At 30.5% G+C, this 103,540-nt stretch overlaps 18 protein-coding genes across 19 annotated transcripts; 8 read left to right on the forward strand and 10 right to left on the reverse strand.

The window, feature by feature from the left end:
* Positions 1-21,781: 21,781 nt before the first annotated feature.
* LOC119612164 (pickpocket protein 19) lies at positions 21,782-24,754 on the forward strand (the record flags this gene model as incomplete). The annotated part of the gene is made up of 9 exons (XM_037967891.1): positions 21,782-21,981; positions 22,058-22,592; positions 22,655-22,777; positions 22,960-23,109; positions 23,192-23,333; positions 23,886-23,939; positions 24,089-24,227; positions 24,331-24,440; positions 24,540-24,754. Coding segments are annotated over 9 exons (1,668 nt in total), but the record flags the coding sequence as incomplete, so codon positions are not given.
* A 936-nt stretch (positions 24,755-25,690) lies between these two features.
* Positions 25,691-28,820, forward strand: LOC119612165 (pickpocket protein 19). The gene is made up of 8 exons (XM_037967893.1): positions 25,691-25,923; positions 26,004-26,526; positions 26,596-26,724; positions 26,789-27,083; positions 27,170-27,217; positions 27,327-27,468; positions 28,179-28,285; positions 28,558-28,820. The coding sequence occupies exons 1-8, from the start codon at positions 25,691-25,693 to the stop codon at positions 28,818-28,820; spliced, it is 1,740 nt and encodes a 579-aa protein (XP_037823821.1).
* Positions 28,821-32,033: 3,213 nt separating this feature from the next.
* Positions 32,034-34,979, forward strand: LOC119612166 (pickpocket protein 19). Its single transcript, XM_037967894.1, has 7 exons — positions 32,034-32,212; positions 32,317-32,926; positions 33,017-33,124; positions 33,281-33,430; positions 33,493-33,673; positions 34,396-34,632; positions 34,724-34,979. Exons 1-7 carry the CDS (start codon positions 32,034-32,036, stop codon positions 34,924-34,926), a joined length of 1,668 nt encoding a protein of 555 aa, XP_037823822.1. The 3' UTR covers positions 34,927-34,979.
* A 959-nt stretch (positions 34,980-35,938) lies between these two features.
* Positions 35,939-36,572, forward strand: LOC119612175 (general odorant-binding protein 99a). The gene is made up of 2 exons (XM_037967905.1): positions 35,939-36,014; positions 36,086-36,572. Exons 1-2 carry the CDS (start codon positions 35,976-35,978, stop codon positions 36,476-36,478), a joined length of 432 nt encoding a protein of 143 aa, XP_037823833.1. The 5' UTR covers positions 35,939-35,975; the 3' UTR covers positions 36,479-36,572.
* A 2,819-nt stretch (positions 36,573-39,391) lies between these two features.
* Positions 39,392-41,328, forward strand: LOC119612167 (pickpocket protein 19). Its single transcript, XM_037967895.1, has 7 exons — positions 39,392-40,114; positions 40,170-40,292; positions 40,355-40,507; positions 40,568-40,700; positions 40,756-40,806; positions 40,863-40,998; positions 41,058-41,328. Exons 1-7 carry the CDS (start codon positions 39,392-39,394, stop codon positions 41,326-41,328), a joined length of 1,590 nt encoding a protein of 529 aa, XP_037823823.1.
* Positions 41,329-42,821: 1,493 nt separating this feature from the next.
* Positions 42,822-47,077, reverse strand: LOC119612182 (lysoplasmalogenase-like protein TMEM86A). The gene is made up of 6 exons (XM_037967913.1): positions 47,003-47,077; positions 46,836-46,926; positions 43,788-43,954; positions 43,540-43,730; positions 43,263-43,480; positions 42,822-43,199 (listed from the first exon to the last, which is right to left on the reverse strand). Exons 2-6 carry the CDS (start codon positions 46,854-46,856, stop codon positions 43,062-43,064), a joined length of 735 nt encoding a protein of 244 aa, XP_037823841.1. The 5' UTR covers positions 46,857-46,926; positions 47,003-47,077; the 3' UTR covers positions 42,822-43,061.
* Positions 47,078-47,678: 601 nt separating this feature from the next.
* On the forward strand, positions 47,679-52,326 carry LOC119612178 (head-specific guanylate cyclase). The gene is made up of 8 exons (XM_037967909.1): positions 47,679-47,833; positions 48,404-48,640; positions 48,701-48,774; positions 50,035-50,275; positions 50,336-50,702; positions 50,765-50,949; positions 51,009-51,793; positions 51,855-52,326. The coding sequence occupies exons 2-8, from the start codon at positions 48,479-48,481 to the stop codon at positions 52,051-52,053; spliced, it is 2,013 nt and encodes a 670-aa protein (XP_037823837.1). The 5' UTR covers positions 47,679-47,833; positions 48,404-48,478; the 3' UTR covers positions 52,054-52,326.
* LOC119612179 lies at positions 52,266-53,709 on the reverse strand. The gene is made up of 5 exons (XM_037967910.1): positions 53,332-53,709; positions 53,099-53,266; positions 52,841-53,038; positions 52,603-52,785; positions 52,266-52,539 (listed from the first exon to the last, which is right to left on the reverse strand). Exons 1-5 carry the CDS (start codon positions 53,419-53,421, stop codon positions 52,327-52,329), a joined length of 852 nt encoding a protein of 283 aa, XP_037823838.1. The 5' UTR covers positions 53,422-53,709; the 3' UTR covers positions 52,266-52,326.
* Positions 53,710-54,838: 1,129 nt separating this feature from the next.
* LOC119612170 lies at positions 54,839-55,642 on the reverse strand. The gene is made up of 2 exons (XM_037967898.1): positions 55,415-55,642; positions 54,839-55,342 (listed from the first exon to the last, which is right to left on the reverse strand). The coding sequence occupies exons 1-2, from the start codon at positions 55,451-55,453 to the stop codon at positions 54,926-54,928; spliced, it is 456 nt and encodes a 151-aa protein (XP_037823826.1). The 5' UTR covers positions 55,454-55,642; the 3' UTR covers positions 54,839-54,925.
* A 632-nt stretch (positions 55,643-56,274) lies between these two features.
* Positions 56,275-57,005, reverse strand: LOC119612174 (general odorant-binding protein 99a-like). Of its 2 annotated transcripts, none has more exons than XM_037967903.1 (2): positions 56,816-57,005; positions 56,275-56,730 (listed from the first exon to the last, which is right to left on the reverse strand). In XM_037967903.1, the coding sequence occupies exon 2, from the start codon at positions 56,560-56,562 to the stop codon at positions 56,329-56,331; it is 234 nt and encodes a 77-aa protein (XP_037823831.1). In that variant the 5' UTR covers positions 56,563-56,730; positions 56,816-57,005; the 3' UTR covers positions 56,275-56,328. The 2 variants fall into 2 exon arrangements, with proteins under 2 accessions (XP_037823831.1, XP_037823832.1); XM_037967904.1 differs by having other exon boundaries at positions 56,399-56,730.
* Positions 57,006-59,260: 2,255 nt separating this feature from the next.
* On the reverse strand, positions 59,261-60,578 carry LOC119612173 (general odorant-binding protein 99a-like). The gene is made up of 2 exons (XM_037967902.1): positions 59,870-60,578; positions 59,261-59,798 (listed from the first exon to the last, which is right to left on the reverse strand). Exons 1-2 carry the CDS (start codon positions 59,906-59,908, stop codon positions 59,433-59,435), a joined length of 405 nt encoding a protein of 134 aa, XP_037823830.1. The 5' UTR covers positions 59,909-60,578; the 3' UTR covers positions 59,261-59,432.
* A 500-nt stretch (positions 60,579-61,078) lies between these two features.
* Positions 61,079-61,776, reverse strand: LOC119612171. Its single transcript, XM_037967899.1, has 2 exons — positions 61,617-61,776; positions 61,079-61,555 (listed from the first exon to the last, which is right to left on the reverse strand). Exons 1-2 carry the CDS (start codon positions 61,656-61,658, stop codon positions 61,160-61,162), a joined length of 438 nt encoding a protein of 145 aa, XP_037823827.1. The 5' UTR covers positions 61,659-61,776; the 3' UTR covers positions 61,079-61,159.
* An 847-nt stretch (positions 61,777-62,623) lies between these two features.
* Positions 62,624-63,323, forward strand: LOC119612177. The gene is made up of 2 exons (XM_037967908.1): positions 62,624-62,776; positions 62,840-63,323. Exons 1-2 carry the CDS (start codon positions 62,711-62,713, stop codon positions 63,227-63,229), a joined length of 456 nt encoding a protein of 151 aa, XP_037823836.1. The 5' UTR covers positions 62,624-62,710; the 3' UTR covers positions 63,230-63,323.
* A 2,503-nt stretch (positions 63,324-65,826) lies between these two features.
* Positions 65,827-66,780, reverse strand: LOC119612181. Its single transcript, XM_037967912.1, has 2 exons — positions 66,551-66,780; positions 65,827-66,481 (listed from the first exon to the last, which is right to left on the reverse strand). The coding sequence occupies exons 1-2, from the start codon at positions 66,590-66,592 to the stop codon at positions 66,113-66,115; spliced, it is 411 nt and encodes a 136-aa protein (XP_037823840.1). The 5' UTR covers positions 66,593-66,780; the 3' UTR covers positions 65,827-66,112.
* Positions 66,781-68,090: 1,310 nt separating this feature from the next.
* LOC119612180 lies at positions 68,091-68,788 on the reverse strand. The gene is made up of 2 exons (XM_037967911.1): positions 68,641-68,788; positions 68,091-68,563 (listed from the first exon to the last, which is right to left on the reverse strand). Exons 1-2 carry the CDS (start codon positions 68,680-68,682, stop codon positions 68,228-68,230), a joined length of 378 nt encoding a protein of 125 aa, XP_037823839.1. The 5' UTR covers positions 68,683-68,788; the 3' UTR covers positions 68,091-68,227.
* A 1,527-nt stretch (positions 68,789-70,315) lies between these two features.
* LOC119612168 lies at positions 70,316-71,181 on the reverse strand. The gene is made up of 4 exons (XM_037967896.1): positions 71,175-71,181; positions 70,990-71,012; positions 70,876-70,884; positions 70,316-70,812 (listed from the first exon to the last, which is right to left on the reverse strand). Exons 1-4 carry the CDS (start codon positions 71,179-71,181, stop codon positions 70,459-70,461), a joined length of 393 nt encoding a protein of 130 aa, XP_037823824.1. The 3' UTR covers positions 70,316-70,458.
* Positions 70,993-71,711, reverse strand: LOC119612176. The gene is made up of 2 exons (XM_037967907.1): positions 71,623-71,711; positions 70,993-71,551 (listed from the first exon to the last, which is right to left on the reverse strand). The coding sequence occupies exons 1-2, from the start codon at positions 71,662-71,664 to the stop codon at positions 71,183-71,185; spliced, it is 411 nt and encodes a 136-aa protein (XP_037823835.1). The 5' UTR covers positions 71,665-71,711; the 3' UTR covers positions 70,993-71,182.
* Positions 71,712-100,522: 28,811 nt separating this feature from the next.
* LOC119612169 (doublesex- and mab-3-related transcription factor A2-like) lies at positions 100,523-102,960 on the forward strand (the record flags this gene model as incomplete). The annotated part of the gene is given in 4 exon segments (XM_037967897.1): positions 100,523-100,695; positions 100,834-100,914; positions 100,916-100,936; positions 102,612-102,960. Coding segments are annotated over 4 exon segments (598 nt in total), but the record flags the coding sequence as incomplete, so codon positions are not given.
* Positions 102,961-103,540: the final 580 nt, after the last annotated feature.

A 103,540-nucleotide genomic window follows, 5' to 3' on the forward strand; every position in this document is an offset into this window, starting at 1 on the left:
TCCAGGCAGACATGTATGAATTTAAGTAAACAAAATGTTTAAATACACATACACACATTTACTGTTCAAATAAATATTACAGTTTATATTATTTTTATAACTCCAGTAAAAAATTTCCGCATACAATGTTTTAAAAAAATTTACAATAAACAATTGTACGAGGGATGTGCTTAATTGGAAATAGAAAACAATTTACAATAAAAATATAGATAGACAAATAGACAGATAGACAGATAGATAGATAGATAGATAGATAGATAGATAGATAGATAGATAGATAGATAGATAGATAGATAGATAGATAGATAGATAGATAGATAGATATAGATAGATAGATAGATAGATAGATAGATAGATAGATAGATAGATATATAGATATAGATAGATATAGTAGATAGATAGATAGATAGATAGATAGATAGATAGATAGATAGATAGATAGATAGATAGATAGATAGATAGATAGATAGTAGATAGATAGATAGAATCGCTCGCTGCTCGTCGCTCGCTCGCTCGCTCGCTCGCTCGCTCGCTCGCTCGCTCGCTCGCTCGCTCGCTCGCTCGCTCCTCGCTCGCTCGCTCGCTCGCTCGCTCGCTCGCTCGCTCGCCTCGCTCGCTCGCTCGCTCGCTCGCTCGCTCGCTCGCTCGCTCTCTCTCTGCTCGCTCGCTCGCTCGCGCTCGCTCCTCGCTCGCTCGCTCGCTCGCTCTCGCTCGCTCGCTCGCTCGCTCTCGTCGCTGCGCTCTCTCGCTCGCTCGCTCGCTCGCTCGCTCGCTCGCTCGCTGCTCGCTCGCTCGCTCGCTCCTCGCTCGCTCGCTGCTCGCTCGCTCGCTCGCTCGCTCGCTCGCTCGCTCGCTCGCTCTCGCTCGCTCGCTCGCTCGCTCGCTCGCTGCTCGCTCGCTCGCTCGCTCGCTCGCTCGCTCGCTCGCTCGCTCGCTCGCTCGCTCGCTCGCTCGCTCCGCCCTCGCTCGCTCGCTCGCTCGCTCCGCTCGCTCGCTCGCTCGCTCGCTCGCCGCTCGCTCGCTCGCTCGCTCGCTCGCTCTCTCGCTCGCTCGCTCGCTCGCTCGCCTCCGCTCGCTCGCTCGCTCTCGCTCGCTCGCTCGCTCGCTCGCTCGCTCGCTAGCTCGCTGCTCGCTCGCTCTCTCGCTCGCTCGCTCGCTGCTCGCTCGCTCGCTCGCTCTCGCTCGCTCCTCGCTCGCTCGCTCGCTCGCTCGCTCGCTCGCTCTCGCTCGCTCGCTCGCTCGCTCGCTCGCCTCGCTCGCTCGCTCGCTCGCTCGCTCGCTCGCTCGCTCGCTCGCTCGCTCGCTCGTCGCTCGCTCGCTCGCTCGCTCGCTCGCTCGCTCGCTCGCTCGCTCGCTCGCTCGCTCGCTCGCTCGCTCGCTCGCTCGCTCGCTCGCTCGCTCGCTCCTCGCTCGCTCGCTCCCTCGCTCGCTCGCTCGCTCGCTCTCTCGCTCGCTCGCTCGCTCGCTCGCTCGCTCGCTCGCTCGCTCTCGCTCGCTCGCTGCTCGCCTCGCTCTCGCTCGCTCTCTCGCTCGCTTGCCTCGCCGCCCCCCTCTCCTTCCCCTCGCCTTCTCCCCGTTTCCCCTCCTCGGCGTCTTTGCCCTCCCTTCCTCTGGTCCTTCCTCCTCCCCCCTCCCGGTTTCACCCTTCCTTCTCCCCCCTCTTCTCCCTTTCTCCCCCCGTCTCCGTTGCCTGCCTTGCCGCCTTCCACCGCGCTCCTTGTTTCCTGCCCCCCCTCTTCTCTTGTCTTTCCCTCTTCCCCTGTTCCCCTCTCCCGTCCTCTCCTGATTTAAACTATAAAAGAAGACAAGTAAGCCAACATTAAATAGTGTCAACAGGTAAAAGATAAAATGAATGTGAGTTCTCATTTTGTGTCCTTTCTTTTATGCCCCACATGCAAGAACTGACATATCTTAAACATATATAGTACACATACATATATCCTTATATACAGTATACATTTGTTTGTTACAGGTATAAAAACTGAAAAGGCATTAATGTAGTAAATTGGTCACTTAGGTCTCTTTAGAATGACTACGAAAGGCAATCTAAATCAAACAGTAAAATACACACAGATACTCAAATACAAACAAATGCATAAACTTTGCCTTAGATACTTAGTATGTTGTGTGATTTTTTCTTAAACGTGCACTTCAAAGTACCCAGCAGTTTTTAAAGACGTACTTGTATCCCTTTAAAGTATATTTTTCTTAATTGTATGACTCTTGGTTGACTCGAATGTAAATATAATTACTTGAGACATTTAATACGTCCTTAGTGCTCTCAATTAATCATTCAGCATGTCACTCTTCATTTTAGTGCCCTAAAGTTATCTAGATATTTGTCACATGAATTTTAAAAGTACCTAACATGAGTACCTATAGAATTATTCCGATTTGCTGGAAGGTTATAGTTTCAATTTATGTGCATGTATGGCATAAAGCAAAGAAAATATTCTAAATTTTGTATTAAGCTGAAAGAAGCACTAACTAACAAATGTAAATAGATATACTTTCATACCTACCTTAGTCAATATGTGAGTTGGCATTTGTTTGCATAAAACCTGCATTTAAAAGTAAAACTTGTATATTTCGATTTTTGAAAGTTCTTAGCTTAAATGATGTGCAGTATAAAAATAGAATACTGTTACAAATACAACACACGAACAACAAAAAACAAATGAACAGTTTATAACTCTTATCATCTCATAAACGACCACTTTAGTTACAACATTTCATGTGAAATTTGTTTAATAAAAGTTGAGTGCAAACTAGTCCAGCCAAATTAGGTATTTGCTTAGATAGCTAAATAAAAATTGGTATAGAGGTTTTTCCTATAATTTTATTCAATCAGTAAACGTATCATAATTTCCGGATAGACATAGCTCTATGGACCAGAAAGTATTTTTTAATTAAAAGGTGCAAAAATATATTTCATTTTCACTTGGCACTGTGCTTACATAATGCTATAGAGTTTATGTTTGTTTCTCTGGTAAACATTTATATGCCACAATACCTTTCCTGTTTTTTGGCTTATTGTTTTTTCGTTGTCTGTCTTCTTATTGCCTTGTGGTTTTCTTTATAAACTTTTCATATAACTATTTTGAGTTTGTTTTTAAATTTCTTTCCTGTGTGTATTTTCTTACCTAACGAATTGTGTCTGTGTTGTAATAATTTTCGACTACATAAAAACTCATTGGTATAATCAATTTACAAAGGGAAAAAATAAGAATTTTTGACTTTACAACGTGTACTTTTCAATGTTTGTACTTCATCTTCGTTTTTCTTCACTTGCCTTGTCTGCCTGTTGCAATTTCATGTTCATCAGTTTGTAAAATCCAATTTACCAACCAAAAAAAAGAAAAACCGAATAAAATGAAGAATTTAAATTTAATTTTCTTTAATATTTTTCTTTTATATTGTGTTTGTGTGTTTTGTATTTAACTTAAGTGATTTTCTGAATGCAAAACGATAAAAATTTATTTATATTATTATTCATACACTTTCGTTATACTTTTGAATATAAATATTTTATTATTATCTATAAACGTTCATGCATGGTACAACGATTGATTGAAATTGATTTAACCGCAAAATCTTAATTTAATTGAAAGGCGGAAAACATACAAACAGACACTTGCAATCGAGAATGTATATAAAGAAAAGAAACAAAAAAATAACGTTTTAGGAAACAATATGTGAAATTTTTGGAAAATATATAATTAAATTAAAATCTTTAAAAATTTATTATTATTAAATAAATAGACAAGTAAAGGCATAAAGAAAAAATATTTTTCTTAAATTCTTGGCATTAAAAAAACAATAATAATAAAACAATCTAGCATGAGTTTATCAGGACGTATGATTATTGTTGTCATGAAAAATATTGCTTATACGCATTGTTTGTTTTTTAATGAAATAAAGTTAAATACTTAAACCTATAATTGATCATATTGTTCTATTGCTGAATTATTAAAACCTAGTTAAGTGTTAGCAAAACTTCTGAATACTTTTAATTTGAAATAAACTAAATTATTTGTTTTTATTCTAAAAGTAAATACAATTTTACAAAAATACATTATTAAAACATAAAACTAAACTTTTCATAATTTACAGTAGAGAGGAAAAGTCAAAAATTTATGCATAAAATTATAAAAACGCTTAGACGATTACATAATTCAAATGTAAATGTTTAATAATTATGCACATACATATGAATAAATACACAAATATATGGAGTAGATGTACAGATGCAATAGTACACATATTACAGGGAACACTTACAAAATATATATTTGACTTATATATAAGATGTGACCAACAAAATTTACTGCTAATAAAATATGTGTATCCAAAAATAGTGCAGATAGACAATTAGACAAAAAGGATTTAACAGACAATAAAGGATATAATCAACGATGAATTCGAAAATTGAAGGATTAAATAAGTTCTCAGGCAGAATAGATTGGATTCTCCATATACAGTCAATAACCTAAAAAATAAGTCAATGTTTCCGGAAAGCATCATTAAACAATAAAGATTAGTTAATTTTTCGACTAGGAACCAGGAATGTATATCACATAGATAAAACTATAACGAGCCAAATCAAAAAATTTGTCTAATTTTATCTAAATTAGATATTTAAATAAACTTTTTAACATCAAATAAAATTTAAACTTTTTGGGCTCGCTTAATATTTATATTAAAAATACTTACTACAAAAAAGCGAATCAGAATCAAGTGTAAATTCAAAAGAAACAATTTGTAAAACTCTAAAACATATACACACAAACATTAACATACAAATTCAGTGTTTTCTTTGCAAAAAAAATCTACAAATACTATGCACACACAGATACTCATAAAAATACATGCAACCATGCATACAACAGCAGTAAATGCATCAAAAAATAAATAAAAATATTCTATATTCGTTATTTTTCATTTTTACGATTTTCAAATGCAAAAACTATTTTATATCCTTTCTATAGAATATAGTCGGAAAGTAAAGAAAAATGTCAGAAAAATGCAGTACAGTACTACAACAGAGGCTAAACATATAGAAACCCTTGGTTAAGGATATTCCTAAAGGTTCATCATTAAATTGCACTAAATTTGCCAGCAAACCTGTTCCAGAATAAGTACTACGTAAGTATATGTGTGGTTTTATGTGAAATGAAGCCAGAGAGTGCAGTGGGTGTTTGTGATAGTTGGAAAACGTAGATGAGAGTGTGTTAGAGTACTCTCTTACACATATACATACTCTATCTCTGAGAATTGCAGATCATCCAAACAAATAAAGGCACATTATGCAAATGTGTATACAAATGATAGAAAAACTGTTAGAACATCATGTGCATACAAAATCAAGTTCAACACATTCTTACGTTCTAGTTGTTGTTGTAGATTGTTTTTCTATAATCTTGATTTTTTGTACTTAAGATTCGTTTGTATGTGGTGTATGAAGATGGTTTATTTATCACATATGGCAAACCAACTAACAAACAAATGAACAAATGCACTCTTACTGTCTTTCGCTTTCCGTTATTTTTAACATTTTATATTTAGTAAGTGCAAAAAACAAATGTTTCAAAATAACGATGATATGTTTTCTGTTTGATATCTTGGCACTGTTGACTCTTTTTGAACATGCGAGCATTTTCATATATTTTATACTGAAGGGCTGTACTAAAACTATAGTTGATTAAATACTTTTGGAGTTCATCTGTTAACATTAATTTTAAGGTTTAAATATTTGTAAGAAATTACATTTTCAAATGTGGATCTTATATGGGAGTTACGACCAATTATGAGCCGATCCGAAAATAAATTCGCAGAATGATTTGTATATATGTACATAAATATACAAAATATATTTGTGTGAAATTTTATTCTGATAACGTTATTAAGTAAAGATATATGTAATACGACTAATTTTCGAAAGTACACTTTGTATGGGAGGTATGACGTATTGTATGCAGATCCGATAAAATTTTTTTGAATGATTTGTATATACATACTATACATAAGATATTCGAGTAAAATTTTACCTCGATACTATTGTTTATTCATGAGTTTTTTGCGATTAAGTGAAATTTGGAAGTGGACCTTGTATGGGAGCTATGACCTATTATGGACACATCCAGGTTTCAGTAATACGATTTTTATTGATGTTTATATGTAAAATTTTGAGGCAATACCGCCATTCTAGAGGGAGTTGTTAACGATAAATCCATATTCAGAACTGTGTAAATCTGTATGGGGGCTATATGAAATTTTGCACAGATTCTTCAGAAAATCTTAAATAATCGACTCCGTTATCTATAATAAACAAGAATATACATATATACATACATACTCATAGGATCGAAATATTATATTGTAGCGATAAGAAACGAATTGACAAAATTACATAAATATATGCTTCTGTATATATATATAACATTTTTTAAAATAATATGGAAAATTGTCGCTCAATGTCATCTTTAGTACATCTCTACACTTTAACATCCTCTTATGTTCTAAAAAAATTATTTGCATCTCCTTTAAAATAAATCTTAATCTTTTGTTTTATTTTATTGTTTGTAATAAATAAAATTTAGGGTTAAAAGGCCAAGTAAAAAAAAATCTATTCAACGATAAAATTAAAAACAAGAAAAGCCTTTGCCAGAATTTCGACTTAACTCACGAATATTTTGAAAAGTAATGCTGCAGTTAAATTAATATTTGTTAGTTTTTACATTGTAACTGTAAAATTGTAGCAAAGTAATTTTAAAATGTCAGAAATGAAGAAAAAGAAAATATTAAGAGAATTTATATACAATTTATTTAACTATCACTTCAAAAACTATTGCATAAAACACTAAAGAAATTCTTATGAATTTCATTTTATAAGTAGTTTCAAGAATATACGTACGTATGTATACAGACTGACAGACTCAATCCTTATTTTTATTACTTTTACATAAATTAAACGAGATTATTTTATATCAAATGAATGTCGTTTTTTTATTTTCATTCATAAAAAACAAAAAATAATAAAATGTGATCAGATAAATACATACACACACCACAACCTACACACTAATGCACTCAAAATATCTGCAAGTGTAACTGAAAGTAAACCCAAACAATTTTGCAATTAGCTTATGTATCCTTTTAAACTTTCATTAGACTAATATATAGTCTAATCAATAGACTAGTCCATATACTGGTCAAAACAATACTAAACAGATAAGGCAACAAACTGCTCAATAGATTAATAATGAAGTAAGTCAATTTAATACGTACTGGAACTAAGAAAGTTGCCATTTATCCTTTCACAAGTACAGTTGCCATTGTCAATTATTTCTTTGCAATCGTAGTAAAGTTTCATTATCTGGAGTATTTACTAAATGTTATATAAAGACAGCCAACCCGAATTTCTGGGTCATTTCATGACCTTATCTATGTATGTACATATTTTTATATGTATGTACTTCATGTGTATATTTATAATGTTTAAATATTTATACTGCTGACTAAATCATTAACTACGTATGTATGTAAGTATGTAATAGTATAAAAGCATGTGTATATTTAAATGTATAACAACTGTACTCCTTACAATATTTAATGTATGTATGTTTAGAAAAATAATATTGTATTTATGTGTGTATATGTATTATACATGCAATCTCAAATAAATACATATGTATTTAAACGTATAAACATTTATCTCTTGTAAATCTGTTCATTTGCAGTTTAAATTCTAAGATTTTATTTTCATATATTTTTCATACACACACATACATTGGCATTTATATAAAGACACACACATGCTTGTAATAAATTTATTTTAGATTTTCTATTTAAGTAAGAAAAATATGTAATTAGAGAATTGTTGAAGATAAATGAATCAAAGAAGCAAAGATTTTTATTTATCATTATTTTTACTTTTTTTCTTTAACTTAAAAGATAATTTTTTTCTACTTTATTTAATTGTCTAATTTAATTTAGACAATGATGTATCGAATATTTCCATTTTGTAGAATATTGTACAGAAGTATTGAGGTACCAAAAACCAGGTGTTTTAAAATCTTTCAAAAATTCCTTGACAAATTTAACAAATGATTCTTAAATTGGGGAATTTTAAGGGAAGTGGATAAAACAAAATAAATTTGAAAAAAATGACACATAAATGTGTATATATGTAGATAAAGAATCAATATATTATATTATTTATTTTTAAATTTTAAAATTATTAAATTATATTATTTAAAATTAGTAAATAATCAAGACCGAAATGTGGACTATTGCTTCAATTCTTTTGCTTAAAAAATGTCTTGCTCAAATGTCTACCATGCCATTGCACAGTGCCACATTTTCCCAATCTAGAAGGACAAAAGCCAAAATACAAAATTGTTCAATTTTCGCGATTTTTATATATAAGTGACCTAAGACTAGCATAGAAACATCTAAAAAAACCGATAAGGTGTTCGCTCATGGAGAAATTTGACTCCAAACTTTCAAAATTAAATTCTTCTACTTTCTAATATAGGTCAACTAACTTCTATAAATTAAAATTATACAATATTTATATGAAATATGTTTTAAGTGCTATATTTGTTTGTGGGCATGGTTATCATAAAAATTATATTAAAGTATGGTATAAATTTTAATACATTTAAAATAATTTGTAAAATTGACTCGCACTTTTTCACTTATATGCATACATTTTCTATATAAAAAGTAGGCGTGTTCTTATTATAACCACGCCTACTTATTTAAAGCATTCTAATCTTATGAGGTTTGATTCAGTTTGTCTGCTTTAAAGTTATTGCTTTTTATTGTACTCAAGAATACCAAAATTAGCACTAACATAAGAAATGGACATGATATAACCGCCCTTTTTTGGTGAGGTTGTTCTAACTCTTATTGTGATCTTATTATATACTTAATATAAAATTAGACTTTTGTCGTACCAGGAGGTACTAAATGTGGCACTGTGCTTTGTACAGAAGAAAAGTTCATAAAACTTAATCTCAGCTAAAACACGTGCCGAAATCAGAAAAAATAAACCTGTCAAAATACAGGTAAAAAAGAATATGCTTTAAGTTATTGAATACAAATCAAAACAAGAAAGAGTGTTATATCCGGCTGTGCAGAATCTTGTATACCCACCATCAAATCATTGCCGAAAGGAATGCTTCCTTATAAATAAACTTTGATATTTAAGAATCGATGCTTTTGTTATTATCAAAACAATTTTCTCGTTTATTACATGATGTAATTTACATCTATGTATGTAGAATTTTACCGTCATACTTATATCGATAGGATCAATTATGCATCGATCCTTACAAATTAAAGAAAAATGTTAAGGTTCCTATAAAATGTATAAATGTTCATGTCGAATTTCATTGCTATAGATGCTTCTTTAAGGCAGTTATGAGCATTAAATTATGGACCGATCCTTATAAAATGTTACAATGATATTAAGGTTGCTATAAAATATGTTTCTGTCGAATTTCATTGCTATAGATGCTTCTTTAAGGCGTTATGAGCGTTAAAGACATTTTCTGAAGGGGACCCTATATCGGGGCTAGGCGAAATCGAGGACCGATATTTCTAGCTAGCTAGCTACTTCCATTTGTACTCTATCGTGTTTTTAACAGACAGACGGACGGACATGGCTAGATCGTCTTAGAATTTAATAAGTATCCAGAATGTATACTTTTGTGGGTCTTAAATGAATATTTCGATGTGTTACAAACAGAATGACAAAAGCAATATACCCCCCATCTTTTTTGATGGTGGGTATAAAAATGACTCACCACATACATATTCTAGGATTGCAGAACATGTTGAGAAAATTTTCACATATATGTGTACATTAGGGTGAGCCTGTTTCCATATAAATTGAAAGTTTAATTAATTATGAGAGACCTTTTCTCAAAATTTTTGCCCCAAATTAATATTTAGCGAGCTGAATAAAAAAACAATTTTTTTAGTTTTTTTTTTTTTCAAGCAATTACACATTATAACTATTGTTTATTTCAGAACATATTTTATAAATTATTTAGTTTTTGCTGCATATTTAATGGGCATAGAAATCTAGTTTTGAGCATATTATTGGTTTCACTGGATAACACCAAGATTTTCTCGGACTACAAAAATGTTCACTCTTTTTAACCAAAAATACTCCTCAGTCTACTAGACAGTGATAATAATAAGAAAAATATCTACCAACATATTTTACGCATTTTTTCTTGCTTTTAAGGAAACACACAAAAAATAAGAAAAACAAGTCAATCTTGACTTTATGACAGTTGAAAACGTGACAACTGTCAAATGATTTGCTCTTTGCTATTAAAATTACAAGGCCTGTCGTTTAAAGGTTGCTTGAGTTTGAGTATGTTTGAGTATGTCTTCATATGAATGTGTGAATACAATTGTGACAATATGGCGTGTCTGTCTAACATAGAGGAGCGCAACACATCTCATTTCTTATTCAAATTTAAAAGGAATTTTTGTTTCTAAAATAAAGGCAGAAAGGAGTCATCGAAACTAATACAAGAATGTCAGTGTCATCGGAGAAAGTGTGAAAGATGTGTTTGTATTAGACAAAACAAAAAAAAATAATATTGTTGCTCTTGCTCTTGCAAAAATAGCAACATTCCAATGTAACTGAAAACAGCAAGTACAAGGACACAGTCTCATTCATGGAAATTTAATAAAAAAAATGTCTCTATTTTTTACTCAGTTTGCATATTAATTGCTTAGTTTGGTGTTTTTAAACTTATTTATTTTGTGTGTGTGTGTTTTTTTTAAACAAAGAAAGATGAAAAGTATTTAACTGTTGTAATTGGTTTGCTATAGTGTAGAAAAAGCCGGGTTAAGAATTTAACTAAATAAAGGCTGAAAACTAAATAATTTATATAAGTGTATTGTTCCTGCTGCTTTCCCTTATTTTCTGTCCTTAACATTTATTTGTAACCACGTAATTTACATTTTTATGCGAAATGATCTCACACTTGAAACTCAATTAAAATCCTTCAAATTTGAAAATCCACCAACGAAATGGAAATTTCAAATTACAATTGAAATATTCAAAGTGTTGGTATGTATGAATGTTTATCTCCCACCCACTTACTGTTTTATGTGTTGTTTGTCTTTTAAGTGTTTTGTTGATTTGATTAATTGCAAACATTTCCTTAAGTTTTCTTTTTTTTTAAACCAAAATCCAATTGTTTGGCTTGTTACTTCTCCCATGTTTTCCACCCATTTGGTTTCTTTTTTCCCCTTTATTGTTGTTGTATTTTATGACCATTTAAGTTAAAATTACAACATATTTTTTATTTGTTTTCTTCTTATTTTTTGGTTTTTATTTTTAGTTATATTGTTTCACCGAGAGTAAGAGAAACAAAGCGAGAAGTGGAGTGTTGGAAGAGTGTTAAATTCTTTTTCTCATTAACTTTGTATTTTATGTGTCATAAAACAACCATTTGAAGTACTTGAACAGTGAGTTGAATATAAGATGTGTATTTGTTTAGAACAGAAGAGGTCAAATGAAAAGCAAATATTTGCTAGAAATCATTTATGGGAAAGTTCCGAATTTATGATTCCTAATATTTTGACATATTTAAGTTCCTATTTTATACTTTAATATTATACAGTCTGTTAACCTGACATTGACTTTCTCCGCTGCTAGTTTTATCTACATATCTGTAATTATATAATCAAAATAAAGATGTTTTTTGTCAAAGCTTTTCTCCCACAAAAATTTTACATTAACATTATATCTCGGTTTCATTTGGTTTATAGTTCTGCTAAGCTTGAGACTCATTAAAGACAATCAAACTGAAGGCAATTTTTAAATACCACAGTGTGCTGTTTTGCTTGTCATGTTAGACAATTTAAAATTTAGAAATTTTAAATTTAAATGTTAGACAATTTAAAATTCTGTTCGAAAGACCTAACTCTCGATCCTTTAATAACGTTCCTATTGATAATATAGTTAAAATCAAAGAAAATAACAAATATCTGTAATCAAACGGAAAATGATTTATATGTATACGAAAAAACTGAAATCGTCTGTAGATCTTTACAAAACGTTTCAATTGGGAAAAAGCAAATATATGCACTCAAAAAAATTTAGTAATTCTTACTCAAATGAATCCGGAGCGGTGTCAGAAGTGTGGTCTTCCTCAAACCATGTTTAAAATACTTGATTCACTTATGGATCAATCAGATACAAAATTTTCAAATTTAGAACTTATTAATACTTATTTGGGATCAAACTGAGCACAAACGTACTGTCAAAATATTTTGTTACACTCAGTTGTAGAATTTAGAGGTCGATTTTGTAATCAATCCTGATGCGTGATCATGTTTTAAGGGCATTCAGAATTCGACATGACGGTATATATAATCTATATGGTTTTAAGTTTTTTCGTCTAGCGGAAATGGGCGGATAAATGTTGGTTTGTAAACACATGATGAAATGAATTAATAAATTTTATATTTAGGCGTTTTTTAATGTTAAATTATGGCGCGAAGCTTAATTTGAAATTAGTTACAGTTTCTAAAGTGTCATTTATACATACAAATATTAGAGCCCTGCATGAGTAACTCTATTTGCTACACACAATGAGTGACTCATTGCTTTGCACTCAACTCATTGTTTGTTTAGAATAGTATTTACAAAGTTTTGTTATACTCAAACGTTGTGAGTACTATCAAGTGAATGTGCAACTACATTCAAATCGAGCGAGTAAACAATTTGTTTATGTTAAAACAATACAAAATAGATTGTTTGAATCGAATGAATCGATTCAAACTTTTTCTTGAATAAATGGTGAAAATTTTGAATGCTGTTAAAACTAGTTCCTGTGGCCCGAATTCGCTGAAATTTGGTAGTCTTGAGTACAATTGATGACAAGATAATATTATGTTCGAATATTCGAAATTAAGTTCGAAAATTCGAAGTTATGTTCGAAAAATTTTTTATGCTTTTAAATTATTCTTTGAGTCCAAAAAACTAAAAAAAAATTTTCGAAAATTCGAACTCATGTTCGAAAAAAATTTAAAGCTGATAAAACCAGTTTCCGTGGACCAAATTGGCTGAAATTTGGCAGTGTTAAGTACAGTTGATGACGCTACTATATTATCTTCGACTATTCGAAATTAAGTTCGAAAATTCGAAGTAATATTCAAAAAATCTGTTAATTTGTCGAACTTAAATATTGTTTTGCTTTCACTCGATTCACTCACTGTATACTACTTGAATTGAATCACACAAACACTCTCATTACTTGTTTCGTTTGAATTGAGTATTGACTAACATTCCTTATTTTCAAATATACTATTCATTTCATTCATAAAACAATGAGTGAGTCAAACACAGTGTTTGAAAAAAATCAAATGTTTTAATTTATTATTTAAGTCACTCATGCAGGGCTCTAACAAATATATTATTTTGCTGTAGCACTCATTTGTTTAAACAGTTCATTGAACATTCGAATTATAATAATTAAAATTTTACACCCTATACCACTGGGGAATGTATTATGCGTTTGTGCTGATGTTTGTAACGCACAAAAATATTCCTCCTACACCCACCTTAAAGTATACTGATTGACTCAGAATCACTTGAGTCCATTAAGACATGTCCGTCCATCAGGCCGCAATTTTCAAGATATTTTGATAAAATTTGGACCATATCCTTCTCCCAATATATTGAAGATTGACCCATATAATAATAAACTGCTTAAATACATCGGAATTAAGGTAAAATTCAACATAAACGTTTCTTTATGAAAAATAAATAATTTTTAAAATATACTCTTGGTGTAGGGTATCATATAGTCGGCCATGCCCGACTATACATAAATATAAGTCAAAGAACTAATTCTTAAATACAAGAAAAATCTAAAAAATAAGAAATCTTAATAAGAAATGACAAGAAAAGTTTAACAAAAGCACAATCTTACTTCAAACAGAAGTTTCAAGGTCGTTGTTTTCTCTCCCAAAGATAAACTCTTTTTTACAAAATGAAGAAAATAAGAAAGTTTTTGCTATTTTTTCTTTATAACCCACTTTAAGGTCTAATGTCGTATAAGTATGCAAAATTAATCTAGTATATTATTACATCAGTCATCCTCCTTAGTCCCGCACATGCTAAAGTAAGGGGATTTTAAGTTTTTTCTCTAAAACTCTCCAGTAAAAAGTTACAATGGCAAAAGTAAATAAATAGGAATAATGAAAACTTGCGTAGAAAAAAGTCCTTTGAATTGTATATGTATATTTGCTAATTTTGCATAAATTTCATTTAACCATATTGGACTGACTGAAAGTCAATTTAACAATATAAAAAATAAAATCACAGCTACCGAAACACATACATATGTATACTTACACAAAATTGTAAATTTTTAAGGGAGCAGTCAAGAAAAAAATGTATTTTTCTAAGCAAACTGAATGTAAGAAAAGAACACAATAAAAACGAGAAATATTTATTTTGTAAAAGCTCTAAAATACTTTGAAAAAATGTTTTCTTCTCAATTTATCGACACATTTACTTACTTCATACTTTCCACACAATGTAAATTAGGAGGGCGCTACAAAAAATGTTTGATCCTAGGATTATCTTGTTTTCACAACTACCACCAAAAACTTTAGATTATGACAACATCTTACAATGTATATTACATTTCAATAATAAGTTAACAATTTAAAAAAAGCTATCAAATCATATTCCCTTTACTAAAATTGAGACCATCTTATGGTAAATATTTACATATATTTACAACATTATTGTATTTTCTGTTACTTTAAAGAACGTTGACTTTTTAACATTACATTAGTATATGTTTGGATATATTTTATTTGTTTGTGTAAAAATAAATAGGAAATCAGTGAAAATATTTATCAACATTAAAGCGTTCATTATGTATTATGTGCGTTTAAAAAAAAAAATAAATTATTGTGTTGGGTTCAACAGGAAGTGAAAGAAAATCCTGAAATAAGAAAAAATAACATCATTAGACGAAATAGTATTGCTTAAGGGATTTATTTAAGACATCAAACTGTAAAAGGCCCTTAAATATCATATAACTTAGCAGAATTCTAAAATCAAGTACGGTGCGAACTGAAATCAAATCCATTTTTGGTATTAATTCAATCTTAAAAATTCTTAAATCAATCTTATTCTTAAATCAATATTATCTTATATCAAGAATATTATAAGGCTATTTTTTTTATCCAAAAAAGGTTTAATTCGAGCCCGTGCTTGAATCAAGTATTTCTGTACTTGAAATCCAGTAAATCCATACTTATAACTACTGTTGACACCGCTCCGGATTGATTCAAGTACGAAATTTATCGAACACATAGCTATTTTCATAGACACTATGTATATAAAATGAAAAGATCTTTGAATAGTATTTCATTAGATATTTTAACATTTTGTTGATAAAAAAATAATTTTCTAAAAGAGGGGTTATATGGGGGCAGGGGTTTAATATGGTGCTATCCTTATAAATTTTGGTAAAGGGATTTAGGTCTACATCAGTTATTTATGCAGAATATCATGTTATTAGTGTCTATAAGTAAATTTTGAACATCAAGTCATTTTATGAAGAGTTCTTTGTATGGGGGATGGGGTCAAATAATCTTTATGAAAATCTGCAGTATCATTAAGTCTTATATAAAACTAAGTTTTGTCGATTTTTGGAGTGATACAAGAACATTTAACATATTTATTTATACGAAATAATGGACCGATTTTAACCATTTTCAATAGGCTTCGTCCTGTAAATTGCGACCTGTAGAGTGCACACAAGGACGGGCAGACGTACAGATGGACGGACATAGCTAAATCAACTCAGAAAGTTATTCTGAGCCGATTGGTATACTTTAAGGTATTTGTAGAACCAATCTTTTTGGGTGTTACAAACATCAGCACAAACGCATAATACCCTCCCTCCCTACTATAGTTGTGTAGGTTATAAATAGGCATGTACGAACTAAAGATACAAAAACCGGTCACAAGACAAGTTGTAGTTATTCTCGCTCTGAAAAAATATGTTGATGGATCTTCCTTCATAAATGAATTAATCAACACAAAAAACTTCGAGGCCCCTTAAATGCTCTGTCGAAACCTAAAAAAATAATACAAAATCCCACACCTTGAAAGCAATTTATTATGGCAACCAAGGAAAAAATCTGCGGATGTTTAAATTTAAAATTTTTTATTACACATACACTTCGTTTTTGGCTTCACCTTTTGGTAGCAACTTCCCATAAAAACACATACATAATACATAACATTTATATGAAATCAATAAGATTTGGGTTGTCTGGCTGAAAATTTGGTAATATCATTGACAACCAAATAAAGTGTCAGCAGTTTTCAAACCACCAGCACTTTATTTGTTTGCAAATGCTGGTGATTGAATGTATGTATGTATGTGTTATAATGTTGAGGCAAGCAACACATTGTTGTCGTTTCTGGTAAAATAAATCCAAATTCTAAAATTCAACGTCACAACAACCGACATAAAAAATCAATATACGATTTTTCTCACTTGTTGTAACTAAATAAAGTCAATTTACATAAAAATATACGCAGTCACATACTATAAACATTTATCATATAAGAAGATGTGTGAGACTTTGTGTAGGTGTTTTTTTTTTTTTTTTGTATTTTATTTAAAGGACAATATTTAAGGTTTATAGGATATTTAGTTTTTGTTGTATTATTGTCTGCCACAAGTGTTATCATGGTATACTCATGTGAAAATATTTTTAATGAATTTTTTTTATTATTATTGAAAGTTTTCTTCTTTTTTGGTGTGAGAAAAAAATGTAATTGAAAAAGTCATTGAAATCGATAATATTGATGGTGCTTAAGTGCCACTTGCAACAAGTTGATGCTTATTTCACATAAAAAAAAACTAAAAAATGTAAACCGCCACTATTGCGGTAAAATCAATGATGATGATGACGCTGATATTTTTGAAAAAAATACAATTCAATAAAAAAAAATCGATTAACTTTAAGCGTCCCATTGATGTGAGTGAATTTAATTTTACTATTTAATTAAAAACTACAACACAGTTTGATGTTTGCGAAAATAATTGAAATTAAATTGCAGCTGAAATGTTAAACGAATGATTTGGTTGCTTGTAATCAAAATGCCTGCAAGCAGAGACAATTTTCAATTGCAACACATTGCAATCATCATCATGCCACGCACATTTTAGTCAGCAACACAGATGATTAGTATCGACAAAGATTTTGACAGCACATACTTTTAGGCGTTTTAGCAATGTTTTGAAATAATTTAAAAAATTATTATAATGAAAGTTTTACACCCTTTTGTAATTTTCAATTTATTAAAAAAATTCCACATAAATCATATTCAAAGTTATGTATTTCAAACTAAATTCAAACAGCAATCCCTTTTATGTGCTTTAAAACGAATCAATAAATTGCATAAACGATTCTAAGAAACGATAACATTAATTTGCATTTAAATAAATGCAAATCTGTTGAGAAAAAAATTATGTACACATTATGAAACAATGAAAAAAAGAAGTATTAAAAACGATTATAGCTTAAAGGAAATTCATTTAATTCAACGCAAATCATTATTGCGTTTGCATTTAATTGAATTTTATTATATTTTTATTTTATTTTTGCGTTTCCATAAGAAACGATTTTTTTATTGTAACAACTTGAGCAGTCTTCCTACACTCTTCCTTAAGTTTCCTTTTTCCCTTCTAGGGCAAATGTGTGGCAGCTACAGCACATTGTAATAAATGAATGAAAAAAATGCAAATTGTGATTGCCACAGGACAAACAATAACACAACAATCAAATTCAATTTTTCTATTTTTTTTTCTTTTTCTTGAGCCTGTAATTGCAGAAAAAAGTTTTATTGAAAGAAAAAATAAATAAATAAATAAAAAGTAAAACGCTGATTCAAGTTGTTTTGAAGGAAAATGTGATGATAAGTATTAAATTTTTGTTAATGCTATTTTATATACATATTTTTATTTTTGTACACTTAAAGTTTTTGAAGTTTAAACGAATGTTGAGATTATGTCGTTTTTATTATAAAGTGCAGCTGAAATGCTTATTCAGCCTTTTTGATTTAAATCGTCATATCTATTTAAAGAATAATTTAAAGAGGACGTCACCTAAAATGTTTCCAAAATCAAACAAATGATAAAGACATAGTAATTTCATTTAAATTTAATAAATTAAAGTTTAAAGTTTTTATTTATAGTTTTAGGCCCATTATCTCAACCTCCCGTTATCACTTAAGCGCTAGATATTCTGCCCCAATCACCAATCGACTCTCAATAATTTTACAACAAAGGTGCTTAGAAATTCACAAGGAGCAAAACAACAAGTGTTCAAAAATCACCCAAAATATTGCCCTTTTAAATATTAAATAAAAATCCATTTAAAAGTAATGACCTCAATCAACAACGACGACGGGCTTATATAAGTATATCAATTACATTAATATAAATTTAAGTAATTTATTTTGTTAATTTGTAATAAAATGCCAATACTGTCTCATTTATGTCAATCACCTTGAAACGAAACAAAATGCTAAAATCGATAATGATGTTTCACACAGTAATAATGATGCTATAGAAATGCGATTGTGCTAAAGCGATGACAACATTAATAATGTCCATTTGACAAATGTTTGTAGGTTGCTACTTTATCCCGTTAATATTTCTTATGTTACAGCCCCAAAAAATATCAAAACATCGGGGTATAGGAGATTTATGGACTTGCCAAAGAGAAAAGCAAAAACAACTAAATAAAATGATGATAGTTAATTTAATGTCTTTTTTTTCTTTTTGCTGACCTTTGTCAGGGACTAGAATAATTAAAAGTTCTATGGTCTTTTTATATGTTCTTTTCTCAATAGTACAAATCAAACAAATATTTATTAAAGATTTATGATGCTGTTTAATGGACAAAATATTTGTGATATCTCTAAAAAAAAGCAGTGATGTCATGTTCGGTTAAAATATGTTATTCTACTGTTTAACCTTTATTTTGCTCTTTTGGGAGACATTACGGGATTTGTGTTAGTATTTATTTGCCTTTTGGATGGTCATTGTCACTGTCCTTCTCTGATTTGTTTGTTAAATTGTAACACTTATTTCGAAATGTCAATAAAGTCTTATTGATTTGTCTACTAAAACTATTTCGAATTCTGTTTTACAAAAAGATTAAAGCTACTTTCAATGCGAATGGCCTTTTCTGTAACAATCTATTAACAAAAATTTCCTTTAAATGGTTTTAATGTGGATTATTCTAATTCATTTATAATATAATTATTGTTAACTTGTCTATTGGTCTGTATTTATTTTTATTGCTTGCTCTTAAGTGTTTTCAGTTTGAATTTACATTTACTTATTGAATATTTATTTAAATTTAAATTATAGAATTTGTAAGTAGATATGTAAATAACATGAAATTTAGTTTTATGATTTTTAGATAACATTTACATGTTTCCAAAAAATAAGGGAAAATTCATCATGGTATTGGATATCTTAATTTTTGATTGAATGATTGGAGAAATGACGAACATTTTCAGTTCTAGTTCAGTTCTAGTTCAGTCTAGTTCAGTTCTAGTTCAGTTCTAGTTTCAGTTCTAGTTCAGGTTCTAGTTCAGTTCAGTTCAGTTCTAGTTCAGTTCCTAGTTCAGTTATAGTTCGTCTAGTTCAGTTCTAGTTCAGTTCTAGTTTCAGTTTATGTTTTTCGTTCTAGTTCAGTTCTAGTCAGTCTAGTTCAGTTCTAGTTAGTCTAGTTCAGTTCTAGTAAGTTTAGTTCAGTTCTAGTTCAGTTCTAGTTCAGTTTTCTAGTTCAGTTTTAGTTCATGCTAGTTCAGTTTCTAGTTCAGTTCTAGTTCAGTTCTAGTTCAGTTCTAGTTCAGTTCTAGTTCAGTTCTAGTTCAGTTCTAGTTCAGTTCTAGTTCAGTTCTAGTTCAGTTCTAGTTCAGTTCTAGTTCAGTTCTAGTTCAGTTCTAGTTCAGTTCTAGTTCAGTTCTAGTTCAGTTCTAGTTCAGTTCTAGTTCAGTTCTAGTTCAGTTCTAGTTCAGTTCTAGTTCAGTTCTAGTTCAGTTCTAGTTCAGTTCTAGTTCAGTTCTAGTTCAGTTCTAGTTCAGTTCTAGTTCAGTTCTAGTTCAGTTCTAGTTCAGTTCTAGTTCAGTTCTAGTTCAGTTCTAGTTCAGTTCTAGTTCAGTTCTAGTTCAGTTCTAGTTCAGTTCTAGTTCAGTTCTAGTTCAGTTCTAGTTCAGTTCTAGTTCAGTTCTAGTTCAGTTCTAGTTCAGTTCTAGTTCAGTTCTAGTTCAGTTCTAGTTCAGTTCTAGTTCAGTTCTAGTTCAGTTCTAGTTCAGTTCTAGTTCAGTTCTAGTTCAGTTCTAGTTCAGTTCTAGTTCAGTTCTAGTTCAGTTCTAGTTCAGTTCTAGTTCAGTTCTAGTTCAGTTCTAGTTCAGTTCTAGTTCAGTTCTAGTTCAGTTCTAGTTCAGTTCTAGTTCAGTTCTAGTTCAGTTCTAGTTCAGTTCTAGTTCAGTTCTAGTTCAGTTCTAGTTCAGTTCAGTTCTAGTTCTAGTTTCCATTTTGTTTTCATTAATTTAATTTTGTGATTCCTTATTTACGTATAACTATGTATAAAAATGACAAAAACCAAACTTATTCCAAAGTTTATGTTAAAAGTCAGTAGAAGTTAAACGGAAATTTACAATTTAAATTAGTTTACAAACATACATACATATGTGTGTTAGTATGTATGTATTACATATCTTTTTGTTATAAATTTATGTACGTTTGAATGTAAAGCTTTTCATGAATCTTGTTTATTTTATTACAAATAAACAGAGCAAATCAATTTTCGTTCATTAAAATCAAAAATAATTTACATAAAAATAGATTTATATTATTACTTTCAATATATTGGAATAGTAAACACTGGACGGACGATTAGCAAGACAGACAAATTTCTTAAGATAATATAAGCAAAATTTCTATAGAACTCTCTGAAAGTTCAAACAAAAAAGGAACCAGTAAAGTTTAATCACTTCTAGATTGTGCTTAAGAATAAAATAAAGGAATAAAAGTATTAAGTGTTTACACAATTTGTTTAATGTCCTACGTAAGTTAGTGAATAAACAATCAAACTTACACTTGATAAAATAAACACAGACACACGCTCACCCTTTGCAACACGAAATGCAAACACAAATAAAGAAGTCTTCATTTTAAAACTGTTTAAATGGAAACCTTCAGGACATACCCCAGGATACTAACAAACACATAAACTTATACAAATACAAATCTAAAGTTTTATTTAAAAAACAAAGAGGAAAAACGGCCCTTAATTAACTTGGTGTCGTTATAAAAACAACAAAAGCAGCAACGAATGATTGATGCCCCTCAATGGCGCAAGCAGCATAAGGCAAATTAACAAATATTAACTTAGTTAAGAAAACACACTCACACACAGAAACAACAACAAAGCAAAGTAACAGAAGGCACAGATTTAAACCTACAACAAGTTATGACAAAGGAAACAAAACACCTACATAAGTAAAGGATGGGTAGGAATGTTCTATATGTTACCAGGAAAGCTTTATATAAGACTGCGACAATTAAACATTTTAAGGCATTTATAATTGCGTTAGACACAACAACGGGACAAAATTATGGTTTACAACAACACAAAAGAATTTCAATATTTAAAACCAAAAAATTCTTATCTACAAACATTTAAGACCACAACTGGTAGACCAATATATAACAATACAACAGCGCCTCCACCAACATTCCAAACAGCTATAGCAGCACAAACACAAGCAACAAAGAACAACTCCTGGTGGAACTTATTGAAGCCATATTTTAAGGAATATTGTAATATTTCTTCAATACATTGTTTTCATTATTTCACCGACAATAAATTAAAATACTATGAAAAGTACTTTTTATTGTGATATATATATTTTTGAATTAGTGTAAGTTTTTCATTTACATTTCCGTTTTCCGTTTTACAGAGCCATCTGGTTTCTCATAATGATTGCCACTAGTGTATGCTGTACAATTGTCTATTTCGATTTGGCAGAGTTGTACTACACCCAACGTATTCAGACTACAGTGGCCGATTCAGTACATCCCATTTTTGTGGTGCCCTTTCCTTCGGTAGGCATCTGTTTGAGAAATCGCATTGATTGGACGCGCTTACATAACCAAGCCGCAAAACGTTTTCTACCGCCAAATGTCGACAATGAGACATTACATACGTTTTACAGATTTTTCGAAAGTTTAAACGATGTCAAGTTTTATTATTTTTCGCGTTTTTCAAGCTTATTTGAGCCATCTGCAAAAGTTAATCTATCGCTTATTGATGGCATAAATGTTTTAGAGGTTTTGAAATACTTGACGTTTCCTTGCTCCCAAGTATTTGGCACTATTTGTTTGTGGCGTCTCAAATCCTACAATTGTTGTGAGTTATTTACTTTGGAACGCACTGAGTTGGGTTTCTGTTATGTCTTCAATTCGGCCGTTAGTTCAAAGTCTAAGGAGAAGGCGGTAAATAGTAAAAACTTGAGATTTAGAAATGTTTTTATTTAGAATTTTGATTTCGTTTGCAGAAAATCAATCCATTTTATCCCTATCACAATTCCTATTCAGGAGAAGGAACTGGTTTAGATGTGGAAGTTATACTGAATGGAAATAAAAACAAACCCAGATCTCGTACGGTTAATGGAATTTATGTAAGTATTTAGCTTTAGACCAGACACCGGGCCAAAGGAATTAATTGGTTTTCAGATACAAGATTAGTTTCAATAGTTTCGTTGAATTTAGGGTATATCGTGTTTCTGTAAAAACTAACATCCAAAACGATTGCTTTTTAAAAAATATATTTTCTTTTTATTGTATTTAACTCAAAATAAAGGTTATGATTAAACATCCTGAACAATGGCATGCAGATGTGAAATTCATAAACTACAATACTTTCACCAAATTGTCCTTAACGTCTCAGTTAACGGAAACCGATGACCGTATTAGACATATAACTCCTGTTGACAGAGGATGTTTATTTGATGTAAGTATGTATAGTTCAGATCATTCATAGACTTTTTCCTCCTCTCTTTATACTTTTCATTATCTTTCCTATTGGTTTGTAGGATGAGGATACCCATTTTTTATATAGAAAAATACCTGGTCTAGTGTATTGGCGTGGCAATTGTCGCACCAGATGTCACCAGGAATATGTGCTTAAATACTGTAAATGTAATTTGAATATACTTTTTCCTGAAGACAAATCGGGTAAGTACTTAAAATTGGTTTTATGTACAGACTATTAAAGCGTAGAAGATATACATTTTTTTTAATACTTATACATACAAGTAAAAATTTGTATGAAATCAGGGATGGATGATTGTATTTTTTAAAAAATAAATATTTATGTAAGAATTTTTATGTTAGTCAAAGTGGATACATTGATAATTATGAATCTAAAGTTGAAAATTTAATCGAATATAATATTATTGTACCTTTGATTTAGAATGTAGACATTAAACAGAAATTAAATATTTCCCTTTTTTGGGTGATAGATAAATTGACCCACCTTTCAGGGTGTGTATTACCAATATCGAGAATGTGTCAATTTCTTGTAGTACTTATGTACACACACTCTTAAACACGTATTCTAAAAATGTCATTTCAATGTTAATGCAATTTCTATCCATTTTATTTTTCATTCCTATTTGTGTGCGTTTTTTTATTATTTCTCAACTTCTGTCCTTTTACTGTTATTGCAATTCTCGTTTGGCCTGTGGATGTCTATGTGAACGAACGAATGAATGAATGTTCCTTTAGATAACTTCACCAGTTGTAAGCCATCGGATTTTAAATGTATCTATGAACATGCAAGTAAGTTGAAAGTGTAGTTAGTATAAAGTTAAGAACCTGTAACAACTTGAAAATTGACATTTTCGCATGTTTTCTTTTACATTTGCAATGAATTCAATAACGACGATGATGTTGATGCTGATACTGATGATGACAATAAATTTTATTAGATATATTTAGTAGAGAGACTCATCTATTTGAAAGCAAATACATTGATGATGTGGATAATGAAAGCATGACATGTAGCTGTTTGAATAGTTGTAAGCAATTGTTGTATCATGCTTTTTACAGCAGTTTTCCTCTAGAGGGGTAAGTTCCTCTATGTACATATCTAACTAACGTGTTTAATATTTATTTTTCATTACATGTTAATTAATTAATTTACTATAATTTTTTTCTATGATTTCCTTAGAGTTGATGCATCAGATCCCATTAAAATGGTTCATTTGGATATACATTTTCAAGCGGCATACCTTTTAAAGTATCGCACTGCCATGCGTTATACATTTGTTGAATTGTTAGGTGCGTTTGTATGTATTTTTATGACTTCAATTTAAAAATTTAGTTTTATATATGTATATTATGTGTGTGTTAATATATAACTTTTTAATTTAATTTCAGCTAATTTTGGTGGCATAATTGGTTTGTTTTTAGGCGCTTCACTTTTGAGTGCTATAGAGCTAGTTTACTATTTTACTTTGGGTTTGTATATTCGTCTCCACAAAAAATTCGCGCTAAAATATAGAAAAAAATCTTCGAATTCTCTTAAACGTCCTGTAAAGCCTAAAATGATCAAAATTTCATCCATAGAACCAAGCGGTTTATATAAATATTAATAGATTTTAGAAATTATTTAAAATGTTTGCAGTAAAATGTTCAAAAATAAATCAATGTAAATACTACTAAAAAATATCTTTAATTAACTGTTAATTCCCGACATTCGCAAAAAGGGGAGTGGCATCCATTCAAACTCTAAGTTTGATATTTGGCTTTATGTTTAACGAAAGCCAAAACCAAATGACAAACAGTTTCTCCACATGCTCTAATTAGTGGATTGAATTCTTGAATTTAAACTTGCGTAAAAATGGGCGTGTAAACCGATTAGTCATAGTCTAATAAGTCATTGACTTATCGGTGTGCGAAATTTCATGGAAATCGTTAAAGGAGTTTTGTTTTGAATTCTAATTTAGTATTTCAATTTAAATATTTGTCTGTACTATACCTCGTATCATAAGTGAGCTATTGTGTAGTCAATTGTCAATAGAAGTAAGGTGTTAATAAAACACTTATTTAACATGATTTTTTACCTCAAAACAAACAAAAAAATAGCTTTATATCACTTGGCACAAAAAATGTTACTAACATCACTAAAAAGTAATGACTACATTTCTGGTTTATTTGAACAGTTAAGAAAATTAAACTAAAATGAAATGAATTTATTACACCCTAAACCAAAATATACCCCAAGTATCAAAAATAAAGTAAATAATTGCCAATACCATTTGTTTTTAACTTAGCCCCATCATCAAGCATGACGAAAACTTTAGGAAATTGAACAGAAATAAGTATAATTTTTATTACAAATACTTTTCTTTCTATTTTCAACTAAAAACTAAACTGCAATTATTTTGAAATTAAGACACTACTGCTCTGCACTAAACAACCAACCACAAACTCACATGAACATTGTACATGTTACTGGTTAAATACAAGCTGCCACAAAAACTTTTCCAATATTCAACATTTAGTTCCTTGGGAAATTTATAGGAGAAATGATTTGGCACACGGATTTCAAAGCAAGTGTAACACACAAAAATAGTTCTTCATTGAAAAAACCACCACAACCTCCAGCACCTGTACAAACTGAGAAACCAGACCAAAAGTTGCAGCAGGAAAATAAAAAATTTAAAGATCTGCTAAAGGCATATTGGCAAAAGTACTGTGAGAAATCAACCATACATGGGGTACGCTACATTTATGATCCCACAATGCGCGGCATTGAGAGGTGAGTAAGTTGATTGAGATTAATGACCCAATTAAATTTATTTTCAATATCCTTTTACATTCACACATACATACATCAAGACTTATATGGAGTGCTTTGGTTATCACATGTGTAACGCTGGCTTGTATTGCTTATTTAATACTTGCCGAACGCTACTCTGCCCAGAAACTGCAGACGGTTGTGGAAAATTCACAATTTCCGGTATTTCAAATACCGTTTCCTGCTGTCGCTATTTGCACTCACAATCGCGTCAACTGGGAAAAATTTGAGGCGGCAAAAGCTGAATTTTTGCCACCTTCTGCCGACAAGGCGTTGGTGGAGGTGTTTACGAATTTCGTTGAACGCATGGAGACTCTTCGTTTTGGTAAATTTAATACGTTCGATGAAATGCAAGACGTTAATTTGGAGGCATTAGATAGCATTGATGTAACGAAGTTGGCGAAATTTCTGGCCATACGTTGTGAAGACATTATGGTTAATGAAACTTGTTATTGGAGGAAAATGAAATTTCAGTGCTGTTCACGGTTTATAATGGAGCGTACTGAATATGGTATGTGTCTGGTTTTTAATTCAGAATTATCAACGGAATCTGAAGTTATTCAGGTATTTTGAAATTTATAATGGAATAGAGAAAAAATCAATTTGATTTTGAGTAAAACATAATTATTTTAGAAACACTTAGGTAAACAATTTTATCCCTATCACACCTCAAGAGCTGGTCAAAATACTGGACTTAATTTTCGACTTAAAATAAATTCGAAACATAAAAGACCTGCCTCCAAAGCGGGGGATACAATTACGGTAATAAACACATTAAACAGTAAAATAGTAGGCCTCATAACTACTTTAAACACAAATCAAACAGATTCTCATCAAAAGACCCGATCAATTATCAAATACCGGTTATACTATTACCCCAGAAACGGAAACCTATTTCATAGTACGTCCCGAAGTCACCGACAGTGATGAAGACTTACATGCCATATCACCTCTGAAAAGAAATTGTTACTTTGATGATGAAAGCTTTCTGCTGAAACATAAAACCAATATGTCAAGCAAATGGATGTTAAACAATTGTTTGAATCGCTGCCACGAAGAACATGTAAGGAAATATTGCAACTGCACTTTGTCCTTATTTTTTCTATTTGCCGACGATACAGGTAAATAAAATACTTTTTGTGAAAAAAAAAATACTTTGAAAATTTCATTTCATTTAAACCATTTTTTATATCATTTCTCTTCTTAGTTGAACAATGTCGTCCCTCTCATTTCCGTTGTCTAGCCAAGAATAATGGTAAGTGCGTGTAGTTGAAAATCATCATCATCATCAATTTAAGAATTTATTGATTTTGATTTGATTCGTATTCGTAATCGAAGCAATAACATGAAAAAATCCACTTTAGATATTTTCAGTTACGATAAACGCAAGGAAGAGGATGCTTATTTTAGTGCAGCTAAACCAGGCATGACATGTTCATGTTTAATACCCTGCAACTCAGTAGAATATTTTACATCTATAACGACGTTACCTTTGAGCGATGAAATGTGAGTACAAATACAAGCAACAGTTGTTAATGTTAGAGTGTTGTTAACAGTGAAACAGTGATAAGACGAATGGAAGTAAAATTCATTTTAAAAAGGCGAGTCGATCTAGACATTCCTGTTTATTGTTTAGTCTTTTTTGTTAAAAAATTCGACATTTTTTAGAAAAGTTCTAAAAATTCTAAATTATAATTAAAAAAAAAAATCAGAACTTGAAATTTTTCAAAAATTCTAATTTTTCGATGAAAATTTGAAAATTCAGTCAGTTAGTTAGTAGTAGCTAATTAGTTAATTTGAAAGGAGCCTGTAGTAGACGGAGGAGGATGTACATCCTCCTACGTCCTCTTCAAGCCTCTACACAGAGGGAAAAGGGAATATACACGCCTGGTACCAAATTGACACCAAAGAGTTTATATGTTTTCAATAACATCCGTTGTCAAAGTATATTTTTTTTTAATTCTTAAATTTTCCAAAATTTCTATATTTTCAATAAATTTCCAAGATTTTGAAAATTATTAATACATTCAGAAATAGAATTTCAAAAATTTTATAAACTATTCAAAATTTTCAATAAATTCTTAATTTGACAAAGTTATTTCATAAAATCTAAAATTCTTCATCATATTTATGTTTCACTGTAATTTTATAAAAAAGTTTATTTTTCTTAACAAAATCTTTTCAACATTTCATGTTGTTCTTTCCTTTTTTTCTAGTACTAACGATACAAGTGTGAAAGTTTACAAAGTTGATGTTCATTATCAATCTGAGGTTCTTATACAGTATCGAACCAGTATGGAGTTTACAAGTATCGATTTGATAGGTAAAATACATATTTATTTTCCAAGCCGCTTAAAATAAAACGAAATAAAATAGAACGTGTTACCTCGTTAATGGTGTCTAAAATGTTTCAACAAAAAATTAATGTGAATAATACTTAAATTTTATAAAAAAAATCTTGTTCTAAATCATTTCTTTATTTAACCTCTTTAAATTATAACCATTTTAATTAAAAAATGTTTTCCAAAAGATTTAATTTCTTTGAACTATTTAAATTCACTTTGTTCTGTCTTTCTTTCTTGTTTTTCATTCCAGCCAATTTTGGTGGTATTTTTGGTCTATGTTTGGGTGCTTCACTTGTAAGTGCAGTTGAACTTTTATATTATGCCACATTCGGTTTCGGTTTGTATTTGTATGACAACAACTATTTTACGATTTTAAAACAAAATCTAAGAAATTTACGGCAAACATGGACAATTGGTTTTAAGAATTCCTTCAAGGATGAGTACGATGAAAGCAGTACGGGGAAAATAGCTTTCCTACCAAAACATCCACAGCACAAGAATAATCGTTGGTAATAATTTAAATGATTAAGAATAAATGCAAACTAAATATGTTTTTCTTTGAAAAACGTATTTAAAAAGAAAAATAAAAGAGAAAATTACTTTATTAGATTGAAAAATGCATGTATTTCGTGCGTTTAAGTTTATAATAAAAAGTTGAAAAATTAAATTAGAAGAAATAGTTATTTCTTTAGAAAAACTTTTTAAATTAAGGAAATCTGTTTACTAATTTTAATCACTAATAATCACCACCAGAGTGTGCTGCATACATTATGTATGTAAATTTTCTTATTTGAAATTTTATCAAAAATATCTAATCAGAATTTATGTATATATCCAGCAAATACTTTACTTACTCCTTACAATTACACAAGAAAAAATACTTATTTTTCTTCAAGATGTTCCAAAAGTAGTGTATTATTATTTGGACAAAAAAAAAAAAGCTTTAGGAACTAAATTAATTTGTTAATAAAATAAAATAAAAGTTCTCTAAAATCCGAACCAGCGATGTTGGGTTTATTAGTCTGCAGTTGTACTCATAACATTACAAAACGTTCTTATTTATAGTATATGTAGTAAGCGAAGATTTTGCTAGACAGTTTAGGTTACGTGACCCATTGTGATACCCTTAAAATTGACATTCCCTTATTTTGAGAGAATGGCTTCCCTCCCTAATTCCGTTGACTAATTGGTTCTTGAGGTCTTCTTGAAAACCTGCCGGTGCTGGTCATGGAAAAGATAGAGTAGATAGGTTATCATAGTTACATATTTCTATTTTGATTATTCTTTGAAATTAATTATTAAAATGTTATGCATAATATATTTTTCAAGTAAAAAACTACTTTTTCTTTTACCTATTTTAAGTAACATCAACAGTTAAGTAAGTAAAATTATGTATAAAAGAAACTTTTTAAATCTGTTTAAAAAAGAAAATGTCAGTTAAATGTGTACTCACAACGCTGCTTTATTCATATGCAATTGAAAATGGATAAATGTAAAGGAAATAACTAAATTTAATTTAAGTTTATAAAGCAAGAAATCCAAAATACTTCTTTAAATCAAAAGTTAAAGTTTATTAACTTAAATTTTGCAAAAAAAAAAAATATATTAAATACAGGGTTAAAGGAAAATATTTCCTTGAAAATTGTGTACACTTTTCCCAAGAATAAATTCTAAACATTTCTTCTTTTAATCATTTGTTTGCATAATTGATTTTTAAGTAAAATTTCCATTGAACTAATTAATTCAAAAAAATGTCTCTTCTAATTTTATTTCTAAGATTCAAAATTAACTTATCTAAAGAAATTTTGATAGAATTTTTAGTTATAGGAATTCAACAAATATTTAACATAAACTAACATGTCAAAACGTGAAAGGGAAGCAAATTTCTAAAAATCGGAGCGAAAATCTCAAAAATTTAATTTTTTAAAATATTGCTCTCACAACTGGGAAAATATTTTGGGGATAAATAGGTAACACATCAAGTTTTCCAAAACTGCTTTCCGTTTTTTGATCCCAACTTTGGGATTTTATTACATGATATCCAAAGTTAAAATTTTGATAAAAAAAAACTAGTAAGAGTATTATATTCGGCTATACCGAATCTTATATGTATACCCACCATCAAACCGTCTGCCGTAAAAGGAATGTTCCACTAAAATACCCTACAAAAATTTTAATATCAAAATTACGGAATTTTCGAGACCCATTTCGAAAAAATTGAAGATATTTTATTTTTTATATCGAATTTCATAGTTGTACTCGCACTTTTATGCCAGTAAATTAGTGTTAAATTATGGACCAATCCTCATAAAATACGGCAGACAGATTTTGGCCTGTTTAAATTTATTTGCGTTGATTCCCATCGTTATACTAGCATTTTAAATCCAGTAATGTGCACCGATTTTCAATACCAAACAAATATTTGTGTTATATTTAAACACTCTAGCTCTTTCCGTTCGGGCCGTATCGAATTTTCAACAGACAAACGGGATGTACATGCCTAGATCGTCTTAGAATTTAATAAGGTCCCAGAATACACATATACTTTTGTGGGTCTATCACCAATATTTCGATGTGTTATAAACACATGCCAAAAACAATATACCCCCATCTTTTTTAATGGTGGGTATAAAAATTGATGAAAATAGGAATGAGAGACATACATACATATGTCGAAGGAACTAACTTGAAAGTACCTCTTTGGCTCTATCCATTTTAAATTTTTTCTAGATTGTTCCAGCGGTTTAGAAATGCCAGATTTATTTACAGAAAATTTTGATTCTGCCCCATTATAGGAACAAAGAATAAACAAAATTTATATACTAATAAAATAAACGTTTTTGATTTCCGAATTTAGATAGAAAACTTATTTTAATCTGAATTTAATAATATTTCTATGGAACTTTGAAAATAAGTTTTACCTTGTACCTCCCATGATGGTATAGTAATTTTTACGATATATTACCAACCTTCACTAATTTCCTGTTGAAATTAATACAAGCGGAACACAAAGGAAGAATAATTTAATGGACTACTGTTGTAGTTCAAACGTGTGTGGATTTTGGTGATAATAATTTTATCAACTTGTTTTTGATAACGAAATAATTAGATATATTAGAAAAAGTTTATTCGAATATTATGGTAACTACATTTATTTGATTGAGAAAAAAAACGATAAAAAACTTTATAGTTTGAAATAAGCAGAGTAGCGCAAAGGAATTGGTCAGTGATTGACTTACTGGTTAGGCCGATATATAGCTTACAAAGGTAGAACAGAAGTATTACTTGTATTGGTTACTGGGCAATGCTTTGAATTGAATTAAATTTATTTGGTAAGAAAATTTGCTCAATATGTTGGAGAAAGATTCCCAACTAACGATTACTAATATACTAATATATCTTATATATCTAATAACAAAATATCTCCCAAGGATTCAGTAGTAACTTCCGAAAGTCGAAAGAAATTATTTTATAGGAATAATATCAACTAACGAACTAATTATACCACTCGACCAAAAGGTAGGTCAATTGATTTGCTTTAGAGTAATTAGACTAATATAAAAAGGCCAAAATGAAATACACATTTAACTATTTGTCAATTACAATTCAATGGTAAAACAACGAAGAGCAAGAAAATAAAACCAATTAAAAAAGGAAACTTTTCAGCACAAAGATCAAAAAACGCTACAGCAAATGGAATTTGAGCAAACTTACAACAACTTTAAAATGCAGGACAAATGCGAAATTATAACAACTGCAGCACCACCATCATCATCATCAACAGCAGCCTGTACAGAGACTGTTCCACCACAGCAAGAAGATATATCAACAACACCTCATTGCAACCGCTGCAAAGACAAAGGTGTGAACTATTATCTGACCAACAATAATTCTCCAAAGGCCAAGTAAGTCCCACAATCTACTCCTTGTATTGCAATTATGTGTAATACCACGACGTTGAACAAACACCATTAATGACGATTTCATTTATCACCTATTTTAATGCAAGATTGCTGCGTGTCCTTATTGTAGCCTTCGCCACCATTTGCACCATTTATGTATGTCTTTTATCCTCACAACGTTATTTCAATAGTTGGGTACAGACTGTTATTGAACGCACTGATGTTCATGTGTCCGAAATTCCCTTCCCAGCCATTACCATTTGTCCTGTGAGAGGTATAAATCTGTTGCGACTGCAGAACAAGAACGGATCATTTGATACACCATCCCTACGCACCAAAAAGGAAATGCAAGAGTTTCGCTTGTTATTGCATGCTTTCAACGATGTTTTGTGGTCACCCCTCCTGGATTACGATAATGAGTTTGATGTTTTCGATTTAAAATACAATAAGAATCATCATCACATTCAAGCCCAACGTCACGATGACCACAGAAGTTTTAAAAATGCAAAGTTTTTGGAGTATTTGTCTGCGCAGGAAGAGCCTCATCCATTTTCTTTATTTGATTTGGGCAGTTTGTTGTTTTATGTAACATTCGAATGTGAGGACGTATTTGCTGAATGCACATGGCGGAGGTCAAAAATCTCCTGTTGCAATCTATTTCGTAAAATAGAAACATATAAAGGAATTTGTTATGCCTTCAATTCAATGCATGTTCAGGTAATTAAAGTTCAAATAAGAACCAAAAGAAATTTTGGAAAAAAAAAAACTAAAAGAACTTTGTGTTTATGGTGTCTTTGGTGCAATCAGGATCCAATTCCAACATGGCCTTGGGTGGTGTCTGATTCTGGCTTACAGACAGGCCTTCGGGTTTTAATAAAACGTGGCGCTATTGCAAATTATTATGAAAAAGTAGCGGTAGGTTATTTTGTGAATGATGTAATAATATTATTTTAATGAATAAGTTGTTAACAACTTATTCTCGACGTACTATATTATACGTTCCTAATGTTTAGGTTTCAACGTTTAAAGCATTAAAAATTAATTTTAAAAACATTGGTGCATTTTTACCAGGCCATGGTGCATGATCCCAACGAAATTGGAACCTCGGATATAATTTACTTAAATAGCGAAAGTGTAGTAATCACTGTAAATCCACTACGTTTTACAGCTGATTATGACATACATTCCGTGAAACCAGAACTCAGACATTGCTACTTTACGGTAAGAAGAATTTGGATTAAAAAAACAATTTGAATAATTAATATTTAGTACCTATTTTCTAGCACGAATTAAAATTATTGGGTAAAAGTCGCTCGATATGTATGCGAAATTGTCGTTTGTTATATATCGAAAGAAATTGTAATTGTACGTATATTTTACCAATGGCTGCGAGAAGTTCAAGCGACCGAGGTTCTTTGCCAATGTGTGGGGTTTCACATTTGAAATGTATCTATAAACATCGAAGTAAGTAGCAAGGAATACCTTGATTTGACTAGATTATTATAAGATTTCAGGTTCCTCATTGTAACAATAAGAAGCGCTTGTTATACCCTACACCACTTTAATGGGGAGGGTTTATTTCATTTGTGCTGATGTTTATAACGCACAAAAATATTTGGTTATACCAATCGGCTCAGAATCATTTTCTGAATCGATTTAGCTATGTCCGTCCGTCCATGTAAACTTTGTAATCAAACTACATGTCGCATACAACCGTAGCCCCCAAATAGGGCTTTTGAACTCATAATTATGTTAAATGTTCTAGTATCTCTACTAAAATCATCAAGACTTTGTTCTATAAAAGTCTAAACTATGTTGCCGATTTTCGTAATTATAGGACATCATTTGACCCTAGCCCCATACAAAGAATTGTTTTTAAAGAACACATCGACCGACAGACAGACAGACAGAAAACGACATCGCTATCAATAAAGATTCAGAAGTTTTTTAATTGAAACGTCTATCTATCTAGTAACTATCTATCTATCTATCTATCTATCTATCTATCTATCTATCTATCTATCTATCTATCCATCTATCTATCTATCTATCTATCTATCTATCTATCTATCTATCTATCTATCTATCTATCTATCTATCTATCTATCTATCTCAGAAACTTTTTAACTACATATTTTACCCTATATACAGAAAAATAAAAAAATAAAAAAATTTTACATTTTCAGGCGCCCTGCTAACCACGGGTAACTTTTTGGGCGAAAACATAGATGATGTTGAGTTTAATACAATGGATTGCAAATGTTATCCAAACTGCAACTACATACAATACAGGACCATGGTGAATACCGACAATACAGGAGAAACACATGGTAAAAATTATATCGATCTACAGGTCCAATATCAACAAGACACATTATTTTCGTATCGTTCAACTTTATGTTTCAATTTATTGGACTTGATAGGTAACTAAAGGAACTAAACAGTTTTGAATCTATAAAATTTTAAACCTAAAAATCTGTTCTAAATATGTATGTATGTTATCTTTATATGCAGTTTCATATGGAGGCATTGCTGGTCTATTTCTGGGACTTTCACTGGTTGGCATTATTGAGCTGTTGCATGATTTCATCGTTTGCTGGAAAAGACGAAAACAAATTAAACGTCTGCAAACACATGGGCAACAATATGAGAACAAGAACAACAATAACGGCGATGACGGTGAAACTCAGAAAAGGGATGTAAATTCAACAAACTAAAATGTAAAGAAAAGAAGATAACAACAAAAAAATTCAATATTCAAAGATTTCAATTCAAACACCAACAATTGTGTAGTGATTTAGTTAAAGTGGTTTCATTTATTTAGTTTTAATTTTATTTTTTACCTGCTGCAGTTGTAAGTGGAAAATTACCAGAAAAAAGGAATAAAACTACAAAAATGAATATTTATTAAGAACAATTGAAAGTGAAAAAATATTGATTTCAGTTTAATGAACAATACAGTGGTGGAAATTTAATTACGGTAAAGATTTATTTGTAAAAAAAACTAATTTTACTATAAATTCTTCTTACTTATAACAGTATGCATATTCAAAGAAATTGTTTAACAAAGCGAAAATTTCAAAATCCTAATCCGATAAAATGTTGCGTTTGTTTGAGAAAACAGAGAAATACTGTTAAAGTAATATAATCAGTTAATTTCGGATGTTTCAGATAATTTTTGGTTTGGTTCAGTTAATTCTTAAATCCCGATTTCAGAAGGTATTACCAAATTGAAAAATCTATATAAATTCCGGAAATGTGCGTCCTGTAGGTAAGTAGTAGTGTTCTATGAGTTCGGAGGTCGTGCGATCGATTTCCAGATTCCGTGAAAAGGATGCTCCGTAGTGGTGTAGGTGTATTTCTTGTTTCGTATTAGGCCGAACATATTTCGTAATATCTAGCAAATAGATTTCTTATTTCGATTGTCAAAGAAATGTTCAGTCATCTGTAAAATCAAGGTATTAGTAGAAAATTTTAAACAATTTATACTTAATTTGAACTGCAAGTGTATGCGTTTAGCAAATTACTACGGAGTGTAATGTAAATTAGTGTTTTTATCTTATACTTAAATAAAGAGAGATAAAAAGGACTCATTTAAAAATACAAAGACCAGCAGGTAGTCCCTTCTAACAAAGCCAAAACAGGTAATGAATTTATAGTTCGAAATCACAAAGGGAATAACAGTATAAATAGTCGCACTGAGAAACACCAAACCATCAGTTCCTTTTGAGCAACAGAAATAGTGACATTAAAAAATCCAAACAAAATGAAAGTTTATGCAGCCATTTGTTTATTCTTCGCTTTGGTATGTTGTAAATTTTCAAAAATAATTAAATTATATAAAAATATTAATTATATTTGTCCCCCCCCCCTTAGACCTCAGCCGAATATGTGGTGAAAACTCGTGAGAATCTCTTACAATATCGCAATGAATGTGTTGCTGAACTTCAAATTCCCGAGGCTCAAGTGGAACAGTACAAACAATGGCAATATCCCAATGATGCCACTACCCAGTGCTACTTGAAGTGTGTCTTCTCCAAATTTGGTTTGTTCGATACCACCTCCGGTTTCAATGTCGAGAATATTCACCAACAATTATTGGGCAGTCAGGCCGAAGCCAATCATGATGATGTTCTTCATGCCAAGATTGCTTCCTGCGTTGATAAGAATGAACAGGGTTCCAATGCCTGTGAATGGGCTTATCGTGGTGCCACTTGCTTCATTAAGAACAATTTGCAGTTGGTGAAACAAAGTGTTGCTCAAGCTTAGTGATATTACTTAAGAGCGTAAGATTTAGGGGGGGGGGGAGTGGTTCATTTTGTAAAACACCACAGAGCTCATTTTGAAAATATAAACAATTTGTAATCAAAAGGAGTTATGGGAGATTTATAAAATAATGGGAAACAAAGTTTTTATCATAATTACAAATTCTAAATAAATTTAGACAAAAATACAAAAAAACTAGGGCGGTCATTTGGTAAAAGACTGCAGCTCATTTTTAAGATATATTAAATACAAATTTATATTTACATCTAAAATGAGTTGCAAGAGTTTACCAAGTATATACATAATGAGGAAATAATTTTGTATTGTAATCTTTATGAATTCTAAATAAAGTTTAGACAAAAATATAAAATTGTGATTATTTATTCTTTGTGGGAAATTTGGGAGAGTATTAAAGATTTACGAATATAAAAGTTTTTTTTATTTAGCCTATTAGATTATCTATGGACTAGTACCATTAAGTAGTATTTTGATAGTCCATTAACTAGTCTGTTTATTGTAGATAAAATACTTAACATTACATTTGCAATAATACTGAATTTACCAGGCCTTGTAGTTAGCAAACCAATCATAACACTTCCTGATTTCCAACCGAACGTGAGTGACAATTTAATTCGCTTAGGTTTGAGATTACTTTAAACCAGAAAATAATAAAAGATGTTAACAAAAGATTAAGTTGATTGAAATATTTCATATTTAAAACATTTGCTACCTGATAAAGGATTTGTTGCATGCAAATATCGGTTTATATTTAAAAAGCAACGCAACATATTTATATGGTCACCTAAAATGGAAATGTCCGTAACAATTCAATAACACAGGGAAACAATTTTTTTAAACCAGAGACTTAAGCATAATTTAATAAAGGATTCAGTAACGTTAAATCAGAATTTGGTTTCAGAATTTCTCTTCACATTTAAAACTTTAAATACCCTCTTTTGCTATATTTGAGTCGTCGTGAACCACCTATATTGATAAAATCGGTTATGTCATCTGAAAGTCCAGTCTGTATACTTAAAATAAAAGTTAAATCTCTGAGATATTTTCATGCTTCTTCGATATATCTTAATCTATATTTGCTGAGATATCGTCCGATAAAGTTTTTGTCTTATAATGAAGGCAATGTCAATTGTTTGGCAATTTAAAATTTTTACAATTTTTTTAATGCTTTTCACCCGACGATATATGTATATATTTGCTTACACACTTTTACGAATCAGCTTAATAACATCTGAATTTTCAACATGAAAAAGGCCGGAATTATTTGTCATTGTAGTAAAAAGCAATTTGATGTAACATTTTACTACACTTCAGTGCAATGGACTTTAGTGAGTGTGAATGCGTTGAAATGTCAACATTATTTGGTCTCTACATATAGATTCAGTATAAGAAGAAGTTATACATATGGAAATCTATAGAAGTCGCCATAGTAAATATTAGAGCATTCAATCGATAAGGGATTATTTTATTAACCGATTAATTTTGATCGATAAGTTGCTCGAAAGTTGCCAAATTTTTTAAAATAATCAAGAAACTTATTAATTTGTTTCTATTAAATGAGAAAAGCTAGAGACATGTTTTTAGTCATAACTCCAAAAAGGGCGATTATTGATTTTATAAGCGGTTTCAAGTTTTTGCCATACTTTTTTGGACCCTTCACGTTCGAAAGAGTAATTGTAATTTTTGCAAATATAAATTTCTGAACCAATAAACAAATTTAAACGAAATGTTTTTATGAAATAACCCACCAAAAACTTGGTATTGATTTTCAATTGTCATCTCTTACCTATTAGCATACTTTTTAATGACTACAACATATTGTCCTGATTACATGGATGTAGTCTAATAATGCCTTATTAATAATGTGTTATATAAATACTTTCTAATTCATTCGAATTCTACTCTGTGAAGCTATAAGATCTATATACTTGTTTTCATACGAAATCTGTACATTAACTAATTTTTTTAATACTTGTCAGAGATTGTGGTAAGTACTTGAACTATATAAAAACATTTTATAACTGTTTTACTCGATTATACGAATAATTTGAAAATATCTGCTTATTAATCGGTTTACAGAAAATCCTGAATTATTGAATACCCTAGAAAATATTCAAATACTTTTATAGCCAACGACGATTTTAAGTTGCAGTGAAGTACATGTGAGGTGTAATGTTGCATGTTGCTGTCATATAACTTTATTTCAAACATGTATGCTCGAGGGACTCCAACATGGAAAATTATTATAATATAAATATGTATTTGAAATGACGTCTATCAGTAGGTGGCAATTTTATGAAGAAACTCCATATATACAGTAGATTCTTTTGACTGAGAGCAAACGCAATTTATGTGGTATTATATATTAAAATTGCGCTAAAGGATATGTTTAAAAATTAATACAGTAGAGCAGGAAGTGATTTCAACTTTGGACATCACAAATGTTGTTTTAATTGCCTTATACCTTAAATAAATAAAATGTTAGTTTCACCAATCATTTCTCAGGTTTTATTTTGTTATAGCAACTAACATTAAATAATTTTTTTATTTCAAGATAAGCTAAGCATTCTAAAATGTAATTCCAAATTCAGTTTAAGGAAATGAAAGTAAAATAGAAAAAAACGATAAAATATAAAAAAGTAATAATTTCACTCAATACTTTTGTCAACTTTATTTTACCCCTAAATTAATACAAATTACTATATTAACTGTTAATTGAAGTTTAATGTTCAACCCCATTGAAATTACTTCATCAAGCCAAAAAAAAAAAAAGGAAAGTAAGTATTCAATTTGCAACCATAAAATGTTTGTATTTCATCAACACTTTGATTTAGTTTTATAGTTTTAGCCAGAAGGCTAAAGTCCCTAGGGCCACTAACAGCAGACAAAGGCAACAAAATGATTTATGATAAGGAATTGGTGCGCTATAAAAGCACTAACTTTCGCCATCCCAAAGGTTTGATAACCTTTCAGCCACCAACGACCAAGGAGCAGCAGCAAGTGAGGCTAGTTGATCGCATGATACAACTAATTAAATACTTCACCAATAGTATTCATGGTGTGTGTTACATTTGGGAGAAGGACTTTCGCTGGAAAGAGCGTTTATTTTGGCTGTTCGTGGTAATTGCTGCCGTTATCACTTGCATTATCATGTACATGTCGCTGGCTAGTCGTCATAATAAGCAGCAGATTAAAACGGTGGTGAAGACCTCACAAATGCCCATTTATAAGATTAATTTTCCAGCGGTAGCCTTATGTCCCTGGGATCATGTCAATTGGTTGCGTTATAAGGCTGCGGAAGAAAAATTTCTACCACCTTATCCCGATAAAAACTTGAGGGATATTTTCTACGATGTATTACAATGCTTGGATGATATGAATCTGTCTAGACTAGACCGTTTGGCATTGCTTAAGAATCATACGATACCCAAAATTATAGATGAAATACCTCTTAACGATTTGGCCAATTTTATGGCATTTCGTTGTGATGAATTGTTTGTGGAGTGTGTCTATGACGACACAATTTATGATTGTTGTAAAATATTTGTGTCAGAACGCACCGAAAAGGGTATTTGCATGGTATTCAATTCAATGGTGTCGGAGGAGTCCAGAAAGAAAAAGGTATTTCGAAAATCATTGTCCTAATAGGGCATTTAGTAACTCAATTTTATTGCAGATAACCGATGCTTTCTATCCTTGGAAAATACGCAAAGCAGGTGAAGGTTCTGGTCTTAAATTTACACTACGCTACAATAAATCATATGAAAGGCAACAAACAACAACACAATTTGGCATCGATGTAAGTATTAATCACATTGAATGTAATAAACAATTTTAATCAACATTGTAACACAAAAAAAGGTTATGATTAAAGAGTCCGATGAATGGAGTGAGTCACTTACACATTTCTTTCTACCCAATACCAAAAGTTATTTAGCCATAACACCCACAATAACTGAAACTTCCACAAATACTAGACGTTTGTCTCCACGTAGAAGAAGGTGTATTTTTGCTGTAAGTAAAGCTTTGTTGGCATTTTTAAATCTTAGCTATAGCTATGTTTCCTTTTTCAAGGATGAAAAATCAAATCGTTATGATCGTATCGAACGTTTACCGATTAATCTATTAAATTGTTATGTTAAATGTCAACAAAAAAATTTAATTAAAATTTGCAACTGCACTTTAACCTGGTTCTTTCCAAAAGCTAGTAAGTGTTGCTTATATTTTGTGGTAAAATTAATTTAATCAAAGTTTTTACTTAGATAAAAAAGAATGCACTGTATCGGATTTTCAATGTATTTATGAAAATAGAGGTGAGTATTCTTCAATTAGTGGAGAATTAATTTAATTCTAACATTTTAATTTACAGATATATTTACTTACATTAAAAAGCCTTTTCAAGATCAATATATAATGGACTCCCGTCGAGGTCTACTCTGTGATTGTGTGGATAATTGCTATTCCTTGGTTTACTTAATTAGTTTAAATTCCAATATGTTGCCCAAGTGAGTAGTAATTGATAATTGTAATTGTGTGACTTTTAAAATTTAACATTATTTTTCAGTATAAATAACAGTTTTCCTCAAATACAAGGTGACATTTATATTGGCCAGGGAGTGGTAACAAAATATGAAGCTCGTTTGGATTATACCGTATTTGATTTGATAGCACAGTTTGGAGGCATCTTGGGTCTATCGTTGGGTGCTTCGGTACTAAGTCTGGCTGAGGTGGTTTATGCTGGCATTAAAATATTAGTGATTTTATTTGTATCGAAGCGATCACAGGCCAGAAAAATCAAACCCAAAAAACAAAAGGCAAAAACACATAAGAAATGAGTTACATATGGGCATTTCCATGAGAAGGTCTACCAAGACTGAACATATAAAAACCCTTCTAACTTTCGCATTTTTTTAAGATAATTTAACAAAATTTGATACACGGGCTTCTATTAGACTAAAGTCGGTCCATTATTTCTCTTAAGTCCCATACAACCATACTAAATAACGCTTTTGAGCTCATTATTTCGTTAAAAATACTAGTATTTCTACAAAAATCGGCAGATCTATAATTTATATGATCATCAACCGAACTGTCGATTTTTGTAATAATTGGGCCTCATTTCACCGTAGTCCCCATACAAGGTAATTTTTAAGCAAATTTCTTAAAAGTCCATAACTCTCTGAAATCGACAATTGAATTGTTGCCCAAAAAAACAACTTCTATTTTGTAGCGTTCGAACACCCTGGTTTTTAGCAATTATCTTTAAAATTAAAAATGGACCAAAATCAAACTTAAAACCAATTAGAGGGCTAATGAAAATCTATAAAAAACCCCTATTTTCAAAATTAAAATTACTTTTATTTTGACATTTTTATCACTTTAAATGTGTTTGACTGTCGCGTTCAACATTTTGGAAATGCCCATACATATGTACATTAGGGTTATAATTTTTTTAATTTCAAATTGGCCAACCCACGACATAGAGTATAAATAAATACGTCACAGTACATACGACATAACAGAGATTAAACCTTTATTTTGAAGTCGACCGATTAGACTTTAGACGACATGAAAAATTTTATAAATATAGATCTCTTCACGCTGTTATAACGTCTCAAATATGCCCAAAACGAGTTTATTTCAATATCAATAACACGATATTTTAAAACATGATGTGACGAGGAAATTCTGAGGCCATATTCGAATTCAACTCAATCCTCCAGAAAAATATTCTTTGGTCTTTGGTCGACTTTTCAAATCTAAATTCTATTAGAGATAATTTTTAAATGCTTCAAAACAATATGATTTTAAACTTAACTTTGTCTAAAGTATTTGGCTTTAAGTGTAATTTGTATGTACTATAAATGGCTTTAAAAAAGTGTCAACAAAATCCATTAATAAATAATCAACATAATTTACTTTCTACTTTTTTTAATTTTATTTATGATTCTCTTAAAATAACTTATATAAAAAACGTATATGATTCACTGTACAGGCAAACACTACTATGTAGTCCCAGCAAAATAGCAATGTTAAATAATAAACTGTTAAAATTGTTTATTAACAACATTACAGACATAATAACAGTAACTGCAGTGACGTACGCATAGCGGCGCCACTTTATATACAGTGGCAAGTAGTTGAACTAACTTAACATTACTTTACAGAAATGTAAACGAATGATTTTTTTTAAATTTTGAGGGTTGCTTTTTAATGGGATTGAAATTTTGTCGAGCACATAGATTCTAATTTTCCAAAAATATTTATGGTAATCTTTTCATGTATATGAGATGAAGTATTTTACAAAAATATGGCAAATAAAAAAAGCTTTTTATATAAAATTTATTATCTACATCGTTTTTTATTTAATTAACTATATATAGGATTAACATTCAAGTTTAGTTATAGAGATACAATGAATACTTCAATAAATGCATTTAATTAATTCAGATATATTTAACAAATGGAAGTACTTCGGTTACAACTGGTGGATAAGACATTGAACAATTTGGTTTGTGATTACTAATAGGAAGTTGTGTAGATATGTGTTCATAAACAGTTTCAGTCTTTATTTAGTTTTCACATGCTGGCGGGCGCTCATCTGGCGCCCCTTCAAGTTTTTTGGTGATTTCTTCTTGGCCAACTCAATGGCGGTACTCAAAGCAATGGCAAACTGAGCCAAATAATAAGTGGACATAATCCAAATCTAAAGAAACGAAAAATGTTACAGAACTTATTTCTGAATTTTAAAGAGATAAATAAAACATACTCTAGCATGTGGAACTTTAATTAGGAACATATCGACACCAATCAAACCATCAGAGATGACAAAGAACACACTGCCAACGGCACAGAAAATGTAAAGGAAACATTTACTGTCAACAGCACGGGCCAAAGAACGCCAGCACATTGTCAACAATAGGAAAACATAAACAGGAAGACCAATAACTAAAATCTCATCTAGATCCTTAAAAACAATGGCCACCACTGAAAAATAATTTATAAAATTAAAAAAACTAAACTTTTTAATCAATAATAATACTTACAAGCTGCGCCTGCCAAATACAAAGGTACTGCTATCAACCATTTTAATGGTTTAAAACCAAAAGCAAATATATAGCAGATTTGAGCCAAGGCAAATGAACCCATGCCATGAGGGAAGAGATCTATGTTTAGAAGCGCATCACCGCCACTCGAAAATACCAAGCCTAATAAAATAATCTGCGAATATCTATAGCTAAATAGTAGTATTAGGGGTTTAGTATTGTTTTTTAATATTATGATTTGAACTTACTCTTTGGTTAAATTAATGCCCTTTAAAATAATGTACAACATTAAGCAGAAGATTGGTGCACATTTCAATAGAGTTGTCCATAATTCACCATGTGGATCTCGTACAAAAACAAAATATATAATCACAAATACAAAAAATGGTATTAATTTTGGACCCTGGCTTTTTAACTGTAATGTAAATATTTCGGTTAATTTTAGATATCACATAAAAATACTGTAATATGTATATGAACAGGTATAATTTTGAAATATCTTAATGTAAGAGATGAGAAAAATGCAAAGAAAATTGGAATTTTGAATTAATACTAACTTTTAATGAAAATAGGTCTTAAAGTACTAGACTAGACTACAGACTAGACTATAGACTAGACTATAGAATAGACTATAGAATAGACTATAGAATAGACTATAGACTAGACTACAGACTAGACTATAGACTAGACTATAGAATAGACTATAGACTAGACTACAGACTAGACTATAGACTAGACTATAGACTAGACTATAGACTAGACTATAGACTAGACTATAGACTAGACTATAGACTAGACTATAGACTAGACTATAGACTAGACTATAGACTAGACTATAGACTAGACTATAGACTAGACTATAGACTAGACTATAGACTAGACTATAGACTAGACTATAGACTAGACTATAGACTAGACTATAGACTAGACTATAGTTTAGACTATAGACTAGACTATAGACTAGACTATAGACTAGACTATAGACTGGACTATAGACTAGACTATAGACTAGACTATAGACTAGACTATAGACTAGACTATAGACTAGACTATAGACTAGACTATAGACTAGACTAGACTATAGACTAGACTAGACTAGACTAGACTAGACTATAGACTAGACTATAGACTAGACTATAGACTAGACTATAGACTAGACTATAGACTAGACTATAGACTAGACTATAGACTAGACTATAGACTAGACTATAGACTAGACTATAGACTAGACTATAGACTAGACTATAGACTAGACTATAGACTAGACTATAGACTAGACTATAGACTAGACTATAGACTAGACTATAGACTAGACTATAGACTAGACTATAGACTAGACTATAGACTAGACTATAGACTGGACTATAGACTAGACTATAGACTAGACTATAGACCAGACTATAGACTAGACTATAGACTAGACTAGACTAGACTATAGACTAGACTAGACTAGACTAGACTAGACTATAGACTAGACTATAGACTAGACTATAGACTAGACTATAGATAGACTAGACTATAGACTAGACTATAGACTAGACTATAGACTAGACTATAGACTAGACTATAGACTAGACTATAGACTAGACTATAGACTAGACTATAGACTAGACTATAGACTAGACTATAGACTAGACTATAGACTAGACTATAGACTAGACTATAGACTAGACTATAGACTAGACTATAGACTAGACTATAGACTAGACTATAGACTAGACTATAGACTAGACTATAGACTAGACTATAGACTAGACTATAGACTAGACTATAGACTAGACTATAGACTAGACTATAGACTAGACTATAGACTAGACTATAGACTAGACTATAGACTAGACTATAGACTAGACTATAGACTAGACTATAGACTAGACTATAGACTAGACTATAGACTAGACTATAGACTAGACTATAGACTAGACTATAGACTAGACTATAGACTAGACTATAGACTAGACTATAGACTAGACTATAGACTAGACTATAGACTAGACTATAGACTAGACTATAGACTAGACTATAGACTAGACTATAGACTAGACTATAGACTAGACTAGACTATAGACTAGACTATAGACTAGACTATAGACTAGACTATAGACTAGATAGAGGACTAGACTATAGACTAGACTATAGACTCCTAGACTATTAGAATAGAACTATAGACTAGACTATAGACTATAGAATATATTTAGACTCTAGACCTAGACTATAGATCGATTAGAATATATACTAGACTATAGACTACACTATAGGCTACACAAGGCTACATCTAGACTAGACTATAGACTAGACTATAGAACTAGTCTATATAGACTATAGACTATAGGAATATAAACTGACAACTTTTTGTAATAAAGAGTTTTCTATGATTAATAAAAAAGCTTTCTTCTATTAAAGTAAGTTTTTTATAACTTTTTCATAAAAGCTTTTTCGAACAAATTTTCGAAGAATGTGAAGACATGATTTTATTCGCATTTATATTTTGACGCTTATACGATTTTAAAAGCTACTCAGGGGAATTTTACTCATATTCAAAATTATATAGATTACTTCAACTAAATATGTACAAATAAAATATCTACTTGACTGACTACTGCAATGAATTTAAAATATAGTTCAATTTGTTTTGTAAACAAAGTTCATTAGTTTAAACTGACAAATTTTGAATGCAAACTAACGGAAACAAATTCCTAAACGATAATATTGCTTATTTAAATTATTAGCGAACAATATGAAGTACACTAAAATCTACAAACTAAATCGTTTTATAACGATAAGATTAGACCACTAAGTTTTCAATTGCTACGATAACAAATCCCATAAATAAAAGCAAAAATAAAATTTAGTTGCTAAATCCATCAAAGGAATACTTTCGAACAGAAAATATAGTTATAAATAGTAAATGTAAGCTTTTTGCTTTTACAACTTAAATCCTTTAAAAGCTTTCTACTTATACATAGAAAACAGATAACACAAGATGGACAAGGTCAAGGACACTTGCGAAATGAATAAACGATGAGTATATATATAACCATTAAATGAGCTTTTTACTCACAAACGCATAAAGGGCGCGCAAGGACTTAATGCACGTAAATGCAAAGGTTGGCGGATGTACAAGCCAGAAGAGATAACAATAAAAAATGTTATTTAATGATAAATAGGAAGTGAATAAATTGTATACAGAAAACTAAATCAAATTGTGATAAAAATTATACTCAAACATGCAAAACTAAATGTTGAACTTTGACGTCTTGTTATTGAGGGCGATGAGAGGTGAAATGATGACTTACAAATTGTTTGACATCCGTCATTTTAAAGCTTCTGTGGACAGCCTCTTTTAGAATTGAAAAGCGATGCGTGCAAGGCAAATAAAAAGTAACACTAAAAACAAAAAAATTTAATAAAATTTAAGATTTTAATTTATTACATTAAAAACTTTTTTCCAATTCAATCACACCTTAAAAGCAGACAACCGACCGATACGCTTAATTGACTACAAACAACTGAGTGTTGGTAATTAGTTGATGTATTGAACAAAATGTTTCTCAAAATAAAAATAGCAATAATCTGTATGTTGTATGAGTTTTTTTTTTTGCCAGAGACAGAGCAGTTTCAATTTTTATCAACAAGAAATAAAACTCAATTGTATTTTGTTTGGCTTTCAAACATTATCGCTCCCCAGCCCCCTAAACACATAGCCCCTTGAACAGTACTACAACAAATATTTTATTATCATACCATTATCATATTATGGGCTTTAAATATTTACTCTTGTGTTTAGCTCTTTAAAAGCTACTTTGTTTAAAAATAACAGAGAATTGAAAAATAAAATGAGAAAGAATTGAAAGAGCTGGAACAAGAAGAGAGGTGGAATGAAACAAATTAAGTAAATAAACAATTCAACAGGTGATTATTATGAACATGCTTAGATTTCACTTTCTAAAAGTAAACAAACCCAAAAATATTTAAAACAAAAGCTTTTAATTAAAGCTTTATGAAAAAGCATTGACAAAAACTTGAAAATATGGCATATGCGCATAACAGTACTCTATTATTTACAGTTAAAAAGCTTGCAATGAAAAAAGCTTTTGTTCTACTGTGTTATAATTGGAATAAAAACCCACTGACACAAATGTCCCTTTAGTTCCTGTACTTCTGGCAAGTGAATAAGTTGACATTTCAAGGAATAAGAAAACCAAAGAAAATGTCCTAAACAAAGAAAGCAATAAAAATTTTAAGGTGAATTATAAATAAAAAGAAACAAATAAACAACAATTTTTATTAAAAAGTAAGTAGATTTTTACAAAATAAAAGCTAATTAAAAGAAAAATGTTCTTTATTTGTTAAGTAATCACAAATAAACTTCCGTTTTTCACAAAAACATAAAAACAATAAAAAAATACATCTCTTATTTATTGTGTGTGTATCCTTAATTTTATATTTTAATATACATACATGACCCTACTGCACTACATTTTGGTTAATGTATGTATGTGTAAATCTAATTTAACATATATGTTCGTGTGTGTGTTTTTAAGGAAATAAAATTTTTCAAATGTATTTAAATAGAAAAACCTTGTATTTTAAGTTCAGTTATTCAAAATCATTTGATTAAATTCTTAACATTGAACTTGGAATTGAAATGCATTTCATTAGAAAGGAACCTTCTTCAAATGTTATTCATTACCCTTATTCTACCCTCTATTATATCACGAATTTCAGTTCAAACTATTCATTTAATACTTAGTATACTTTTGAATTGCTCTTAGTTTCTTTTTTGTTGTGTATGTATGTCATTTTAGTCTTTTTCTTTGTACTTCAATTACTATCTTTTTTATTTCTTATGCATTCCTTTTAGATTTTTCATTGCCTGCTGCAGTTGCTGCCTGTTTGTTTGACTGACTGACTGAAGAGGCACTTGTAGACATTTACAATGGCTTGTCCTTATTTTCGTCGCACTGATTCATTGCCACGTCAACCCTCAGTGGTGGCGGAACCTTCTGCCAATTGGACTTTGGAAGATGAGGAACAACCAGATGATGCTCTTACATTAACCCATTTGCAAATGGCCATACAGCTATTGACAGCTCCTTCGGTATGGTTAATCTGAATTTTAAATTTTACTTAATTACACTGTTTTTTCTTTTGTTTTTAGAACGAGGACTTAAATACTGCTGTTACATCTTTAATTTCGAAATACAATCAAAGCTGGCCAAATATTTCAAAATTGTAAGTTTAAGACTTTTTCGAACACTAAACTACTTACGCGGGTTCAAGCGTTCGAAGTCTAGAACAAAAAATAGCTGCAATCAATCACATCTGAATGTTTAGCAAAAATACCTTATTCACACATGTCCTTAACCGAAACGAACTAAAATTCTGTGTTACAATTCCCAAACAGTTTATGAATTTAATATATATAGCAAAAATCGAATTACCGATCAGACGAGGTCAAAATTATATACTAATTATACACTTTTCAGCTCTTTTGGTCAAGAACTGTCGGAGTTAGAAGGGGGTCAAAGTTTGACATTTTGGTCGTACAGGGTTTTTTTCAAATGAGTATAGCTTTGCACCTATTTGTCCCAGCAAAAACTTTCCAAAGATGTTTAGTTAGATACATCTTCACTGTTTCCAAAAAAATAAATTCTAAGGAGTCGTTAGCTGACAGAGTGTCGTAAGCTAAAGGTTTATAGTTTTTCGCTTTCCACGCATCTAAAAAGCGCGAAAAGCGTTGCATGTAATTTGAAATTTTAAAAAAGCTTAGAGGCCAAGAAATATTACAAAATAAATACTTTATTAAAATGCGCTTATTAAATAATTTAATACACAAATTGCGTGATTAAATGTCATCACTTGTGCCTGTAGAAGTAGCGAAACTAAAAAAGAAGTAGTACACTGAAAATAATCAATGCTTAACTTTTTCATAATATTTACGAAAATTTCGTATATAATACGAAATATTATTTATTTAAAGCCTCTCCTAATTTTACGAAAATATGAAAACCTTTTTTCTCGTGAATATCAAGATGTGACATTTAACAAAAGTATAAAACTTTCATTAAATAAACGAATTTTTCTAAATTTGTTTGCATTATTCTAAAATATTTTGTACAATTTCGTATATATTACGAAAAAATTTTATGGTGCGAAACCACGAAGCATTTCGTACAAAATTTCACGTATATATTAGGCATGGATTATTTTCAGTGTACAACAGCGTAATGATTCCCTTAAGTATAATTAATTTCAGATAGGGAAGTAGTATCTATCCGTAATAAGAAAAGGTGTAAAATATGTCGAATTTTATTAGTATCACAAAAACTAATTCTCAAATTAATGAATGCTTTATGACACAAATTATATGGAAAAACTGTTTAATAATCCAAAAACAAAACCATTGATAACTTTATGAGTGCAGGGTCCTTTACCAAAAATGTTTTTTAAATTCTCAAATGTATGTATATGTATATGAATGTATACTTTCAGACGCATTGATTTGGATACTTTAAAAAATATACCCAATTATGATTATCTGGGTGATATACAAGACATACTTTTGGAAATGGATGAATCGAGTGCTAGTGAGATATTAGTACTGCTAGGTGAAGAGCTAATAATAACTTGCTGTACGGGAATCATAGAGAGAGCTTTTCGTTGCTTGGGCACCGAATTACAAGAGTTTTTGGGTTCCTTAGATGGAGTATATGATGTATTGAAATTTCAAGAGGTATGTATTTCACACAAAAAATCAAAGAATGCAATTAATGACATTTTATTTCATTCACAGGAAGAGGACTGCAGCGATACTGGCTTTGTATGTGCTGGTGATGGTGAATTAATTTTCACCTCCGAACGTCCTGTAATTGCTTGGTTGTTGTTGGGTTCTTTAAAGGCCTTGACTCGTATACTGTTTAATCTACAGGTCAATATAAAAATTGAGCCTGTGGAGGGTGATTGTCGCCGTTATCGCTATTTGTTTTCTTTGGCTAAAGACGGTCATGCTAGGGAGTCACAGGTATTGAAAGCCGAAGAACTGCCCATGCAACGTAGCAATTCTACTAGCGCTGCCGATTTATCTATGAATTCCAGCTCATTTTGCAAAGCTTTTCCTTGGCATTTTATAATGAATGAAGAATTGGAACTGGTGCAGTTGGGTATGTTTAATAAATGGAAAACTAAGAAATGTGTTTATTGAATATTTAACAAATATTTCTAGGTCGTGGTTTTAGCAAATTGTATAAACCTTTCTTAGCAGATTACGGTTGTTTAGCTACCACCTATTTTGATTTTAAACGTCCCAAGGGTTTAAACATGAAGTTTAGAGACATTGTACGCCGTACTTACACACCCTTTTTAATTGCTTTAAAAAATCCTCCTGATGTACAGGAATTTACAGCTAAAGTAGGTGTAATCTAAATAAAAGTAATTTCTCTTAACTTTCCTTTAATATTTACTTCAAGGGCCTGGAAATCAAGGGTCAAATGGTGCACTGTCCCGAATCAAATTCTTTACTCTTTATGGGTTCTCCATTTTTGGATGGTTTAGATGGCTTGACCTGCAATGGTCTTTTCATCTCCGATATACCATTACATGATGCTACACGCGAAGTGATTCTAGTGGGAGAACAGGCTAGGGCTCAAGATGGTTTACGCAGGCGTATGGATAAACTTAAGAGTTCTATAGAAGAGGCCAATGCGGCTGTAACCAAGGAACGTAAGAAGAATGTCAGTCTTTTGCATTTGATTTTCCCAGCCGAAATTGCTGAACGTTTATGGTTGGGTGCTAGCATTGATGCCAAGACCTATCCCGATGTCACCATACTCTTCAGCGACATTGTGGGCTTCACCAGCATTTGTTCTCGTGCTACACCCTTTATGGTCATCAGTATGCTGGAAAGTTTATACAAAGATTTCGATGAATTTTGTGACATGTTCGATGTTTACAAAGTGGAGACTATAGGCGATGCCTATTGTGTGGCCAGTGGTCTACACCGAGCTTCCATCTATGATGCTCACAAGGTGGCTTGGATGGCTTTGAAAATGGTGGATGCCTGTTCCAGGCAAATAACCCATGATGGTGAGCAAATCAAAATGCGTATAGGTTTACATACTGGAACTGTTTTGGCGGGAGTTGTGGGACGCAAAATGCCACGTTACTGTTTGTTTGGTCATAATGTTACTATTGCCAATAAGTTTGAGTCGGGCAGTGAGGCTTGTAAAATTAATGTTAGCCCCACCACAAGAGAGTAAGTTGTTAATGTTAATCTTCCCAGAGGGCTAAATTTATATTTCTTATTTTTTTAACAGATGGCTTATTAAGCATCCCGGATTTGATTTCAACTTACAACCCCGTGATCCCTCTTGCCTACCAAAGGAATTTTTCAATGCCGGCAATGGCACCTGTTACTTTTTGGAAAAATATCGTCATCCTTCTATGGATGAGAGTCTACCCCTGGACGATCATATTACCGCGGCCATGAAATCTATAACAACTTCAGCAAATTAATATTAAAGCGTTCATTGTTATTCGATTAAGGAAAATCTCAAAAATTAGCTTTATTTAAGAACTTAATGTTATGGAATTGGTATTGAATCAATCAATTAATCCTTGCTCACTTATACCACTTTCTGGTTAATTTCTTTTAAGTTCTCACTTAACTTCAGCATGTATTTTAGTGACAAGAACTTGCATGTATTCAAATTAAAACCAAGTGTTTGTTAATTTAAAATAAAAATAAAATAATACTAATTTATTCAATAAATCACGATAAATTACATGTCAATAATTTCTCGATATTTCATCTCTCAATTTGTAAACTTTATCGTAGACCGGACTTTGAGACTTTAAACACTTTTGCAATTCCCAAACCAAGTTACCAGAGTAGTATTTATCATATTTTGCATTGGCACGATGGCTGCAGTTTCGCACTACGTCTCGGGATTCTGTCGAATCTTCAAGGGCTTCTTGGTAACTCAAGTTGATTTCAGGCTCCTAAAACCAAAATAATTTTTCATTAACCATTTTGAAACCTCCGCCCAAATAACTTAAACTTACATCAATTCTGCCATAAGCATCCAAATAGCGAATATTTTCAAAAATACACTGCAGTTTATCTTTATACTCAGTTAGCAGGGAAACCTCTTCATCATTAGATGTTTCTTTAGCCATAACATTTTCTGCCTTAATAAAATCACAAAATTCCGTAGCCGACTGACCAATTTTTTTACTCAGCTTAGGCTTAAAATGAAAACCATATTATTTAATGTGATCTATAGAAAATATTTGCACTTACATCCTCCTTTTTCCAAGTACTATTTGTAGTAAAAGTATATTCGAATAATTCCAAACAATTATTGCGAAATTCCATTAATTTGCGATAAGTATCTGTACATTTACCACTAAGCGGTTCACTAAAATCAAATCTATCCAAACAGGTGTCTTCCTCAAAGGCCTCTTCAATTTTATCCCAAATATCAATAAACTTTCTGCTCTATTTTATATGTAAATAATATTCAGATTTAAAATTTGTAGTTAAAAACTATAAACTTACATTTAAACCTCTTGTTTTTAAATCCATTAAACCCATTCTATAAAGAAAACAATGCAAAAAACATTGAGTCTCGGGAGAGTCCCCATAATTGATTGTATCAGCCTGGGGATACTGCTGCAAACACCTGAGACGAGCATGACGTATAAGAGCTTCGCTTAAATTGGAATTCTATAATTTTGAAATACATGTTCAAAACAAAGTTATAAGAATAATAACGTATGACATTAATTTACCCTTAGTTCCCCTGATTCTTGACAGTAGTTAGTGTCCACACTTGTTGCTAACAAGATGACCAATATTTTGAACACGTTTTTATAAGCCATATTGCACTTTTATGCGTCATTAATTTATTTCCTTTTATTTTGTAACTTTTTTTTAATTTCAATTACTTTGCTGATCTAATTTATATGTTAAGTATTCTAGAGTTTTATCTATCTGATGGTTGTTTATATTCTGTTACCGTTTCTTTTCTGTACTTTTTTTTCGTTTGATAAGAACTGGCGTTGTTGATTGCGTATGTCTGGTACGTTTGCATTTCAGAACAAAACAAAACATTTTTTATTGGCCTTAATCAAATGGAGGAACAACGTATGAATGTATCTCTTTTAACGCCAACATTGATATAAATTTACGAGCAATTGAACAGTGAGTAAGAACCTACGATTCTCTTGAGAATGTTTCCCTTAAATATTAGTTGTATTTCAAAAGCGAGTTACTATTGTGACTCAGATAAGGTGGATAAAGATATTAAAAAAATGTTGGTGTAGTAAAGGTCGAATACGAAATACCCTTTTTCTTCACCGGAAAAATTATAAACGAAGTACTTCCAAAATAATGATATTATAATCACTTTAAAAATATCACTGAAGGAAGAAGTGTTTTATAAAATTGTTGGCTATATTTGATACGTTATAACGTTTATATATAAAGTTGACAAGTCCAATCTGTCTACTTTAAAATAAAAGTTGTACCTCTCGCTTCTTCGAGATATCTTAACTATAAATTAAAAAATATATATATTTTACGGCAATAATTTAAACGGACGATATCTCAACAAATACAATAGATTTTTAAACACTTCAAAAAGTAACCAGTAAAAATGTATAGTCGGACATGGCCCACCATAAGATACCCTACACCAGTGAGTATGTTAAAAATGTGGATTATGTCTTTAATAATAAATCATTTTACATTAACTCCGAAATATTTTAACATTTTATTGTCAAATAATTGATTTTCTGAAAGGGGTAGAGATAGGGAGTAAAAGATAATATGGTCCTATCCGTCTAAACTTTGATAGAGCGATTTACTATGACATTAAAGTTATTTATGCAGAATTTCATCTTAATACTGGGGTACAATTTTCACCTTCAGGTCATTTTCTAAAGGAAGCTAGGTCCTTACGAAAATCGGCAGTATCGTTTAGTCTTATATTAAACTACGATTTGACGATTTTTGTAAAGATTATCTTGAAAATTGCGACCTGTAGCATGCGCACAAGGACATACAGACGGACATAGCTTATTCGACTCAAAAAGTGATTCTGAGCCGATGATATAACCCATTTTAGAAGGTTTTCGCGCTACCAAAAACGGGTTCTTTCAATGTTTAGTACACGATACCTTTAAAACCTGATGTGATGGAAAATCTTAAAACCAGATTTAGATTCAGCTCAATCCTTTAGAATCGTTGTGTTTTTTTGGGTAAAAAATTGGTTGAAATAACTTCAAAATTCTCAGATCAAATTATTTAAGATTTATTATAGACTAATAACTAGAAAATAATTTATTTATTCTTTTAATTTTATAAATATTTTATTTTCAAATTTTACGCTTGTTGTTGTTGGGCAGCTTCGTGACGTTGTTTAATATAATTTTTTACTTTGTCACCAATAACACTGCTCATCAAACAACCATGAACTTCAAAAGCAGCCACATCATTGGCCTTATCACCCTTGGGATATTTGGCAATACAATCTTCGGCCAATTTCTTAACTTCTTCTTCATCCATGTCCATTTTGAATTGTTTGGCAATACGATCGGCATGATAACCCTGATGAGAACAGAAGATGCCCATTTTCACAGCGGTGCAGAGAAGATATTGGCGAACGGGTTCCTCATTGGGAAAATCAAAATTCTTCATTTTATTCATTTGTTCAGGGGTGAGAGGATGTTCACTTAAGCATTCGTGACGTATAACTTTGAGTTGTTCGCTATTTTTTACGGTCCATTCTTCGGCACAAACCTGTGGATTTTTATTTTTTTTTTACTATTAATATGTTTATTAAGGTAATTTTCAATTGATTTCTTTACTTACACAGGCCACTAACGCTAAAATTGCAACAAATATTTTCATTTTGGATTTATTTTTCTTTTAATTTTATACTGCACTTTCGGAACACAAACAACCTTTGCCAACAACGATTACTACTTGAGTGATTAAAATCTGCTGTGGACGATATTTTATATACATATGCTTTTAGTCTAAGTTTTAAAAACATAATAGACACGTCTGTCCATATATAAGTTACTGATAATACTATACATATATTTATAGATATGTACGTGTGGTTTACTTATACAAACATACTTAGGGTCCAAATGCCAGCTTAAAACGGGCAGAGGTAATACGAGCTAATAATATTGATAAGAAGTGTAGCACCGAATACTAGATGTAGAATATATACATACAATAGAAGAACGCCTAATATTAAAACTAAACACCAGTGATGATTTTCAATAAAAATATAATTTTAAAAGTATTTTTGTTTATTTTCTTATATTCGGTAGGTCACAACCGATAACGCCAAGATTAAAACGGGTGCTTGAACGTTTTCTATCAAATAAATATATGTATGTAACTATATAAATATTCTAACACAAGTCCATAGATATGTATGTATATAAAACCGTGCATTCACTTTAAGTTTTTCTAAACTGATTTTGATAAGAAATGTTTGTTTATGTTTTGACGACAGAACGACTGACGATCCAGCCGGCTTCTGTAAATATTATGACATTAGTAATTTTTCCATATGTTTCTTTGTTGCTTCTAATCAATGCATTAGATAGAATGAGTTGTCACTTTTAATTGCGGAAAAAATTGAAATGCAATTGTTAAAGCAAAAATAAAATACTAAAAAAAATAACATTAATAATTTTTATTATTAACTAAAATACGTTTATTAATTTTTAAATTTTTTATTTCTACATAATTTTTTTCTAATAATTTTAAGCACTTTCATGACGTTTCTTCAAATAGTCCTTGATTTTATCGCCAACGACAGTGCTCATAAAACAAGTATGATTTTCAAAAGCGACAACATCGTGGGGTTTATCGCCCCTGGGGTTTTTGGCTACACAATCATCGGCCAATTTCTTCACTTCTTCCTCATCCAAGTCCATTTTAAATTGTTTAGCAATACGATCGGTATGATAGCCCATGTGAGTACAGTAGATGCCCATTTTCACGGCGGAACAGAGAAGATATTGGCGAACACCTTACTCATTGGGGAATTCGAAATTTGACATTTTGTTCATTTGTTCAGTGGTAAGAGGATGTTCTTTTAAGCATTCATTGCGAATTTCCTTAAGCTGTGCGCCAGTTTTAACCGTCCATTCTTCGGCCGAAACCTATGACAGGAATTTTTATATAATATTATTTATTTTATAACTTATATTTTAATTTCAGTCTATAAATTAACATAGTTTTACTTACACAGGCCACTAAAGCTAAAACTGCCAAAAATACTTTCATTTTTGTTTTATGAAAAAATACGAACAACCTTTTGGAAACAAAATGACCAGTTGACTGATTAAGTCCGTTCTGATCGATGTTTTATATAGCAGATTTTTTTCGAAATTTAATTTAACCCTTAGACATGTCCGTCCAATATTTGCTGATAATAGTTTTGATAATTTAATTTTAAATAAACATCTGTACGTTTACGATTTATTTGAGCTGCAAATATCTGCTCAAAATAGGCAGAGGTAAATTGAGCTAAAATTCATAAGACAACTAAAGCTTAGGTTATTAAATCGTTTACGTTGACGTTATAGAACGTTTTTCAATAACGTTGAAGTTACTTTCAGACGATAATGATAATGAATTAACCAATTGCACAATAACAAAAATATAAATCCACAAATGCGACTGAAACACAGCAAAAACTTATCAATATTGGTGCTAAGTGGAAAAACTTACTTTTTAGATGAATACCCACTTATTATTGTTCGACGAGACCAACAAATAATTGGTTACAAATGTGCCTACCCGACTTTCTGGTTTTAGCATAAAAGTATAAATCAATAACTGGTGATATCAACTACGGTTTGAACCACTTTTTTCTTGTATTCCAGTATAACTATTTAGACAATTGGTTACAAATCCTATTCAACAAAATGAAATGTTATTGAATGACAACCACTTATTACCCAGTAATGTATGAAATAAATACATTACTCATTACCAAAATTCAAAAATTTGCTGCTGGGAAGTAAAGTATGAGCTCGTCTTTATCTGCCGGTTTTGATAAGAACTAGTATTTATTTAATTATGTTTTGTCTACTAAACGATAGACCTTTTTAAACTATTAATTTGTTTTTATGACTCCTAAGTACTAGAGGTCAAATTTAGGACCAATAACACGAACTGGTCCCAGCTAGTTATAAATATTTAAATTTTTAATCATTAAGACTAATTAAATTAAAATTAAGTCCAACAAAAATCAATGTATACTTTTCGAAAGGATTGAGTACTGAAGCCAAATCTGAGACTAACAGCACATAGATATGGGGAATTTCGTGTCTAGTGACCAAATCGATGTTTTCCGATTCGGAGGAAATTTGCACCAAGGTTAGTACTATATTCAGCTCTATCGGTCAATAACTGCAGAAGTCAGAAGGGGTCAAAGTTGGACATTTTGGTCATACAGGGTTTTAATCAAATGAGTGTAACTTTTCACCTATTGGTCCTAGCAAAAATTTTCCAGAAGAGTTAAGATAGCAATTTATTCATTTTTTCTTCATTTTGGAACTAATCTTGCTGCAAATTTCGTCAAAATCGATTTTTTGAGTTATGAAATCTGTAAGGTTTAACCACTGTTAATCTTCTTCTTTGATTTATTTCTCGAATACGGAAGTAAAAATATTGATTAGACTTTCAGTTGACATAACAAATAATATAATTAACAAGTAGGAAAGCTCATAATTAACAAGTAGGGCATGGCCGTCCATATGATAAACTACACCACTGAGTATGTTAAAAATGTGTATTATATTTAATAACAAAACATTTAAGTTATTTACCTAAATTCAGAAATATTTTAACAATTTGTCGAAAAAAGTGATTTTCTAAAAAAAAGGTTATATGGGGGCAAGAGTATATATGGGCCTATCCTTATAAATTTTGGTACATGGCTTTACGTTTACATTAGAGTTATGTATGCTGGATTTCATTGTGATACTAGAGTTTATTAGTGTATTATTGACCTTCAAGTCATTTTCTGAAGGGGACTTTGTATGGGGGCTAGGGTCAAATAAAGTCCGATAATTATGAAAATTGGTAGTATTATTAAGACGTACATAGAACTAAGTTTTGCCGATTTTTGTAGAGATACTACAATATTTAACATAATTATGAACTCAAAAGCCCTTTCCGGGGGGTAAGGTGAAATAATAGACAGATTTGAACCATTTTCAATAGGCTTCGTCGTTGGGCCGAAAAATACGCATGGTCCAAATTTTATCAAAATATATTGAAAATTGAGACCTGTACCTTGCGCACAAGGTTTACATGGACAGCTAGCCGGACAGACGGACGGACATGACTTAATCGACAAAGTGATTCTGAGTCGGTGTTTGGTGGGTGAAGGACCAATATTTTTGTGCGTTACAAACATTAGCACAAACGTATAATACCCTCCCCACTATGGTGGTGTAGGGTATAAAAATATCTTCGCCCTGATATAGCGTCACAAATATGACTAAAAATTGGGCTTTTCAAACTTCATGACACGTTATCTTGATAACTTGATGTGCTAGATGAAGTCTCAGATTAGGATTGAGCACTTCTCAATGCTTTTATCTCTACAAATTACAATCTTTTTAATTAATGAGCTTAAGGACATAACTGATGCCCAGAAAATCATATTTTATGCATGCATGATTGACGTTGATTTATTTTTAAGAATTTTTATAAATTTTTGAATTGAAACTATCCAAATTGTTATTACATACTTTTGCTCAACAAAATAATCTTGAAATTAAATAAATAAACCAATTAACTTTTTAATTTTAACTAAACATTTTTTATTTTTCAAGTCAAACACATTATTTTAGCTACGTTGCTTGATACTGCTCAAAAAACAATTATGCATCTCAAAAGTGTAAACATCGTTTGGCTTATCGTCCCTGGGGATTTTTGCTAAACAAGCATCGGCCAATTTCTTAACCTGTTCTTCGCCCATATTCATTTTGAATTGTTGAGCAATACGATCGGTATGATAGCCCTGATGGGGACAGAAGACACCCGATTTTACAGCAAAACAGAGGATATATTGGCGAACTGGTTCTTCATTGGGGAATTCAAGATTGTTTATTTTGTTCAATTGTTCAGGAGAAATGTGATTTTCTTGTAAGCATTCATCGCGAATCTGCTTGATTTGTTCATCAGATTTAACCGTCCATTCTGCGGCAGAAACCTTTATGAGAAAAAATTTTACAAGTTATTTTATTTTATGTTAAAAACATAACTGTTAATAGATTTACTTACACAGGCCACTAAAGCTAAAACTGCAACAAATGTTTTCATTTTCGATATTTTTAAATTAAAATCTTAAGAACACACACACAACTTTTTTAAACAAAGATGTCAACTTGAATGAATAACTCTGTGTTAAATGATCTTTTATATACAAATTTTTGTTTCCAAAATTTTTACTAACCAATAGCCAAACTATTCTATATTTGCTGATAATAGTATTTATGTGTGGTCTACAAATACAAATTGATAAAATTAATCACTACTACTGCTACACAAATTTCTTTCCGTTTGCGTATGACGTTATTAGGATGTGTAGCACTATTATTTTATTTGTATTTAATTTACCAACAAATTTGAGTTCAACAAATCGTTATTTATTTTCGACTAATTAATCTTTTTATCACCAGACGATAATGATAAGATTTAACCGAGTGCACAAACATAAAACCACAAATCCAGTGTTACAAACACGTGTTTAGACTAAGCACGACTTTCTTTCTATGCAGGTTTTGATAAGAAATTGTTTATGTTTTGACGGCAATACGACAGACGACCGACTTTTATTGACTATGTTTTTGAGTCCCAAAATATGTTGTTAGTGCCTAATATTTCTATATGTTGAATTCTTATATTTTAAGTCCACATATTTAAACTTCTAATCAGTAAGACTTGCACTTGAAAACTACATTGCACAATGGTTTAGAAATGTTTGTGTTTGGAAATAATCTAAATTTTATCAGTTTTCTTATTTTCTCTAAACAATTACAGAAATTTCTAAAACGGGGTAAATGTGTTTCAAAAAATGTGTTTTTTGATAAAAGTGTCCAACATTTTGGATATACATACATACATATTTAAGGAACTTATAGAGCTATGTATATAAATATGGTGCCATTATGGGGATTGGTGCTTTGCGTTTTTGTAATTTTTTAATCAAAGCTATTTCTTTAATTGATTAAGTTTCAATGAGACTTGTGGGGCCACCTCCGGCTTATATGTGTCAAATTTTAGTTTACATGCTTACACATTAGGTCCGTCCGTTCCACGATCACCTACAACTGTCAATCAATTCGAAACATGTATTTATACCTCTGTTATAAACATTTCAAGTCATTTTCGGAGAGCAATCTCAAATCCACCATCAAATAAGAAGTGGAAATCTTATTTGAGGGAATATTATCGCTGTATTCTATAATCGTAATTAATCTTGACAAGGTACTTTTTAAAAGTAGATCGAAATTTTACTTTATTACTATTCGTTTTTCTTAATAAATTTTATAAGCAGCTACTTATTTCAAATTAAAAAGAACAATCAGTTTTATTAACTCTATCACTTGCCGATAACTCATCTTCCTTTTCCACAATACAATAGATCACTTTATAAATCATTTTTCCAGCTGAGGATAAATCTTTATATTTGTTGACACAATCTTGCACCGAGAGTTTCATACAATCCATTTCTTTTTTATAAAAAGCATAAATCAATCGATCTACATTCAGTCCAGTGTCCTCGCTGTAAATATTCATACCCTTAGCTTTGCACAGGAAAAGATTGTGTACCTGTGTACTATCCTCGAACTGATGATATTTTACATCTTTATCATAATCGTTTTTTAGTTGATTTTCTTCGAGACATTTTTTTGCAATCTCATCAAGATTGTCAGGATACCAGTTTGGCTTTTCAGCATAAGTTGTCTGGAGAATGGGGAAAACCATTAAGTAATATAAAATGTTGCTTTCCAATTATATATCTTACCATAACTATTAAGCAGACAATTGGTAAAACAATTTTATTCATTTTAATTTTTAAATATGAATTGTAGTTCAATAAAATCTCGAATGTAAACTGACAAATATCGAGGAGTAGTTTAGCAATTTATAGAGAATACAAAATAAATTTAAATACTAATTAATTTATAGAAGGCAAAAGTCAAACGACTTATTAAATAGTGTGATAATTAGGAAAATCTATTGCTATGGGTTACTGATAAGAAATTACCGGCATCATTATCGCTAAATCCATTTAGTTAAAAAAAACTTTTTTTTTTGTTTTTCTTTAAAAATCTAGTAAATATTTTGTTTTTCCGAAACAGCAAAAGTTTTCAATCTTTTAATCTAAGTTTAATCTAACATTAGTTTGGGTTATTTTGTTTTACAGTTATTTAAGGTCAAAAGGTAATATCAGAGGAAAGCTTAAAGTGCCATTTAGAAGAAAAGCTTTTTATATCGGAAGTGATCTTATGCAGATATCGTACTAAAATTTAACATAGCCGGTGATAATTTTTCAACTTTATATATCTTCTTTAGAGATCTTACCCAAAAACAAAGAAAAATGTTCTAGATGTTTGATAACTGACAACAAATCTATTTTTCATATAAAGATTTGAGATTATCGCAAATTTCTTATCAATAAATTATTTTTATAGGTTATTTACAACATTCACCATCGTGAGAAGGTTAAGTTTGGCATTCCGTTTATAATGTTTACAATATAATTTTCCCACCCCATAAAGTATATATTCCAGATCCTTACAGAAAGCGGAACCAACTTAGCAATATTCACTATATATCCGTGCTATGCATGTTGTTGAAAAAATTTTCTGACATTTTTTCAAGAATTTCGGATATTCTTTGTAAAATTAAAAAAAAGATAAGAATTATTAAAATTTATTGTGGTGAAGAGTATATATGATTCGACATAGCCCAATTTAGCGTTGTGACTTGTTCACGTCGCGCTGTTTAATAAATCTATAAATTTTTCCAATATAAAAATTATTTGTATATTTTCTATAAATTATTACATTAATCTCAAGTATTTGTTAGTTTACGTTAGAAATTCGGTCAAACTTGATGTGCATATTTACAATTAAAAAAATGACTAAATTAATTTTTCTTATACTTTGCTGGACCTTATTGGTAAATTAAATCAATTTGATAATTTAATTTCAATTTACTTTAAATTTTCTTTATTCATCACAGTCTATTAGCGCTGAAAAACCCAGCTGGTTACCCGAAAATGCCGACGAAATACCAACGAAATGTTACGAAGAAAATCAACTAAAACCCTTCTTTGATAAAGATCTACCATATGATCAATTAGTGAATAATACAAAACTACACGATGTTCTCCTGTGCCAACTTAAAGGTTTTAATATTTATAGCGAGGACACGGGATTAAATGTAGATCGATTTCCTTATGCTTTTGGTTTAAATGAAATAAATTGTGTAAAATCCTTTGTGCAGGAATGTGTTGACAAACACAAAGCAGTAGCTTCAGCAGGAGAAATGATTTTTAAAGTGAGCCATTGCACTTGGGAAAAAATATCGGAGTATAAGAAGGGTGTTCATGTTAATACTGATGATTGTTAAAACTATTTCAAATTGGATGTTGATTATTCATTTGTATTGTACTTTGCGATCATTTATAGTTACTATAATAAATGTAATGAATAACTTAAAATAATACAGAAAGGGGTTTTCTTTCTACTAAAAGGTAACATTACAGTAAGTAACCAGAAAATAATTAGGAATTGTTTTCATTATCTATCTATCTATCTATCTATCTATCTATCTATCTATCTATCTATCTATCTATCTATCTATCTATCTATCTATCTATCTATCTATCTATCTATCTATCTATCTATCTATCTATCTATCTATCTATCTATCTATCTATCTATCTATCTATCTATCTATCTATCTATCTATCTATCTATCTATCTATCTATCTATCTATCTATCTATCTATCTATCTATCTATCTATCTATCTATCTATCTATCTATCTATCTATCTATCTATCTATCTATCTATCTATCTATCTATCTATCTATCTATCTATCTATCTATCTATCTATCTATCTATCTATCTATCTATCTATCTATCTATCTATCTATCTATCTATCTATCTATCTATCTATCTATCTATCTATCTATCTATCTATCTATCTATCTATCTATCTATCTATCTATCTATCTATCTATCTATCTATCTATCTATCTATCTATCTATCTATCTATCTATCTATCTATCTATCTATCTATCTATCTATCTATCTATCTATCTATCTATCTATCTATCTGTCTATCTATCTATCTATCTATCTATCTATCTATCTATCTATCTATCTATCTATCTATAATAAATAAAAAAAATATTTAATAATTTTCAGTATTTTTTATTGTAAATATTCAAGTTTAACCAGATTTCTAAAGAATACTTACAAATAATTCTAATTAAGATAAGAAATTTTCCATAATTGGAATTTTTATGCGTAAAACTTTATCATGTACACATTTCAATCGTTTTTAATTCTCTGTTTCGGGTCCTATGAAAAGATCTAAAATGCAATTTTTTATTTTAAGAATCTTTATATGTTTCCACACATTCGTTTGCCTTGCGTTTTATACGTTTCGTACTTGTTTTAAACATAAAATAAATCATTCGATCCACATTTAAACCCTCGTCCTCGTTGTAAAAATGGAAACCTTTGGCGTCACACAAGTAAGCTGCATGTACATTTGCATTATTATCTAACTGATCATACGTTAAATTATTTTCAAAGTCGGTTGACAATTTGTTTTCTTTAGCGCATTGTTTTTTTATTTCATCGCAGTTTTCGGGATACCAGTTTGGGTGCTCAGCTCACAGAGCCTTGTTATTAGAATGAAGTTAAAGTTAAATGAATATGGGGCTTTCAACTAATTGAGTTTATTTACCTACCATAAACATCCCGCAAATAATTAGAAAAATTATTTTGTGCATTTTAAATATTAAAGTTTATTTGTCAACTCTTCACTGTAGACTGATCGCTATATGGAAGTGTTTTAACAATTTGTAGAAGTAATTAAATCAATAATAAATTTTAAATATAAATATAACGTTAAGGGAAAAACAAAAAAATAAAACGCTATCAATTGGTTTTTGATTCTAAAAACAAATAGTTAAACAAAAAATAATATTCAAAATATACTTCAGGCTCAGCATTTTTCTGTTTCAAAACTCACGATACAATAAACAACTTTGAGAATTATTGCACCAACTGAAAGCATTGGTATTACAAAGAACCTCCTATTTTTGGCAATTTTTAAAAATGTGATTCCCAAGCTGGCCAACTTTGAGATAACGAATTACTTCCATAAATTAATGCATCATTATTCATGTCCTCTTATATTTCGTGATTTTCGGAAGACATATTTAACTTGTGATGGAGACTTGTGACTGAGTAAGTGCGATGAAAGTTGTCTCCATTTATACAAAAAGTAAAATAACCTTTGATTTCGGAAATCCTTCGGTATCTCGTGAACTTTTACAGATATTGTAACGAAATTTTACATAGTTCTTGAGATGTATATATCTTCTTTTGAGATCTAAGCCGTGAAACTCCATACTATACTGACAACAAATCTATTTTTCTTATAAAGATTTACGATAATCGCAAATTTCTTATCAATAAAATATTGTTATAGGTTATTTATAAAATTCACCTTCGTGGGAAAATTAAGTTTGTCATTGCGTTTGTAATATTTACAATATAATTCTCCCACCCTATAAAGTTAATATTCCAGATCCTTAAAGATAGCGGAATCGATTTAGCAATATCGCCTGTCTCTCCGTCTCACTGTATGTTTGTTGAAAACGATTTTCTGAAGAAAGGGAGTTCATGTTTATACTGATAATTGTTAATACTATTTGAATTTAGATGCTGATTATCATCAATAAACTTTAATTATCGTAAACAAATAAATAATTTAATATGGTTTTTTAATAAAAAATATATACAAAAATAATTTCTAAAACTATGTAATTTATTAGAGTATTCCTTATGCGATCGGTTTAGAGATTTCTCTACATTTCACATACATATAATTCAAAATTCAGTAAAACTACCTACATAACTATTTCCAGTATAATTTTTTTTCTTTAATATTAGTTTAGATTACAGTAAATAATCAGAAAATAATTTTAAAAATATTTTATAAAAAATATTTATTAAAAATCTAAACTTTATTACACTTTCGATAGAATTCTGTTACAGGCCCCGTAATTAGTAATTTTTAATTGCTTATATTCATTCCTTGTTTAACCAGATTTCTAAAGTATTCTTCCAGATATTTGAGATTAATTTAATAATTAACTACTAATTAAACAATGTGAATTCAAAAAAAATAAACATTTTTTTAATAAGAAATTTTCCAACAATTGGAAATTTTTTATATGTAAAACTTTAACATTTATTTGTAACGTTTTCAATCCTCCGTTTCCGGTCCTTTGAAAACTTCTAAAATGCAATAGTGTAATTTAAGGATCATTTCACCGGCTGAGGGTATTTCTTTATGTGTTTCCACACATTCCTTTGCCTTGCGATTTATACATTTTGTACTTGTTTTAAACAGAAAATAAATCATTCGATCCACATTTACACCCTCGTCCTCGCTGTAAAAATTGAAACCCTTGGCGGCACACAAGTAAGCTGCATGTGCATTTGTGTTATTTGCTAACTGATCATACGTTAATGTCATTCCAAAGTTCGGTGCTAATTGATTTTCTTCAGCGCATTGTTTTTTTATTTCATCGGCGTTTTCCGGATACCAGCTTGGGTGCTCAGCACACAAAGCCTTGTAATTAGAAAGAAGTTAAAGTTAAATGAATATGGGGTTTTCAACTAATTGAGTTTATTTACTTACCATAAACATCAAGCAAAAAATTAGAAAAATTATTTTGTACATTTTAAGTATTAAAGTTTATCTATCAACTTTTCACTGTAGACTGATCACTATATGGAAGTGTTTTAACAATTTATAGAAGTAATTAAATCAATAATAGATTTTAAACGACAACAGATTTATAGATTAAAATTAAATAAAAATATTTATTAAAAAAATATAAAGTCAAATGAAAAAACAAAAAAACCGTCATCAATTGGTTTTTTTAATCTGATTTGATTCAAATAATCACTTATATTTGTTTTCATTTCATTAAAAAGAAAACAAAAAGTTAAACAATAAATAATATATAAAATACACTTTATCAGCCTCAGCATTTTTCCGCTTCAAAACTCACGATACAATAAACTAATTTAAGAATTATTGCACCATTAGGAAACATTGGTGAAGTTGAAAATGTAAAATGGCGAACTATCCTTGTATATACAAGTTTTACATAATCCGGAAAGAGAACTGAATGCATACGCTTATAAAATAAAGTTTGGCTCATTTAAGCGGCAATGTCAACATCAGTCCCATCCAAACTTGTTCAATTTTGAAAAATGAAATGATTAGAGTATATTTCTACATATGTATATGGGCAATTTCGTGTCAACTGAACCAACTTTGGAAAGATTGAAAAAATTACTGTCTAAAATCGTTTGGAAATTTTTTGCTAAAACCAGATGATAAGTTACAGTCATTTGGAAAAACGCTGCATGGTCAAAATGTCTAACTTTGACCCCCTTTAACTCCGGCAGTTCTTTTTAAGTTGGGTCAATTGGTGTTATAGTCCTGCGCCCTGAAAAGGATAATTGTGTTTGGTGAGTCTAACCTTATTCCATCGGGTCTAAAATTGAATGAGAATAAGTTTTAAACCAATAGGATAATATGAATTTGTGGAAGAGTTTGATTAATTGGTTAAAATTTACCACTTTTTTGTTAACAAAAATATGGTAGATCTTCTCAAGGAGTAATTTTCTGCTAATTGTGATAATAAAGATAAAGATGACCAACTTTGAGGAACTTCAACCATGTGAAATTTCGATATCTCCAATAGTTCCAGAGATACCCGAAAAATGTTTCTAAACCACTTTGCATCATTACTCGCGTCCTCGTATAAATGGATTACTTGTTTTTGTCAGCACATTTCTGTGCTACGGATTTTTTACAATCCCTCTCTCTTTTATTAATACTACTATAGATCATTCGTTCTGTGTTTATACCAGTGTCCTAGCTGTAAAAATTTAAACATTAGCCACAGCGGGGAAAAGCTTCTTTTACATTTTTATTAGAGTTCAACTCAATAAACCCGGGTTCTAATTGATTTTCTTTATAACTATGATAGATTTAAATCTGTATAATTTTCTAGATTCCAGATTGATCTTTCAGCATTAATACCCTAGCGAATGGAAAGAATTTGAAGTAAAAAGTTTTCTTCTGTTCTAACAACTTAGTTTAATTTACCATAACTAATAACAGGCGTTTTTACAGGATTAATTAATAAAAAAAATAATTAATTATAGTTTTTAAACATTTATTAAGTAAAAAATATTTGAAACTCAGCATTTTCAATTGAACAATATATAAATACTATAAAAACTGTTATTGCGAAAACTCAAAATGTCGTTGGTTATACACCTTATTCTTCCTTCCACCTTAACAATTTACTTCACTTTCTGTTATCTTTTCTGTTATACATTTGAGCGTTTCTGAAATCATTTCGCCTTTCGATATGATTTCCTTGTGTTGATCAACACAATTCTGTACCAAGGGTTTTCCACAATCTGTTGATTCAAAAAAGCTATAAGTTAATCGTTCGACATTTAGACCAGTGTCCTCGCTGTAAATGTTTAAAGCCTTAGCACAGCACAGGTGATAAGCATGAAATTTCAAACGCAAACAACCAGGTCCTGACAAGGTTTCATTTCCACATTTTTTCATTAATTCTATATCATTATCGGGGAGCCAACTGGGTTTTTCGGCAGAAGTGGTCTGGCAAATTGTAGAATAAAAGGTAAAATAAAAATGGCATATACATATACTAAGATATAAAAATTAAATTTAGTTACCAATGCAGCCCAACAAAGAATTAAGAATATTATTCTATTCATAGTGTGAAGTTTGAATTACAATTTCGCAAATTTTACTGTGTACTTTTTGAGACGAGATTAAGTTATTTATAGAGAAAAATATCAATAAATAGATTTAATACTGAACCTAAACGCAACGTAATTAAATGCAAAACAAAATATTGATAAGAAATTAAAGGCAAAATGGAAAATTTGACGCGGCAATTCCTATGAGTAATAGTATAAACAAAATATGGGTTTTTGTAAAATTAATTAGACAATAATAATTTATAATATTTTTCCAAAAATTTTTTTTTATAACGACATTTGATTGTAGATTTGCTACAAAAATATTGGTCCTATATCCACCTTTGTATCACGCTCTGAGTCGATGAAGACTGTCTATGTAAACCAAGCTACCGGCCATAATTTTAAAGATATTTTGATAACATTTGGACCATACGTGTTTTTCGGTGCAAGGACGATGGTTGAAATCGGTCAATTATTTCATCTAGCCCCCATACAACCAGATCAGCAGTCCCCAGCTCCCATACAAACCCCCCTTTAAAAACTATCTTAAACGTCCATAATTGACTTTTTATAAACATACATCCCTCCTCACAATTTGTTGAGAATCGGCCCATATTTTACCCAAACCCCCATATAAAGCGCCTTTTAGAAATTTTGTTTTTCATCGATAAATTGATTAAATACATTGGTATTAAGGTAAAATCCAACATAAAAGTTCCTTTATGAAAAATAAATAATTTTTAAAATATATTCATGGTGTAAGATATCATATGGACGGCCATGCCCGATTATACTTTCCTACGTTTTCATTTATAAATTTAACAACCTAACCGAAATGACTGGAGAAAACGGTAACGATTATGAATATTAAACACAAATTATGCTAAATCCTCTTACATACAATATAATGGAACCCGGAATATACATATGTATCTACATAAGTACATAAGGGTGGCCCAGTTTTAATTATTTATATTAATTTTTAATTATTCAAAAAACAAGCGAGTCGCATTAGATCAGGGATATATTTTTATGTAAACTTATACAAAGAAAGTGAAACAGCTGTTTTTATCTAACTTTGTTATTGTTTTATACCAATCGTGTAAACACAAAAAATATAAATCATACGACTTTTATTCTCTTTTTTCTCATACGGATGGAATTTCATTTTACTTTTTCATTAGACTTTACGTACGTAAAGTGTGATCGTGTAAAGGGTCCTTTAAGGTTTTTCAAATTTTTTCCTGTTTCCAGTTTACGTTTTACCACTAGTAACGTAATCTGTCAAAATTGTGTGTAGAACGGATGGAAAATGTAATGAAACCATCAGACAGAGGTATTTAAGTCTAATTTCAAGCATCGCATTGCATATGACTTTACAAAAGTAATCTTCCTACTACTTCCTGAATTTAAAAAAATGCCAGCTTTCGAACTTTTTGTGATAAATTTTAATTATTTTGGCAGTATTCTATATATTTGTCAACATTCTTTGATATTGAAGTCCCTGTAAAACTTTCGAGAATGGTTTGAATTGCCAAATGTTGAAATATTGCTAGAAAATTCCCCAAAAATTAACCTAAAACTTTTTCGGCTCGAAATCTTATCAAAAATTAATTTTATTTTATTAATTTTATTATTAATTTTATTTATTATTTTATATTACTTATTATGAAATTTTTATTTTAATAATTATTTAATGACTTTTTAGTATTAAGCCATAAACAATAATTATTTAGGATAACTTGAAAAAATTATACACCCAACACTAAACAACAAATCACATCGACTTCAACAGTTGTCATCATGTTCATTTTTCTTATTTGATATGCATTTGGCCACTTCAAAAATCAATTCGCCTTTAGAGGTTAATTCCTTGTATTGGTCCGCGCAATTCTGGACCAAGGTTTTCTTGCAATCCACGTTATTGGTTGATGGAAAAAATGTATAAGTAAATCGTTCTATATTTAGACCCAAGTCATCACTGTAAATATTTAGACCTTTGGCAGTGCAAAGATAGAAAGCATGTAATTCTGGGCTATTAATTAACAAATAACCGGGTGTGTAATTGCTATCTTCCATACATTTTTTTATTATTTCTTCATCATTATCGGGATACCAATTGGGGTTTTCAGCAATAGTTATCTGTTAAGTAGATGGAATTTAATTAGAAAACAATTCTTAAGTTTTAATATTAATTTAACTTACCACCGCAGTCTAACAAAGAATTAAGAATATTAATTTAATCATGATTTTAACTTTAAAATTTCAGAATTTTTACTATGAACCGAACACTGCCTCAGATTAAATTAAACTATTTACCAGGGGAAAAATCAATATATAGACTTATATTTTATTGCTAGACCAGATATCAAAGTGTTAGAATGGAAATACTAAAACGTGGATTAGCTGATAAGAAATTTATATGTATTGTCTAAAGAAAATACAATAATTCCTATGAGTAATAATAAAAAACAATAAAAAAAAAAATTTGTATATCAATTTACAGAACATCTTAACAATCTTTACTAGTGTCTACGTGCAAAATAGTACAATGGATCACTTTTAGAATCATTTCTCCGGCAGCGTCGACGTCTTTAAATTTGTCAACACACTCCTGTGCTACGGGTTTTTTACAATCCCTCTCTCTTTTATAAATACTATAGACCATTCGTTCTATATCTATACCAGTGTCCTCGCTGTAAAAATTAAAACGTTTGCCATAGCAGAGAAAAGCTTCTTGTACATTTTTATTTGAAGTCAACTCATCGAATGTTGAAGAATCCGCAATAAACCCGGGTTCTAATTGATTTTCTTCATAACATTGATTATTTACTTCTGTATCATTTTCTGGATACCAGCTAGGTCTTTCAGCGTAAATTGCCTGGCAAAAGGAATGGAGTTAAAGTAAAACGATTCCTTTTTTTATTCTAACAATAATTTTGTTTAATTTACCATAATAAAGCCGCAAAAGATTGTGATAATTACTTTATTCATATTAACTATTGTATTTAATCTGATAAACTATCTATTGTGTACTAAATATTATCTCGTATAAGCTTAGTATTTTATAGTGAAAATAAAATCAACAAAATATAGCTGGAGAAAGAAATTATAGTCGGGCATTTCGGAAAATATGATACTCTACAACAATTATTTTCAGAAGACTTAATAGGATTTATAATAGATCAATTGAGACTTATTTTGAGAATTTTCGATTTGCAAATGCATACTTGATTTGAGATGAAAATAAGATTGATTTAAGAATTCAAAAGATTAATTTAATCATAAAATGGGCTTAATTTAAGCTCAATTCGTATTTGATTTCAGAAAATTTTAGCAACAAAGTTAATTACAACAAAAAATATACATACACATTAGCATTTCTACACACGGTGTCCTTATCAGGCATTGGAAGAGCAGTCTTTTTAATCGACACTTTCCCAATTTTGGACAGCACTGCTGTTCAGTCTTCTGGCGAGTGAATGATTTCCTCCTCGCTTTTAAGATTTGACTCCTCAAAATTACCAGTACTTGCTAATGATGCTTTGGGTACCGTCTTAGGTGTTTTAGTGTCCTTATCGGGGCCGGTTTTGACAGTGGTACCTTCCTCGCTTTAAGGATTCAACTCCTTAACGTTATCAGTAGTTGCTACTGATGCTGTGGTCTTAGGTTTTTTAGTGTCCTTTGTATAAAGTTTTATTAAAATATCTTTAAAATTGTGAAAAATGTTCAATATACATATGTACATATACACAGCAATAAATCAACTTAATTTAACGTAAAAGTCCAATAATTGAACCATGTGCTACTCATTATTAAAGTGTAGGGTAATATAAAAAATTTTAGAGAAGAAAAATTAAACAATTAACTATAAACGTGACTAAGTAAATTAGTAATAATAAATTAATAAATTACAATGTCTAACCCAATTAATCATAAACAACATTTTATTTTATAAATACAAAATTTTATTATAATAAAATTTTTTTTCCAAAAATATACAGATATTTATATTTAAATATGTAAAAATTTAAAATACACGTATAATTTCCAATTATACAATAAGTAGGTCCAGTGTCAAAGTTTGATCCATTCCCATAAAGACTTCCATGAGACCTTAACATTTTTCTTCATTTCCATTTTCCTTTTCTAACATGCATATTATCGTTTCAAAAATCATTTCGCCCTTTGAGGTTTTGTTTTTGTGTTGGTCGACACAGTTCTGCACCAAGTTTTTTTTACAAACTACTTTATTTGTTAATTTAAAATAACTATAAGTTAACCGGTCTACATTTAGACCCGAGTCCTCACTGTAAACGTTCAGAGCCTTGGCACTGCACAGGTAATGAGATGACATTGCTTCATCCAAACATTTATCTATTAACTCTTGGGCATTGTCGGGATACCAACTGGGCGAAAGTGATCTTTAAAATTATAGAATTAAAGGTATTTGATATTTAACATAAAAAGTTGAATTAACTTACCACCACAGCCCAACAAAGAATTAAGAATATAAATTTATTCATAATCTTAGTTTTGAATTAAAATATTGTAAATTTTACTTTGTACTTTCTGAGACCAGATTAAGCTATTTATAGAGAAATATACCAATAAATGGATTTAGTTTTAAACCTAAGTGCAATATAATTAAATGGAAAATACTCAATACTGATAACTTGATAAGAAATTTGATTTAGCGCAGTAATTCCTATGAATAATACTTATCAGGGTTTAACAAAATTGGTACAATTGTACTTTTCTTGGTATAATCCGATCCTCAAAAGTACAGTGGTATACAAATGACCCATTTCGTATAATTTTGAACTTATGTACTCATTGAAATAATACTTAATCTAAAATTGTAATTCTGAAATAAAATTCAAAGAACTACCGAATTTTTTAATAAACTTCAGTAGAAAAAAAAACTACAATTATTGTTTATATTCTCTTATATTTTCCAAAGAGAGTTCTTTTAAGCGCAAATTTTGAATAGACGTTAAAATTACCTTTTCTATGGTCTAGTATATTAACTAGTCTAGGAATTGGTTTTCGGACTATTATATTATGGACTATTCTATAGACTAGTCTATTGTCTAGTCTATAGACTATTCTTTTGTGTAGTTTAGTCTAGAGACTAGTATATTATGGACTATTCTATACACTAGGCTATTGTCTATTCTTTTGTGTAGTTTAGTCTAGAGACTACTCTCTTCTAGAGAGAAATCTATTGTCTAGTTTATAGACTACTCTCTTGACTAGTCCATAAAGACACAATAAACTGTAGACTAGTCTATTGATGATCCACGGTTTAAACATATGATCTGTTAATTTTGAAAGTGGTATAAGTCACCTTCCCAAAAGCGGCTTAGAATTATCTTAGTCGATTTACCTATGTCCATCTGTCTGTCCGTCCATCCATGTAAACCTTGTTTAAAATAATTTTCCACTTTTTTATGGCGACATCTGGTTGTGAAAGTATGAATTCGTTATAAGAGGTTGTTGGATTTGCTAAATTGAGTTGGAATTGCCAAACAAACAACCTAACCGTAACGGTTTAAAGACAACGGTAACGGTATGGATTTATTAATACTGTATGGTAGAATTTTCAAAAAAGTTTTAAAAATATTTAAAAAAAGTTATTTTTTTTTTTTAAATTTTATACTTGTTTGTAAATCGACTTTTATTATAATATCAACACGAAAAGAGTGATGTTTGGAAAGGATCTTCAACTGGATCTTTATTACAACCTCGTAAATGAGTGAGACAGAATAAACGAAAATTTAAATATCTGGGAAGTGATACTTTTTTTCTGAAAGGTAGACCAATAACCTATTTTTGAAATTTGTAAAACACCTCCAAAATCTTGAGATACGGGTAAAAAAACGGGTTTTTCGTACCTTTAAGCACTTATAAGTCAGTAACTTAGTTGAATCTGAACCGATTTTAAGTTTCTCATCGGATTTTGAAAGCAGAAGCTGAGATCTTTATAATGACATATATGATGTTTAAGTAACCTAGAGAAATATGTTTATTTCATGCGCAGACATGTTTTTTATTTTAGTTTTGCACTGTTTTCCAAGTATGGAGATGATTTTACAAACGCAACTTCTCTTTTTAAATTCCAGTGGCAATTGACGACGTTATTGATCTTTTTCTTAATACAAAATTGTTCAAAACCTGATTTTCTGAAATATGTTTTATATGGAGGATGGGGGCCGATCCTCATAAAATTAAGAGAATTATGGAATTAAAGTCATTTGATGAAGAAGGAGGATTTGCATAGGGAGTAGGGTCAAATAAGGTCCGATCAATAAAAAAATCGTTATAAATGAGTTTGCTGTAATCCTTCCACCAAATTTTTCGATGATTGGCCCATATTTAACACAGAAAGCATCTATCAGAAAATCAGTTTTTTAAAAATTTTGTATTAAGAAAAAAAAGAATAATGACGTTCATTAGCTAACGGGTTTTTAAAAACAATGTTGTGTTTTTTTTCATGAAGATACATAGTTTTCTATTAAATTTATAAATGGTACGGTTCCTATATAAAATACTTTGAAGAAACGTCTTCAAACTAAAGTCCTGACTCACATCAACATTAACAATTAACATTAATTGTCATCATGTTCATTTTTCTTATCTGATATGCATTTGACCACTTATAAAATCATGTAGCCTTTAATCAACTTTATTCAACTATCTATACTAATCTATACAGAAATAGGCGTAGAAATTAATATTGTTATGAGGTTTATTAGTTGTGCCCATGCGAATACGAATACATATCACTTATGTTAAACTTTCCTTTTTTAACAAACGGGGCATGGTCAAGTAAAGACCAAGCCACTACGAAATTATTTCGTAATATATACGCAATTGTACGAAATATTTTAATATAATGCAAAATAATTTTAGAAAAATTAAATTATATAAATTATAAATTTACATATGTAAAAATTTGTTTCGTTTTAAAAATTTATTAAAAAATCACTTACCTATGACAACCAGGATGCTATAGATAACGTACAACACCTGCAAATAAAATCAAAGAACAGAAAATTGAAACTTTAATAAAAAACACAGGATAACTGAAACAAGAAAACATAAAATTGTATCGATTATTGATTCCAATATCAGATTAATATTAATACTCTATAAATACTCTAAATAAAATAAATTCCTTTAAGATATATTGTACATAACTTCAAAAGAGAATTACAAGACACTATATACAAAAAAGAAAAAAACTCATATTACAAACGCCTTCTTGAAAAGTGAATACGTTATTAAAAATACAGTATTTAAACTGAAACTCTTGAAACAAGTCAATAATATGTAAAAAACTTTGGCAACACAAACGAAAAAAAAATGTATTTCTCTGCTGCTGTAACATGAAACCCACAAAACGATGTATACAAACACAACACAAGCAAACGGATACGGAATGTGTTTTTTAAAGGCTACAAACAGAAAAGGATAAAATACAAAACATTCACATTGACAACAATGTGACCAAGTGATTTGTTTTTTTTTTTTTTTTTTTTGCTCCTGTTCCTTTTTTGTACCCTAATAAGCCCTGAAAAAAAGAGGGGTGTAATTTCTTTGTAATTTGCCTCTTTTGAACAAATTAACGAGTACTTATATCATTATTTCAGTTATTTATAACAAATATAGTTTAGTTCTTTTTTTTTCATTCATTATGAATAAATAAGAGTGTCAAAAATATTGGCAAATAACAGTTTCCAATTACAATGTAGTACGTGAAGTGAGCTGAAGTAGTACTTATTCATTGTAATATTATTAGTAGTTTCTTTTTTTTTCTTGTTGCAATTGAGATGTTTTGTTAATTATATACAAATTTGTAATAAAAGAACAAAATATGCAGTTTTTTGTTATTGTACATCTTGTGTTATTGTTGTTGCTGCTTAAGTATAAACATTGTTTCCGATAAATATCATAATTTTTTGATGTTTGTTAAGAGTGTGAAAAGAGGAAAAGTGTAAAGGATGTCTAATTAATGCAATAACCCATCAAGCAGAAAGGTTAGAAAATATGGTGTGGATCCCAAGAAAAGTGAAAGTTTTTAACGCATATTTCTTATGGAAATTTTATGGCTAATTTAATAAATTATATATGTCTATCTATCTATCTATCTATCTATCTATCTATCTATCTATCTATCTATCTATCTATCTATCTATCTATCTATCTATCTATCTATCTATCTATCTATCTATCTATCTATCTATCTATCTATCTATCTATCTATCTATCTATCTATCTATCTATCTATCTATCTATCTATCTATCTATCTATCTATCTATCTATCTATCTATCTATCTATCTATCTATCTATCTATCTATCTATCTATCTATCTATCTATCTATCTATCTATCTATCTATCTATCTATCTATCTATCTATCTATCTATCTATCTATCTATATATCTATCTATCTATCTATCTATCTATCTATCTATCTATCTATCTATCTATCTATCTATCTATCTATCTATCTATCTATCTATCTATCTATCTATCTATCTATCTATCTATCTATTTATTTATTTTTATTTAGGTAGATATTTATTATTTATTATTAATTAATTAATTTATCAATTCATTTACAGAAATTCTTATTCCTAGTCCCGCGAAGCTTTAATAGCTTGTCTGCAGGAATTAAAATAATTTAATTTATAAAGATTAATGTTTAATTTCATATTTAATTTCATTGTGAACTTATGAAAAAGTTTTTTAAAAGTTTCTTTCTTTTATGATGGATTGGGATATTCAAAAGGCTGACTGGTAGTGAATTAAATAATTTTGGTAACGTCACGTTTAGAGTGCTTTTTCCGTAATTGTTTTGGAAACTTCCCACTTTGAATCGACCTTCGTTTCTTCTTCTTGTATTATATTGATGATCAATTTTTTGGAGAAACCTGGCATCGATGTAGAATTCGATCGCTAGCGTTGTGTAGTATATAGATTTAACCTTAAGTACATGTAATTCGTTTGCTAAGCAATTGCTTTGGCTGCTATTACTGTTGTTGTTGAAGATTGCCGTTGCGTTTGTGATGTTGTTGCTGATATTGTTGCTAGTGTGGATGTCTATCTATCTATCTATCTATCTATCTATCTATCTATCTATCTATCTATCTATCTATCTATCTATCTATCTATCTATCTATCTATCTATCTATCTATCTATCTATCTATCTATCTATCTATCTATCTATCTATCTATCTATCTATCTATCTATCTATCTATCTATCTATCTATCTATCTATCTATTTATCTATCTATTTATAATTTTAATGTAAATTGGGTTACAACTTGACGAAACCAGTGTTCGAATTGAATGCATATTTTCATTGGGCGTCAAGACACCAAATGCTATTATAAAGTTTTACTATAAGGAGGTTACAGTTATAATATATTTTAATATAATTTTATAACAAAAACAAAAAATGAAATAATAATGGGGTACAATTACAAACAAACAATAGATATTTTAAAAAATTTGTGTCATTTGACAGTGAGAAGTGGAAGAAAAGCAAATAAACGTGTAGAATTAGAAAATTATATAATTTTGTATTCACTCTGTTGTTAATTCCATATGGCTGAAAAATATTGTTGACCTTTAGCCCGAAGGCTTTCAAAATAACTCAAACTCACACACACACACACACAAATTGTATACCTTAATTTATTTATTTTTGTATTCATTTATATTAAATACATTCATAATGATTCCAACCATGATCCAGCTGTGAATTTTATTTGATTTTTATTAGTTTTTTATTATTTGCAACTAAGGGTTGCAGAGTTTGGGTAGACATCATCATATAAGAGGAAGACTGCTGATAACATAATAAAAAAATTTCAATTTTATTTTTGGCTTTTTTCGTTTAATTAAATGAAGCCATTTTGTTTTTAATTTCTATTAATATTATTCCTTTTTTTATTTAGCACATTTTTTAGGTAGGAACCAAAATATTTTTATTTAAATCAAGTTTTTGAAATAGCTAAGTAGCCATAGCTAAGTAAATGTTAATTATTACGACTTAAGTAATGAATTCAATAAGTTAAGTTAATAAGTATATACCTATTTTGTGTTTCAAATTTAAACTTAACAAAACAGAAAATTTCGAAAAAATATGGAAATAGACCTTTAATTTCTCAAATTTCTAGTCCGATTTTAATAAAATTTCACATGATTTGAAAGGAAGTGTTTTTGATTTTATGGTTTGAATTTGGATCCACCCAAGGGTAAAAACTACATTTTGGAACTTTTTTACATTTAATATAAATTTTGTACCTTATTGATATTTAAGTGGTTAAAATTGTAGCTACATATATTGGTAGTTTTTCATAAAACATTATGTCCTATTTATTAACACAATGATGGGTTCCCACAACGATATTTCAACTTTTTGGAATGAAATTCTTATGGGAAAATGGGAAATTTTATTTTATTCAAACTCATAGAAAGATGAAATTAAGCATATACCTATAGCCCGGAGTAAAAAATAATCTCTTTTTTGTAGTTTTTAGTTCTTCAAAGGGCACTTTTTGACCGATTTTTACTGATTTTAATAGGAAACTTCTCTAAAGAAAATTTATTTAAACAGAAAGACGGACATAGCTAAATCGATTCCGCTATCAATCCAGAATTAATTTATTGGACCGGAAATTAAAAGCGCAATGAGACACTTTTTTAGTAAGGAAAAGGCAGCAAAATATACAGACGTATGTATGTCAAAAACGGCCTAACATAATAACTTTTAGAAAAACTTATCTTCATTCATCTTAAACCATTTAAAACCCGGTAGGACTTAAGTAAATTTTTAGTAGATAAACTACAAGAATGTCGAAGTACTTTACGTGAGTACCTAGCGTGTAGCCCTATCTCACGGTGGTACTTTTTTAACCACTGAGTGAGTAAAAAGTAAACAACTCACCACTGCCCCTTTGTGTATCTTACACGCAGGTCGCAATTTTTGTACATGGATAAAGCCGGTCCATGAACAAGGACTTTGCTCGAGTACTTGAGCTATCTAATCTCTGACCATTTCTGCCCCGTTGCTTAACTTCCGAGATGTAAAACATCACTTCCGTTTACAACCACGCAGATGAGATGGCCTCTGTTGATTCGGCAACAGCACATAGAGACGTAACCGGTAGACCGAAGTACGAATCCAACAAATAAAAAAAAAAAGACTTTGTTCTTACTCACAGTGACACGCTGTGGTAATTCTGATATGAACAGAGTTTACTCTGAACATATCTGGACAAGGAAGGAAAATCCAATGGTATCACTTGTATATGATACATTTCATGCATCCTCAGACAACCCAGCACACTTCCCATTTATCCGACACATTCATAAGAGAAAAGCATACGACACACTTATTCTAAGTAGACGTGTGGGTGAGGCCCGCATACCCCACATTCATCCCGTACCATATATAATTAATTCCAACTCATTTCCAACGCTTAGTCCCACAGCCACTCCTCTATGGGGTATCTGTTGTTTCGGCAACAGCACCGAACTTATCCAGAAATATTGACTTTACCTTACATCAGTCTTTTAAACGCAACTCACTCTTCCCGCGAATTTGGGTTTTAACCACAGCCACTACGTGGATCCCGAAGGAACCTCAACCAACTGACCAGCCAGGACGTAGTCCTGCGGGCAAATGACTACCCGTAGTACCAGATTATGTCGTTCTCTGGTTAGACCTCTTTTCAGTTTATGCAAGGACTAAGCAGTAAACTGTAAACACCAATTTATAGTCCCGGCCGACTAGAGGTATTGGAAGCACCTATCTACCCCCGGATTGCAATACACCAAGATGGGATCTATCATCAAGGATAACATGCCCGGGGGGCAGTAGATAAACTACAGAAATATTTTTACTTAAATGAAACTTAAGTATCTGAAGTAATCTGAGTTCTTTTTAGCAACATTCTTCTAGATAAATTAATAACTGTCAATATTATATGCTTAACCAAAATTTCACTATTGCCACTAAAAATTTCCCTGGAATCGTGAGAAATTCCTAGAACAAAGCCCATCACAATCAATCAAATAATAAAATAATAGAAACGCACTTGTTGACTAGTTGGTTTAGATACCTTTTCATTATTATTATTTTATTGCGTCATAACTCCCATGTTGCAACTTCATTTTTATTGTTTCATGAAAAAAAAGAAAACAACCAAAAAATCCGCCACACAAAGACTTTCTCAGGCTTTTATTCTTCTATTTTTCATTATTTGCAACAACGCGTAATTGATACTTTTTTTGTTGTTTTTTCTATTTCAATTTTGTAATAAAAATTACAAGTATCTGTTACCTTTCTAATCATCATACAGGTTGAACCTTGCTAACGATGATGAGTATGTTGAAGAATGATTTTATTTATTTAAAGATTGAAGTGGCTTCTCTCCCTCTTCTTTATTTTATGTGGAATTATTTTTCTAAATGAAGACAATAAAATTAAAAATTGCTTTTTATTTGCACAGTATTTGTTTCTTTTGCTGTTGAACTCTGCTCTGCTCCGTTCTGTTCTATTTTATACTTTTTTTAAGGTTTAATAAAATTTGTTTATTTTTCTGCGGTTCAAAGATAAATATCAAATGTACTTTCAACATTTAGCGGCGCTGTCGATCTATTTGGGTATTTGTCTGTTTGGCTGTGTGTGATTGTTTTATTAATAATCAAACCATTGAGTTGCAGCAAACCACCTGCTTATTTGTTGGTTTATTTGCTCCTTTTTCTTTACCATTCATGCTTCAACATCATCATTAGCAAACCTTATGATTTTACAATCAGAATTGTGAATTGTGTTGTTTCTATAGTTGTTGCGTTGTTTTCACAGCTAGTGTTTTACACAATTCTAGTACCGTGGGAATCATTTGACTTTAGTTTGTTTATTTAAGGACTAAATATTCTAAAACAAATAGAAATAAACATACATATATGTATGTATGTATACAGCAAAATATTTAAATCTGAAGGAATAATTTCGAATAATGATAAAACAATCTAAATGTATTGAAATAAGATGTCAAATTTGATTATGGTAAGTATTACAATTATTATATATTTTTGATTTCTGATATCCTCGGAAGAATCAATTGTCTTTATCAAGTCATGATTGGATGTCACTCCCACTTTATATGACAGATTCAAAAATACGAATCAATCAACAACACACGATCTTCGTATTACCACACGACCCATTTACGCCTACTTTTAGCAAAACCGTAAACATAAGAAACCTTTTTTATATGAATATCTCTTAAATAGTGACCCATTCATAAAAATAGTAATAATCTATAGGCAAATTACATTAGTGGACATTCCTCCTATCAAAACGTATTATACGAGCCGACACTTACAGTCGAGAGCTTCTTATCTTTAGGCGAATTGACCTAGGACGTCATCAACGTATACTGGACGTGTTATATACAAACGCCAGAATCAGAAAATGTCGGGAACTGCAAGACATTGCTGTCGGACAGAGAGATCGTGGTCAAGTGGACTATACTTAAGATGAAATACCAGCGGGAATCTATAGTTATTCGGATGGCTCTTAACTAGGAAGAAAATGGTGTCTTTGATCTACATTGATAAGCCGGAACCCGAAATATATTACTACAACACCAGCTACCAGGGTGAATATGATGCCAAAAGAGATTAATATATTTTCCGGATCCAGAAGGTAATTAAGGCAATATCAGCTGATACGGTTAATTATAAGACCGTACTATACTGTAATTGAGCCATAACCGAATTCCAGTGGTAAGTGTTGCATGATATGGATACCAAGTCAATCCGGAGTTATCGTCAATGGAAGAGTGACTCAACTTGCTGTAAAGGTAAGAGTGTTTAGAAAATTACCCTTTAGAAAGCAAACCCGAGAATAATGAAATAATGGGTTGGTGGGTTGGATCACTAAAATATAAGGTGACCTGAACTATAGCAGATTGAATAAGTCTGAGGTTAGTATGTTGTTATTGGTTTACGGGCACAACCATACAAACTTGGATGAAAGGATTCTGATGAATGTAGACTATGTGGAGAGGACAGTGAAACACTATATTGCATTACCGAAATTAGTTTCAAATATTTTGCGATATTGTATCGCTCTGACACACTGATTGGCAAATTTTAAGGAACTACTACTAAATGTAAGATTTTACCACCAATATTTTAAATGAAAAGAAACCGAACCAATAGCGACTTAGATGCTTTTTTCAGATATAGATAGGTTTTTTTTATATAAAAAACTTAAAATCGACTTAAATAATGAAATATAAGAAAATATTATTTTATGTAAAATCAATATTGTGTAAAAAATATAAAATTTTACAGATCAATCTAAATTTCTACATTAATTGATTTACTAAATCAATTTCATAATAATTACTTAAATTTTTGTCATATTTAAATGTGATAACTATTGCAAAATCCAACAATATGTACTAAATCATTGTCATACATAGTTGATCAAAATTCTAGCTTGGTGGTCTTGGACTATAACCCAAAAAAAATTCATTAACAACATCATATACCGAAAAAAAATCAACTGAACACACAGTCAACCACTTGAGAAACCATAAGAAAACAACAGAATTTATTTTTTTCGGAACAATGTTTAGTGGCTCCTCATACTATGTCGTTAGAGTGTGTGTAAACAAGAAGCCTCGCCACCACCAAGCACTAGGAAACAACATACCCACTTTAAGTGGATAAAAAAAACGTATTAACACACGCATACATGTACTTAGAGTAAATTCTTGCTGCAACATGGTAGCAATTTATGCAAATTAGTTAAAGTGACAATTTAACTTTGAAAAAAATATTCAATGACGACTTTAGGCAACACAAACAAGAAGTAAATAATAGTCAATTAATATGGGGGAAGGGAAAGAGACATTTCCGACTTAAGGAAAAAATTTTTAAAAACTTAATAGCCAGCAATTTGCTTCTTACTTAAAACAGAAAATTACTTTTTCTCTTAACCAATATTAACTATGAGTCAATAAATCATAAAAAACTATAGTTTTGTACTTTGTTTTTATTTGTATTGAACACTATTCGACTCAGATACAACAAGAAGTATATGGTGGTCCAGTCAGTCAATCACTCCATCCACTCTTTGTACCTTCTTTAAGCAAGAAAGCACGTTATTTCATTTGTTAATTGTTTATTTTTGATGTTTTTAAAAATAACAACAACTAATGAAATGGGCGGTAAATTATTTGTATTTAAAAAAAACGACAATATTCAAAAGACACACACACACGCTAGCACTTATACACTGATAAAGAAGAAATAAACATTTTAAAAAAATACAGTAAAAATCAACAAATGAAAAAAAACACGTTTAATAAAATTCAAGTACATTGTCGGATTTCTTATTTTTTTGTTTAAAAAACAAAAAGAAAATGTGTACAAAATAATTGAATAAATAAAACCAGAGTAGAGTGATTTTATTTTTGTAAAGGGAAAGGTTGACGACTATTAAGCATCATACAAAAACGGAAATAATTACATACATACATACATACATACATACATACATACATACATACATACATACATACAGACAGACATACAGACAGACATACAGACATACATACAGACATACAGACAGACATACTACACATACAAAAGAAGACACAGAAGACAGAAGACAACAGACAGACACAGACAGACAGACAGAAGACAGACAGACAGACAGAAACAGACAGACAGACAGACAGACAGACAGACAGACAGACACAACGACAGACAGACACAGACAGACAGACAGAGACAGACAGACAGACAGACAGACAGACAGACAGACAGACAAAAGACAGACAGACAGACAGACAGACAGACAGACAGACAGACAGACATACAGACGAAGAAGACAGAAGACAGACAGACAGACAGACGACAGACAGACAGACAGACAGAACAGACAGACGACAGACAGACAGACAGACAGACAGAAAACAGACAGACAGACAGACAGACAGACAGACATACAGACAGACAGACAGACAGACAGACAGACAGACAGAGACAGACAGACAGACAGACAGACAGACAGACAGACAGACAGACAGACAGACAGACAGACAGACAGACATACAGACAGACAGACAGACATACAGACAACAGACAGACAGACATACAGACAGACAGACAGACAGACATACAGACATAATACAGACAGACATACAGACATACAGACGACATACAGACATACATCAGACAGACATACAGACACAGACATACATACATACATACATACATACATACAGACGACATACATACATACATACATACATACATACATACATACATACATACATACATACATACATACATACATACATACATACATACATACGTATGAGTAAAATATGTATTAGTTTAATAAAAATTTCACCTTATTTCAATTAGTTAAAATGTCAATGTGATATAGTAAACAATAGTACCACCGTTTGTAGGGTACCTCAAGTATAAATGTTATGGAAGATCACCATTGTCATATTTACGCAGATTGGGTGAGAAGTATATGTCTTTGGTAGAACAAAAGCAGCTATAGGCTGTAATCGATATTTATCGGATGCCACTGCCCTCTTACGCCCACTTTTTTAAAACAATTTCGCATACGTTTCATACATATAACCCGAATTTATATGAAACACTTACAAAAAAATGCTGAACAGATTTTCATAAAATTTAGAAATTTATCCTGGGAAGCTTGATTTTGAATTCGTGAATCTATGGATTGCGAAAGGTCTAATATTGTTGGAATCTAGGAAATATTTTCGATCTTCTGACCACTTTTTGTTATAATACTAAATAATTATTCAAGACAGATAAAAAATTACTAAAGATCATGATTAATATGATTTACAGTATCAAAATTTAAATAAACATAGATTAGGTTAGGTTTATAGGAGAATGTATCTACTAATGTGCGCTCCTTTTCATAGAAGCTTTTTATTCATAAAGTTACACTCATTTTAATAAAACCCGATATGACCAAAATGTCCGAATTTGATGCCCTCTAAGTCCGGCAGTTCTGGACCGATAACTCTGAATATTTGTGTCTGGCCTACTATCGGAATATATCGATTTTAAAATTTGGGTCACTTGACACGAAATTACCCATGTATTATCGACCGATGTTTACAAAATCAGTTTCCTGGACGTAATTCCTACGAATTTTCATCTTGGCAGTGATAACATATCTCAGTGTTCGTGAGATATGTTATCATTGCCAAGATATTTGGATCTAATTTCGGTGAAAGCCTGACAATGGCAAAGAAAGTGCTCCAGATTTTCACTGTCCACTCTTCATGCTCTACATTCGTCTGAATCCTCACGTCTAAATTTTTATAACTGTACCCATAATCCTGTGTGTCCACTCGGTATTAGTACCATTATACTAAGTCCAGACTTACTCATTTTAAGGAGGCTTATCGTCCTGCTCTAACCACCGTTTCATTATTCCAAGCGGCCTTATGGGTTTCTCTCACCTATATTTTTAATTCTGCCCTCGATGCATCAAATGGTTTGTCATTTCTCAGGTTGACTACATCAAGCTCCCTTCCTTTTAAAGCTAGTAGTGGCCTGGTTCCCATATGATGTAAACCTTACCTCTAGAAGAGTATAGAGTTATGGCTTTCTTAGATTTAACTTTATCACATGATATCGCCATTGTTGCCTTCTGGTAACTTAGTATCGGCTATAACTTTATATAAAGATCCAATCGAAAAAAGCGAAAATTAGTCTATTTTTCCTCAAAAATTGATTTATGTATATGAAAAACATAGAATCGACTGTAGATCCTTTAATATGTAGGATCACTTTTCAATTTTCCATCAAAAATGATTTTCTATACGATGAAACTAAACTCAACTAAATAACCTTAAAAATAATGCCCAAATCTAAGAAATAGCAATGATCTGTGATCATTTTTTTGTTTTACATAAAGAACAAAACATCGGCTGTCCAATAGAGAAAATAGCAAAAATCAACGATCACTTCAATATTACATCAAAAATCATTTTTTGCATGAAAATTCTAAAATCGGTGGCAGATCTTTAAAAACGCTTCAGCTAAGAAAATTGCTAAAAAAACGGATACCGTTAAACTTTACAAACAAGTCGCGTATACAAAACAAATAGGAAAGTATAGTCGGGCATGGCCGACTATATGATACCCTACACCAGTCAATATGTTAAAAATTACAAAAAAAAGAGACTTTTTTACAAGACGGCTCAAATGGGGTTAGGGGTAAATATGGGCCTATCCTTAGAAATTTTGGTAGCGGAATTTACGTCTACTTCAAAGTTATGTACGTAAAATTTAATCGTGTTATTAGTGCTTATAAGTGACTTTTGACCTTCAAGTCGTTTTCTGAAGGGGCCCGATCATTACAAAAAACGGCAATGTCATTAAACTTCTATAAGACTAAATTTTGTAGATTTTTGTTGACATAATAGAATAATTACGAGCCCAAAAACCCTAATCGGGGGTACGGTTGTATGGGGGCTAGTTAAAATAATGGGCCGATTTCAGACGGACGGACGGACATCCTACCCTAAATCGACTCATCCTATCGACTTATCCTAAATCGACTCAGAAAGTGATTCTGAGCCGAAGGTCGGTGTAGGACCTATATTTTTAGGTGTTACAAACATCAGCACAAACTCATAATACCCTCCCCACTGTAGTGGTGTAGGGTATAAAAATATTAACAAATAAGTAAATTGTATTTTTAAACATTGATATCCTCTGTAGTAGTTTATTGTGACCAAAGTATCATCGATCCGTAGCTGTGTCAATCCAGCCAATTCAAACCCATCCAAATTAATCAATACTCACAAGAGAAGATGATAAATGACACTTGCTGTTGCTACTATTTGACCCTCTTTTACCCCAACAGCCATTTATTGGGATATCAGTAAAAACAATTAAGACCGTATTGAAGTAAAAGTTCAAGATGGGGAAAAAAGTAGCAGCAACAATGACAGAAGTTAAATTGAAAACTCTTAAAACATGTGGTCAAAAAGTCAGTCTTATGCAGCATTGAATTGGTTAAAATGTTTACAAATATTTGCTGTTCATTGGCCGCGTAGTTGTTTGATTAAGACCGTTTTGCTTGGGTTTTCGTAATTTTGTTTATTTTTTTTTTTTTATATTTCTATTTTGTTTTTGTTGTTATACTCTTTTTGTTTGCAGACAACAACAATAATAATATTTAAACATTAATATTATAAAATATTGTTGGTTTTGCGTCGTCTTGTTTTGAAAATACATTAAATTGTTTCATGATCAGCTACCGGGGTTTTTTTCACTTCTGTATAAATTTATTAACAAAAATATTATGGTTCATTCGAATATTTTTTACTAAATAGCTGCTTTGTTTTTTTAAGAATTTTTGTGTCATTGATTTTGAATTTAATTGATGGCGGCAGTGTTGTGTAGACAATGACAATGCGCTGTTTGCTGATCAGTGGTATTTTGGGTGGTCAAATGTTGAAAAAAAAGACAAAATAGTTCACTATGTGTAACTACCGTCGGGATATTTACCTTAATGACTATTTTCAGAAACATGGATAATTCAAAACAAAATTTTTGAAGTTTTATTAGAAAACAACTTATTTTAATTCCACTGCTCCTTTAAAAAAAGTTCCTGCATTGTGACAAAGAAACAAAACGTCTAAATTGAAATATGCGTCGTTAGTAAAAACAAGTCCTTTTGGCAAAGTTGTAAGATTGTACACAAATAAAAAAAATTAAAAAAAATACATACAACTTCAAATATAATTTCACGCCATGTTTAACACAACAGACGATAGACAGACACGACATTCATACATACATACACACACACACAAGCAAACAATCAGTCAGTCAGACAAAAAAGAAATACATATTTTTGTATTTATTTATTTCATACAAACGGATCTTTAAAGGAATTAAAAGTTTTGGTTTGATATTTCTAAAACTGTCCTTTAGGTTCGAAATTTGATCGATGTCATTTATAACATTTTATGTTTAATATTTACATCAAACTATTTTGAATATATTTGAACTTTGAACCTACAGTATAATGTCTAGACTTCTCAATTATTTAGAATTTAAGTTCCAAAAGAATTGTTCGATAATATTTGACGCTAAACATCTCTCCAAAATAGAGAGAGTCAAACCATTCACCTACAAGGTCAAAGATAAAATTCCGTAAGTATTAAATAGTCTCTTAAAAATCCATAGACTAGCCAATAAATAAAGTAAGTCCACAGAATATAGACTGGTTCATAGACAGGTCCATAGATGAGTCCCTGGACCAGTCTATTCACTAGTCCCAATAGACTAGTGAATAGAGTCCAAAGACTAGTGAATTGACTAGTCTATTGATTAGTCCAAAGCATATTACACAGAAAAAAATATGCACATTTTTTTTCTTAACAATCGTTTGCTTAAATTTAATTTCGATTTTTATAAAAATTTTTATTTGGTTTTATAACGAATTTGTTTGATTTTCAAGCAGAAGGAAAATATTTTCTAACAAACACTTTATTGAAATAAATTTAATTTTCAGTAAATATTTTTACTGGTTCAATAAATGTTTTTGTTTGAGTTTTATTTATATGTCAGCATATGGAATACAACAATAAAACTAGTTTGGAATGTACTAAAATGAATTGATATAATTCTGACTTGGTTTATAACATTTAATGTATAAGTGTTTCAGTTTTCACAGTACAAATAATAGTTTCTAGAATGTGAAATAAATTTGTTGTAAGTATATAAGTACTTTTTTCTACAAATTTTAATTTTATAGAATTAGTAAAATTTTTGTTAAAATTCAATATATATTTTTTTAACAAACTTTTTATAGATTCAATAAAAAATTTTGCTTATTATTATTGCCAAAATACAATAAATAATTTAACTGTTTCAGATAACCTATTTGCTTGAATTTCAGTGCAAATACTAATAACTTGTGTTATTGTTTCAGTAAAATAATTGTTTGGAAATGTTGCGATTATTTATTAATGTTTTTCGTAAATAGTATATTATTTTAATAAGAAAAATCCTGAAATTTTTTCAATAAAGAATTTACGAATTTGAGTACTTGATTTTACGAATTTCGTGATAGGTCCTATTTTAGTTAAAAAAATACTTGGCTTTATGAATTTTTTGTTTGATTTTGAATTTCATTTTTTTCTGTGTAAGAGTAGCCAAAAGACGAGTCCATAGTCTAGTCAATAGATGAGTCCGTAGACTAGTCGAAAGACGTGTAGACAAGTCCGTATATGGATTAATTAACAAATGTTTATACTACGATAAAATCTATATCTGATCTTGATCACGCCCCTTTTTGCGCCTTATACTATTAATCATAAATTTCTACGCAATATATACAAAAAACTACTAAACATACCTATCTACATTATGCTGAGTGTTATATAATATATTATTATTTGTAGCTCTTAAATAGTGTAAAAATCATTTTACATTTTTTTCATAAAGGGCTGCCTTTGTCTACTTTTTCGTTGGCTGGAGGAATTTTCAGTTTTAGTTACTTGTAAAACATGCAAATACTCTGGCTCCTCTTTACTCCTTGCCCACATTTGCACAATAAACCAGTTTCCTTCGTAAAGACAATGTTAAACTGCTGCATGTTTCTAGTGTAAGATAACAAAAGGAATTACAAGGAATCTCGAAAAAGATTCTTTCTTCTTACTAAAACATTTAAACTCGAGGAGTTAGTAAGAAATGTGGAGAGAGAGAAACAAAAAGATAAGAACAAAGCAAAAACCTATAGCATAAGTAAAACGTAAGAAACACAAAAAGCCAAAGCATATTTATTGTTAAGAAACAAATGTTGACCTCCTTGTTTTGGAAATGGCGGTGTGTTGGTGATGATGATGATGATGGTGTTTTGTCTGTCTGTTGCTTGTTAAATTGCTGGTTGGGGGCAGGGGGACAAAGTGTTCACAAAAACGGAAATAAAACAATATCCGTAGTATTCTATTCTATTTGTTTATGTGTGTGCAATAAATTCTTATTGTATTATAATAAAATATTTACTGTTTTGTGTTTTTGGTTTTAGACAAATAAATATTGGTTACAGAACTTAACGCTGGTGACGAAGGTCGCTGGTGGGTATTCAACAACAATTCATTGTAATTTCTTGTTTTATAATCGGATGTATTTGATGGTTGGTGGGTTTGTTTTTTTTTTTAATTTTTTTTTTTTTCGTTTGACTGTCTGTTGCTTCACACTTAAAATTAAATTAGATTTTTGGTTTTTCGTCAACAATCATTGGCGTTAGCATGTATTTGACATTTCAAAGAGATAAGCCACATCAGTACAACGACAGCGTCAATGGTATGGAAATGTTTAAAGTAAAAAAAAATAAAATGAATTACAAGAAAATATAAATTTTAACAAATTTTAGTTATATTGCGCGTTATTTAAAAAGAACGGAGATATGTAAAGTAAAATTACTTATATCAAGGCAAAAGTAGTTGTGCCAAAGAAGTACATACGTAACCATTTCAATATTTTTCGAACAGGATTTTACCTTATCTACTCCGATTTGATGAATCTCGGTACAAAACATTCTTTGTATAAATACGAATTTTAAAGATCTCCAAAATTTCTAAATTCAAAACGATTTGGATTTTATCGTTGTTCAAAGTTCATATTCTTTAAGATTTTGTTCAACTATTTATCCGATTTTCATCCTTTAGTTCCTTGCTTAAAGCCTTAAATACTATAACAAGGATAAATATATCAAAAAACTTCAATTCAAGGATATCTCGAAAAAGGTATTCCTTCACTAAATATACATATGTATGTGTACGTAGCTTATAGGGGATTATAAGAAAATCAAAATTTAAAATTTGATTTCTTGATGAACACAATAAAAATTTGAAAAATTTCATGCAGAAAGAAAGTATAGTCGGGCGTGGCCAACCATATGATACCCTACCTCACTTATGAATAATAAATGTGGTTTATTATTTATAATATAGCATTGATCTTAAATATTACCTTGTTTCCGATACATTCAAGCAATTTAAGAACGAAAAACTATTTTTCTGAAAGAGGCTTTATATGGGCGCTTGGGGCAAATATGGACCGATCCTGATAAAATTTTGTGAATAGATTTATGTTTATATAATATTTATTTGTGCTGAATTTCATCGCCATATTAGTGTTTTTAAGAGAATTTTGGATATTCAAGTCATTTTCTGAAGGGGACTTTGTATGGGTGCTAGGGTCAAATGAGACCCGATCTTTATGAAATTTGGCAAGATTATCAAGGCTTGTATAAAATTTTTTATCAAAATAAGCTATATTTAACATAATTATGAGCCCTTGGGGTTCTGTTGTATGGGGTCTAGATGAAATAATGGGTCTAGATGAACACTGGATTTTTATTATATTTAATAAGCTTCGTCCTTGGACGTACATATATGCTAAATTACATCCTATTATCTTGAAAATATCTGATTTTTTTTTGTCGCTTACGTCCTTTTTGCAGTTAAACATTTTTATGATATAAACAATTCTCTTAATAAAAAACTGATTTGGCGTATATCCTTATTTAATTTGTATATATCTGATATTAAAGAATGTAATAAATATTTTTTGTGGGTCCTTATAAGATTTTGAGATGACCTAGCGATATCCGTTGAAGCTACGGAGCTGAAATTCTCCGAAAAATGTTCATTCTCGTTTGGTATTAAAAATTACCAACATTGGTTCATGATTTTACTTAGCACCCATACAAGTGGCCTTTAGAATACAGTTAAAACACCAACAAATATGTTGTTTATTTAAAATTCGTGATAAAATTTTGCATAAATCTGTTTTACATACCTGTAAATTATGTTGGGAAGTAAGACAGATGTCTGGCCATTTTTTACCCTATCCTCCATATATGGATCCTTTAAGAAAATTAATTTACGACCATAGCTGACTTAAAAATACAAGCATAACGATGAAATTTGATGTAGAAAAGTTTAATAGGATAGGTTCATATTAGATCGTACCCCTCAAACAGAAAAACAATTTAGTCAATTAATCTTTAAAAAATTAATAAAGTATGGTAAAAATCTAAAAAAATAGTTTGTTTTTGAAATCAATCACCCCTTTAAATTCTATAGAATTTATTCTGAAAATCGCCCAGATGCCCATATTAATATCCTTACATGTTAATACAATTTATCATAAATCTAATACATTAAATAAAATTCAGGAAGTTCTATTCATAAAGAGTCTAAGTATATTAGGGTATTCAAACGATTAATCGTCGATCGGTTAATCGATAAATGATCCAAATCCACAAATGATCCAATCCCTCGTTAATGGCTCTATTCTGAAAATCGCCCAGATGCCCATATTAATATCCTTACATGTTAATACAATTTATCATAAATCTAATACATTAAATAAAATTCAGGAAGTTCTATTCATAAAGAGTCTAAGTATATTAGGGTATTCAAACGATTAATCGTCGATCGGTTAATCGATAAATTTTTGACGATTAATCGTTCGAATAAATTAAAATTGCCAAATTTCAAATAACAAATAAACCGAATAATTTCCATCAAATAACCGATTAAGAAAAAATTACTTGTAACAGTAAAATTGCTATATATTTTATAGAAAATTCAATATTTTTATAATAAATTTTCTTCCTTTATTAATTCTTTAATTATTTTCAATAATGAAGAAAATTTATTTGATGATTTCAATAACAATACTTCAGAAACATTTTAGGAATTTGTTCTAATTTACCTACTTCTAGAATGTATTCGTAAAGAAACACTTTAGATTCTTGAAATGCAATCTTGGAAATCCCCCTTACTTCTACAACCAGTTTTGAAGAACATTGTTGTGTTTTTTAAGAATTTCTAATAAGTTCTTCAGCAATAGTTATACACTAATTCAATGGAACCTATGAATTTTGGAACTCGTTGAAAAATCTCAAAAACATAAAATTAATTAACTTAATTTCTTTATATAGGAAAGAAATTCACATGAAAATTTCGAATATTTGAGAACGAACTTAATTAAAAAATATACATAGATTTGAACTCAAAGAAGTGGAAAATTATAACTATGTTTGTTATAGGAAGAAAAATAATGTAAAAAAGTAACAGAATTAATAAAAAACATCCATTTTTCTTTTATTCGATTAACCGAATAATTTTGTATTATCCGATTCTAAACCGGCTAACATAAAACCTCAAATAATTATTTGTCAAATAAACCGAATAAGTGAAAAACCCGAATAATTGAATACCCTAAAGTATATACAGGACCGCTTCCCGAAATTTACAACAAAATTCAACAATTTAGACTATTTTCATAAAGAATACTAACAACCTGTGAGAAATATATCGCGGACTCTTATATTTAAAACGATACCACTGAAGTTGAATAACATGTTAGCAGTCGTACTAGTATTAAGTGACTAACCGAGCGCTTGAGTTCGGTTACAAAGTTGAAGTTCGTTAAAAATTTTGTTGAACGTCTAAAATTAGAAACTTCTAACTTTGAACTTAAACATGATGGACACATTAGTGGATTTTATTAGACCTTTTCTTTTTAAAATTTTTCACATATATAGGGTTTCTGAGGAGGATCTAAACCCAGATGGGAATATATAGTCCAAAATCAAAACTTAAACAATATAATACTTCTCTCCTAGATATTATGTGATCAATCGTATATAAATTGCAACTTTATATGTAATTGTTACTTTTTTATAAATGTTTTCTATAGAAATTTCCTTTAAAATTAAAATTGTTAAATTATTTATAGAAACAAATAAAACCTTAATATTTTGTAACAATTATTTACTGCAACATTTTTTAGATTTAATAAACTCAATTATATTTAAAGTTACACTTAAAAAAAATCACACATTCCAGGATGCAATTGCCACCCAAAAAAAAAACCCACAAGACAACCAAATAATAAAAGTTGTCATTGAAAAGGGAAATGGCGACGAGGACGACGTGCAAGTATGTGTGTACGTAACTGTAACTATTTCATTAAAAAGGATACATACAGGCAACAACAACAAATAAACTATTATATACAATTTAACAAAATGAAATAAAATACTCAATAACATGCGCTCTTTCTCTCGGAGATAAATTTATTTGTACTCGCTCGCGTATGTGTGAATATTTTAGTTTTTCTGCCAACGGATAACATAAAATTGTTAATTTTTTTAGTTATACTTGCTTAAATAATAATGTTGTTTTTGCTGTTGTTGCTGTAGAGAACTTTTTCTATATTTTAAGCTCCACCCATTTCTGAAACTCTAGGGCGGAGTCTATTCAATTGAAATTATAACAATTTATATTGTACAATTGTGTGTTTCCTCTTCGTGTATTTGTAACATTTTCAACAGATACTGTGATACAGTGAGTGAGTTGTGTAAGTGTTTGTGTGAATGCACATTATCCTTTTTTCTAAAAGAAAAGTGATGTTCACATATTCCTGCTACAAGGATACATAAAAATGAAACTTTTTGAAACTTTAATGAAAAGTTTTTCTTTGAACAAAAAAAATTATAAAATTTTATATGAATTTTATATAAATTTAAACAAAATATTTAACTTAAATTTTCAATATAAACCACAGCTTTCATTGAATATATTCCCTGTATAAAGGCGAGGTCAAGTATCTGTTTACCATCATCCTCTCACTCCGCACTCAATGCATTTTATATACAAAGTATTTCTAAAACCGATACATTGTATACTAAAAGTACAATTTGTATATAAAGAAAATTATTCCTCCCGAACAGACACATTAAACTGACTATTTTATTAATAACAAGAGTAAAGAAACAAACGTCCTTAGGCGACCTAGTGAAAGCAGGATAGTTGCAAGTTACAGTTGCCACATAAACTGCATACAAATAAAAAAAACTATTTATAGCATGTATCGGAATTTATATAAACTCTCCTCTCCGGGAGTACATAGGCCATAGGGAACCTGCGCTTTAATAACAGAGAGTTAATTTACCTATGAAGCGCAGTGAGAAAATGACAGGTTTTATCCTACAAAAAGTTTTAAATTGTATATATTTATTTTCATGACAACAATATGTTGCAATATTGTAGTTGGTGACTGCAAGTGTTGAGAAAATTATAATAAAAATTAACAGTTTTATAAAACTATGATTTCGCACAAAATGTTTTAAATAATAATCAAGCGATATTCAAGGTATTTCGGCCGATTTATGTGCTGGTCGTGGTCTATGGTTTAGTTAGTTAATTAGTAGTTAGTTAGTTAGTTAGTTAGTAGTTAGTTAGTTAGTTAGTTAGTTAGTTAGTTAGTTAGTTAGTTAGTAGTTAGTTAGTTAGTTAGTTAGTTAGTTAGTTAGTAGTTAGTTAGTTAGTTAGTTAGTTAGTTAGTTAGTTAGTTAGTTAGTTAGTTAGTTAGTTAGTTAGTTAGTTAGTTAGTAGTTAGTTAGTTAGTTAGTTAGTTAGTTAGTTAGTTAGTTAGTTAGTTAGTTAGTTAGTTAGTTAGTTAGTTAGTTAGTTAGTTAGTTAGTTAGTTAGTTAGTTAGTTAGTTAGTTAGTTAGTAGTTAGTTAGTTAGTTAGTTAGTAGTTAGTTAGTTAGTTAGTTAGTTAGTTAGTTAGTTAGTTAGTTAGTTAGTTAGTTAGTTAGTTAGTTAGTTAGTTAGTTAGTTAGTTAGTTAGTTAGTTAGTTAGTTAGTTAGTTAGTTAGTTAGTTAGTTAGTTAGTTAGTTAGTTAGTTAGTTAGTTAGTTAGTTAGTTAGTTAGTTAGTTAGTTAGTTAGTTAGTTAGTTAGTTAGTTAGTTAGTTAGTTAGTTAGTTAGTTAGTTAGTTAGTTAGTTAGTTAGTAGTTAGTTAGTTAGTTAGTTAGTTAGTTAGTTAGTTAGTTAGTTAGTTAGTTAGTTAGTTAGTTAGTTAGTTAGTTAGTTAGTTAGTTAGTTAGTTAGTAGTTAGTTAGTTAGTTAGTTAGTTAGTTAGTTAGTTAGTTAGTTAGTTAGTTAGTTAGTTAGTTAGTTAGTTAGTTAGTTAGTTAGTTAGTTAGTTAGTAGTTAGTTAGTTAGTTAGTTAGTTAGTTAGTTAGTTAGTTAGACAATAACTATTATAATATATTTAATTCAAAAGTTTCAAGATGCAAATTAACTCTGCTATTGTACGGATTTACAGATCCATAAATACATATGTAGATATATTTTGCAACAATTTTATACACTCGTAAAAAAGGTACAATACACGTAATTCCTTATATACTTTCAAAACCTCATACCAAATCTGTTCTAAATATTACTCTAAAAAACTGATTTGTCACATTTTATAACAAAAAGTTATTAATTTAAATATTTTGTATGAAAAGAAATAAAATCGTTGGTATTGGTGGTGGTTACAAAAAACACGCCATGACAAACAAATTCAATATAAAAGGGGAGATGGTACACTCACACACAATCACAGGGAAGAAAAAAAGACAGATGGCAGTAGAAACGTTTTTGGTTGGTTAGTTTTACAAATGAATGCACACATCTAAATTTACAAACACAGATACTGTATAATGGAAACATGGAAACACAATGGAAATAAAAACAAGAAACAGCGACAGCAGAAACTTAAACAGCTAGCAGCAGTTGGTACTTAAATACCAACAACGCATTTTGTAGGCAACAACGATACAACTTTTGATCTTAAAACATTGGCAACTAGAAGAAGACACTAACAACTCTAGAGGGCACATACAACACAGGGAAGGCGAATCTCTGCAGCAGTAACGAAAAAAAACATTTACAAATTAATAAGAAACAAAACTTAATGAACAGTAGAGAACAGGAAAAAAGAAACAGCTCAAAAAACCGACCAACAATAAACAAAAGAGCTTTAAAGAACAAAAGAGAGAAGATACAGCAACAACTACAACGACAAAAAGTAGCAGATGAGGGAATAAAGTACAAAATGAAACCAACCAACAACAACCACTTCCCCCCGACATCAAAAAAATTATAAAATGAAAACAACAAGAACAACTTCTGCAAGTTTATTGAAGGCCACCACCAGTGGGATAAGAAATAAGGCCCTTTAGGGGCCTTTGCATTTATATAATCATATTTGATCTTTAGTTAGTTTAGGGGCTTATTTTTTCCCAAAGTCCTTAAGCTGTCAAATATTGACAGATTACTCTTTACTATTTACTTATGTATGTAATGATCTGCCTATGCCAATATTTAGATTTCAAACAAAATCATTTTAGGTTCTTCCGAGTCATTTTTGGGCAGCTAGAACACTTTAAAAAGATAAATTTACAGCATTTTTTTAATGTCTATTAACTGGAAGTATTTCGCCAAATTTTTCCCGTACTAATATTCCGAATAACAAATTAAGTAAGCAAGACTGTGTCCGAAATACACCATTAAAGTTCAAACATCCGCATAAACTTCGACCAATAAAATCTATATTAACTGAAAACCTTTCCCAATTAGAAAGCACTAAATAAATATCGAAATTGCATAGGACGTTTTATACTTCAAAATTAGGCCTTCTTCAAGGCCTCTTTATTTCATATTTTCCCTGCTTCGTGTATATTTGAAATATACGAGTAAAACATAGAGATGAAGTAAGTTAGTAAGTGAATGGATGAATGACTAAATGTAGAATGAATGTGATTTGAATACAATGGTTTCTTTTTTGTTGTTTGATTGTTTTTTAATGTATTTCAAACTGTGTGTGAGTGAAACATAGTAAACACAGAGATGCCAGATGTTTCATTTATTATGACCTACAGTAGGTTATCAGAATCCATAGTCGAAAGGTAATGTTTGCTTCACAATTCTAATGTTAAAAGTTAAGTAACCACTAATTATACTGTATTGTATGGTAAAAATCCGACCATATATTGGAAGCATATAGAGGCCGGACTAAATGAGAACCTATACAGGGGGGCTTCTGCAACTGGTACTTTTTGAATTTTCTATAATACTAGCTATAACCAGTGTGCTTTGCTACCTTAAAATCAATATTAATAAAAACTCCACATTTTTGAAGATTCTATCTCTAACAGTTTCCCAGATATAGGAATGTTTGTATGTAATTCATATGGGAGGTGCCAAGACCCCTATTGAAAATCCGCCAATTTATTACCCAAATGTTCACATTCATGTCAGAGTTCTTCTGGAGAAATTCTAGCTCTTTTTAGCTTTAAAAGTTTATCAGATAAACGAATTTTTGTGTTTAATTCATATGGGAGGTGCAAAGCCTCTCTTATAAAAGTCCGCTCATTTTTCTCTCAAATATTTTTTCAAAAATTTTCCAAAAACTGATGTAAAAATGTAAACTTTGGTTTCTGGAATAAGATTTATTTGGTCTGTGTATTTTAATACAATTTTGAACCACTGTTATCAAGTCGAAAAAACTTTGTTTAGAAAAGTTTAGAGAACAATTACAGATTGATCTCTTAGGACATCATATTGTTAAAGTAAAAAGTCAACTATAAGCAAAGAACAAATCCAAACAAATCTGGCAGCACCTGCTTTAACTCTGAGAGTTTTTAATATGTACGTCTGTGATTACGAGAATTGTATCGATGATGATGGTAAAATGTGAGTGAACAATTTTATATACAGTACCAAATTGGATTTTGAAACTTTTTTAATTGCGTGCGTCACAGTCATCAACGTAGTTGTACACACAGATACACAAATACATAAACACATTATGAGTTTCGTGTGCCAGTCTGACAGTCAATAAATCGGATGGATTGTTTCACTACTAGCAATTTACTACTTACTCACCTTCATCCTGCCACTCAGTAATATTCACTCAAATTGTTGTTGTTGTTATTGAAAATTCACACAGATACACACACTCATACTTCAAATCTAGTATGTATTACATTAAATACAATTTGTATAATTGTATGTATGTATGCATGTACTTTAACATTTATGTATACTTTTTCTTTTCTTAAAAATTATTATTTTTTCTTTTTTGTTGTATATTGTTACTTTAGTTTATATCAAAACTGTGTGTTCCACAACCAACAGACACATAGAAAAAACACACAGAAAACACACGCACATAGATTCATTTCTGAAGGTGGTTGGTTGGTTGATTCTGCTGCATGTAGCAAACACTGACAGGGCAAACAGACCAACAAACAAGAGTAAACAAGAGGCATTTACGGAATCAACCCCCAAAAATACACCAACAACAATAACAGCAGCAGCAAGAAAACAATATTGTATTCAATTGTTACTCCGCGAAACAGAGAATGAATGGAATGAATGGTTGATGATGGTGATGTTGAGGATGGTTGGGTTGGTTGGTTGATGTTTTCTGTTTGTTTTTGTATTTATTTTTTATCCATCAACAATATTGAAGAAATTTGAATCAGTTGCAAACGAGTTCTCAGTGCGTTACGACGACAACCTAAAAACGCGCTGTGTTTGAGAAAAAAAAATTGGTTACAAAACTAAACAGAAAAAAAATTAAAACAGTTTAAAAAAACTACTAAAATTGTTACATTTTCGAATACGGATTGTGAAAATAATAAAATACAAAACAATTAATATTGTTGCACTTTTTAAAGGAATTAAACAAAATATTATAAAAAAAACAATTTAAAATAAATTTTTTTTAAACAGTAATTTGTGTTTTTAAAATTAACAAGAAAAAAATATACAATATAAATTCCCCTAAATACTTGGCTATGAGCTTATTAACAAACTAATTTTGTGAAATTTTCTTATAAAAATTGTTATAAAAACAAAACTCCATAAAATAATTTCACCCTACAAAGTGTGAAAAGTAATGAGTTTACCCAGTGGTGTTGATATGCAAAATCTCATGTCTCAACATCCAGTTTTAGGTGCTTTGCCACCGGCATTCTTTTTACGTGCCGCTTCCGAACGTTATCAGCGAACTCCCAAATGTGCCCGCTGTCGAAATCATGGAGTGGTTAGTATTAAACGATTTGTTAAGAACTTGAAGCTCGTCATTCATGAGCTACTAAACATATTTAAAACTTTTAAGTATTTTTTAATAAATAATAGCGGATATACAAACAAACTAACAAATTTATTTTGTTTTATTTAGGTCAGCGCTTTAAAGGGCCACAAACGTTATTGCAGATGGCGCGATTGTCTATGTGCTAAATGCACTTTAATGCTGAACGCCAAAACGGGTCATGGCAGCACAGGTTAGTGCACAAAGAAAATTTTAAAATTTTTGAAAAAATAACTTTTAATATGATTAAAAACTTTCCGACCGAAAAGCTCTTATAATTTTTCAACATATTTGTTAACTATATAAAAATCGACTTCGCCCCCCAAATCGTTATGGAACGTTATATCTATTAATACGCACTTCATATGTTACCGACGCTAATCATTATTGTCAAGATAACAAATCTTCGCACAATTTTGGAATAAGTAATGGAGTCATTCAACAATTTCTAAAATTAAGATTTTTCACAAAGCTTTCTTCAACTTTCTAACTAATTCTATCCTCATTATATATGTAATTAGTTTTAAAGTATGAATTATGTAAGATTAGAAGATATATGTACATGCTTTTGACGCTATCGTGGCTGTTACGTTCCTTTTCAGATCTTTTAGTAGGGAATCAAACCTACGACCTCTGTACTGACAGACTAGAATACTAACAACTGACCTACGGAGATATACATATCTCGAAACAATATCTAATCCTTAAGATATCTTGAGTCTTTTAAAAGTTGGTTTTATCAAACAGGTGGATTTTTCAGATATGTATCTAACCTATAGGTATAGGGTTAAATATATATCAAAAATAGACTTCTATGTTCAAAATTTAGAATCGGAGATATATATAGAGCTTGATGTAGTTGGGGTATTTATATTATTTATGATTTCAAGTTGGTTATCAATCTATTATATATTCTTATTCGACCCCCCTCTCTATAAGGATCTACAATATACAAATTTTTATAAGATATCTGATACCGGACACCGCATCGAAGTCGGTATCTATTAGCATCAATAACGTATATTATTTTTTGACAGAAAATTTAAAATGGAATAAAAAAAACATCGAAAGAGATGAAGAAAAAGAGATAATAATGAGAGATCACTAAATCTATTTTGTTTTAAACATCCAATTTCGGGGGTCTAATAAAGTACTCAATCAGGCCATAACTTGCACTAATTAATATTCTAAAAATTTTTCTTCTTGCAAAGTACAAACAACATCATATTATGGATTCAATTATTTGGGGAAGTAGAAGTAGACTTTCAATAGCAAGTGTTGTAAGTAATCAGCAATTTTGTTAAAAAATCTCAATGACTTTTTTATTTTTATTCAAAGAACACAATATATATTTAAAAAAAGTTTTTAAAGATTTAAACCGTAATATAGTTGCAGCTAATGGGACTTCAAATTTATATTTCTGGGGTCGGGAGGAGTTAAATTTTAGAGATATTTAGATTTTTGAGTAAAGAGTCCACAACACCAATAAAGGGCCTGCATCACTGGCTCTAATAACTATTAATAAAATTGTTGCCTTAATAATAAATTCGATTCGATGTTTTAATTATTGGTTCAAATCAATACGTAATAAATTGAGTAAATTGCTAAATATTTCTTAAAATGTTATGCGAAAAATTCTAAAACTTTATTGAGAACAAAACTCTTATACTACCGTAGCTCAGGGTACTATAAAAATATATGAATAAAATTATCTAAAGTATATAGAACAAGATTTTAAAACCAAATCAAATTATTGGCCAAGATTTTCCCTAACGACTTTTATAAAATTTTACGTTTCTTGACATTCTAACGTTGTAAACAAAATTTAAAATGATCTAATATTTAACACTTTACTCTTTTACCTCCAGGTTGCCCTACGTCGCCAACAAGCTCAAGAGGAAAACGAAGCCCGAGAATTAGGATTGTTATATACGAGCGTACCACCACGTGTGCCATCACAAAATACCAATGAGAATACAACCACGGCCACAACATCACAACTATCACCACAACAGACATCGGCCAATGGAGTATTTCATGCAGGCATACCTTCGCCCCCCAGTGATGGACTTGATTCCACAAACAATTCAACACATCATCATACCCGTATGCCCTTTAGCAATGGCAATTCAGGGGATTCAGATTCAGAAATGCGCATAAGAGCAGAAAGATTATCAATGGGTTTCTCACCCGATCGTACGGAAGTAGAAAGTCCTGGTAAGTTTAGTATTAAATATTTTCATATTATTTACTTTAAAATTAACATTTCCGACTGCTTAAACAACAACAACAATAATAATCAAGTGTTGAGAATTTGTCAAACAAAGTGTATTTCTTTTCGGTTGCTGCTGCTGCTGTAGTTGTTAAATAATGTTGCCTGCTGTCAGGCGTAAAGATGTTGTAATTCTTTATGTTACCACATGTGTTTTAACAAAAGATTTTCCACTTTTATTATTTGCCAAAAGAATTGCACACCTACAATGCAAACACGTACTCTCTCTCTCATACTTAGCGTAGAAGTACTTGTGTGCAGCATTACATTTCCGCTTTGACAACTTGCCACCTTTGGTTTTTTTTCTTTATTTCTACTTCTATTTTTTCTGCACTAATATGTGCCACCCCTGCTTCTTTGTGTCTGCGTTTTATTTATTTAATTCCTTGGTAAATTTTATTAAAAATAATAATAATAAAACATTTAGAAAAAAACAAAACAATGCAATTTGGTTCATGTTAAAAGCTAACGAGGTACATTTCATAAAAGAAATAAAAACATTGAGGCGAGAAAACGTTACAGTTT

This window comes from Lucilia sericata, unplaced genomic scaffold (assembly GCF_015586225.1).
Source record: "Lucilia sericata isolate MDLA Ls3-8-SP2 unplaced genomic scaffold, ASM1558622v1 Contig001619F_arrow, whole genome shotgun sequence".
Taxonomy (NCBI): Eukaryota; Metazoa; Arthropoda; class Insecta; order Diptera; family Calliphoridae; genus Lucilia; species Lucilia sericata.

Excerpts from the sequence above, each read along its gene's own strand:
- LOC119612181 (XM_037967912.1), bottom strand. The coding sequence starts at position 66,592 with ATGTACAAAATAATTTTTCTAATTTTTTGCTTGATGTTTATG. Across the intron at positions 66,482-66,550 it reads TTTTTTGCTTGATGTTTATG|GCTTTGTGTGCTGAGCACCC; the intron begins GTAAGTAAATAA and ends TCTAATTACAAG.
- LOC119612166 (XM_037967894.1), top strand. The coding sequence starts at position 32,034 with ATGCAGGACAAATGCGAAATTATAACAACTGCAGCACCACCATCATCA. Across the intron at positions 32,213-32,316 it reads AATAATTCTCCAAAGGCCAA|ATTGCTGCGTGTCCTTATTG; the intron begins GTAAGTCCCACA and ends TTTTAATGCAAG. Across the intron at positions 33,431-33,492 it reads TCAGACATTGCTACTTTACG|CACGAATTAAAATTATTGGG; the intron begins GTAAGAAGAATT and ends CCTATTTTCTAG.
- LOC119612177 (XM_037967908.1), top strand. The coding sequence starts at position 62,711 with ATGTGCATATTTACAATTAAAAAAATGACTAAATTAATTTTTCTTATA. Across the intron at positions 62,777-62,839 it reads TACTTTGCTGGACCTTATTG|TCTATTAGCGCTGAAAAACC; the intron begins GTAAATTAAATC and ends TATTCATCACAG.
- LOC119612173 (XM_037967902.1), bottom strand. The coding sequence starts at position 59,908 with ATGAAAACATTTGTTGCAGTTTTAGCTTTAGTGGCCTGT. Across the intron at positions 59,799-59,869 it reads TTTTAGCTTTAGTGGCCTGT|GTTTCTGCCGCAGAATGGAC; the intron begins GTAAGTAAATCT and ends TTTCTCATAAAG.
- LOC119612171 (XM_037967899.1), bottom strand. The coding sequence starts at position 61,658 with ATGAATAAAATTGTTTTACCAATTGTCTGCTTAATAGTTATG. Across the intron at positions 61,556-61,616 it reads TTGTCTGCTTAATAGTTATG|ACAACTTATGCTGAAAAGCC; the intron begins GTAAGATATATA and ends CCCATTCTCCAG.
- LOC119612179 (XM_037967910.1), bottom strand. The coding sequence starts at position 53,421 with ATGGCTTATAAAAACGTGTTCAAAATATTGGTCATCTTGTTAGCAACA. Across the intron at positions 53,267-53,331 it reads AAGAATCAGGGGAACTAAGG|AATTCCAATTTAAGCGAAGC; the intron begins GTAAATTAATGT and ends TCAAAATTATAG. Across the intron at positions 53,039-53,098 it reads TAAAAACAAGAGGTTTAAAT|AGCAGAAAGTTTATTGATAT; the intron begins GTAAGTTTATAG and ends CATATAAAATAG.
- LOC119612167 (XM_037967895.1), top strand. The coding sequence starts at position 39,392 with ATGATTTATGATAAGGAATTGGTGCGCTATAAAAGCACTAACTTTCGC. Across the intron at positions 40,115-40,169 it reads AGGAGTCCAGAAAGAAAAAG|ATAACCGATGCTTTCTATCC; the intron begins GTATTTCGAAAA and ends ATTTTATTGCAG. Across the intron at positions 40,807-40,862 it reads ATGTATTTATGAAAATAGAG|ATATATTTACTTACATTAAA; the intron begins GTGAGTATTCTT and ends TTTAATTTACAG.
- LOC119612176 (XM_037967907.1), bottom strand. The coding sequence starts at position 71,664 with ATGAATAAAGTAATTATCACAATCTTTTGCGGCTTTATTATG. Across the intron at positions 71,552-71,622 it reads TCTTTTGCGGCTTTATTATG|GCAATTTACGCTGAAAGACC; the intron begins GTAAATTAAACA and ends TCCTTTTGCCAG.
- LOC119612182 (XM_037967913.1), bottom strand. The coding sequence starts at position 46,856 with ATGACGGATGTCAAACAATTT. Across the intron at positions 43,481-43,539 it reads GTATTTGGCAGGCGCAGCTT|TGGTGGCCATTGTTTTTAAG; the intron begins GTAAGTATTATT and ends ATTATTTTTCAG. Across the intron at positions 43,200-43,262 it reads TTAAAGTTCCACATGCTAGA|ATTTGGATTATGTCCACTTA; the intron begins GTATGTTTTATT and ends TCGTTTCTTTAG.
- LOC119612170 (XM_037967898.1), bottom strand. The coding sequence starts at position 55,453 with ATGAAAATATTTGTTGCAATTTTAGCGTTAGTGGCCTGT. Across the intron at positions 55,343-55,414 it reads TTTTAGCGTTAGTGGCCTGT|GTTTGTGCCGAAGAATGGAC; the intron begins GTAAGTAAAGAA and ends AAAAATCCACAG.
- LOC119612165 (XM_037967893.1), top strand. The coding sequence starts at position 25,691 with ATGATTTGGCACACGGATTTCAAAGCAAGTGTAACACACAAAAATAGT. Across the intron at positions 25,924-26,003 it reads ACAATGCGCGGCATTGAGAG|ACTTATATGGAGTGCTTTGG; the intron begins GTGAGTAAGTTG and ends ACATACATCAAG. Across the intron at positions 26,527-26,595 it reads CGGAATCTGAAGTTATTCAG|AAACACTTAGGTAAACAATT; the intron begins GTATTTTGAAAT and ends TAATTATTTTAG.
- LOC119612180 (XM_037967911.1), bottom strand. The coding sequence starts at position 68,682 with ATGAATAGAATAATATTCTTAATTCTTTGTTGGGCTGCATTG. Across the intron at positions 68,564-68,640 it reads TTCTTTGTTGGGCTGCATTG|ACCACTTCTGCCGAAAAACC; the intron begins GTAACTAAATTT and ends ACAATTTGCCAG.
- LOC119612174 (XM_037967903.1), bottom strand. The coding sequence starts at position 56,562 with ATGGGCATCTACTGTACTCACATGGGCTATCATACCGATCGTATTGCT.
- LOC119612178 (XM_037967909.1), top strand. The coding sequence starts at position 48,479 with ATGGCTTGTCCTTATTTTCGTCGCACTGATTCATTGCCACGTCAACCC. Across the intron at positions 50,703-50,764 it reads ATTGGAACTGGTGCAGTTGG|GTCGTGGTTTTAGCAAATTG; the intron begins GTATGTTTAATA and ends AAATATTTCTAG. Across the intron at positions 51,794-51,854 it reads GTTAGCCCCACCACAAGAGA|ATGGCTTATTAAGCATCCCG; the intron begins GTAAGTTGTTAA and ends TTTTTTTAACAG.
- LOC119612175 (XM_037967905.1), top strand. The coding sequence starts at position 35,976 with ATGAAAGTTTATGCAGCCATTTGTTTATTCTTCGCTTTG. Across the intron at positions 36,015-36,085 it reads TTTGTTTATTCTTCGCTTTG|ACCTCAGCCGAATATGTGGT; the intron begins GTATGTTGTAAA and ends CCCCCCCCTTAG.